This window comes from Pelobates fuscus, chromosome 2, assembly GCF_036172605.1.
Source record: "Pelobates fuscus isolate aPelFus1 chromosome 2, aPelFus1.pri, whole genome shotgun sequence".
Lineage (NCBI taxonomy): Eukaryota > Metazoa > Chordata > Amphibia > Anura > Pelobatidae > Pelobates > Pelobates fuscus.
In genome coordinates this window covers 31277133-31421311 of record NC_086318.1, presented here as the reverse complement: position 1 = coordinate 31421311, position 144179 = coordinate 31277133, and the positions used below count along the sequence as shown (strand labels likewise).

Genomic DNA, 144179 nt, shown 5'->3' with positions numbered 1-144179 from the left:
TTTTTATGCGAACAAAGGCAGCGGGACTTGGTCGTCGAGTGTCTGGATTGGATATTGGGATTGGATATTGGGATATTGGGATTAGGATTGGATATTCTAGGTTTCCTTACAACTCCAATGGGCAGAAGTGGTCTGGGTGCCTGGAGTGTCCCTTTAAGTTTTCCGGCAGCTCTCAATCCGACTGAAATCCGATTCAATTTCAGGCTAATTCAAAGTCTGTGCCGCAAAATCTCGACAACTTCAAATAGTGTAAACAATGTCTGAATTTGGCAGTTCAAGCTGCACCGTACAGAGCCAAATTGACGCCATTCGGACCTTAAAGTAAATAAACCCATGAGAATTCTGACATTCATATTTACCGTCTCACATTTTTTTATCTTGTATTTCTAAGTAGAAAAAAAAGAGCCATGAAACCCTAAGGGTCTTAATTCTTAAACTTCAAAGAATGCCTCAATTGAACCCTCAACCTGTGCGGCCGGCGTTCGTGGCTGAGAAAACGGGGCCATCTTTTTTTTTTATGCGAACAAAGGCAGCGGGACTTGGTCGTCGAGTGTCTGGAACTAAAATCGTACACTTGACTTCCCGAACACCGGTCTCAACAAACGAACGCTGGATCTTTATTTTCCGAACAGCTAGAAACTGAAAACTGAAACTGAAACTCTGAAACTGCTATGTTTACATGTGAAGGGTTAAAACCTGAGTGACCTGGCACCCAGACCACTTCATTGAGCAGAAGTGGTCTGGGTGACTATAGTGTCCCTTTAATAATAAGTGCATGTATAAGCAAAATATGTGCATTTCTACCTGTTACCGGATAACAGAAGCTCTGGTTTGGGTTGTTTCGTCTGTCTTCTACACAACGCTATAAGTGCTAGAAACCCATCTTTCTGAAAAATGAGGGTATGTTTTATGTTTTCATATTTTTCCTCAAACTAAATGTGTGTGTGTGTGTCAGTTTCCTCTGCGTGTAAATGTGTATGTGTCAGTGTCCTCTATGTGTAAATCTGTGTGTCTGTGTGTGTGTCAGTGTCCTCTGTGAGTAAATGTGTGTGTGTGTGTGTGTACATGTATGTCAGTTTCCTCTGTGTGTAAAAGTGTGTGTGTGTCAGTGTGTTCAGTGTACTCTGTGTGTAAATATGTGTGTGTCATCTATGTGTAAATGTGTAAATGTGTGTGTCAATGCCCTCTTTGAGTAAATGTGTGTGTGTGTGTGTGTGTGTGTGAGTGTCCTCTGTGTGTATTATATTTTAATTTTTTAACTTTTATAGTTCAGATTGATAGTTCATATTCTCCTCTATACACAATATTCACATTATATCATAATTGTTTTGTATTTGATTTTTTAGACCTGCAGGGTTAATTCTCCGTAAAAGGCTGAGATACACACTGTCACACATTAGTGCAACATACTGACAGTATAGCAAATATAGACGTTCACAGTGGCAACAGCTTCACGCAACAGCCACTAGATGGCGCTTGCACTCACACAGAGAATGGCAGATGCCATAAAACCAATTACATGTCTCCATCGCCTTCTCAACAGCTATTATCTACCATGCCCTACTTATCTAACCTCAGGAATCGTATTCCATTATAATCACACAGAATTACCATATAATTACTTTTATTTTCAAATGTTTTACATACAAAGAGGGACTGGCTATCCTAAACAGGGACACTTGGGAGCTATGTAAATCCCAAGCTATGGCTGCCTGTGGATTTCATTTGATTTCTATGTATACATGGAATGCAGGGTTGCTGGAAAAGACAATGGCGGCAAGAAAAAAATCACTTTGTACGTCTTGAGTAATTTGTATTATAACACTAGCCCAAAGGGTGATTACTACACAATATAAAAATAGCTAAATATTGTTTGAAAACTAAAATCCCTAAATGTAATAAATCATATAAGTGCTTTCGTGTCACTTTGTGTCATATACCATCAATACAGAGCTAATTCTATTTTACAATACTCATCCTATGATAAATTCACTCTTCTGGGTTTAGTCTTATTGCTGGAAATCAATCGATTGCATATTGACTAATTCAATGAGCAATGCTAATGTAACAAATACAAATATGTCTTATTATTTCACACAGGCTTATTACACTATATAAGCAGATTAATAGTAAATGAGGGTCCCTGGCTTCCCATAGTCCAGCCCCACTGGAGGCGTGACTAAGGCAGAGGTTATGCACTTCCTTGTAGCCATACAGATTCATACCAGCAATGGGCGCTGTGATAGGCTGAAAGAGGTAAGCTGATACGCTCAGCCAATCACAACCGCACATTGCGGCTCAGGACAATGCTTTCTCATTAGCCTAAGCAGCACAGAGGGGAGGGGTTACTGGTGACTCTCATGTAACATTAAACCGTCAAGAACAGCTTAACGCTTAATGGAAGGACAACGCCAGGGGACTCCAGAAACTATAACCACTTCAATGTGATGAAGCATTAACCGTGCCTACAGTGTCCCTTTAACCTTTATCTACTAATGGACAAAATACCTAGTGAGCTGTGCTGCTATACATTCCCTAGACTGCTCAACCAAACTAAATGTCAATTTGATCCCATTTACGGTTTCTTTTTTGTTTCCACATTGCACGGAACACAAACACCGTACACGCCCTCGCAATTCCCGTCAGAGGCATTTCATGTTTATTAATTCCGGGTTTTGATGTCAAAGCGCAAATTATTTTCTGTAAATTAAATCAGATCCCATGACACGGTAATTTACAGAGCGGAATGTAATATAACTGCCGCTGCTATGTTTCATTATCATTATGTAATACAAAGATGTCCAAATCCCATTATTTATCTGCATTGAGATGGGATGGAGTCACTGAACAGCATATGTGTACAAAATGTGAGGGACTCTGGGCACACGCTGTTGTATATGTAAATGACAAGGGGCAGAAGCGTACTAAAAGGGGAGAGGGGAATTTTGCACCCCAGGTGACAGGCTGGAGGGGGTGCACACAGCATACCATCCTGCCTGTCACTCTTTGTATGGTGTTATCATGGCACACGGGTAAACAATTCCATTGACTTCTACCAGGAAGCTGCCTCACACTGATACAGGCAGTAATGGCAGCGTTAAATGTCACAGCAACCCCCTGCCTGTTAGCTGCATACTGAGTGGGAAGCAGAAGGAGTCCCTGCTTCCCCAACCACTAGACACCAGGGACTGTCCTGCCTTTTGCCTCCTCTCCTCCCTCCAGTGCCCATAAAGGTCATTTGGTTTGTTGCTGTATGCCTGTTTATGTGTTTTACAGTCTATATGACTGTGTGCCTGTAACTGTGTGTGTCTGTCACTGTAGCTGCATGTGTGTGTGACTGTAATGTGATTGTGTGCCTGGAACTCTGTGTGTGTGACTATAACTGTGTGATTGTATGCCTGAAACCAGGGCTGGGGCAAGACATTATGCTGCTTCGGTCCAAGTATGAAATGCTGCAGCCCACTCCCCCCTCCCCCCCCTTCCCAAAAAAAGACCAGAACATGTATGTTTCTGCAATGATAGTGTCTCAATGTGTGTTTGCTGTGGATGAAGCGTGTCTCTGTATGTGTGCTGGGTATGTAGCGTGTGTCTGTGTGTGTACTGGGGATGTAGCGTGTGTCTGTGTGTACTGCAGCTAATACACTTACCTATATACTGTGTCTGTGTATATGCATGTGTGTCAATGTTTGTATCTGTATCTGTATATATGTCCGTGATTGTATCTGTTTGTCTATGTATCTGCATGAGTGGCAGTGTTTGTACCTGTGTGTCTGTATATCTGCATATCTGCACATCAGTGTGTCTGTGGAACTGTATGTGTGTCTGTATATGTATCAAACACTGACACATATTCAGATATTGACGTACATATAGATGTACACACACTGATACACCTGCAGATACACAAACATACAGACATCCATACTGACATCCATACTGACACGCATACACATACAGATGCACACACTACCCACATACAGATACACACATACAGACAGATACACACTACACACACACAAACACACACAGATACACACATTAAAAAATTAAGCCACCCAGCAGTTTCATAACTTCTGCTGGCAGTGCCTGGTGAGAGTTGGAGGCCTGCTCTCCTGGGCTGGCCCCATCTTTGCAGCTCCCTCCTCCCACGCAGCTCAGTCTCAGTGTGTGAGCTTGGAGGAAGTGAGAGGCTTTCACTTCCTCCCAGCTCTCCCTGCAGATAGGAAGGGGCCCGGTCGCGCAGTTAAAGTGCCGCAGCGCATGACCGGGCCCCTGAGGGCATATCAACCCGATGGACCTTCACACAGGTTCCCAACCCACTATGTTTTGGGACCTCCTGTTTTAGATGATGACAGGGGCGGCAAAATGTGACTATAACTGTGTGATTGTGTGCCAGGAACTCTGTATGAATAAATGTAACTGTGTGATTGTATTCCTGGAACTCTGTGTGTGTGAATACGTTCCTGTGTATGACTGCGTGCATGTGACTGTGTATGTACATATGTTTTGGTGTATGTGACTGTGAGTGTATCCATATGCGTATGTGAGTGCATATATGATTGCATATCTATGTATGTATTTGTATATAAGTGATCCTCAGCACACTTCCTTAATGTTTCTCCAGCCTTGGTGCTACCAGCATATAGTTTTATACAGAAAGTAGAAGAGGTGCACTCGTAGGGCTTTTTCAAAGGTGAAATTTATTTTCTTAGTATAACAAAATTAATCCCGACGTTTCGACCCCTAAGGGTCTTAGGGATCGAAACGTCGGGATTAATTTTGTTATACTAAGGGTCTTAGGGGTCGAAACGTCGGGATTAATTTTGTTATACTAAGAAAATAAATTTCACCTTTGAAAAAGCCCTACGAGTGCACCTCTTCTACTTTCTGTATGTATGTATTTGTACATGTCACTGTGTATGTATATGCAGGAACAAAAACAGTCAAGAGGGTTCAGAAAAGTCAGAAGAAACGTGTGGATTAGGAGAAACACACAACGAGGGTCCGACACACACACAAAGAGATGGGTGCAGAGCGAAACAGAAGTTTAAACCTCTGAATAAGAATAATAAGAGAAGAAGACGCTTTAAACACAATATTGTATGTAAAGGACAAGGAGCTCTGGGCACACATTGTTGTATATGTTAAGATAAAGGCGCTCTGAGCACATGGTGTATACATTTCAGAGTTGCTAAAAACAATAGTATTTCAAACTGACAGCAACATTTTCACAGTATATATATTATGACACTCAGAAAGTGAATTTGATAGGATACATTATATACATCCATTTAATAAACAATATTTATAAATCGAACGTCTTAGTAGCTGTAATCGATGCACCTGTTCAGGAATCCGTTTGTAATATATTACAGATTATATTTCACTCTCGGAGTGTGTATACCAGGTGATTCAAATTAAGGGTTTCTAAAGGTTCACTAAACCCCCAATTTTAGCACTTGAAATTGAAATGGAAAACGGAGGCTAAAATAGCCAAGTTTTGACTGTAGTTGAATGTTTCCAGATCAGCTAAAATTATGCAATTCTGAATTAATTCGCTAAAATTGTGTGATTAGTGTATAACCAGCTGGCGATTCAACCCTGGTCAGACTTTGCTGACTTTTATAGAAATCAGAGGACATTCAATGACAAACTGCGACATGATTGCTCAAAAGCAAAATGCCCTTGGAAAAAATTCTATTATATTTGCTAATATGTCCATTTAAAGATTGCACATCGTAGATATGGCTGCTGCTCAAAAATGTCTATCTTTGTTATACTTTATATTTTTTAACATTTCGATTTCAGGTGTTTTACGGATATGTTTTTGCACTAATTAGTGTATGTTGTGTTTGATGCTTCTTCCAGGGGCAGAGAAAGAGCTAATGCACCTCTGTCATATATCTCACCCATACATGACCGCTATGAGGAGCACATGGTCAGAGACGCAGTCTCGCAGATAACTTTGCTAAATACCCTTGACATTGAAATTGTCGCAGCGATTAATGAAGGAAGGGATAAAGCAGAAACGGAAATGTCATAAAAAGTTCAAAAAGGAAAAAAAAACAAAAAACACAAGAGAGAATAGAAATTATTTATACTCCTAGGCATAGGCAGAGATTAATAGTTTGGGAGGGAAAAAAAGAAAAGTCAGGTTTTGCTTTTAAATGACACTTTTTATTGTGAATTTTTCTATTTGTAGTAAACTTTGAACACCATACGTCCTCTAAATGTGCCGTACACAAATAGAAGGCTTCGCCTGTAATTGTGGGGGGTACTTGGAACCCTATTTAAACCTAGTGAGCCCCTGCTTACCTGTCGTCGATGATCTCGGAAGTGCCCCTCCCACCGCACCCTCTATTTATTCTCATATCACCTAGGTGGGCCCTCTTTTACAGGCCTAACCTCACGTCAGTTTCGGCACACTTCAACTGACTTTGCTCTTACTAATTATGCTTCTTTTATCATTATTCCATACGTCCTCTAAATGTGCCGTACACAAATATATATTACAGGAGGTTCAGCCTTCCCAGCCTAATTCATGGTAGATGTGCTCTTGATGTAGCGTTTCCCACCTACCACCACTAGCAGGAAAAATAATAGATAAAAAGGTATAAAATAGAAAAGTCTCCCCTGCAGTCCTTTATTCTGTTTTCTTTCGAACGATTTAATGCGCAGTTGATTCTACGTTTAAAGTTAACAGACTCAGTTTTCACTATTGTGTATTCCTAAAAGCTGCAATTTTTGTAGAACCCTGCGCATGCACACTGATACAACATCGACGGTGTCACTATTGATCAGATGTTTTAGGCGCTAAAATTTAGTTACAATTATTAATATGCTAATAGGTAGCTGTGTTTCTCGTTTCTCCTATTCAATTGCTTATAACTGTTGTTGTCGTATCAAGCAGTGCGACATACGAAATAATTAAAATAATAATGGTTCTTAATTTCGTGTTTTTTGCTCACGGTTCTGAGACTTCACTAGTTTGAGATAAAACAAGGCTCAAAAAAGGCTGTGCTGTTGCGTAGCAAGGTGCCAGTCTAATGGGATGACCTTCCGCGATCAGAGACAGACTGTCTATGATGCCAGCATCGTGTCAGAATCAGATTAACATATCGGCAGGTTGATGGAAGTCCAACTCATTAGCCCATGCCCGAAATAGGCCCAGTGTTCTGGATTCTCCTTATACACCGCTCCTCGGCAGCACTGGGAGGAAGTGATAGGGCAAGTGGGGGCATATCTACTAAATGTTTGAAGTTCTTTAACATAGAGGAGATAATAACTGAATGTGTAGGGTTGAGACTAGCAGAAAGAGCCATGTCTGTCTGAATTATCATTTTCTTTTGCCGTTCAATAACATTTGCTGCGTGAGCCATAAAAAGTTACATAACCCAGAATTCTGGTACACACAAACCTGGACTCTAATTTAAAAAAAAAAAACATTGCACAAAGGTCTGCGTATACAGTTATGGGCGTGTGATGCAGCATAGCCTTATGGGATTTGTATTCCTGCAATAGTTGGAGAATCTCAGATGTAGCCACTTGCATTTATTATCAGGCCGTAATACTATTACTTTGATATACATTGTATTCCTGATCAACTGAGACAAACTATGCAGATAAATATTACAACGTGGATACTAGTGATTTGCTAATACATTACCTTTTAATTGTTAAAAATCAAAGCATTAGTGTTTTAATTTTTTTTTCTAGTGTTTAATTTAGGTTGAAATTTGTTCTGCTGAGTGCACAGTTAAAACGTACTCCCAAGCACATGCATTCTAACAGCTACCAAATCCTTACCCCCCTCCTCCCTGATGTACATTTGTTCTCTCTGCAGATAATCAGTGTGTAAATTGATTATTTTTACAGTAACGTCCCATGGCTGAGTAACAATATGATTTAATGCAGGTCGAACGACTTAATCTCAAAATTAGATAAATCATTTTAATGAAAAACACAAGGAGCAACGTATTCGACATCTAAAGTGTCATGTCATCTTTATAGAACGTTCGAGAATATTCGCAAAATTAGGCTGAAATGTGCAGATTAAATGGTTCATGTGTAGATATAGATATGGACCATATTCATGGCAGTTTGATATATGAGAAAACCACTCCACTTTCTACGTGCCATGGTATTTAATGAAGAAGGTATTTATTTTATCATTTTCACTCATGACTAAAGTTAAAATAACAGACTGATTATGGTTATAAAGCTTTTTTTTTCAGCGTTCCCACTGCAAAGAAATGTTGAAATGTCAAAAGCTCTTTACCGTTGACCCACCAGCCGGCAAAACGAAAATAACATTCAATCTAAAAGTTGGTGTAATAATTTTACCGAATGCTCGTGTTAACTAGTTCTAAGGAACGCCCACTTCAACTGGACATTTATTACTGCATTGTTTTCAGACGTCAGAATAATTTCTTCCTATAATTCCAAAAAGTCCTTTTGAAGTAGAACAACAAGCTTAGTCATAAAACGACGGCTACATCGTATCTTCTAGTAACAAGTCAGTTGTCACCCGTGTCTGGTCATACCCCAAGACTATAAAAGGCATTGTTAACATGCAAATAAATGTGATGTATCACACAAAGCTTCCCTTGTTTGTGACATTGTGTAACAAGGCCTCTGAAGTAGGTAAACACATGACTGGTGGCCCCAGCTTTCTCCATCGCTTATGACGCATGACGTTGGAATTCGGGTGTAGGGAAGTATTCGAAGGAATGTTTGTACTCACTCAGAAAGCAGCATACAATTCATGCATATTATGAATAAACAGCTGAAAGAGACAATATCCTACAAAGATTTAACAATTACTCCCACCGTTTGTTGAACTATTTCTCCCAGAATGCAATGCCAGTCTCAAGGCCACACCTGAAATAGACTCGTTTTTATTAGAGAATAATACAAGTATTTCGGACAAAATTGGGTGACTGGGACTTGTAGTTAAGAATGCCTGGAAACGTTCTTTTCAAAATTGTTTCATCTTTCATTTATTGTTTAATTTATATAGACTATAGATTTTCTAAATTCCTTTTAATACATAAATATAACAAACACTGACCCTGCTGACTATTTCGCCGGGCTGACCTGCTTGCATTGGCTGGTGAAGGTCCACTTTGGCTGGCTGGCTGACTTGCTTGCATTGGCTGGTGAAGGTCCACTTTGGCTGGCTGGCTGACCTGCTTGCATTGGCTGGTTAAGGTCCACTTTGGCTGGCTGGCTGACCTGCTTGCATTGGCTGGTTAAGGTCCACTTTGGCTGGCTGGCTGACTTGCTTGCATTGGCTGGTGAAGGTCCACTTTGGCTAGCTGGCTGACTTGCTTGCATTGGCTGGTGAAGGTCCACTTTGGCTGGCTGGCTGACCTGCTTGCATTGGCTGGTTAAGGTCCACTTTGGCTGGCTGGCTGACCTGCTTGCATTGGCTGGTGAAGGTCCACTTTGGCTGGCTGGCTGACTTGCTTGCATTGGCTGGTGAAGGTCCACTTTGGCTGGCTGGCTGACCTGCTTGCATTGGCTGGTTAAGGTCCACTTTGGCTGGCTGGCTGACCTGCTTGCATTGGCTGGTTAAGGTCCACTTTGGCTGGCTGGCTGACTTGCTTGCATTGGCTGGTGAAGGTCCACTTTGGCTAGCTGGCTGACTTGCTTGCATTGGCTGGTGAAGGTCCACTTTGGCTGGCTGGCTGACCTGCTTGCATTGGCTGGTTAAGGTCCACTTTGGCTGGCTGGCTGACCTGCTTGCATTGGCTGGTTAAGGTCCACTTTGGCTGGCTGGCTGACTTGCTTGCATTGGCTGGTGAAGGTCCACTTTGGCTAGCTGGCTGACTTGCTTGCATTGGCTGGTGAAGGTCCACTTTGGCTAGCTGGCTGACTTGCTTGCATTGGCTGGTGAAGGTCCACTTTGGCTAGCTGGCTGACTTGCTTGCATTGGCTGGTGAAGGTCCACTTTGGCTAGCTGGCTGACTTGCTTGCATTGGCTGGTGAAGGTCCACTTTGGCTAGCTGGCTGACTTGCTTGCATTGGCTGGTGAAGGTCCACTTTGGCTAGCTGGCTGACTTGCTTGCATTGGCTGGTGAAGGTCCACTTTGGCTAGCTGGCTGACTTGCTTGCATTGGCTGGTGAAGGTCCACTTTGGCTAGCTGGCTGACTTGCTTGCATTGGCTGGTGAAGGTCCACTTTGGCTAGCTGGCTGACTTGCTTGCATTGGCTGGTGAAGGTCCACTTTGGCTGGCTGGCTGACCTGCTTGCATTGGCTGGTGAAGGTCCACTTTGGCTAGCTGGCTGACTTGCTTGCATTGGCTGGTGAAGGTCCACTTTGGCTAGCTGGCTGACTTGCTTGCATTGGCTGGTGAAGGTCCACTTTGGCTGGCTGGCTGACTTGCTTGCATTGGCTGGTGAAGGTCCACTTTGGCTAGCTGGCTGACTTGCTTGCATTGGCTGGTGAAGGTCCACTTTGGCTAGCTGGCTGACTTGCTTGCATTGGCTGGTGAAGGTCCACTTTGGCTAGCTGGCTGACTTGCTTGCATTGGCTGGTGAAGGTCCACTTTGGCTAGCTGGCTGACCTGCTTGCATTGGCTGGTGAAGGTCCACTTTGGCTGGCTGGCTGACCTGCTTGCATTGGCTGGTGAAGGTCCACTTTGGCTAGCTGGCTGACTTGCTTGCATTGGCTGGTGAAGGTCCACTTTGGCTGGCTGGCTGACCTGCTTGCATTGGCTGGTTAAGGTCCACTTTGGCTGGCTGGCTGACTTGCTTGCATTGGCTGGTGAAGGTCCACTTTGGCTAGCTGGCTGACTTGCTTGCATTGGCTGGTGAAGGTCCACTTTGGCTGGCTGGCTGACCTGCTTGCATTGGCTGGTTAAGGTCCACTTTGGCTGGCTGGCTGACTTGCTTGCATTGGCTGGTGAAGGTCCACTTTGGCTGGCTGGCTGACCTGCTTGCATTGGCTGGTGAAGGTCCACTTTGGCTGGCTGGCTGACCTGCTTGCATTGGCTGGTTAAGGTCCACTTTGGCTGGCTGGCTGACTTGCTTGCATTGGCTGGTGAAGGTCCACTTTGGCTAGCTGGCTGACTTGCTTGCATTGGCTGGTGAAGGTCCACTTTGGCTAGCTGGCTGACTTGCTTGCATTGGCTGGTGAACGTCCACTTTGGCTAGCTGGCTGACTTGCTTGCATTGGCTGGTGAAGGTCCACTTTGGCTAGCTGGCTGACTTGCTTGCATTGGCTGGTGAAGGTCCACTTTGGCTGGCTGGCTGACCTGCTTGCATTGGCTGGTGAAGGTCCACTTTGGCTGGCTGGCTGACCTGCTTGCATTGGCTGGTTAAGGTCCACTTTGGCTGGCTGGCTGACTTGCTTGCATTGGCTGGTGAAGGTCCACTTTGGCTAGCTGGCTGACCTGCTTGCATTGGCTGGTGAAGGTCCACTTTGGCTAGCTGGCTGACTTGCTTGCATTGGCTGGTGAAGGTCCACTTTGGCTGGCTGGCTGACCTGCTTGCATTGGCTGGTTAAGGTCCACTTTGGCTGGCTGGCTGACTTGCTTGCATTGGCTGGTGAAGGTCCACTTTGGCTAGCTGGCTGACTTGCTTGCATTGGCTGGTGAAGGTCCACTTTGGCTGGCTGGCTGACCTGCTTGCATTGGCTGGTTAAGGTCCACTTTGGCTGGCTGGCTGACTTGCTTGCATTGGCTGGTGAAGGTCCACTTTGGCTGGCTGGCTGACCTGCTTGCATTGGCTGGTGAAGGTCCACTTTGGCTGGCTGGCTGACCTGCTTGCATTGGCTGGTTAAGGTCCACTTTGGCTGGCTGGCTGACTTGCTTGCATTGGCTGGTGAAGGTCCACTTTGGCTAGCTGGCTGACTTGCTTGCATTGGCTGGTGAAGGTCCACTTTGGCTAGCTGGCTGACTTGCTTGCATTGGCTGGTGAACGTCCACTTTGGCTAGCTGGCTGACTTGCTTGCATTGGCTGGTGAAGGTCCACTTTGGCTAGCTGGCTGACCTGCTTGCATTGGCTGGTTAAGGTCCACTTTGGCTGGCTGGCTGACTTGCTTGCATTGGCTGGTGAAGGTCCACTTTGGCTAGCTGGTTGACTTGCTTGCATTGGCTGGTTAAGGTCCACTTTGGCTGGCTGGCTGACTTGCTTGCATTGGCTGGTGAAGGTCCACTTTGGCTAGCTGGCTGACTTGCTTGCATTGGCTGGTGAAGGTCCACTTTGGCTAGCTGGCTGACTTGCTTGCATTGGCTGGTGAACGTCCACTTTGGCTAGCTGGCTGACTTGCTTGCATTGGCTGGTGAAGGTCCACTTTGGCTAGCTGGCTGACCTGCTTGCATTGGCTGGTGAAGGTCCACTTTGGCTGGCTGGCTGGCTGGCTATGGTGCAGTTACAATGTATATAAAATAACATTCTTCTTTTTTTTAATTCAAAGAAAAAAAAAACCTCAGCAGACATTGCTACAGTTTGAAAGAACACTCCGGAGTCAAGTAGTTAGAAAATGCATTAGAAATGTGAGACATTAAAATAATAATGAAAAAAATACTCACATTTTACGTTTTTGCATTTGCTGAAAAATCCACACGCTTTGCCTCCTCTGCAGTGAGGGCTGCCCTGATCAGCCAATCATGAGGTTCTCTTCTAAAGCATTGGATACCTATTGAATAGACCATATTGTCTATTCAATAGGTATCCAATATTTACACTTTTAACCGCAGGTGGCGGCTATTCTTGCAGTGACACAGTGGTTATGGTACGCATATCCGGTCCCATTGTTTAAACTTAAAGAGTTACTCACCAGTGCGTACTGGTGTTTATCTATTAAGTTGCCTTTGAAATTTGTCTCTTCTAAAGCATGTCTGTGCTTATTCCAACAGCAGTGGTCACGTAACAGCAAGGGTTTGTGTCATACTTGGGAAAGGGTTCCTTAACAGAGCCAATCGTGTGTGTATTGGGGGGGAGAGGGAAAAGAGCTGCTACACTACTGCAGCAATCACTGACCGTGCAAGATATTGGCTTTATAACTTAAATATAAATTAAATATATGTTATATAATCATTGCTTAAAGGGATCCTATAGTGCAGCGTTGAATACATACACACAGACACACACACACACACAGGCTGCTGAATACACACATACTGCTGAGTACACATACACAGACTACTGAATACACATGCGTGGCAATGCTCTGACCAGCCTGCTTGCGGGATGAACAACCTCCCAGATCCTTCCCTCCCTCTCCCCTAACAAGGTTCCTGGAGGCCGGAGAGGAAGATCTTTGATCTCCCCACCGGCCGAAAAGGCAGACAGCGGGTGTTACGGACCGTTTCAGCAGACAAGGGGTTAAAATATGTTTAGGCGATAATCCCCTTTTCACAGACAGGCACAGCTACTGTAAAATCACCAAAACTCACGAATTGGATATAAGTGAATGCACCAAACTCCCGAACTGCATACAAGGGAATAAGGTAGCACTCCAAACTCCCGAACTGGAACCTCACCAATAGCTGCTAGCAGACGAACAGGAAAAGCTCCCAAGCGGCTTACACTCCTGGCAGTCAGTCCCTATCAGCATACAGTGAATCCCCCCAAGAACGAGACAAGGCTCCGTGTTGAGGGTCAAGCAGTGGTTTGTTTATTGAGGGCTACCTGCCCCTGTATTTATGCAGGTCTCCCACCTGGTGGACACTCCCCTAGGGGACCAGATGGAAGACTGTAACAACGGACAGACAAGTACCAATTACAGACATACAGCAGTAAAACATCCCCACAATGCATCCTGGCTTCCTCCCCTCTGCCCTGGAGAAGTAATTCAATTATCTCCCAGGACAAAGGCAAAACTCCATTACACACGTGGGGACACAAAGACAGACTGACTATCACTTTAAAATACATAAAGAAACATTTTATACATAAAACACAGACATGTAATATATCCCCAGATAGCTCAGGTCTGGGTGCACATTATTAGGTGAATGGCACCCAGACCACACGAATACAGTTTAATTGCCATGGAGTTAGAGTCTTTAATTACACAAATTGGCTCCATGGCATAGCTATCTGGGTTAACATTCACATAAAATAAACTACCGAATTTACATGCATTCGGTTAAATATATAAGAATTAGAACCAGGGGCTGGAGGCTCAGCGGTGCCTGCACGTAAAAGTGTCCGGGTTTGGTGCATGAAAGCCGGGCAGAAAAGCGCTGGCTGCCCGGGGAGCTCCAGAACACCGCCATCTAGTGGCCGCTAAGTGTAACCGCGGCCACCCAGTAACAATCAATTAAGCTGCGGTTAACCGCAGCTTCAGGGAGGTAAATTGGCAGCACACTCCAGCTTCTGGGTGGCCAATTAACGGTGCCGGCCGGCTTCCCACGGCTCTGGGGAGGCTGAAAAACGGCTGTTTGTTCGGTAGATAGAAATTAACCCTTTAACTGCCGGTCCATAATCCAAAGGCAGCAGGCGGGCAGCCAGGCTCCTCCAATGCAATGTGGCGAGATTGGTCTTGTCACAGCGGGGCTGGTTCTGTATGGGCTGGCAAGGGAGATAAAAGGATCTCCCTGTTAAACTCAGTTTTTCCAGGCACTTTTGGGGCACCTGGACAACTGCCCAGCGTACCAGAAAGACAGCTCTGTACTGAGGGAGGAGAGGGAAACGAAGAGGAGGAGAAGGTAGAGCATTACTCAGATAAGCATGCCCTTCCAGAAAAAACGTGGAGGTGTGGGAGTAGATCAGGAGAGGCAAGGAGAGGAGATGCATTGATGAAGAAACCTGGGAAATAAATGTATTGAAATAGATTGGAATATAATAAGCATGAGTATGGATTGCGCTGATTAGAGGCAGTGCTATCAGCTGTCATTTCTGATTATCTAAAGTGGAAAGGGGAACCACCAGTTCTCTGGAAATGACATCTTTAAATAAAACATCAACCTTTTTTCATGTGATGCTCTATTTCCTTCTTAATGTGTATTAACCCCTTAAGGACAGAGCTTCAGAAGCTTGTCTTTCACTTAATGACAATGGCATTTTTTGCTGTTTGCGTTCAACTGCAATTTGCATTTTACTAATTTATTGCACCGACGCATATTATATACCACTTTTTAAAGGACAGAAAGGGCTTTAATTTGATGTAACATATATATACATAAATGCTTATTTATTATAAAAAAAATACAGAAAAAAATTTTGATTTTGATTTTACAGTTTTTGCAATATTAATGTGTGCACAATTAGTGCAGGTTAAGGAAAGTAATTAAAAATAAATTAATTTAGTTGTTCTGATTTACAGAATATATAATGTGTCTGGGATTTTAAGGTTTTTTTTGGTAGTTACAGGTCACAAAGCACAAGGAGTAAAATAAACTTTTAATGGGGAGCGATTTTAGAATTTGGTATGTTTGTCTTGTAAGCTTAATAGCCATAAAAGAAAACAAAATTGCCACACAAAAGTGTATATTTATATAAAGTAGACACCACAGGCTATTTACCTAAGGTTGTTTTGACACTTTCTACGTAGCCATTTCACCGCCAACCTCTGCTAAATATTGGAGTACAATTGTATTTTGTGGGGGTTTTGGCACACAAACCTATAACAAAGAACTTCTCATGTGTATTTTGTAAAGTTGGTGTGTGCTAGTCCTGTACAAAGTTTTATTTTGTATTCAGTTACGTCTGCTGAGTACAACGGTACCCCCATTGTATGTCTTTGGCACTATTTTGTGAAGCTACAGTGCCATATAGGAGACCTGTCCTTTTCAGTATTCACAGTCGAATTTTGAGAGACGGATTTAATGAGCCTATGCTTCCATTTCGGGTATTATAGTAGTTTGACTGTTCAAAAAAAACCCACAAAGGCCTACCATTTGTAAAAGTAGACACTACAGGGTATCTCATAAGGTGCATATTGTGCCTTAACATGCCCCCATTATTTCACCAATATATGACAAAGTATGTGGTAAAAAATAATTTTGTGCATTTTTTACATACGGTTTGCATTTTTGCTGGGCATTTTGTATATTTCATATGTGCCACTAAGTTCAAACCCCCCAAATTATGCTCAGCTAAGTCTTCTGAGTAAAAGGACACCCCCATTGTATGTCTTTGGCACTATTTTGTGAAGCTACAGTGCCATATAGGAGACCTGCCCTTTTCAGTATTCACAGTCGAATTTTGAGAGACGGATTTAATGAGCCTATGCTTCCATTTGGGGTATTATAACAGTTTGACTGTTCATAAAAAACCCACAAAGGCCTACCATTTGTAAAAGTAGGCACTCCATGGTATCTCATAAGGTGCATATTGTGCCTTAGCATGCCCCCATTTGTCCACCAATATATGCCAAAGTATGTGGTAAAAAATTATTTTGGGCATTTTTTTTACATACAGATTGCATTTTTGCTGGGCATTCTGTATATTTCATATGTGCCACTAAGTTCAAAACCCCCAAATTATGCTCAGCTAAGTCTTCTGAGTAAAAAGACACCCCAAATGAATGTCTTTGACACTATTTCGTGAAGCTACAGTGCCATATAGGAGACCAAGCCATATCAGTTTTTACCGAACTTTGAATTTTTACGCTGGGCCTATGTGCAATTTCCAAGCATCTTCGCAGGTTTTAAATTCAAACTGCCCCACAAAGGCCTACCATTTCTTAAAGTAGACACCCCAGGGTATTTCAAAAGGCATAGTTTGAACCTTAGCGTGGGATCATTTTTCCGCTAGCGTGTACCAAGTGTAGTGGTAATAAGCGTTTTTTTCTGCCTTTTTGCCACACAAAGTGAGTTTGCACAGTATATTTTGCAAACCTTATGTGTACTACCACTGTATAATACTTCATATGTTGCTCAACTATGTCTGCTGAGTACAAAAATACCCCCGTATGTACCTTTGCCAGGTATATGTGGACATCGGAGGGGCATTTTTGGGAAACAGCCATTCCATTTTTTTTCAAACTTTAAATTTTTACGCTGTGCCCATGTCCCATTTTAGAGTATTTTACCAGGCTATATAATCCAAATACCCCATAAAGCCATACCATTTCTTAAAGAAGACATCCCAGGGTATTTCAAAAGGCATATTTTGAACCTTAGCGTGGGGTCATTTTTCCGCTAGCTTGTACCAGGTGTAGTGGTAATAAGCATTTTTTCTGCCTTTTTGACACACAAAGTGAGTTTGCACAGTATATTTTGCAAACCTTATGTGTACTACCACTGTATAATACTTCATATGTTGCTCAGCTATGTCTGCTGAGTACAAAAATACCCTGTATGTACCTTTGCCAGGTATATGTGAACATCGGAGGGACACATTTGGGACACAGCCATTCCATTTTTTTCAAACTTTACATTTTTACGCTGTGCCCATGTACCATTTTAGAGTATTTTACCAGGCTATATAATCCAAATACCCCATAAAGTCATACCATTTCTTAAAGAAGACATCCCAGGGTATTTCAAAAGGCATATTTTGAACCTTAGCGTGGGATCATTTTTCCGCTAGCTTGTACCAGGTGTAGTGGTAATGAGCGTTATTAAATGTATTTTTTAACGTTTTAAAACTTTTTTTTTACTTTTTAAAACTATTTTTTAAACTTTTGTTTTGCTTATTAATTTTTTTAAAGTTTCCTAAACTTTCGTAAAACTTTTTTTACAGATTTAACATTTTTCTAAGCTTTTTTTTTTACCGTTAACCCCTAACTAGCAGTAAGCAGCACTAACAGTAAATTCCCCATTTTCCCATAACTCCCACCCACCCCAGCTAGCAAAATATTTAATTATACAATATTTAAATTAGTTAATTAAATAAATTTAACCCCTGAGAGTTAAAAAAATAAATAAAAGTTAATCGTCAGGGGTTAAAAAAAAAATTAAATCGGGGGGGGCGGGGCCTGACTGCAGAGCGGAGCAGTCGCATGTCGCTGCTGCTCCAGCTTTTAATCGTGCACACCGCCGATTATCGACAAACTGCGGCTGTAAACCACATCCTGGTGACTCCCAAACGACTGGGGCTACCGAGACCTACATGTAGACACCAAGCAGGTTGATCTCTGCACCGGTCCCGATCCGCACGAGGTTGTGGCCTAAGAGCATGGCGGCGAGGGAGACGGCCGCTCTCTCGCCGCTGAAGCAAGCTACGAGACAAAGTCTGTGCCTCCGTTCCCCCCCTATGGACCGGCGGGGGTTATCCCGGTGCCCACCAACTGGACAAACGTAAATTCAGAAACTGCAGCTACCCACTCAAGACTGGACTCCGGATGCTCCGGGCCCAGCCACATGGCGGGAACATCACAGTCTGCAGAACCTAATCCCTCACAACCGCAACTCACAAGCCTGGACCTTATATTCCAGCGATTCTGGGATAAGCTGGAACGACTCCTCACAAGGCCCTCTTTTGCATCTGGAGGCATGACACAGGGGTCGGGGAAGCGGAGACGGAACAGGCCCGTCCCGGGCACTACACGCCCGCCTGTACCAGCGCAACGCACCGCCTGCCCACCCAAGCAGAGGGTCGTCAGGAGATCAACTCCGCAGCATCGACCGCACCGCCTGAGGCCCAACCGCCGCGGGCGGCAGCAGCACGCCAGGGCCCACCGCGGCACCCCAGCAGGGAAAAGCTCGGCCCCCAAGAGTGAGTACTGGGAGAAGATGGCGGCTAAAGAGCGAAGAGCGGAGGCCCACAGTCAAGCCACACTCTCACCCAAGGTACTGCCTACACACTCACTAAGCAGACGCAGACTCCCTCCCCCAGATGGGCGCAAAACCAGACGGAGCTCCCGGCGGGCCCGTAAACCCAAACGACTGACCTTGCCACAGACAGGGCACCGCCGAGGTAACCACCCTGAACATTACAGCTCACAATCCCGACAAGCAAAGGGAACCCTCCGGGCCCCACACTCAGCCCAGCAACGGAAACCTACGCCATTGAAGGGACCCGGGTGGCACCCTACAAGCCTCCCCTGCTTACCACGCAAAGACACCACTCCTCACTTAGACACGCTGGACTCGCTCAGCTGGGGCATAGAAACTGTACCCACATCAGGCTCATACCCCCTGGAAACTTGGGGCCGAGACGACAACACGCATCACCGTGCTACCAATCCCAGCGACACAGCTACCTTGCCTCCTGACGGAATCGGATAAGCTACCTTAAAGGACTGGCACCGGGCTGGACTTCCCCACCTAACGGTCTGAGCAGCTGCTCTTGCCCTTAAACGCCATGCACCGTATTTTGAGTTTTATGTCCTTTTCTTTTATAAATTGTCTTTCATTTCTGCATATGTGACCCACGTATGCTTACTAATGCACTACTAGGTTATGCTACCTTAGTTAATCATTGCCTAACGTGGTTTAGCGCTGTATTTTAACCAATTTACTCTCTTCATTTATAAGCAAAATATACTAACCTGTCCGCACAGTCACCAATACACGCATGTAATGATGTCAGAACTGTATTAAGTTTAACTGATATTACTCATACGACTAGTCTCCTGTTCTGGCTGTCTAGACATACGGCACATCAGGCTCACATTTTGCAGTCACACTGGCTTAGCTAACCAAGCATCGTAGCATTTTGTGCACCTAACTAGCTTGGATGTAGGCTATGTCATTTTTGTTAACCCTTTTTTGTTACGGTTTTGCATATGTTCAAATACATAATCATTTACAATCGCTATTGAATTTAGATAGACTTAGAATCTATGTTATAATCCCACTTTATAATAGCGATAACAAGCATGTAATTATTCTTGTCTTTGTAACTTTAAAAAAGAAAAAAAAAGCGACGACATCCAACATATATATTACCTTTAAGCTACTGTACCTAATCAATTGAAATACTCACTATTGCTGACCAGCATGCACCCAACTTGATTTTGCTGATATTATTTTATGTTTCGTTTACTTGTCGACGTTAAACCATTATGTATAAAAAAAAAAGAAAAAAAAAAAAAAGAGGCACGAATACTATGGAAATGTTAGTCACCTTTGTTATCGAACCCTGTACTGTATACTAAATGCACATTTCCCCCTTTTTATTCTGTATCCCAACTATTATGCCTCAATAAAATACAGATTGACAAAAAAAAAAATAATAATTAAATCACAGTATATTACTGTGTATTTTGATCACTGTAGGCAGTGATCGACTGGCAGGGAAGGGGTTAATTTTTATTTGGACTGGGTAAAGGATTTATTTTTTTTATTTTTTTACTTAAACGTTATTAAAACTTGTTTTAACTTAATTTTTTAACTTTTGAAAGTTTATTTTAAAACTTTTTTTAACGTTAACCCCTAGTTAGCGTAACACTAAATCCCCCAATTCCCCACTAACTTCCACCCTCCCCAGCTAGCTAAATTTATAATTTTAAAATATTTAAATTAATTAATAAAATAAATGTAACCCCTGAAGGTTAAAAAAAAAAAAAAAAAAAAAGATCATAGTAAAATGTAATCCCTGCCAATTGATCACTGTAGTCAGTGATCAATTGGCAGGGAAGGGGTTAATTTTTTATTAAAATGGGTAAAGGGGGGTGGTATTTTAAATAAACTTTATTTATTTATTTTTGACAGGGGGCAGGATCACTGATGATCCGTCTCCCTGCACTTCACAGTGAACCTGGAAGTGCAGGGAGGCGGAAGGTAAGTATACACAGCACATGTGCTCGCTCTGACATGCTGTCAGAGCGGGCACATGTGCTGGGACAGCGCAAGTCGGTGCTCCCGGTCTGCCTCTAATACAGAGGCAGACTGGAGCACCATTAACCCCGCGATTGCGGCGATCTGGGGTTAATTTTAACGGGTGACGGACGACGTCCGTCACTCGTCGTTAAGGCAATCCCCTGAGTGACGGACCTTGTCCGTCACTCGTTGTTAAGGGGTTAAAGATTCAGTAAATGACAGTGGAAGTCCATGTGCACAACCAGGAGGAGAAAGAGAAACATTGTTTACAGGATACAGGAGTGCAGAGGTCATTGGCGGTGTTGGGGATTGACCTTGACCAAGGGCTTGCTTTGGGCTAAACCCTCAGTTGGTTTCTAAGTCCAGCAACACGCCTGGCTGGTGCTTAGTGCAAATACTTAGGGTTTATTGTATAGCACTGACTATGCAGCTGTAAAAAAATATATATTAGAAGCTATTTCAATATTTTGGTTCTGCATCAGTACTTCTAAGCTACACGTGGTCATTGTAGTCAGAGATAATAAATACACTAATTTTAATGGTGAGATCCTTTTTATTCTCCCACGTTCTTGTCTGTGAAGTTTAGTCATAGCGTTTTAATATAAAAACATATATAATATAGTACAAATGGAAAAGTTCTGTTTTATTGTTTCAGTTTAATTATTGTTTGGCCTAAATGTCACAACATTTTATCTGTGCAGTACAACTCACTGTTTACAAGCTGGGATATATAAAATAATTATTTGTGGACACCAAATGAATGACAATGTTTTGACCAGTCCTCTGGTCTTTGTCAGCATAGCTGGTCGAAGCGTTGACCAGTCCTCCTATCTTTTCAGCATAGCTGGTCGAAGCATTGACCAGTCCTCCTATCTTTTCAGCATAGCTTTTCAAAGCGTTGACCAATCCTCTGGTCTTTGTAAGCATTGCTGGTCGAAGCGTTGACCAGTCCTCCGATCTTTTCAGCATAGCTGGTCGAAGTGTTGACCAATCCTGTGATCTTTGTCAGCATAGCTGGTCAAAGCATTGGCCAATCCTCTGGTCTTTTTCAGAAGAGTGGGTTGAATCGTTGACCAATCCTTTGGTCTTTTTCAGAAGTCTGGTCGAAGAGTTTGTCACTAAAGCTGGTTGAAGAGTTTTTTGGTGTACACAATAAACAAGCCACTCTTAAAGTTGGAGTTGTGGTGAACCATTATTCTATTTATCTACTTACTCTGAACTGTGGGTCCATGTGCACCCTCCTATCTGCATTGGAAGTAAGTGCTCACTACATTTACATTCTTTTGGCCATGTACAGACAGAAAGTGTGTCACAGTAAATATTTGTGAGGGTCCGTATTGTTGCCATGTTTTCAGCTCTGTCTTCATTGAATTGAAACTCGCCAGTCTTCCCTTGGCTTATCAGAATTATATATTATTCTCAATCGTCAACATTGTTATTCATTACGAGCAACAACACTTTCATTACTGAGTCCTATCTCCAGCCGCCACTGCTTACTGAAATTATACATTGTAAGGAAAGAATGTACTTTATCTCAATCTCTGCCAACTTCCTGGCACTTAATTACCCTGATAAGCAGAAAGCACTTGGTGATGCCAGGTTTTCCTTCAATATTTATTCTGATTTTCAGAACCTTTTATTAAATAGCTGGAGTTCAATTATTTTACAAGCCATTTCAGTATATCAATGTACTTTGTCATGTGAATAATTTATTATAAATTTGACTATTTGGCAAATAATTAGCAAACACAGCATTGCTGTAAGAATCTTCGGAAACATCCGGGGTGTGACATGCAATAGAATATTCTGGAGAAGCATGATGTATGGCCCTGGGCGTTATTCATTAAGCTGTGTATTGTGGAGAACGGACAAGGGAGCTGTACATTTAAGGCCTAAATAGTCAAGCTAGGAAAAAACTCTGTTTGAGTTTTTTTTTCCAGATTGGCTATTCTGTCTGCAATTTACATTTTCCTGTAATATATACACATATCCTGGTCAAGTGAATAAACCCAGGTCCAGAGCAAGGATTTTTGGCTACACAGGCAAAGATGCAGTTTTCTGCCACCTACCCCTTCAAAAAAAAAAAAAAAATGCATTTTCATTTGCGTGTTCCTTAAGAGAAAAAGGGGAATTGGGGGCACACCCAGAACATACATTTCTAAGTAGTGGTGCTTCCGTAAAGACCAAAATATAAACATAATACAGTTAAAGAAACAGCGCACCCAATTTTTTTTTACATTTTACCAGGCTACTCAAAATCCCCCATAATAGAAAGCAAATATAGAGATACTGTACAGTTACACCATATAGCCATACGTATGTCTTGGTTTTTATGGCAGTGCCATTATTTAGAAATGCATGTCCTGTGTGTTCTCCCAATTCCCCTTTTTTCTGTGTAGATTTGGAATCTGGACAAGCTGAGCGCCCCACCCATCCACCTTAGGTGCCCCTTTTAACGTGATCATAGGAAATTGAGGAGAGACTCTGGAAGCAGTATGAGCAGTAAGTATTGCAGTTAGCATGGTTATCTCCCATGTTAAAATTAGTGTAGGGCCCACCGGTATTGAGGTACTGAGATGTAGTGGTTCCCACGGGTATTGCGGTACTGAGATGTAGTGGTGGCCCACCGGTATTGGGGTACTGAGATGTAGTGGTGGCCCACCGGTATTGGGGTACTGAGATGAAGCGGTGGCCCACCGGTATTGGGGTACTGAGATGTAGCGGTGGCCCACCGGTATTGGGGTACTGAGATGAAGCGGTGGCCCACCGGTATTGGGGTACTGAGATGTAGCGGTGGCCCACCGGTATTGGGGTACTGAGATGTAGCGGTGGCCCACCGGTATTGGGGTACTGAGATGTAGCGGTGGCCCACCGGTATTGGGGTACTGAGATGTAGTGGTGGGCTTAACACTAGATGGCTATATGCTGGAACTGAATCACCATATTTGTTACCTAAGATCAGTGATTTTCAGTAGCCTTGTAAATTATAAACCAGTGAGTGCGCTGTTCCTTAATCTGTATTTTGCGTGTCTCTAAACCCCCCATTTGTGTTTGTAGCAGCCGTTGGTATCAATAAAGGGAGAATAGAGCTTCTGACGGGTGCAGCATTTTATTCACTCATCTAGAAAGTGCAGGAATGTTCTAAACGCCACCAGCAACGTATCGTGAGCACCGTGAAAACTATAAATTAACATGATGTAAAAAATAAATTTGCTTTTTGCTAACTTTTTGCTTTGTTTCACTGAAAAAGTTGTAAACAGAGTTGTAATGTGGAGTTTGTTTACCTGCATATACACAGTGAAATTGTATCAAATCATCTTAAGAAATATAACTCATATGTACAGAAATCAGTACTCCAGTGCTTCATATGCAACATCAGATAACATAGAAACATATCTTCAAGTTAACTGCACGAACACAATTAATGCTTACATTCACGTTTTACAAAACATACACATTCACACAGCATACCCCGCTCCGCTTGCCAAGGTTGCAAAACCGCGACTTGGAAAGTATTGGTATCGCCCACCTTCACACGAGGCACTGTTAGCTTGTTTGACACATGTAGGATGTAACACAGCGAGCTTTCTGCCGCCGGATCTAGCAGGTGGAAAGGTTATCCGTCTATACAAGTACCGGGGTACGCAACTCCGGTGATGTCAGCGTCGGACAACAAATAAATTAACTAGCGGTCATTTAGAGTGTTTATTATCCCCTCTTTTGAATGACTTACCCCAAATTTTACACCCTCCTTGTGTGTCTCTTTCCCTCAACCTTTTTGTCTCTCTCTCCCCTTTCCCTACATATCTGCATATCTCTTTCCTTATCCCTTTTCTGTCTTTTTTTTTTCCAAGGCCCTTTTGTGTATCTCCCCCAACGCCTTGTCTTGACCCCCATTTTCCCCTTCCCCAACCCGTATGTGTGTCTCTTTCACCCAACCCCTCTGTTGGTCTTTTTCACCTTCCCCTCTGCGTGATTCTTCTCCACAAAGCCCTCTGTGTATCTCTTTATCCCCTTCCCAACACCTGCGTGTCTCTTTCACCCAACCCCTCTGTGTCTTTTTCACCTTCCCCTCTGTATGATTCTTCCCCCCAAAACCCTCTGTGTGTCTCTTTATCCCCCAGTCCCTTTGTGTGTCTCTTTCTTCCCTTCCCTAGACCTTCAGAGTGTGTCTTCCTTTTATGTATCTTTTTTCCCCTTCCCCAGCCCCTCTGTGTGTTTCTTTCTCCCAGCTGGAATTTCCTACAGACGATCGTGAGGCCATGCTACATTAAGTGGCTGGCAGGAGGGGAGTGCTGTGCAATCATCCGGACATTGCGCCCTAAGACATACGGCCGAGCCGCCTTAAGGTTGAGTCAACCCTGAATAAACCCCAATACAATGAGATGTTATAACATGATCTGCTGAAGCTGACATTATTGGTAAAACGCATCATCATCACATTTGGAACATCACAGTCCTATCCCCATGAAATCGCCATTGTGAGTGTATGGTGCTCGGCGAGCTGAGGGCAAAATAAACAAAATAAAAGTTTGTTTTACTTAGTTGTTGTCAGGATCGGGACAGGGATCCAACACGCAGAGTACAAACAGTAGCCAGATACGTATACCGGACCCTAGAATGGCCGGACTAACGTAAGTAGTACAGTATAGAATGGTCAAAGACAAGCCGAGGTCGAGGGTAACAGAAGACAGGTAAGCGAGAGACAAGCCGAATCAAGGGTAACAGAGATAAGCAGAGTAAGGTAAACAAGCCGGGTCAAAACCAAAAGGGATAATAGAATACACAAGCACTGAGTGACTAGAACAAGCTAGAACCACGACAGGGCAATGAGCTAATGAAAGAAGCTCTGTTAAATACCCTGTTCAGAGCAGTAACCACGCCTCCGAGGCGTCCTGATTGGTCCTGCAGCAATTGACTGACAGGTCGTTCCGGGGGAGTGTCCTGATGACTACTTCCTGCCTAGATGCTGTAAAAGGCAGTCACTCCCTCGCGGCCGGCCTAGCATGACCGGATAGCCCGCGGGGAAGGGAGCCATCAGACCGTCTGCATGGAGGAACAGCTAAGTCTCTACCTCTTTCGGAGGTAGAGACCACAGGTACCCTGACAGTAACCCCCCTCTCAGATACGCCCACCGGGCGGAATGAACCGGGACGAGATGGGAAGCGAGAGTGATACGCCCTGCGGAGACGGGGAGCATGAACATCCTCCTGAGGTACCCAACTCCTCAGGACCATATCCCTTCCAATCAACCAGATATTGTACTCTCCCCCGGGAGATTCGAGAATCGATGATAGAGTTGACCTCATACTCCTCCTGACCCTCCACCTGAACGGAGCGAGGAGGGGCTATTGTGGAGGAAAATCTGTTACATATGAGTGGTTTCAGCAATGAAACGAGTTCGGGATGCGCAAGGTATTAGGAAGAGCTAAACGATACGCAACTGGATTGATACGGGTCAGCACCCTGTAGGGTCCAATATAACGAGGAGCGAACTTCATGGAGGGCACTTTTAAACGGATGTTCCTCGTGCTCAGCCATACCCTATCACCAGGAACAAAGACCGGAGCCGCCCTTCTACGTTTATCAGCGTGTTTCTTGACCAACATAGAGTTGTGCACAAGGATTTGTCGAGTTTGATCCCACAACTTCCTCAAATTGGCAACATGAACATCAACCGACGGTACCCCCTGGGAAGGAGAATCCGAAGGAAGAATAGACGGATGAAAACCATAATTCATGAAGAAGGGGCTTGAATGAGTAGAATCGCAAACGAGATTGTTGTGTGCAAACTCCGCCCAAGGAATCAAACCGACCCAATCATCCTGGTGTTCAGAAACAAAGCATCGTAAATATTGTTCAATTTTCTGGTTGGTACGTTCAGCAGCTCCGTTAGACTGAGGATGATAGGCAGAAGAAAAGTTTAATTTAATACCAAGTTGAGAGCAGAAGGACCTCCAAAAGCGGGAAACAAATTGGGAGCCTCTGTCCGATACAATTTGAGAGGGTATCCCATGTAGGCGAAAAATCTCCTTAGCGAATATCTCTGCCAATTCGGGAGAAGACGGGAGTTTAGGCAGGGGAATGAAGTGTGCCATCTTAGTAAACCTGTCAACCACGGTGAGGATAACAGTCTGTCTTTTAGAGATAGGTAGATCGACAATAAAGTCCATGGCCAAACAGGACCATGGTCTTTCTGGAACCTCCAAAGGTTGCAGGAATCCACATGGAAGCGTATGGGGTTGTTTGGTTTTAGTACAAACTTCACATGCAGCGATGAACTCCTCAATATCCCTCCGTAAAGCAGGCCACCAGAAGTCCTTAGAGATCAACGCGTAAGTCTTCCGAATACCAGGATGTCCCGCCATCTTGCTATTATGTAAACACTGTAAAAGTTCCAGTTGAAGAGCAGGAGGAACGAAATGACGGCCCGCAGGAGTCTGTTTAGGTGCTAGATGTTGCAACTTAATGATCTCGGCCAATAATGGAGAATGAATCCTGAGATTCGTATTAGCAATGATATTGCATTTCGGAACTATAGAAGAAAGAACTGGTTCAGGTACAGTAGAAGGTTCATATTGGCGAGATAATGCATCGGCTTTAGAGTTTTTAGAACCAGGTCTGTAAGTCAGTACATAATTGAAGTGAGTCAGGAATAAGGACCAACGAGCTTGTCTAGAGGATAAGCGCTTAGCCTCCCCAATATAGGACAAGTTTTTGTGGTCCGTCAAAATCGTAATAGGGTGTAGGGTCCCCTCCAACAAATGTCTCCACTCCTTTAAGGCTTTGATGACTGCTAACAGTTCCCTTTCCCCGATGTCATATCTGCTCTCAGGCCCAGAAAATTTCTTAGAGAAGAAACCACAAGGGTGTAACGGTTTATCCACCCCTAACCTTTGAGACAGAACAGCCCCAACTGCTGTCTCAGAGGCATCGACCTCGAGCAAGAAAGGCAGAGTCGTATCAGGATGGACTAGAATGGGAGCCGAGGCAAAAAGTTCCTTGAGAGTCTTGAAAGCACCCAGAGCCTCCTTAGACCAGAACTTAGTATCAGCCCCTTGTTTGGTCATATTGGTAATAGGCGCAATGATAGAGGAGTATCCTTTAATGAAGCGCCTATAGTAGTTGGAAAAACCAATAAACCTTTGGATAGCCTTGAGTCCTTTGGGCAAGGGCCAGTCTAAAATAGATTGAAGTTTTACAGGATCCATTTTAAAACCTTCCCCAGAAATCACGTATCCAAGAAAGTCTACCTGAGACTGATCAAAACTGCACTTCTCCAATTTGCAATATAGACCATGTTGCAGCAGCTTGTGTAATACCTTTCTGACCTGTCTATGGTGAGTCTCAATCTCCTTAGAGATTATTAGTATGTCGTCCAGGTAAACAATAACACAATCATGCTGAAACTCCCCAAGTACCTCATTAATCAAATCTTGAAATACTGCAGGAGCATTGCATAGTCCAAATGGCATAACAGTGTATTCGTAATGGCCATACCGGGTATTGAATGCCGTCATCCACTCGTGACCTTGCTGGATTCTCACCAAATTGTAAGCCCCTCTGAGATCTAACTTGGTGAAGATTTTGGAGCCCTTAAGACGATCAAATAACTCTGTAATCAGTGGGATAGGATAGGCATTTCTGACAGTTATTTTATTCAAGCCTCGGTAATCGATACAAGGTCTCAGCGTGCCATCCTTCTTCTTAATGAAAAAGAACCCAGCCCCGGCCGGAGAAGACCTCCTGATGAATCCCTTTTCTAAATTCTCCCGAATATACTCCTCTAGAACCGAGTTTTCCTGAACAGACAAAGGATATACATGGCCCCTCGGAGGCATAGTGCCGGGTAGAAGCTTAATCTTACAGTCAAATGACCTGTGTGGAGGCAAAGAATCGGCATTCTTCTTGTCAAACACTGCCCTTAAGTCTAGGTAAAGGTCTGGTATTTGTCTTTCTGTGGACTGAGTAGGATTCTCCGGTATGTTAATATTAGCTAATGGAGAAACCTTGCACAAACACCGATCCTGGCAGCCCTGGCCCCACGAGAGTATCTCTCCTAACTCCCAATCGATAATAGGGTTATGTTTTTTCAACCATGGGTACCCCAGAACTATGGGAACGGAAGGAGACGAAATGAGCAGAAGAGATAAATTCTCCACGTGTAGGATACCAACATTTAAATTAATGGGTATGGTCTCACGAAAGATAACAGGGTCTAGTAGTGGTCTACCATCTATGGCCTCAACGGCCAAAGGTGTCTCCCTTAGCTGGGATGGGAAATTGTTCTTACTAGCAAAGGCTTGGTCGATAAAATTCTCAGCAGCACCGGAATCTATCAATCCCATAGCCCTTACTACTTCCTTCCCCCAAGTTAAGGAAACTGGTAGCAGAAGCCTGTGATCTTTATAATCAGGAGTAGAGGACAAAATAGAAACACCCAAGGCCTGTCCTCTAGAGAGACTTAGGTGCGAGCGTTTCCCGGGCGGTTAGAACAGTTCGAGAGTAAATGACCCTTGGCTCCACAATACATACACAAACCCTCTCTTCTCCTGTGCTGTCTTTCCTCCTCAGAGAGGCAGGTATGCCCTATCTGCATAGGTTCAGTAAGCAAAGATATCGTGGAGTCAGGACTTGGAACAGCGGGAGCTAACCTAAAAGAAGGTCTCTGGTTCCTCTCTCGAGTGTTCTGTCTCTCTCTTAGACGTTCATCTATACGAGAGATGAACGAAATTAAATCCTCTAAATTCTCAGGGAGTTCTCTGGTAGCAACCTCATCAAGGATTACATCAGATAGGCCATTCAAAAATACATCCATATACGCCTGCTCATTCCACTTGATTTCTGCCGCCAGAGACCTGAACTCTAGTGCATAATCCACCAGTGTTTGGTTCTCCTGTCTCAGGCGCAACAGTAATCTGGCTGCATTAACCTTTCTACCTGGAGGGTCAAATGTTCTTCTAAAAGCAGCTACAAATGCGTTATAGTTATAAACTAATGGATTATCGTTCTCCCATAGTGGGTTGGCCCATCTCAGAGCTTTCTCAATGAGTAGGGTGATAATAAATCCTACTTTTGCCCTATCTGTAGGATAAGAGCGAGGTTGCAATTCAAAGTGGATACTAATTTGGTTTAAAAAACCACGACACTTCTCAGGAGCCCCACCATAGCGTACTGGGGGGGTAATGTGAGAAGAAGCACCCACTGTGGCTACCTCTAGACCTGAACCGACAGGAGAAACAGGGGTATTACGTATCTCCTCTGGTGGGTTATTGGCACAAGCTAATAGAGCCTGTAGCGCAAGCGCCATCTGATCCATTCTGTGATCCATGGCTTCAAACCTAGGATCAGGAGCAGCCAGCTGACTGTTTGTACTTGCAGGATCCATTGGCCCTGTCGTAATGTCAGGATCGGGACAGGGATCCAACACGCAGAGTACAAACAGTAGCCAGATACGTATACCGGACCTTAGAATGGCCGGACTAACGTAAGTAGTACAGTATAGAATGGTCAAAGACAAGCCGAGGTCGAGGGTAACAGAAGACAGGTAAGCGAGAGACAAGCCGAATCAAGGGTAACAGAGATAAGCAGAGTAAGGTAAACAAGCCGGGTCAAAACCAAAAGGGATAATAGAATACACAAGCACTGAGTGACTAGAACAAGCTAGAACCACGACAGGGCAATGAGCTAATGAAGGAAGCTCTGTTAAATACCCTGTTCAGAGCAGTAACCACGCCTCCGAGGCGTCCTGATTGGTCCTGCAGCAATTGACTGACAGGTCGTTCCGGGGGAGTGTCCTGATGACTACTTCCTGCCTAGATGCTGTAAAAGGCAGTCACTCCCTCGCGGCCGCCTAGCATGACCGGATAGACCGCGGGGAAGGGAGCCATCATACCGTCTGCATGGAGGAACAGCTAAGTCTCTACCTCTTTCGGAGGTAGAGACCACAGGTACCCTGACAGTTGTACAGAGTTCCGAGGTATTCAAGATATTTATACCCCATCACTGCAGTCTGGAAGCTGCTTTGTAGTGCTTCTCAGTCGATTTGGAATCTATAGAGCAGAACCTTATCAGCTCTGTTAGTGAGTGATCATTTGTCCTATTTTAATAATTAATTGTTGCCAAAGGTTTTATACTATGCCTGCTTTTTTCCAGTCTTCTATTTGTGCTGAAGTGGATTTTAAGTGCGATCTGTCTTTTTTATATATATATATATATATGCCAAAATTGTGCAGTCTAAATATATGGATACTATATGTATATATTTAGACTGCTCAATTTTAGAAAGTAATTTAATATATGCATGTATGTTTTAGTGGGCATGTTCGTTTAGAGTCTGTGACAAACTTACTTTCCTGTGTGTGTTTGTCCAGGATCTTTTGGCAACTGAACAGCCCTCTAGGGTAAGAAAACCAGGTCAAGAGAAAGTCCAGTTTCACAAAGGCCTCTGGCCTGTTTATTTTCTGTTGTTAAGAAGTAACAGGATACAATAAACAGCAAACCATCTTTCTCCTCCAAACACTTCCCTCACTCCACCCTGCTTTAACTGCAGTTATATAGCTGCTCACAGCCCCTACAGGTGAGGCTAATTACCTCATTAGGCAGTGAGCCAGAACTCCTTAGAAAACCTGGGCTGGACTCATGCACAACCACTCTGACAGTGGGTGGAGAATCGGCCCACCCTGCTCTAATACTCCACCCCAGGGACCCAAATAACAACAGAGAAAAACTACATTTAACCCTTAAGGGCACAACTTCTGGAATAAAAGGGAATCATGACGGAATATATCCGTCATCTGTCCTTAAGGGGTTAAAATTAACTTTCCCTGGGGCTGCATGTGCTTACCCACATGTCAGGATAGTGGCTGTGCAAAAGTCTGGGTGCCAGATATACACCCCTGACCACCATCCCCCAACACTCTGTCACAAGTCTTATGGGGATGCTGCTATTTTATATTTATAAAGTCAGATATAACAGATCTACTAAGCACCTTCCAACTCTGTATTTGCTTACAATGCATAAACATGCCTTGTAATTTTTTATTTTATTTTAATGAGGTTGCATAGCTCCCAACATTTCAATCAAAGAGGACAATTTAATTATAAGGGTGGGTTTGGTGGTGTGGCCAGGGGCATTTAGTATTTTTACTAAAGTACAATTCTGAATTAAACAGAATGTGCAATAAAGGAAGTGTAAACATTAGATGACTCTTTACAGGAAGTGTTTATGAAGGCTGTTTAAGTCACATTTCGGTGACTTACTAATAACAGTTTGAGCTCTGTTAAACACTCAAACACACCAAAAATATGGTGCTCCTAGAAAAGAGGGTTATTTAGATAGATAAGAGAGAGAAGGAATACGAGCCCGAAATCAGGACTGTTTAATATCCCCACTACTCCCAGGCACTAAATGTCTGGATGTGTACAGGGCCGTCTTTAACGAGGGGGCAAATGGGGCAGCTGCCCCGAGCCCAGTTACACTCTGTGGCCCCACTGCCCGCCCCCAAAAATATTTTAGCTACCTTGTGGGCTCGCGGTGCAGCTCCACCAGTCCTGCATTGTAAGGGGGGCCATCGGGTTGCCCATGCACTAATCAGCAGCTGGGAAGAAGTGAAGGGTGGTCACTTCCTCCCAGAGAACACTGGAGCCGCGCGGGAGGGGGAAGGCGGTAGAGAGGAGGGGGCCAGGCTGGGAGAGCGCCAGTCCCTACTCCTAACCACCCCAGGCTGCAACACTGGACCCCAAGGAAACCAGCCTCCAGCAAAAGGTAGGACACTGGAGGGTGGCTCTAAAAATGTTAAGTTTGCATATGTGTGTCACTATGTCTGTCAGTGTGTATGTGTGTCATTATTTCTGTCTTTTTGTGTCAGTATGTATGTTACAGTGTGTCAGTGTGTATGTGTATGTATGTCTGTCTGTGTGCCAGTATGTCTGTCACAGTGTGTCAGTTTGTCTGTCACAGTGTCTGTGTGTGTTAGTAAGTCTGTCTGGGTGTGTGTCAGTATGTCTGTCATAGTATGTGTCAGTATATGTGTCAATATGTCTGTCACAGTGTCTGTGTGTCAGTATCTCTGTCAGCATGCTTGTCAGTATATGTCTGTGTATCTGTATGTGGTCAGTGTGTGTATCTGTGTGTCTGTGTATCTGTAAAAAATTCTTGCACCAGGGCCATCTCAACTTTACGTCTGCCTCTTCGTTGGTGTAGAGGGAGTGAATGTATGCCAGGGAGTGCGAGAGGTTGGGGGGGGAGAGACAGGGCCCAGGGAGCCCATGCAAATGCTTGCCCAGGGTCCAACTGATATTAAAGACGGCTCTGGATGTGTACTATACACCTGGTGGAATGCAGGCTGGCTGGCTGGCTACCCATACTGGGATTTGTAGTATGCAGTAATTTAATGCCGTGCCTCCTCTTTAAAACAAGGCACATTGCGTTAATCTAATGTTCTGAATCACAACTAAATAATAGCTAGCGGTAGATCCTACATTGTGTCCATTTGATGAGTGGCAATGTGATCTGCGTGGATGTTATATAGCAGTGATGGCGAACCTATGGCACGCGTGCCACAGGTGGCACGCCGAGCCCTCTCTGTGGGCACGCGGCCACAGGTCCGCCATCACTGCAGAATAGGCGCCTGCCTGCCCGAAACGGCAGGCGCCTATTCTGCTTCCGGGTCGGGAGGCAGGGGGAGGGATCTGTGTAGCAGCTCCCCCGGTCCTCCCGCGCGATGCTGTGTGGAGCGTTGCCGAGCGTTACCATGGCAACGCTCCACACAGCATCGCGCGGGAGGACAGGGGGAGCTCATGGCAACGCTCCACACAGCATCGCGCGGGAGGACAGGGGGAGCTGCTACACAGATCCCTCCCCCTGCAGTACTTACCACCACCGGACCACCAGGGATGGCTGTGCCCCCCCCCACACTTCATTGGAGGTAAAAAGGAGGGGGTGGGATACTAACACACCACCCCTACCCCCCCCAGAAGTACCCTTACTCCCCCAGCACCACCCCTACCCACCACAGCACCCTACCCACCACAGCACCACCCCTACCCCCCACAGCACCACCCTACCCCCCCCAGCAGCACCCTACCCCCCAGCACCACCCCTACCCACCACAGCACCCTACCCACCACAGCACCACCCCTACCCCCCAGCAGCACCACCCCCCCCCCCCAGCAGCACCCTACCCCCCCAGCAGCACCCTACCCCCCCAGCACCACCCCTACCCACCACAGCCTCACCCCTACCCCCCACAACACCACCCCTACCCACCACAGCACCCTACCCACCCCCCAGCAGCACCCTACCCCCCCAGCACCCTACCCACCACAGCACCACCCTTACCCCCCACAGCACCACCCTACCCCCCAGCACCCCCCCAGCCCCCCAGCACCCCCCACCCCCCCAGCACCACCCTACCCCCCAGCACCACCCCACCCCCCAGCAGCACCGTACCCCCCCAGCACCACCCCACCCCCCCAGCAGCACCCTACCCCCCCAGCACCACCCCACACCCCCAGCACCACCCCACCCCCCCAGCACCACCCCACCCCCCCAGCACCACCCCTACCCACCACAGCACCACCCCTACCCACCACAGCAACACCCCACCCCACCCCCCAGCAGCACCCCTACCCACCACAGCACCTCCCCACCCCCCCAGCAGCACCCCTACCCCCCCAGAAGTACCCCTACCCCCCAGAAGTACCCCTACCCCCCAGCAGTACCCCTACTCCTCCACAACATTACCCCTACTCCCCCACACACAGTACCCCTACTCCCCCACACACAGTACCCCTACTCCCCCACACACAGTACCCCTACCCCCCCACACAGTACCCCTTACCCCCCACAGCACAGCACCCCTCTCACACACATACAGCACCCCTCTCACACACATACAGCACCCCCCCCACACACACACACACACACACAGCACCCCCCCCCCACACACACACAGCACCCCCCCAAACACACACACAGCACCCCCAAACACACACACAGCACCCCCCCAAACACACACACAGCACCCCCCCAAACACACACACAGCACCCCCCCAAACACACAGCACTCCCCCCACACACACCCAGCACTCCCCCCACACACACCCAGCACTCCCCCCACACACACCCAGCACTCCCCCCACACACACCCAGCACTCCCCCCACACACACCCAGCACTCCCCCCACACACACCCAGCACTCCCCCCACACACACCCAGCACTCCCCCCACACACACCCAGCACTCCCCCCACACACACCCAGCACTCCCCCCACACACACCCAGCACTCCCCCACACACACCCAGCACTCCCCCACACACACCCAGCACTCCCCCCCCACACACAGCACCCCCCCCACACACAGCACCCCCCCACACACACACAGCACCCCCCCACACACACACAGCACCCCCCCCCACACACACAGCACCCCCCCACACACACACAGCACCCCCCACACACACACAGCACCCCTCATACACACACACAGCACCCCTCATTTACACATACAACACGCACCCTCCCCCACACACACGCACCCCCCCCCCCACACACACACGCAATTGCCGTGTTGGCACTTTAAGGAAAAAAAAGTTGGCATGTATTGCGGTTTCGGCACTCGGGCTCAAAAAGGTTCGCCATCACTGTTATATAATATGGGTCTTTTCAAACTCAATTAGAAATGCATTAGTCTTCTTATTAAACTGTATTGCCTTAATACGCTGCAGATCTCTCCTAAGCAACAAAACAGTGTATCCTGCTTGCCAATCTTCTAACTAAATTACATTTTAAAAACTCCTTCCTAGTTTGTTTTGTCTGAAAGCTTGTAAGTGCTGCATCGTCTCATTGTGTCTGCTTCTGATATTGCCTGCAGCCTGGAGATACAGCAAAGGGGTTTATGTACTAAACAACGAGATGTTCTTACTACACTGGTACCAACTGGTACAATTTCGGCCAAACACCTACAATAAAAATGTCAACTTAAAACTCACTGTTTCGTGAATAAATCCCATAGGGACTCTGAAGGAGAAATCTTATATTCCAAAGAAGCTTAAGTTATTTTGCTCATGTAGTTTACAATCACAAATGTTTTATGGAAAATGCTGATTTTTTTTTTTTTTTACTTGCATTTTCGGATGACTTTTAAAGGGACACTATAGCCACCATAACAACTACAGCTTATTGTATGTGTTCTGGTGAGTATAATCATTCCCTTCTGCCTTTTTTGCAGTAAACACTGTCTTCTCAGAGAAAATGCAGTGTTTACATTATAGCCTAGTGATAACGCCACTTTCCGCTCCTTAGATGGCTGCTAGAGGTGCCTCCTGGTGTGACAGTGTGACTGACATTCATTCAGTGTCTCCACCCGCTGCATGGAGACACTGAACGATCCTCGTAGAGGTGCAATGATTCAGGAGATGCTGATTGGCCAGGGCGGTTTTTGGCTTGTGCTATCTCTGCCCCTGATCTGCCTCCTTTACAGCCTCAGCCAATCCTATGGGGAAGTAGATGCAAACAAAATAGAGGATACAGCTGTAGATCTACAACATAAAGAACAAATAAAAGTGTAACACTGTATACAAATATGTAAGTGCGCTGTACTGAGTATAACTCACAGGATGGATGAAAATAACTCGCCCAAGGGTGCCTCCCTTGATATCAATGGGGGGCCAAATCCACTCCTCTTTCTCCAATGATGATGGAACTGGACTCAGGATGGATGAAAATAACAATTCTGCTTTATTATAAAATCACAATAAAAAGTGATGCGATACCAGGTCCTACGTGTTTCGTCCTATCAGGACTTCCTCAGGGACCTCCTGGTATTCAATACCACAAGAGTGTAATGATGGCAGCAAGTAAAATCAAATCAGAAAAAAGAGCAGTATAATTCCTCCTCCTGGGTCTCTCTTTAATATGGGCGATTTTTCTTCTCATTGGTGGTCCGGTGGGCGTTGTCTGGTTGTTCCAGCTGTACATAGTTGAATTTTCCGGTCTTCACTGATCACTTCCCATTTTCGGCAGTTTAGGTGCGTCACTTCTGGTGCGCCAGTGCCGGTTGATGACTTCTGATGGCACATGCGTTCCATTGCACGGTCATCTTGCGGTTCACCTGAATCTCATATTACTGAAGTATAACTGATGGTAGTCTTTAGGGCTCAAACTTCATTAAAAAAACGAAGCTTTATCATGTTAAAACAGCAACGAGGGCAAGAGAAATATCTGTTAAGGTTTATCCCCATATGGAGAATTTGTACATCCTATGGTGTGCAGTTCTATGCACTGGCGCTCATCAGTCTAGATCTGTGGTTTCCAAAATGTTTTCACTTGTGTACTCCTTGGCAGTCAATTTCCATAAATTGTACCTCTAATATTAGCAAAATGTTTGTAATTAATGTAGTTAGTTATTTAAAAAGTATACTTTTTTTCTCTGCCCTATTTCCCATTTTTTCCACCTCAGGCTCTCCCTGCTCTTCCACTGCCACTCCTCTTCCCTAGGCATATTAGTATATACAGTGCAGAAACACTGACATACAGGCAGATATAACGATACACAAATACAAACAGTGCCACACATGCATATGCACATGCTAACAGATGCACAGATACACTGACATACATGCAGATACAAACACAGACACACACCAAACACTGCCACGTATCTAGCTACACAGAAGCAAACACAAATGCAGATAAACAGACACACGTCTAGCTACACAGACTCACAGATACACATATGCAGATGGGAGTTGGGGCTTGCACTGCTGCTCTGCCCATCACATCCTCCTCTCATTCACATGCAGCATGCTCTGTTAGCTTGGAGAAAGAGACAGGCTCTCACTTCCTCCCACTGATGAGTTTTTACAGGGGCCTGGTCATGCTGTTAAAGCACGGCAGAGCACAATTGGACCCCTGATGACAATGTCCATCGTGTGACCCCATGGGACCCGACATAATTTTTTTGCAAGCATACTACTTGGAAAAACGATAAAGAGCACACAGTCTCCCAATCTCGGTGAATGTGTTAGTGTCTACCAGATATCCAAAATAGGGGATAACCCTGGTTGAACGTGAATAAACAAAAGAAAAGAGGATGATCGAGGGTTCTCACAAGTAGACCCAAGATCATAGTATGGATATCTGAATAAGTGGTCTAAATAAAATAAAAAACTAAAATAAAAAATACAAATATACTTTATTATAAATATACAGAAAGAATCTAATCACTCAAAAAAACAAATATGTGAATCCCAGAGGGGAACTATAAAGGCTCAAAATGTCAGAAAAACATACAGAGCAGTCCAGCATCAAAATACCAGAGGTAAGGTGAAATAATGCCGGTGGCTGATCCTATCTAAGGGATGGATACAATGACCACCTGAAATAAGCAAATTCTTTTATACCTCTAAAGAATGTATCAAGCTGGCTGTGGCTACGGAGTATCTACACAGTGTCAAATAGTAGCGAGATGTCCTAATTGGTAGAACTGGGGTATAATCACGTCTAGTGTTTAACTGGGGTAGCAGCTTATGAAAAAGGAGACGCTAATACATAAACACTGGACCAGGTGCTAGTCCAGTCAGCGTAAAGTAGCTCAAGGTACTCGCTTGTACTAAATAGAGAAGCACCTGAATAGATCTGTCTCCATAAATGCTGAAATAGCCACTAAATCTGAAAAAAACCCTACTGTTTGCAATATTGGGTCTACTTGTGAGAACCCTCGATCCTCCTCTTTTCTTTTGTTTAAGCATACCACTTGGGAAACTGATTTGTATCCCCAGGTGGTATGCGTACAACGGGATGGAAACCACTTATCTAGATGATCTCAGCCAATTCAATGCTTCCCCAAGGAAAAATGTTCTAGTCAAAATACCACGCTGAGCCAAATGCTCTCAAAGAGAGTCATGTGAGCTATACGTGAGTTTAACTCTGTAATAGCTGTGCAAGTGCCTATAGTGGCAGTCGTCCTGACAGCCACGAGAGGCATGGTAACCATGCAATGAAATAAGACCGTTCCCGCAAGACTGCGCAAGATGTTATGGCACCCAGACCACCTCACTAGGATGGTGCTTATGGAGGCCAGTTAAATACTTTATTGTGTTCTGTGTTTCCTGTTCTGTATGACAGTTCTACCCCCCAAAAAAGTCTGTATTAAAATTGGAAAATAAATCTAACATTTTATTGGCATGTGTATGTCTGCTTTGCAATCTGTAATAAACTCATGAAAATCCCAATGCGTTTACAGAGCTCACCTGTTTTCAATTAAAGTATTAAGTGGTTTTAGAATAAGAACACCTCTCTCTGGAAGGCTTCAGAGTGTGTTATAGATGGTATCTAAACAAACAGTATCGTGACCTAGAAAAACCAGGCTGGGATAATGTTCTGGAAAAGCGGTTATGCAGAAAAAAAGTCCCAAATTATAAATCAGACTATACAGCACCAATAACCCATTAAAGAAATAATAAAAATTAAAAGAAACAGACTTTATAGAAGGGCAACAAGAATTTCTTCAAATGTAAAATGTAATAATAATAATAATAATAAATAATAATAATAATTCTGTAAAACATCTTCATGCATTAGAATATAATATGTCTGTTCCAATCAATGGAGATCCACATAAATGGCAAACTGAATTATTTTTGGGTCCTTACCAGTGATGAACAAACATCAACACAGATAATCGACATACAAATGGAAAGCGAAGTCCACTATAGAATACCCCTTTAACACAATACAGAATCATTATATTTAATATCTTACACAAGACTTGGTATATAAATAGGTTTTTTATTTTTTATTTTTATTTTTTTACAAAAAAAAAAAAGAAGAAAAAAAAAATCTGCTTACTTGCAATGCTTAACAACAGGTTTGATTGTATACACATAAGGTTAGATACTTACATTAAAGTATTTATTGGTGATGTAAACATACAGAAGCATTTTCAGTAACAAACACCTAGTATTTATTAATAAATTAGTCTACTTAAAGGCAAATTCTTTTTTGTCAGATGTTTTTTTTGTTTTTTGTTTCTTTTGGAGCATGTAATAAAGCACCGAAATAATTAACAAATAAAAAATATAATACGAGAAGAAGAAAAAAAAAAAAGTTTTTCTAGTGAGCGTGACCTTTTTCATAACGTCATAAAGAACACCTGGGCTTAACCGTCGGTCTTAATGTTTCAACGTTGACCTGTAGTTTGTAGACTATGCAAATGACATTGACACATTTGGGTTGGTATATATTTAATCTATACATTGTGCTGGTAAAATAAGTAGCAAATGTACAGAATATAAAAAAAAAAAATAATAATAATAATAATATTATACCTTATTGCCTCCTCCTTTTGGCCACCGGAGGTGGGGAAGAACGCGTGTGTGATTGCTCCGAATATTGAGATGCTGGGTAGGCTGTCGGTCCAGCTTCCCTTGGGTGTCCTTTTTGTATTAATAATTACAATGCCAATGCATTTTGATGACATCTAAACTATACATTGATCAGCAATTTAGCACAATGTATAGGTGTGATGTCAGTGTGTATGCAGATAGGTCAAGTCAGCCTTCCATGACAGCTGCCCCCTAATAATGCAATACTTACACTCCACAAAACAAAATCGTGGCATGACATTAACGTGGCCATACACACTCACAGACTATATTGGATATTATTAGAAATTGAGTTGCCATTTTTGAACCTGGCAAAGTGCACAATCTAAATACAATAGATGTGTAATAAAAGATGCAATATACAACATAGGTCTCAGGCTTTTATCGAATAGTATTTAAATCTAAACATTCAAGGTGCATCTCCTTTCTACAACTATGTCATTAGTCAATGAATGCAGAGGTTGTGTATGGGCTGTGATTTACTTGTTCCTGATTGGCTCTTGGCTTATTAGGTCCATTTCTTAATATGTAAGTGCAAGGAATGGCTAGTGCCGTTATGGAACAAACGTCAAACCATGTTACAGTTTCAACAAATACGTTGATACAGTATCCAAAAACAAAAAAACACCAAAAGTTAATGTTAAGACTTGGAAATGGAATCTAAGAAAAACAGAAAAACACAAAATAAAAGAGCAGGTATTGCCATTCCTGAGAAATAAACAGTATCAATGCTAAATTCACTAATGTGGAATCAGAAATGTAAAAAAAATACAAAGAAAATAATGTATAAACTACATTACAGCATTAACCAGCCATAGCAAATGAAACATTGCGAATCAGAATTAAAACATATTGCTCGTCTCTAAAACAGCAAAAAAATAAATCAATGTCTAGCCTTAGCAACCAAGATGAGGCTATCCATCACAGTTTTTATCCCTGTGAGTAGCCCACATTAGCTTCTCACTGATTACTGGCATTTATGTAGCCCCAACCTATTCTGCAGCGCTTTACAATAATATACCGTGGTTTAACAACAAAGACGACAAACTATTACAGATTTTGACAGGAACAATACGTTGATGAGGCCCCTGCTCCCATGAGCTTACAATCTAGAGTAAGTGAGGTGTCATAACACAATAGGAAGGGCAGCATGGGGGTTGACAGGACCCAAGGGACAGTAGCAAAATTGGAAGAAGAGAGAGAAGTGGAGAATGGACCCACTAATTAAGTTGAAAGAGTAAGATATAGATTTGAGAAGTGACAGAAATTCAACCTTTTTAAGATAGAGGAAAAAAAGGCAGAGGTTTAATAGTAATTACAGCATTTATCCCCAAGACTCAGTTGTCTTTATTTACTAACACCAGCGAGGATTTCAGAGAACTGACAACAGAGTTGCAAAAACAGAAAAGAAGAAGAAGAGAAAAAAAAGCAGAATTCGTCCATCTGTGCCCCCTGATGCCCCCCCCCCAACCCCTCTGGCGCTACCATCTTCAATTTTCTAAGGCGGTGGTGCCCGGATATTTCACTCATTGCCCATAGCTGGACGTGCAGAAACACGCTTTGCTGAATGCACAATACCACACTAACACTGGCATCATATTGACCCTCGTAACAGTGAGAGTCAACATTGAGGAGCAGTGATGTGCCACAACCAGACGTGACGCAGCGTTGGAGGGAGGTGAATATTTAACTAAAGGTCCGCCCAAGTATGTATATCTTTGAATCCAAGCATTTTCATTCATTCATTTATGTTTTTTTGGAGGGGCAAACTAAGGGGAAAAAATACAAAATAAAAACAAAAGACAGATCCACTTTAATATTTGCTGCCATCAGCTCAGCTTGTCACTCTTTGTGAATCAACTTGGACAAAGCATACTACAGACATACTGGGGAATAATGATTTCCTCAATTACAAGGAGGGCAATTCTGATGCCAGCTGTCTGTCCTGTAATGTATCTAGAATCTAGGAACTTACCTGTAAATCTGTAGGATCTGCCTATGAAGCTACATGCATAGCAGCTAGTACTGGGCATCCCTGATTTCCCTGATCAGTGGTGGCGATATAATGCCCTGCGCCCATTCACAGCTCAGCTTTTCTGCAGTAGGTACTCTACCCACCTAAGTACTGCCCCTTTCATTCCTTTAGCCCCGGCCAATGCTATTCTGTCCCATGTAAATAAGAAGGGATGGACATTGGGTCAGGCTGCACTCAAACAGAACACCTAACACGAGGGTGTCCATCCAAGGATCTTCAGATGTTAAAGGAACTGTAATCCAGAATGCTGAGGAACAAAATAAGAAATAAAATAGACTAACAAATGTTTTTCTCAGCCAAGTCTTTCTAGGAAAGCTTCCTAATCCTGTAATTTAAAGAGCGATCATAAAAAGTTAACTTTTGATATGTTGACGCACATATTTGCTAATAGGCAAAGTTGCAGCTGCTATAGCCACATGCTGTAAAAGATATTAAGGTTTTATTTCTTCCTGCGGCTTGATAACGTCACTCTCAATGAACACGGTCAGCGTTCTCTGCATATCAGATTGCTGTCAGTGTTTCATATGCTTAGACAAACCGCGGTCTGCAGAATACACAGGGAAAGCTGCACTCCCACTGGAGGGAACGCAGCATCAGCTAGCAGCTCCCACTGGAGGGAACGCAGCATCAGCTAGCAGCTCCCACTGGAGGGAACGCAGCAGCAGCTAGCAGCTCCCACTGGAGGGAACGCAGCAGCAGCTAGCAGCTCCCACTGGAGGGAACGCAGCAGCAGCTAGCAGCTCCCACTGGAGGGAACGCAGCAGCAGCTAGCAGCTCCCACTGGAGGGAACGCAGCAGCAGCTAGCAGCTCCCACTGGAGGGAACGCAGCAGCAGCAGCTCCCACTGGAGGGAACGCAGCAGCAGCAGCTCCAACTGGAGGGAACGCAGCAGCTCCAACTGGAGGGAACGCAGCAGCTCCCACTGGAGGGAACGCAGCAGCTCCCACTGGAGGGAACGCAGCAGCAGCAGCTCCCACTGGAGGGAACGCAGCAGCAGCAGCTCCCACTGGAGGGAACGCAGCAGCAGCAGCTCCCACTGGAGGGAACGCAGCAGCAGCAGCTCCCACTGGAGGGAACGCAGCAGCAGCAGCTCCCACTGGAGGGAACGCAGCAGCAGCAGCTCCCACTGGAGGGAACGCAGCAGCAGCTCCCACTGGAGGGAACGCAGCAGCAGCTCCCACTGGAGGGAACGCAGCAGCAGCTCCCACTGGAGGGAACGCAGCAGCAGCTCCCACTGGAGGGAACGCAGCAGCAGCTCCCACTGGAGGGAACGCAGCAGCAGCTCCCACTGGAGGGAACGCAGCAGCAGCTCCCACTGGAGGGAACGCAGCAGCAGCTCCCACTGGAGGGAACGCAGCAGCAGCTCCCACTGGAGGGAACGCAGCAGCAGCTCCCACTGGAGGGAACGCAGCAGCAGCTCCCACTGGAGGGAACGCAGCAGCAGCTCCCACTGGAGGGAACGCAGCAGCAGCTCCCACTGGAGGGAACGCAGCAGCAGCTCCCACTGGAGGGAACGCAGCAGCAGCTCCCACTGGAGGGAACGCAGCAGCAGCTCCCACTGGAGGGAACGCAGCAGCAGCTCCCACTGGAGGGAACGCAGCAGCAGCTCCCACTGGAGGGAACGCAGCAGCAGCTCCCACTGGAGGGAACGCAGCAGCAGCTCCCACTGGAGGGAACGCAGCAGCAGCTCCCACTGGAGGGAACGCAGCAGCAGCTCCCACTGGAGGGAACGCAGCAGCAGCTCCCACTGGAGGGAACGCAGCAGCAGCTCCCACTGGAGGGAACGCGGAACAGCAGCTGCGACTACAGGGAACACTGTCGCCCCCAATGGAAGGGTGGCAATTAACCAAAAACATTAACCATAATATATTTAAGACTTAATGGATACGGCTATCACAACACTGCAAAGTAGCATATGCTAATATATACCATGATATATCAAAAGTTGATTGCTCAGTTAAACCAAGCCTGAAAAATAAAAAGCTAATATTCTCTTAGAATGCTGTAACAAATAAATCACTATCGACCCATAACTGCAAAGATGAATTCCCTGCTTGCAATAAGTAAGAACATGTAACACATCAATCATCCTGACCAAGGTTTCCATTTAAAAATGGCCAAAATAGGTTAAAAGGATAATCAGAACGCCATAGTTTCTCCTCCTGCAACAACATTGACTGGCCTGAAGCAGTAGTGGACCCGCTTGCCCTACCAGTGACAGGCAAGCAAGAAGTGCTGTATGTGTATTCCAGTATTTAATTACTTTGTTAATGCTACAGCAGATCAGGGAGATGGCTGTAGACAGAATCGAGGAGTTTTTGGCTGGCCTCCTGGCTCTTTACTCCAGCAATCTCAAAAAGACGGTCAAGCTTGTCTTCTTCCTGTGGGATTTTGTCAATGACATGAAGTTCTTCAGGGCTCAGGATAGGAAGCATGTCATCGAAAATAGGCTGAAGGTCACAGGGGTCCAAACGAACTTGACGCAAAACTGTGTCCTTTTTTTCTGCGTGATAAAAAAAAAATACATTACAAGTCTTCTTTTCCATAATTGCAATCTTAGTTGGGTGTTACACACACACACACACCATTAAATAAATACTATAAGTGCCAGGAATACAAAGCTGTATTCCTGGCACAATAGTTCACTCTGCAACCCCCCCTCGCCCAGTCTGTCAATAAAGGGTTAAAAACCCTTTATTTACTCACCATAACCCAGTGCAGATGTCCGCGTGTACACTAGATCGTCCCATAGGAAAGCATTGATTAAGGGGAAAATTCTGACGCTGGATGTCCTCATGCAGAGTATGAGGATGTCCAGCATCAGTTACCAGACCAAAGGTCCGTTAGAAGCCAGGAAGCACTCTAGTAGTTGTCTGGTAGACAGCCACTGTGGGCAGACATAGCTGCAACGTAAACATTGCAGTTTCTCTGGAACTGCCATTTTCAATATTGCAGCACTTTGTGAAATTGGGACAGTGCACCCAGACCCCTTCAATGAGCTGAAGTGGTCTGGGTGCATATAGTGTCCCTTTAAGTCAGTATTGAAAATAAAAATCTTTCCCAACACGTAAAGTCTGTTAACCACTTACGGACTGAGCCAAATGTACACGTTTTGTTCCAAATAAAACGTAAACAAAACTTGGAATTTTACTATATGTCTATTCAGTCGTAATTAACCTCTTTCATATTATGTGCACCCACACCTATTATATATAATTTTATTCAGGAGAAATAGGGCTTTCATTTAACATCAAATATTTAGCTATGAAACATAATTTAACATGAATAAAAAATTACAAAATATGGGAAATTAGGAAAATGTTATTTTTTTAGTTCTGCATGACATTTTAACTGTGAATAAAACTGTGAAAGTTTGCTTTTACTGCAATAAAATACACAGTTGTATTCAGCGAAGCCTCGTGTAAAACAGTACCCCCTATGTACAGGTTTTATGGTATTTTGGAAAGTTACAGGGTCAAATATAGCATGTTACATTTTTCCGTTTTTTCACATTGAAATTCACCAGATTGGCTACGTTGCCTTTGAGACCGTATGGTAGCCCAGGAATAAGAATTGCCCCTATGATGGCATACCATTTGCAAAAGTAGACAACCCAAGGTATTGCAAATGGGGTATGTCCAGTCTTTTTTTAGTAGTCACTTAGTCATAATTGAGTCCTAACCTCAATATCTGAGGAAAGGGATTTAGGGGTGAATTATTCTGAGGACTTAAAGGTAGGCAGACAATGTAATAGAGCAGCAGGAAATGCTAGCAGAATGCTTGGTTGTATAGGGAGAGGTATTAGCAGTAGAAAGAGGGAAGTGCTCATGCCATAGTACAGAACACTGGTGAGACCTCACTTGGAGTACTGTACGCAGTACTGGAGACCCTATCTTCAGAAGGATATTGATACCTTAGAGAGAGTTCAGAGAAGGGCTACTACACTGGTTCATGGATTGCAGGATAAAACTTACCAGGAAAGGTTAAAGGATCTTAACATGTATAGCATGGAGGAAAGACGAGACAGGGGGGATATGATAGAAACATTTAAATACATAAAGGGAGTCAACACAGTAAAGGAGGAGACTATATTTAAAAGAAGAAAAACTATCACAACAAGAGGACATAGTCTTAATTTAGAGGGACAAAGGTTTATAAATAATATCAGGAAGTATTACTTTACTGAGAGGGTAGTGGATGCATGGAATAGCCTTCCAGCTGAAGTGGTAGAGGTTAACACAGTAAAGGAGTTTAAGCATGCGTGGGATAGGCATAAGGCTATCCTAACTATAAGATAAGGCCAGGGACTAATGAAAGTATTTAGAAAATTGGGCAGAGTAGATGGGCCGAATGTTTCTTATCTGCCGTCACATTCTATGTTTCTTACCTTTGGTTATGAATGAACCAGTCCTGCTGAGTGCAGAAGACCCACTTGAAGTAGAGTCACAACGGAGAAGGGGCTCAGACTCGTCGGCAAAGAACCCTTTGGTTTTGTCTAGGGGAGACGGCTCCACGGTGAGGACAGTGGGGTCAGGAGATTTAATTCCAGTCTCCTGAATTGGCACCTGCTGGTTAACATTCACAGGAAGGGTAAGCTTGTTATTTTCAATCTGCAAAGAGAGAAAAAAAAACATACAGTGAATTAAATAAACAAAAGCCGTATCAAGGAAATCGTAGAAGGATGAACTAAAATAAATACTTAAAGTATTATTAGTATTAGTATAAAGTAAATACTTCTACGAAGAAGTAAGTAGAAGTATAGATCAGGGTGTTGCAGTGGATGTGATCTATTTGGATTTTGCCAAGGCATTTGATACAGTTCCACACAAAAGATTAGTGTTCAAACTCAAGGAAATCGGTCTCGATGAAAATGCTTGTTCTTGGGTAGAACATTGGCTTAAAAACAGAATACAAAGAGTTGTCGTTAATGGTAAATTTTCAAGCTGGACAGAGGTGGCAAGTGGTGTCCCTCAGGGGTCTGTTCTGGGACCCCTTCTATTTAACATTTTTATAAATGATCTTGAAGACAGCATTGAAAGTCATGTTTCAGTGTTTGCAGATGACACAAAACTTTGTAAAATAATACAATGTGAGCAAGATATTACTTTGCTGCAGAAGGATTTAGATAGACTGGAGGACTGGGCACTCAAATGGCAGATGAAATTTAATGTTGAAAAATGCAAAGTTATGCACTTCGGCGTAAAGAATACACAAGCAACGTATACCCTTAATGGAAGCGAATTAGGGATAACAACACACGAAAAGGACTTGGGAATTGTTATAGACAACAAACTATGCAACAATGTGCAATGTCAATCAGCAGTGGCCAAGGCCAGTAAGGTATTGTCATGCATGAAAAAGGGCATTCATTCTCGGGACGAGAATATAATTTTGCCTCTCTATAAATCACTGGTAAGACCACATATTGAATATGCTGTGCAATTTTGGGCACCTGTTCTAAAGAAGGATATCATGGCACTAGAAAAAGTGCAGAGGCGGGCTACAAAATTAATAAAAGGAATGGAACATATCAGCTATGAAGAAAGGTTAACAAATTTAAACCTATTTAGTTTAGAAAAACGTCGCCTGAGAGGGGATATGATAACATTATACAAATATATTCGGGGCCAATACAAACCATTGTGTGGAAATCTATTCACAAACCGGACTTTACATAGGACACGAGGCCATGCGTTTAGACTGGAAGAAAGAACATTTCGTCTAAGGCAAAGGAAAGGTTTTTTTACTGTAAGAACAATCAGGATGTGGAATTCTCTGCCTGAAGAAGTGGTTTTATCAGAGTCCATACAGATGTTCAAACAGCTACTAGATGCATACTTGCAAAGACAGAATATTCAAGGATATAATCTTTCAATGTAGGGTAATAACTGCTTGATTCAAGGATAAATCTGACTGCCATTCTGGGGTCAAGAAGGAATTTTTTGTCCTAGCTTGTTGCAAAATTGTGCTTCAAACTGGGTTTTTTTTTTTTTTTTTTTTTCTTTTGGATCAACAGCAAAAAACAGGTGTGAGGAAGGCTGAACTTGATGGACGCAAGTCTCTTTTCAGCTATCTAACTATGTAACTATGTAAAATATTAAGCACTGTTAATGGTGAGGAAAGGGACAACCCGGGCTGTAAGTTGCCCGCATTTTAAATGCATTATATTGATAAGGCATGTAAAACATGCAAATATGCAGAAATGAATTTAATTTGCACGACAAGCAGCAGCCGGAAATATTATTATTTTAATTTTTTTAAAGGTTGTTATGGTGTTTAGAATGACTCTTTGATTAAGCACTGTAAATTCTAAATATTTCATAAAACTACATTTTTTGAAATTGAATACTTTGTCTTCTAGGCAAAGCCAAGGTTGATAAAACTTGCTAGAAAGCCATTTCCACCATAGTGTTTTGTCGATTCCTACATCTGTTGCTAGTAATGGTTGTAAGATAGAGGCAATTTCTCAAGCATCAAACAGATTTATGGAGGATCCTGTGATCTTACACAAGTCTCGGTGATGTACTCTCGCACTTGCACAAGAGTATGACATGGACGCAGCTCATAGCAGATGAAGCACCAGGAGCTGAAGATAGAAGGACTGAAGAATGAAGTTGGCGCCGGTGAGGGATAGCTTCCGGTGATTAATTCTTCCTTCAGCTTCATATCAGCTGCGGCACACCAAGCAGGCATGACACCAGGAGTCTTTACATATGCAAAGACCGCCATAAGTGACAACGCCGCTTTAACAGTCTCTGTTCTTAGTCCCGACAGATCTTTCATTAGCACAGAAACATTGATTTTGATAGACGATAAAGACCATTTGGCACAGGCTTTATTCGTGTTTTTGAACAGAACACCATTTGTCATTCCAAAGCCGCCTTAAAATGTTCCTTTCCATTAGTCTCTAGTACCGTTGCTTGAAAGCTATTCCACACATCTAAATCTCTTTCTGTAAAAAAATAGGCACTGGATTTATCCTTAAAGGCACATGCTAAGTAACTTAAGTAACTGTAAATAAGTAATGTAGAGGTTCTATATTTTGTCCCTGCAGACTTTTCAATGCAAACACTCCCCTTTTCAAAGAAAATGCAATGTTTACATTACTGCCTAGTAACACCTCAAGTGAGCATTACTCAGAAGGCCACCCGAGGTACTTCCTGGGTCACACTGCGCATGGAGGTGCTGAACATTCATCATAGATATGCGTTGACTCAATGCATTTCTATGAGGAGATGCTGATTGGCACAGTGTGGCTTTTGCTGCACATGCACAATAGCCTTCCAATGCTTTCCTATGGGAAAGCATTCGATTGGCTGAGATCATCAAATGGATGATTTCAGCCAAGGATGCGAAGAGGGGGCTGGGCCAGCTGCGAGGAGACCAACGCAGCGCTTGTAAAAAAATAAATAAAAGGTGAGCAAATAACTTTTTTTTTTCTTTAAACTAGGGTAATGGGGGTCGGAGAGCTAAACGGCACATTTAGACCTATATAGTGTCAGGAATACATGTTTGTATTCCTGACACTAAGGTATTCCTCTAACCACCACAGCATGGTGTAGTGGTAATGATGGCTAGAGTGTCCAGGTGCCCTCCACTAGTGGTGTGTCAACCCATCTCCTACTCAGCCTCACTGACAATGCAAATGTAACATTTCCACATTAACAGTCAATTTCATCCAACTGGGATAGCATGGGTCAACTGTAAATGATGGGGGTTTGGTTTAAATCTCACATCCTCCAACTTAAAGGTACCAAAACAATGTTAGTTTAATGAAGCAATTTTGGTGTATTTTGGTGCCCCTGCAGTCTCACTGCTCAATTCTCTGCCATTTAGGAGTTAACTTTATTTCAGTACGGAGAGAATAGAGAAGAGGTCCTAACTACCATGGCCAAAGACTTCCAGCTCAATAGCCAGACTAACAGCGAAAACATGGACTGCACAGGCTCTGGGTACAGTGTATCTTGGCCACATTACGTGCTCCTCCTAAGTCTACTCCTATGCCAAGAGCCAGCTCAGGCAATGATATAAAAAGGACCAACTGCTTAGGTTAACGATAAAACCAACACCAACCCAATACTGTAATGGTTTTAGTAAATATACTGAGAGGGCCTCATGGGAATTCTGTCTATTCTGCCCAGGACTCAACGCTTTCTCAATATCCAGAGATGGGAAAACACATTGCCAAGGATAAATTAATCTGGTTAATGTCTGTCTCTGAGACCGTTTACCTGCAACACCCAGGACACCCAATGTATCTGTGCATTTCTGCATGCTGAATTGTTAGATTTTCTGAATCCCCCGCACAGCACAGGATGCCATGTGACTACACTGCAGTCACCGCACCTCGAGCAAAGCCTGCAGAATATACAATACATACAATTTCTCAGGGGAGGTTCTGCAACTGGATAAACTGTATCTGCCTTCAGTCTCCCTAGGTAGCCATTTTAATTTAATGATAAAAAAAAAAAAGGAAGTGAGAGAAGATGGGCTGAGATAAGGCGCAGGGCTGGTAAACAAGTAAAAAGGTTGCAGGAAAAATCTAGAGCGAGCACATATCTTGTCCTCATAATCCCCCTGTGCAGACACCTGTCACAATTTGCTGCATGAATGGAGAAGGCATTGCAGCAAGAGCGGCCGGCTCACGTGTGCTGGCAATGCAGAGCTTTGAGATCTCAGTCTGAATACTAATACAGCAAGCAGGGGGATCCGTGCAGCACTGCATGGCCTCTCTATAAATGTACATCAAGGGATTTACTAAACAGAGATTGCAGTGAAACAGGCAAACAAACCGCATTTACTGCAACACTATTGCTAAATTATAAAAATTGCTGAATTGAAGATTTATTTATTTTTTCCCAAAACATGCAATCCACTTTTTCATTCCCCATAATAATTACCAGTTTAGAGACTTTACTAAACCGTGAACTTGGCTTAACTAAAAACTGAATGGCAAAATCTATTCCAATAAAGGCAAGCTAGAAGAATTCTCTGATGTGTCTATTTCCAGATGTATTCAGTTATTTTAGCCTTGGGTTTCACGAATTTCGTTTTTATTCACGATGCACTGTTCAGTGGATAAACCTCAATGAGTTGCACACAAGCATGCAGTATTGGAAGGGGTTAAATATTATTGAAGCCAGTTCCCTGCTTATTAAACCCCACGGAGGTGAAAACCCTACAGTTATCAACGTAGCTACTTACCGGTACTAAGGGATATTCGGCGGCTGCTACTAGAAGCCTTGGCAGCCGAAATATATCAGAGGTGCCGTGTCAAGGTTAATGAGGATCGCTCTGCTGTTAACGTGAACTCTATTAGATCTTCCTGCCAGAGTGCTACAAATTCAGCATAAATCATCACAAACTGGGTTATTTACTAAGGGGAGAATTCAAAGTGATTTTACATTTAGAGCCAGATTAGCCAAACTGAAAGCACAGCGGGTTTAGAGAATGTTTCCAGTTCGGCTATGTTGATCTAAAATATAAAATTCACTTTGAATTCTCACTTTAGTGAATTTTAAAAGGACATTATTCTGGTAAATTATGGTTTCAACTCTGCTCAGCAAATAGCCCCAAGCTGCATCTGTGCCCACATCATCTTTAGGACAAAATAGCTTTTCCACGATTGCACTTCACATACTATTTATAAAATAAGACAACGCGGGCTGTTTAATATGGGACATTATCTCTTACATTTTCATGAAATTTATTTTTTTGCAATACATATACTGCAGTTTAATAGTGAAGGTCATGCGTCCCTTGAAATAGATTTAACCCAATGTTTTTTTTTTTTTTTTTTAACTTGACATGTTACAGAAGCTTGAAGTGCATGAACGACCATCTCCGGCTGAGATGATCAGTCTCCATGATCTCAGCCAATGCAAAGCTTCCCCATATGGAAGCATTGAACGGCAAGTTAACATGCGCTGTAAATTACTGCTCTGCACCAATCAGCATTTTTTCATAGAGATGCATTGATTTAATGCAACTATGGAGAGCCTTCAGTGTCTCCATGCAGTGTGTAGTCACTGAAAGTCGGTACTGCAATCTTTGAAAGTCCAAAGAAGTCCTGTAGTGGTCTTAGTGCCTACAGCGTCTTTTTAAAATTATTTCTGCACTACTAGTGCAAAAAGTAAATAAATCATTTAAATATATTCACTTATTAATCTGGATTGTTAAAATGTCTCATATGTTAAAATGTCTCAATGTCTCATATGTCCTGAATTTCACTTATTTGTGAAAGTTATAGGACACGTATTACAAGGAGTGAACTAAGGTGTTAAAGATAAATCTTTGCAAAATTTGATGTCCTGAAACTACAGCAGTCACAAGTTCCAAAACCGCTACACAAAACTACGGTATATATTTATAGAAATTGGAATTAAATTTTATCACATAATATTGACCTTTAATAGTGAATTTCATATGTACCATGAAATAAGGTTCTAAAATGAGAGAACCAAAAAGTCTTAAAGGGATAGCATCATCTACAAAACATGTGGATGATCAGGTCTGCATTGGATGAGCATGGAGCTTGCATCTATATTTGTGACAACGGCATGTATGAGGAAATTAATAGATTAAAAATGTGCTTGGCTAAAGTCCAATTCTGTTTCTCCACGATGGGTAAATGTACATGTAACAGTCTGCTTTCAAATAAGTTCAGTACTTGGTACCAAAAACCAGAAGTGAGAAGAAAAATTGAATGACAATTTAAGTTCCACTGTATCTTAGCAATATTAATGCTTTAATGAATATTTACATGTTGCGTGAATGACAGAACCGAACTGAAATGTTTGGGGTTATCATCATCAGTCCCTTCATGGCTTTAACACGTGAATTAATGGCAGATTAAGACTTAATTAAAATGTTAGAAAGACATGGAAGAGCAGAACATGTAATTACATCAATCATTTAAAAGGCTAGATTAAAAAAAGCAAATCTTCCATGTGACTGGACGTGTTACTTTATTTCCAGTCATGGATCACTTATAAAATTACAGATTGTTTGGTAAAAACATATTAAATAAATATAAGCCGTCATGTATATAATAACGCACATTAGCACACATGACTGCTGACCCAACCAGTCCCCAACCAACAAACCCGTTGCCCCCCCAATAATACACGTGACACTTCCTTCTTGTGGATAAGGGCAACGGCCACAGCTTTATTTAATATAATAATTTTAACTTAGTCCAACTCTGCCAGCTGTTGGGTGTTTCCCAACAGGCAGTTCTCCCAAATTCTGTACCATGAGCCTCGACAGCCGGCTCCTCGCCATCAGCTCTGTGTAGGCTGTCGTCTCCCCAAAGTTCCTTTTTTCTTCTGCGCTGTCCAGGGAAACCCGCCACCACGATGCCCACCTCGCGCACTACGCTGCGCCGGCATCGCGCCCCCCCCCCCCCTCCCCTGCCGACAGCGCCGCCTCAATTCCAGCTTGTAGCCCCATATTGAAGATATCTAACCCAATGGGGGACAAATGAACACCATCCCGTCTCATTACATCATCATTAACCCCTTCCAACTCAAAGTGCCTAACAACTATACCCCCCAGTTGGCGTACAAACCGTGACATGGTCATATTAACCTTACGCCTATAGCGCTCCAATGCCTTACCATGACCCCCGGACCGCCATACCGGGCGTGGAACGATCTCGGACCAGACGAGGGTCAGGTCCCGGAACAACACAAATCAGCGGGCCACGTCATGCTGCATCGCACGAACCAGGTCCACCGACCGTCGCCGTCAGACATCGTTCCCGCCCGCATGAACCACCAAGGTCACCGGCCCTGACACGCAGCACCGGAGCTGTACCAGCTCGGCGTACAACCCGTCCCATGACAATCCCCGAATCCCCCTCCAACGTACCCGTGCTACCTCGTACGATAAACCGAGGTTACGGCCATAGGGTCTAGTCTCAGCACGCCTAGCAGCCCAATAAACAAATGAATGTCCCACGATCCAGACAAATCGAGGAGAAGGACCTACAACGAAAATAACATACAACCATCACTGCTACGCTGCTAGCCTACAGAAAATGGGGGCGCACGTAGAGCTGGTACCGGCCCGACTGCCAGCGCCCCAAACGCTTGAGCGCCTCTGTAAGGAGGCCCAGCTGACTAGCCTGGGTGGCAGCCCCGATTTGAAATGATTGCCTGGTGTACAAACCTGGAGGCAACCCAATACTAACAACCCCTGCCCAAAGTACCCTGGCGAATTGAAACCGGGTGCTGACCCATCCCGGTGCCGCAACAGGGACCCCGCCTCCGATCCTCGCACCTTCAAGAAACCCCTCAGCAACCTAACCGGGCAAAATGCTCACCAGTAGCCAGAATCCGAACGATGCGCCCACTCCTACCTGATCAGTCTTAGACTTTCGAATGAGCAACGTCATGTCGCCCGTCGAGACCCTGATATCTGCGAGTTGCATGGCAGCTGGCCCCCGCGTACCTATCCAAAGGGCCGCAAAAAAGCAGATAGCAAAAGCGGCCCGGAACAGGAGAACCTCGTAGCCCGAAACACAAATCTGGGGCAGACGACAAGATCTCATAGGAGATGGGACGCCGAGAGTCCCGCTTACGGCCCTTCTTCCAGCCCTTCATGATCCGCGAGACGCAGAATGCCTTGGTTGCATCCTGCCACCCACACCACTGGAACAGAAAAGACAGGGCCGCTAACGACCTCTCTGCCGCTGCTACCGACTTACCCTCCTCGCAGAGTGACTCCAAGAAGGCCAGAGTCGCTCCTAATCTACCTTCGTCCGAAGACGCCTCTCTGTCTTTGCAGACATCCATCCATTTTCGCCATACTGCAGAATACGACCTCCAAGTCGACTCCGCCAGCGACTCCCTCGCCAATCGGCTCAAATGGTGGAAACCAGGTCCCATATACCCTCCGGGCACGAGGTGCCAGACCGCTCCGCCTCTGGAGCCGCCACTCGAAACCTGTCCCACTGAAACCGAGAGAGAGAGTCGGCTATAATGTTCTGCTCCCCAGGCACATGGCGCGCAACCAAACACAAATTATGTGCTAAACTAAGCAGTACCAGGTGCCGGAGGAGCGTCAACACCGGAGGCGACACAGACGTAGATCGGTTGATCATATGGACCACACTCATGTTGTCCGTGTGCACCACCACCTTCCGATTCGACAGCTCCACACCCCAGAGCTCAACAGCCACCACAATGGGAAAGAGCTCCAGAAACGTTAAGTTACTCACCAATTCCGTCTCTAGCCATTGTCGGGGCCAGGCCTCCGCGCACCAATGCCCTTGAAAGTAGGCACCAAAATCCACGGACCCGGACGCGTCAGTGTACAATTCCAAATCTGTGTTGGACACTGCCGGGCGCAGCCAGCAGGATTGCCCGTTGTGCCTACCCAGAAATGAACTCCAAACTTGCAGATCTTCTCGATGCCGGTGAGTGATTCGAATGAAGTGAAATGGTTGCCTGACTCCGATCGTTGACAATGACAAGCGACGGCAAAAAGCCCTGCCCATCGGCAATACCCGACAGGCAAAATTCAGATGCCATAACAAGGCCTGTAACTGCCGGAGCTGTACTTTTTTGGCCCCTTTCACCGAATCCACCAACCGTAGCAGGTTAGTGAGTTAGTTTCTCGTCCGGCAAACGGAAAACCATGCTCCACGTGTCCACCTCAATCCCCAAGTAGGACAGGACTCCCACTGGTCCCACCGTCTTCTCGGCCGCTATTGGCACGCCAAAATCCGCCGCGACGGCTCGAAAGGAATCCAAGAGCACCACGCAGTCATCCGACTCCCGTGGGCCCACAAACAAAATCGTCTAGGTAATGAGTTATCGACTCTATCCCTGCAACCCGAGCAACCACCCATTCCAAAAACGATGCAAACATTTCAAAGTAAGAACAAGAGATAGCGCAGCCCATAGGAAAACACATATCAAAGAAAAAGGAATCTTGAAACCGACAACCCAAGAGGTGAAAACAGTCCGGGTGGACCGGGAGCAGTCGAAAAGCAGACTCGATGTCCGACTTCGCCAACAGAGCTCCCTTCCCTGCCTCCCGGACAAACTCTAAAGCCCGATCAAACGAGGCGTAACGAACGTGTGACTCTTCCTTGTCAATGTCATCATTCACCGACCCTCCTGATGGGTAGGACAAGTGGTGAATGAGACAAAAGAATCCTGGCTCTTTCTTAGGAACTAACCCTAGCGGGGATACCCGCAAATTGGGAAATGGAGGTGTGTCAAACGGACCGGCCATGCTGCTCAAACAAACTTCCTTCCTCAACTTATCCTCAAGTATAGCCTCTTTTCCCACAACCGAACGCAGGTTGCCCGCCAGCGATGGGGAATCCGAATAAACAAACGGAATCCAAAACCCTGTCGAAAACCCCTCCAGCAGAACCCCGGCATCCTTATGCTTGGGATACCGGTCGAGCCAAGGGCGCATCCTTAGCACGCTCACTGGCGTCCTCCGCTCTAGGGAGATCCTCCCTATTGGATCTCCCGCCATGCTTGCCCTTCTTGAAACATCGCAGCGCAGGGTGGGCCCCTCCACAATGAGAGCACTCGTGCTTGAATCGACATGATCCAAACCACTTGCAATGACTCTCATTGTAGAGCCAGCAGACTCCCCTGCGCTGCCCGGCCGGCGCACTGGACGGCGCGCCGGCTGCTGCTGGAAAGGGGGACGGATGACTGGGGGTCATCAGCAAGAGCCAAAGGCACCCGTCCTGGACCCCAAAATCCATACCTGCACACACCGCCATCTTCTGGCGAAATTGTTGGTCATACCGAAACCAACATTGTCCCCCATAAACCTTGTACGCCCCCCATATTAGGTCTAAATACCCAAATAACGCTGGTGCCTTCTCAGGGAAGGCCCGCGTCAGCACACTTGCAAATATGGAGAACCCTTGCAGCCAGTTCCCAAACTGCTTACCTCTGTCGCCGTCCACCGAATCTCCCCGCCGCGGTCTATCCACTGACTCCCGGCCCGGGGGACCAGGGACAGTAAATCCACGTATTCACCCATGACAATCTTTTCCTTAACATCCAGCGCCACATGCATCCCTAGTGGGGACAGCTCACAACCTGCAAGCACTACGCCCTACCTGACCGGGCATTCAACTGACCCCTATCCTGTGCATGGGCCTGTGCAGGAAGAGTAACTGGGACAGACAACAAAGGCCCCCCCCTGGGAGCCTATCTAACACAGCCTTAAGCAACTCCAGTACTTCCCCATTGAACCCACTATCTACACTATCCCCATGGTTCATGGTAACTCTAGTGCTTTAATATAGTGAGTGTAGTGTGAGTACAGCGCCAGTAACGCAGTGAGTGTACTCCATGTGCTGTGAGTGTGAGTACAGCGCCAGTAACGCAGTGAGTGTACTCCACGTGCTGTGAGTACAGCGCCAGTAAAGCAGTGAGTGTACTCCACGTGCTGTGAGTACAGCGCCAGTAAAGCAGTGAGTGTACTCCACGTGCTGTGAGTACAGCGCCAGTAAAGCAGTGAGCGTACTCCACGCGCTGTGAGTACAGCGCCAGTAACGCAGTGAGTGTACTCCACGTGCTGTGAATGTGAGTACAGCGCCAGTAACGCAGTGAGTGTACTCCACGTGCTGTGAGTGAGTACAGCGCCAGTAACGCAGTGAGTGTACTCCACGTGCTGTGAGTGAGTACAGCGCCAGTAACGCAGTGAGTGCACTCCACGTGCAGTGAGTGTGAGTACAGCGCCAGTAACACAGTGAGTGTACTCCACGTGCTGTGAGTGTGAGTACAGCGCCAGTAACGCAGTGAGTGTACTCCACGTGCAGTGAGTGAGAGTACAGCGCCAGTAACGCAGTGCGTGTACTCCACGTGCTGTGAGTGTGAGTACAGCGCCAGTAACACAGTGAGTGTACTCCACGTGCTGTGAGTGTGAGTACAGCGCCAGTAACACAGTGAGTGTACTCCACGTGCAGTGAGTGTGAGTACAGCGCCAGTAACGCAGTGCGTGTACTCCACGTGCTGTGAGTACAGCGCCAGTAACGCAGTGAGTGTACTCCACGTGCTGTGAGTGTGAGTACAGCGCCAGTAACACAGTGAGTGTACTCCAGGTGCTGTGAGTGTGAGTACAGCGCCAGTAACACAGTGAGTTTACTCCACGTGCTGTGAGTGTGAGTACAGCGCCAGTAACACAGTGAGTGTACTCCATGTGCTGTGAGTGTGAGTACAGTGCCAGTAACACAGTGAGTGTACTCCACATGCTGTGAATGGGAGTACAGCGCCAGTAACACAGTGAGTGTACTCCACATGCTGTGAATGGGAGTACAGCGCCAGTAACACAGTGAGTGTACTCCATGTGCTGTGAGTGTGAGTACAGCGCCAGTAACGCAGTGAGTGTACTCCACGTGCAGTGAGTGTGAGTACAGCGCCAGTAACGCAGTGAGTGTACTCCACGTGCAGTGAGTGTGAGTACAGCGCCAGTAACACAGTGAGTGTACTCCACGTGCTGTGAGTACAGCGCCAGTAACACAGTGAGTGTACTCCACGTGCTGTGAGTGAGTACAGCGCCAGTAACACAGTGCGTGTACTCCAGGTGCTGTGAGTGTGAGTACAGTGCCAGTAACACAGTGAGTGTACTCCACGTGCTGTGAGTGTACTCCACGTGCTGTGAGTGTAATGTTGAGGCTGATAACCCAGGACATACTTGGAAACAAAAGAAATCACAATGTATCCTTCCTGGTAAAATATTTTATAAATAAATAAATAATACGTTCATATTTCCCAAATGATGGAGACCTGGTAATAAATTCCCGCACAGAATAACATATACTGTAAATGCAACTCCTAAGAGGATGTGCTTCATTAAATGGAGGGGTGCCATACTAAAAGTTCCCTGTAAAACTTTTTGAATTTAATGTGCATATCTAACATGAATTATTGCTAAAACTTTCCATGCCCTGAAACTGCCAGAGGAAATGTAATTATTGACTCAATTATACACTGACTCACAGAATACCTGATTTAATACAGAGGTCTTTGTGCAGAAAGCAGTCTATGTGCCAAGCAAGCACAATACAAAATGCAACCCATACAGCACTCACATCCATAGAGCTGGAAGGGAACTATAACTGCAATGAGCTTACAGGAACACTTTATTCCAATACAAAGCTGTACTCCCAACACTAGCCTTCCTCTGTCTAAAACTGCAATGTTTAGATAGGATGGCCTGGTCCGGGTGCCTATAGTGTCCCTTTAAGTGGTTATAGAATGTTTCTTTCAAGCAATATCCCCATCACCATAACTACTACAGCTTTAATGGAGACATGGAACCTAAATTAGAACCTGTCACTAGATATAAATCTACAATATTTGTATCCAACTTTAATGGTTAAGGGAACATTCCACAATTGACATAACAACCTACCCTCTCTGGTTAGGTTATGGTAGCGTGTCCATGCATAGGACTTAATACAGCAGCAAATCTACTCCCTGCTATCACCATACAAGCAATCGTACGGTATATAGTCATTACCATCTTGTATGGGCTCTCTCATAGATTTCATAATCATCACATTGAAGAAATTCTATTATGAATTTAGGTTAAAGAGCAGGTATTGTTATGCACGGTCCTGGAGCAAAGGTGTGTTTTTAACTAAACATGGGAATTTTCCACAAACATAAAGGGTGAAACTGTGGGTTAGCTCACTAATGCCACGAGGCGTGCCGAATTTACGTTATTAATATTTTATGGTTGATTCATTCCTTAATAATTTACTTTCTTTTAATTTCCTGTTGATTATTAGCTTTTGATTTGCTAACATGATGTGACATTGGCTAAAGGCAGGTATAAATGCCAAATAGATTAGGATGTCCTTATTCAATATGACTTGAGCACTCTATGCTTTAAAGAAGAACTGCATACCTCCCAACATTTGAAATGGACAAGGAGGGGCACTTAATTTTTAGCACGTCAAGTGGAGTGTGGACATAGATGGGGCCGTTTTGAGAATTTTTTGAGTGACTTACTAATAATTTATGGAACTAAAATATAATTTACAACAAGAACAATGTATCTTATTTACACAGACTGATTTCTAACCACACTCACTGTAGTTTATATACACATTACTGGGAGTATTATTGCTGTGGAGCTCTGTTATTCCCTCAGACAAACCAACAACATGGAGCTTCTGCAAAAGAGGGGCATTAGGATTAGAGGGATTTGGGATCAATATAGGGACTGTCCTTCCAAATTAGGAACACTTGGGAGGTATGGAACTGTGACCATTCCAGTTATTGGGGAGATATGTTTTAGAACGCTTTCATTACTTACTGAGTGGTGTCAACATATCAGATATAACTGTCCCCGGGTCATTCTAAATACACAGTGAAACAATAAACCAGTCACCTTGCACTCAGAGAGATGTAACCACTTGCACAATAAGAATACCAACCTGTTCTATGGGAAATGTTTGCATATAAAGTTACTGTATGTACCTAAGAATTATTGGATCACAAGTCAGTTAAAATGAATGAACAAGGAGCCAGCATAAAGAGCGATAGAATTCTATTCCGATGTTATGTAAAAACAAACAAACCCCTATCCACGTTACAGGATGTCACATGTATAACAATCAGGAAGAATATTTGGTACAATGCAAGTCAGACCATTTAGCCAATTCTGCAGTTTGGAACAAACAGTGATTCCAAAGTGAGGCTTGCGTCACATCTACCCAATAGTCTGATTTCTTCACCATGTCCTAAAGGGCAGATAAAACCCAACAGATGATGTAAAGCTCATATTTTATGCTGAGTACAGATCAGGCCAGATGATGTACACACAGTAATTAATACATTCTGGGTGGAATTATTATTAATAGCATTTATATAGAGTCATCATGTTCCTCAGTGCAAGAAGAAAGAAGGCCCTGCTCAAAGGAGCTTCTATTTCAGGTAGGCGATTATGTATCGTTTGGGGTCTTGCCAAAGACCCTTTTACTGGTGCGGTGGGCTGACCGGGAATGAAACTGGGTTCCTCAGTTCTAAGGCAATGACATTACCACTGTTCTGACCAGCCATTGAAATCCGGAGATGTCAAAAGAAGAAGCATCACACCTTAATATCACAGCTTTTTTTTTCTGTAGCAATTATTACAACACTGGTGTAGATTTACTAAACCGTGAAAAGCACCCACCATAATATCCACTATCTTTGTTCTGACGTCAGATACTCATTGTAATCACGTCTTCCTCCTATATAGGGATACGTATGTAGAACATGTCAGAGAATATCACATTTGCCATCAATCCCCGAAAATATCTGCATCCATCTACAATTTTCAGCTAATTGTATGTCTATCTCCTATTTCATGTGTAATTGTAAATGCCCTCCAGGAAAATAGGCAACGGCTGTCCAACCTTGGCCCTCAGATGTTGTTGGACTGCAAGTCCCAGATTTGGCTAGCAGAGAATTTTAAGAAATTATGTTTAGTAACTGCTGATGCGATGAACCTGGACAATTCTTCCTTTAGACCAGGATTTGCCAAACGGCAGTGCTCCAACTAAACTCCCATCAGCCTTTCAAGCATTTTTAGTGCACAGGGCTGAATTGATTGGCTGGGTATACGGCCAATAACAGGGCAGAAGAGGACAGATAGAAGCCACAGAGGAATATGAAACAGGGAAATCATGGTTTCGCATGGAGCCGGCAAAATACGTACGGACACTCCATGTTGGCGTAAGACTTGTTAGGGACCAGATTGTGATGATGGCAAAAGATAAGGACTTGATACTTAAAGGGACACTCCCGACCCCAAAGGATTTCAGATTGCGGATGTGCTTTACATGTGAAGAGTGTGTCCTTCTCCCCCCTCCCCCCTCTCAATTTCCTAAAAAGTGCAGATTTCAGTAGAAATTGCCACTTTTATTAATTAATCTGGTTACTCCCCCTGGTATTCAAGAAGACAACATGTCCTGTTACTTCCTGGTTTGGTTAGCTCAGTGAAGCTAAACTCAAGAGGCAGCAATTGCCCAGAGAACCTGCCTTACAAAGCCTTCTCATTGAGTTGCATTGTGAAGTCTGTGATTGGGCAGCCACAGAAAGTCTGGGCGGGGTTAGACAGGGAGGGCTTGCAAAGACTGCAGACAAGAGAAATACTTCAATGAAAAATACATAAGTAAATAGATGGAAGTTTCCATTGGGGGTATATCTGCTAAACTTTTTTTGTTTGGGCAGTGAGGCTTCCCTATAAAAGGACAAAAGCCTACTGATAAACAAAATCATTGGCATTGAGATGGGAATGGGAATATTCCACAAAAATAAGGTGGAACCGTAGGTTAGCTTACTAGTGCTATGAGAAATGCTGGATTTTCATAGTTATTTTATGGTTGACTCTCTCCTTAATAATTCACTTTCTTTTCATTTCTTGATAAATTATTAGCTTATGTGCTAACATGACATGACATTGCCTTAAAGCAGGTAAAAATGTAAATTAGGAAACTATAAACAAGTTTAATAACATTATTGACCCTTCTTTCTCAAAAACACTTGTTCCTGAGAATCTCATGTATTAGATGTAAATGTGCTCACTATGCTTTAAAGGGTTACTGCATACCTCCCAGCATTTCAAACGGACAAATTAATAGTAGTTTAAAGACACATTCCTGGGAGCATTATTGCTGCGGAGCTTGGTTATTCCCTCAGACAAACCAACAACATGGAACTCCTACAAAAGAGGGACATTGGGAACAAAATAAGGACTATCCTTCCAAAACAGGGACATTTAGGAGGTGTGATCCTGTCACTATTCCAGTTACTGGGGAGAGAAATGCAATATGTTTTAGCCTGCTTTAAATTACCTACTAGGTGGAATAAATATATTAGAAATAATTGTTCATCCTAAAAAACAAACTAACAAACCGTGAAACAATGAGACAGTGACCTTGGACCCAGAGAGCGATCTAACCACGGGCACAATAAGAATACCAACCTGTTCTATGGGAAATGTTTGCATATAAAGTTCCTGTATGTACCTAAGAATTATTGGATCACAAGTCAGTTAAAAGGAAGAATGAAATATTGTTTAATGAATGAACAAGGAGCCAGGATAAAGAGCGATAGAATTCTATTCTGATGTTATGTAAAAACAAACAAACAAACAAACCCCTATCCACGTTACAGGATGTCACATGTATAACAATCAGGAAGAATATTTGGTACAATGCATTTCAGACCATTTAGCCAATTCTGCAGTTTGGAACAAACAGTGATTCCAATGTGTCACACACACAACTATATGAAACATGGAAATCAAGGTTGTGAACTTGTTATACCTCCCCCCCACCCTCCCTAGATGTCAGACCTGTTACTTACTGGTTTGTTTAGCTCAGTGAAGCTGAAGTGAAAAAACATCAAATGCCCTTGCCTTGCAAAGAATTCTCATTAAGCTGCATTTGGAAGTCTGTGATTGGACAGCCTCATAAATTCTGGTAGGGGTTAGAAAGGGAGGGCTTACAACGGCTTCAGACAAGAGATCTGCAACTTTTGCAAGCTGGTTTTAGAAATACCTCATTAAAAAATGCATAGTAAATGCGTGCAGGTTTTCATTGGGAGTATGTCTGGTAAACTTTGTATGGGCAGTAGAGTTTCCCTTTAAAAAGGAAAACACCCTACCGGCAATGCCTATTGGCATTCACTAAACAGTCTCTATGCCCCCAAGAGTGAGAATTAATTCCAGGGCCCCACATCAGGAAATCCTGGACAACCCTGATGCAAAAAAACAAAAAAACAAAAAAAGTTAAAGAAAAAATGACCCTCAACAACTCTAAATTGTTTTCAATTCTGAGCAAAGCCCATTTCAGCCCATTGTAACATCAATTTTAGTCAACAAGCAGGAACAAGCAGAGCTCCTTGCTTTTCCACCTCTTTTTCAGGTCTTGTTCTTTCTTTTTATGTTCCTGATAGACCAGAATCCTAATTCTATGCCCTTCCACCATGTGAAAAGCGTTTTAAACGGTACTTCTGGCAGCAGCTCTTCTGATAATTGTGTTAGCACGGAACACACAATAAAGCCGATTCATCACTGGAACCTATTTTAGCTACAAAAGGCTCTTCACAAAACACGACCTGAGCATCAAATGACAATAGTCAACAGCCATCAGACAGGCGTAAAGCACTGCGGAGACCATTCTCAGCACAGAGTGCACCTTAATCAATCAGTCTATTCAGGATCCGCATCTCCTGCAAAGTCGCAAGGTGTGGCACAAATCACATATGCCGACTGCTTTCAGGAGAAATTACGTTATTAATAAAAAAACAAGTACCATGCTGACACATCAGTTTGCCATTTTAAAGACACATTAACCAGACGAGTGTTTAACGATTTGTGCACCAGTGGAATGAGTAATAACTCCAGGAGATTAAAAGGTCACAATATATTAGGGATGCACCGAAATAAAAATTCTGGGCCTAACCTTTCAGGTTATCATTACTATCCTTCATTGTGATATATAATCATCTGAATAGTTAATGCAAGCATGTCTGTTAAACTATGCACTACAAAAATAAAAGATATATTTTTTTTAAATTAAAAATGATTTTTTTTTTTCATTTTGGCAAATTTGACCTGTTTTCGGACGAAACGGGATAGGCCCATTTTCGTCCGATAATTTGGGCAGCAGAAATTTTGGTGCATCCCCAATATTAATTAATTTTTTTGATCATTAATGTCAAACTTGCACCCCCCAGGCCGCATGCGGCCCACAATGAATATCTTTGCGGTCCATCAAAGAAATGTATTGCTAAGGGGACCTGGAAGCGCACGGAGGCAGGAGGAGGTGCATGGAAGTGGGCGGAGGCGGGCAGAAGTGCACGGATGCAGTCAGAAGGCACATGGAGGTGGGCAGAAGCGCATGGAGGCGGGCAACATCATGCCCTGATGTGACATCTACATGCTCCACCTTAAAGGGGTTTCAGATCTGGCACAGGGTGCCGACAGCGACATTAGGACTCCAGATTTGGATACAAAATGTGACTGAACTTTTGTTTTTTTAAAACAGGTGCAGGGGTTTAGGAGAGGTGGGGAGGTTAGTAGAGCCGGGGGCTGGGGTTTAGTAGAGCCGGGGGCTGGGGTTTAGTAGTGATACCGGAGAAACTGACGGAAGCCAAGCACAGAGAGATGGACACAGGTTTCTTCAGGAAGGAAGAGATTCTTTATTGGATCACCGATCGGGACTCAGAGGGACTAGCGTCACCAAAATACAGCAAAGTCTGAGTACTGAATACATAGAGTACATTCCTTATATAGCACTGTAGCTCCTCCCACAATTAACTACACCCACACATACCCTTAACCTATTTAATGAATAGAGTCTAAACTCATCCATCCGGTCTAACCACGTGGCTCATCTGATACAAAGGAGAGGGACGCGTAATTCCAGTTCTTACATTCCTGCACCTGGTCAGTACAGTGATGACAGTATCTTAGCTACGTGTTATTAACTAACTGATACTACAAACACATATACATACATATGCCTTGTGGCAATCTTAGCCTGCTAAACTTGTATTTTACTGGAATTACATCACATTCCCCCCTTTGATGCCTCTGATATTTCACAATTACTTGAGGCATCACTTAACCTTGGTTTGCATATACCTCAGGTTACCATGAACCAGACCAGACTTATCTTATGATGTGAATCTTCAACATTCATCTTCTTGCATTGGTTCTCCCTGATCTAGAGCCTTATACTTATATATCGCCATTATCTGTGCAGCAGCCTTCCTCTCTGCTATACTTCCTATCAGGCTTTGCACAGACCTAACTACTAAGGGTATAAGACACGGTAGGAGTAGACACAACAGTAAAATCAGTAGGACTCCACCTACCACTGCCTTAAGCCCTCCAAACCACTCATACCAGCTACCAAACCAACTACTTGGATTGTACCCTTTCCATACCTGAGTAGGCACATGCGCTAGTTTAACCATATGGCTAGTAAGCTCAGCTATTGCTTGCCCTTCGTCATCTATTTGAAGACAGCAATTACTTAGGTTAAACTTCCCACATACACCTCCCTCTACTGCCAAAAGGTAATCCAAGGCTAATCTATTTTGGTAGACTGCTGTCCTCATCCTGGTGTTATGCTTCGCTAGAAGATTGAGCGCTTGTGATGTCTCATTTGTGATAATCTCAACCACCGCCTGTAATCTTATAATACGGTTGAGCATATAAATAGGGGTTCTATAACCAAAGGTACCATCCTCAGCCCACGTGGCTGGCCCATAGTAATCTATGATACGCTGGGGAGGCCATTCATCATCTTCCCAGGCGCCTATCTCTATGGGTCCCCTTTTCTTCCTATGATTCACATCATACACTTTAACACCTAAAGTCTCACCTGTTTCAATCGGTAACAAGAAGAAGGATGGTTTGAGCATACCCAACACACATGCCCCTTCCCAGTCCTGTGGCAGCTCCGAATAGGCTTTCTTACCACAGATCCAGTACAAATTTGCTGGGGCTCTCCAAGTAGATGTGATGGATAGATCAAACCACACATCCTTTAAATTGGCATATCTAGCAAACGGGTTAGATGGTTCTGAGACATTTGAAGCCGACCACCAAGTTGTATTCTTTGTATCATCATCATAAGCTTTTTGCCCTAGACAAGTTAATTCTCCTACAGAAGTATTATACATTATTCCTTTCCTTGCTATGCAAACATAACCTATGATGGAGGTCTTTAATCTCCACTCAGATTTACCTCTAACACTCATCTGATAATCGGCTTGTGAAGATATTAATTGTTGAACTGCCTCAGAACCGGACATTACCTCCTTTGCTTCCTAAGGCCATTGGTCTCCCATGTTAGTACCTCCACACACATAGCAGTTGGTAACATTAAGACTACCGGCAATACTTTCAGCTAAATCGATGAACAGGTTTTTAGCATTATGGGGGATCTTATTATCTATACTCATCTCTTCGTAAAAGGAATGGTATACTTGATGAGTCTGGGAGGATACCGTATCAGTCTCTATTCCTATAAACAATAATGTCCCAGGATCTAAACCCGTCCCGTATATTTGAAACCCAAATAAATTTCCATACTTATCTAAGAACTTGTCGGGGTTATTAATGAGTATATGGACTGGGTTGCATTCCATAGACTTACAATAAGGGCTAGTCGGCAACTTAGTCACTATCATGTCTTTGTCTACTGTCTGTCCCCAAGTTGCCCACCCCACACAAGACCAATATGGGCAAAAGTTATAATCTCTATTTGGGCATCTAGGACTTACATATTTATTTTTGCTACTGGGACAAATATATTTATCGTTAGACCCATACGTCCTCTCCCATCTAAGATCCCCACATACATTCCACGGCTTTCTACCACTCGATATCGCTTTACACGCATCAAATAGCAGAACACCCGAAGAATGTACGGATTCTAACACCGTTTTATTAATTAGGGTCCCCTGAGGATCTCCATTCCTGAGAGTCAACCAAATTGTACGAGGCTGATACTCCGGACTGAAGCACTTAGGTTCTCCTACTCCTAAATGGCACACACTATAATCTATATTTAAGTATCTACATCTCGATACATCTCCTTTACATTCGTATTGTGAATGCCAAATTAGGGTTTGGGAAATATGGTTACCTGTTCTCGTAGTCTTAATGCATACCTCACAGCTAGGAGTGTCGGTACCTCTACCTTCCTGAATATAAAAACACATATAAATAAACACTATCAAAAGCACATCTTTCGCCGTCATCCTCAGTCTTCGTCCGTGCGATGGCGCCTCAGCTTCCAGGATGTGAGGGGCTGCAGGGAATGGAGTTCTGCTCATCTTCACAGGTGTCCCTTCGAGACTTTCCTGGCTTATACACTATGTGATGGTAAGCGGACAGGCTTTATTATGGCCTTCTCACTCACACCTGTAACAATAAAATTTGTAATCCACAATAATTCCTCGTTACTCCGACTGAGTAGTGCGTTTTAACCGGATCTTGCAGGGATTCTCTGGATCTGCTGTAACTTGCCAAGAATCGACTGCTGCTGGTTTAACCCTGGAGTGATGTATCCACGGAGTCACTTCTGCTACTTTTATTGCTGTAGGGGTAGACAAAAGAACAACATAAGGACCTCTCCACTTGGGCCCTAACGGTACATTATTCCACTCTTTAATCCACACTTGATCTCCTGGATGATAACTATGAACAGGGGGATAAATATTCACAGGTAATCTATCTTGTACCCATTTCTGTACCTCCTCCATAGTCTTACCCAACTCTACAACCTGCTGCCGGGTAATTCCTTCTCCCAACTGACTCAAGTCCCCCCTTAAGTTACCAAGTACGGGAGGTGGTCGCCCATACATGATTTCAAAAGGAGAGAGGCCCATCCTTCTGGTAGGGGTACTGCGGATTCGCAATAAGGCTATAGGTAAGAGAACGTTCCACTTATGTTGGGTTTCCTGACACATTTTAGCCAACTGGTTCTTTATAGTTCTATTCATTCTCTCTACCTTACCAGAACTCTGGGGTCTATATGCAGTATGAAGCCTCCACTTTATACCAAGCATATGAGTCAGTTGTTGTAGGCACTGGTGAACAAAAGCTGGACCATTGTCCGATCCTATAGAACAGGGTAGTCCATATCGGGGTATTATTTCTCGTAGCAGGAATCTCACAACTTCTCCTGCTTTCTCTGTACGAGTAGGACATGCTTCTACCCAGCCTGAATAGGTGCACACAATTACCAGCAGGTAACGATGTCCACCCGATTTAGGCATCACTGTAAAGTCTATTTGTAGATCGGACATGGGGAGTCCCCCCATAAACTGAACTCCTGGTGGCTTTACTGGTCCTTGTCTTGCATTATTCTTAGCACACGTTACACATCTGCGTACAATGGCCTGAGTCAAGTTGGACAATCTTGGTATGTAGAAATGTTTTCTAAGAGATTCTTCAGTACTGTCTCTCCCAGAATGTGTCCCGTTGTGATAATTTTGGACAATTTCTACCGCTAGCGATGCTGGTATAACTATTCTTCCATCTTCTAGCTGATACCACTTGTTCTCCAGATACTTTCCCGGTTCAGTCTTTAACCACTCCTCTTCTTGAGCTGTATAAACTGGAGTCCATTGGGACAGTGGAGTTGGTATAAGAGCAGCTATATGCCCTACATACTCCTGTCTTCCTGATTCAGCAGCACGCTTAGCTGCACTATCTGCCATCCGATTTCCCTTGGTTACATCACCATCTCCTCTCAGATGCGCTCGACAATGTATGATACCGACTTCTTTCGGCTCCCACACTGCTTCCAATAGTTGTAGGATTTCAGCTGCGTACTTGATTTCTTTGCCTTCTGAATTCAGTAGTCCTCTTTCTTTATACAAAGCTCCGTGGGCATGAGTGGTTAAAAACGCATACTTAGAGTCCGTATAGATATTTACTCTTAAACCTTCAGCCAATTGTAACGCTCGTGTTAGTGCTATTAATTCTGCCTTTTGTGCTGATGTTCCTTTCGCCAATGGCCGAGCTTCTATCACCTTGTCTATGGTTGTTACTGCATATCCTGCATAGCGGATCCCTTCTTTCACATAACTACTGCCGTCGGTGTAATATTGAACATCGGGGTTCTGGATGGGAAAATCACGAAGATCTGGTCTACTTGAGAATACTTCATCCATTACTTCCAAACAATCATGTTGACTTTCAGTAGGTTGTGGCAAAAGGGTAGCTGGATTTAAGGTGTTTACAGTCTCTAAATGCACTCTTGGGTTTTCACACAACATTGCTTGATACTTGGTCATACGGCTATTACTAAACCAATGATTTCCTTTGTAATCCAACAACGTCTGTACTGCATGTGGGACTCGTACATAAAGTTCTTGACCCAGAGTGAGTTTATCGGCTTCAGCTACTAGCAGGGCGGCTGCAGCTACGGCTCTTAGACAAGGTGGAAGTCCGCTGGCCACTGCATCCAATTGTTTAGACATGTAGGCAACAGGTCTTTGCCATGATCCCAAGTACTGTGTCAATACTCCCACAGCCATTCTTCTTTGCTCGTGTACATACAGGTAGAATGGTCGTGTGTGATCAGGTAGACCTAATGCTGGGGCACTCATCAAAGCCTTCTTCACATCTTCAAATGCCGTTTGCTGTTCTTGGGTCCATAAGAAGGGGTCGTGCTCTGTACCTTTGATAGCTGCGTACAGAGGTTTTGCTAGTATCGCATAACTGGGAATCCATATCCTACAGAAGCCTGCTGCCCCCAAGAATTCTCGCACTTGTCTTCTATTCTTGGGTATTGGTATTTGGCAGACAGCTTCTTTTCTCTCTGGCCCCATAATTCTTTGACCTTCAGAGATATGGAATCCTAGATACTTGACAGTTGGCAAACACAACTGAGCCTTCTTTCTAGACACCTTGTATCCTGCCTTCCAGAGAATGTGTAGTAGATCGTGCGTTGCTTGCTGACAGATTTCTTTTGTAACTGCTGCTATCAACAAGTCATCTACATATTGTAACAATACACACTCTCCTGGGATGGACTCGAAATCCAATAGATCTTGACTTAGGGCTGAACCAAATAGGGTAGGTGAATTTTTAAACCCTTGGGGCAGTCTTGTCCAAGTCATTTGGCGTTTTGAGCCCGTTACAGCGTTCTCCCATTGGAAAGCGAAAATACATTGACTTTCTGCGGCAATTCGGAGGCAAAAGAAGGCATCTTTGAGATCTAAGACTGTGAAGTAAGTAGCCCCGCCCGGAATTAAAGCAAGCAGGTTATATGGATTGGGTACAACTGGATGTATGCTAACAACCGCATCATTGACTGCTCTTAAGTCCTGCACAGGTCGATACTCATCTGTGCCGGGCTTTTGAACAGGCAGCAATGGGGTGTTCCAGGGGGAAGTACAGAATTTTAGGATACCATACCGTATGAACTTATCCAGATAGGATTGGATGTTCTTCTTAGCCTTCTGCGGAATGTGATATTGTCTTAGGCTCACTGGATAAACCCCATGTTTCAGTTCAATTTTTATTGGTGGAATATTGCGGGCCAGTCCTGGTGGGTTGTTCTCTGCCCAAACTCCTGGTATGTTAAACAATGTCTCATCACTCCTAGGGTTTTGGCTAGTCAACACTGTATAAAGTCGCCACTCTTCTTCCTTTGGTACGGATAAAGTCATAATACCTGAAGGTCCATTAAACTTTAAAGATGTTGTTCCATCTGGTAGGAACGTAATCTGCGCTTGTAATTTGGATAGCATATCACGTCCCAGCAATTGGACTGGACATTCAGGCATATAAAGGAATTGGTGTTTTACTACGTGGCCTCCCAATGTACAGAGTCGACTTTTAAGAACCGGTCTTTCAGCACTTCTTCCAGTTGCTCCTATCACAGTAATAGTCCTTCCAGATGGAGGAGCAACTAGATTAGTCACCACTGAATGTTCAGCACCAGTGTCGATCATGAACGCACTCCTTTTCCCCCCTATTGATACATCGACCATAGGCTCCGCTCGACCAAGGGGGATGGAGCCCGGTCGGTATCAATAGTCCTCCATGACCGTGTCAGCCAATCCTACAAAGTCCCTACCTTCTCTATCGCGAGACCTTTGCGCTGCTGGAATATACCTGTCTTCCCTAACACTTCCTCTGTTCCCATTACTCCCTCTATAACCATTACTCCCTCCGGGACCTCCTCTACCTCTCGCTCTGCCTCTAAAGTTTCCGTAGCCTGCCCTGGGTTGGTCTCTCTCGTACTGCTCTCTTTGCGGACATTCGTTCCTCCAATGCCCTTCTTCCTTGCAATACGCACACTGATCCCTACTCAAAGGCTCCCTACTCCATCTATTATTGCCTCTATCTGGGCCCCGTTTATCTACGCCTGCGATCGCTACCGCTAGCATATCAGCCTTTTTACGCATCTTGCGCTCCTCCTCTTTCTTGCTTTCTGTTTCCCTATTCATATAGACCTTATTAGCTACCTCCATTAGTTGGGAGATTGACATACCTGCAAACCCTTCTAACTTTTGTAGCTTGCGCTTAATATCTCCGTAAGCTTGGCTGACAAAGGCGGAGTTAACCATTCGGGAATTGTCTGCGTCTTCCGGATTAAAGGGGGTGTACAAGCGGTACGCCTCCAATAATCGGTCATAAAAGACACTGGGCGCTTCATCGCTTTTCTGGATCACCTCAACTGTCTTCGACATGTTAATGGCTTTCTTTCCTCCGGCTTTCATGCCAGCAATTATAGCGTCTCTATAGGCTCTGAGTTGAACCATATCAGCACCATTTACGTTCCAATCGGGATCAGTGTTGGGATAATGTGTTGCGGCCCATGCTGCTGGATTAGCTTGGTTCAAAGCACGGGCTCTATCCTCTAATGCTTTAATGGCTGCTTGATTTATTCTTGTCCTTTCCTCATTGTTAAATAAAGTCATTAATAACTGCTGGCAATCAGCCCATGTCGGATTATGTGTCTGTACTATTGAGGTGAACAGATCAGTCATGGCTTGTGGTTTCTCAGTATACGAGGAATTATGGGTCTTCCAGTTTAAAAGGTCGGTAGTGGTGAAAGGGACATATACGAAGACAGGGTCAGCGTGTGCCATTTGACCTGCGGCATCGATATAAGCTGACCCGGGATTTAAGCGAAGAGGCATCTGATAGTGCTTTAATTGTTGGGCACCAGTCAACTGTCGGGTTTGGATGGGGCTACGTAGGGAAGCGTCAGTCATGGGTTCCGGTCGGGGAGAGATAGGGTATGGGGATGTGGGAGGTTGGTTTTGGGAAAAGGTAGTGAATAGAACACTTCGGGCCGAGCTAGATGAAGCTTGACCGGAAGTCTGAAGTGGCGCCAAATCAGGATATTCGTTTCTAATGGGGGTGGGTTCTGGTTCCGGAAGGGGAGATTTAGTACGAGGGGGGGTGGATCCTGTACTGGAGGAGGAAGCGGAAGTGGATGAGGGTAATGAGGGAAGGGTTACAGGACTTCCTGTATTTGCGTCACTTCCTCTTACCGGAAAGTAAGGGGGCGGCAAAGGGATCTCGGACTCAGGGGGCGTGTCCAAAATGGGCCTAACACCAGCCCTAGTGGACGAACAAGTCCTAGCTACCATGAGGCGACACTGTTCCTCGTGGCATGTCCGGAGCCATTTTGGCGAGTCATTTACGGCCTGTCTCCAACAATCAATATAAGGAAACTGGCCGTAAAGTTCAGGCCTACCTGATACAGCCACGTGTAAGCGCTGTACCAGAGTTGGATCCAAACTGCCACGTGGCGGCCATGCCGCAACCAAAGTAGGCCACTCCCTAGTGCACAAAGTGACCAAACGTACAGGGGACATCTTAACCCCAAAATCACAAACTTTGAATCCCTTTTTAAAATTCTTAACCATACATCCTAAGGGATCCGGAATCGTTGACTGCGACGCGCCCATATTTAACAGTGGAACGTCGTCGACAACGATTACTATACACGCGTACTATTCAACAGTCACACCCGTTTCCTCTGGCAACAGCACCACGTGGTATGGTTACCAAGTGAAACGTACACAATAACAATAAACACTCAGGGAATTCCCGTACACACACAGCTGCTACACCAGTCACTATATAATCAATATTATGCCCTTTGGCGTAACTACACAGTCACCCACGCTATAATTCTCTATATACGAATTACCCGTCTATAACACACCCCAGTAACATCGTCTTTTACAAATAGCGGTTACAGTACGGTTAGCATAGGTCAAAGCACAAGTTAAGGTCACAATACAATTATTAGTGGTTATGGTGTTAAAACAGGCAATGGACGACAATGATTAGTACTTATTATATAATGTCAGTAAATATACAGGGTTATGGTACCGTGCACTATAATACAGCAACACACTATTAACACTCTCGCTAGACGGCTGAGCTCGCGCTATCTAACAAGATATACACTTTACTAAAACAATCGTTAACACATTTACAATTCCCAACTAAACTATTGGCCAGTACCTTGAATGGACTACCTAAAACTATATACACCCGTTTTGGTTAGCCACACTGCCCAATCACCACATATACATAGCGAGCTAGAGAACCGAATTTACACAGACGCCTCTTAGTCGCACTATACAACGAGCTAGAGAACCGAATTTACACAGGCGCCTCTTAGTCGTACTATCAAAAGTCTAGTGGGTTCCAAATTTACACGCCTTCCCACTTAGCCCAGATAGGATGAGAACTAGCGAACCGAATTTACACAGGCGCCGCTTAGTCTCCCGGTCCCTCCGACCTAGCGAACGTAATATACACCCTAGAACGCTAGTCTAGACAAGACACCGGTGTCCGGCTAGGGCTATCTTACACCTGGACCCCGCCTGACTAACCAAATCAAACGGTCTGACTAAAGAGCGTTCGATCGAGCGGTGCGCCTTCGCTCCTTCCCTCCGACAGAGGGGGCAGATACAGATTCAAAAACCCCTTTGGGCCTACCGCACAATCGGTATACCCCTAGCGGGTCCTGCCGTCTAAAACAGCAGTTATCTTACCTCCTCGTTCCTGAACCTGAGTTCACACTCATCGACGGGGACACCCCAGCACTTCTCACGTAGAGGCCGATGATCTCCTGGACAACAGACCAGTGGCGCCGAGACGAAGGGAGGTCCACGCAGAAGTTCAGGGGTGCAGCCGTAGAGAACGTGGGCAAAGATAGACCGTCTCACGCCTCTGCCTCTCAGCTACCGTTGAACGATGAGCTTCCCGGCCAACGCACCAAATGATACCGGAGAAACTGACGGAAGCCAAGCACAGAGAGATGGACACAGGTTTCTTCAGGAAGGAAGAGATTCTTTATTGGATCACCGATCGGGACTCAGAGGGACTAGCGTCACCAAAATACAGCAAAGTCTGAGTACTGAATACATAGAGTACATTCCTTATATAGCACTGTAGCTCCTCCCACAATTAACTACACCCACACATACCCTTAACCTATTTAATGAATAGAGTCTAAACTCATCCATCCGGTCTAACCACGTGGCTCATCTGATACAAAGGAGAGGGACGCGTAATTCCAGTTCTTACATTCCTGCACCTGGTCAGTACAGTGATGACAGTATCTTAGCTACGTGTTATTAACTAACTGATACTACAAACACATATACATACATATGCCTTGTGGCAATCTTAGCCTGCTAAACTTGTATTTTACTGGAATTACATCACAGTAGAGCCGGGGGCTGGGGATTTAGTAGAGCCGGGAGCTGGGGATTTAGTAGAGCCGGGAGCTGGGGATTTAGTAGAGCCGGGAGCTGGGGATTTAGTAGAGCCGGGAGCTGGGGATTTAGTAGAGCCGGGAGCTGGGGATTTAGTAGAGCCGGGAGCTGGGGATTTAGTAGAGCCGGGAGCTGGGGTTTAGTAGAGCCGGGAGCTGGGGTTTAGTAGAGCCGGGGGCTGGGGTTTAGTAGAGGTAAGGGCAGAGGGGTGAATAGGGTTTTGTAGAGGTGGGTGCTGTTTTTTTTGTTTGTTTGTTTTTTTGAGGTGGGGGATGAGGTTTTGTAGCGGGGGGCTGGAGTTTAGTAGAGGGGTGTGCTGGTTGTTTTTTGAGGTGGGGGTGAGGTTTTGTAGAGGGGGGGCTGGAGTTTAGTAGAGGGGTGTGCTGGTTGTTTTTTGTTTGTTTTTTGAGGTGGGGGATGAGGTTTTGTAGAGGGGGGGGGGAGGGGCTGGAGTTTAGTAGAAAACATATATACCACATGTTACTGGGAGTTGTATTGATACAAGCACTTTCTAAGCTCCAAAAAGAGAAATAAATCAGTTTCCTTGCAAAACAGGAACGCTTGAGATATACCTAAGATTGGTGCTGCACGCAGCCATCACCTCTCATTGAAGAGACAAGAGGAGATGTATAAATGCTCATTTCTGCTTACAGCCAGGAGGTGTAATGTGCAGCTCACGGATTCACAATTTGCTATTCAAATAAACAAGTTTGTAAAACGAAAGGTTGCAGGAACAAGGTTCTAGGCACCATAACCACTTTAAAAAAACTAATAGTAATGCTTTCCTTGTGTATACCTTTAAGAGCAGTGGAGAGCACATCTCATAAACACATAGCAAATGTGTACCATGAAAGATTCGGTATGTCTTGTATGAAGTGACCTCAACCTGTGGGCACATACCATAAATTACTTAAATGTAAACAATTTGTAAATCACAAACAAAATTGACGGAACCTGTGTAAAGCTTTATTGGCATTCCATCCATTATTCAGTTTGTTTTGTTGAATGGAAAAGTGATTTAAACATTTCGGCTAACATTACCAAACGGACTATAGAAAAGTTGGAAAATTCTTTCCTATTGCTTTTTTTGGACAAAATCACTGTAAAAACTATCCACTTTTTCTGTTTCAGTAAATATAAATAGCAGGACTAAGACAGACGTCAGACCTTTCGCTCTGCCACTGCAGATAGACAGCAAATCCGTCGGCTCAAACCGGTTTTACACACAAAACATTTCTCACTGCACATTTTTATCAAGCATAATATTTATTACTAAAAACTCCCAAGACCGCCCATGCCTCAGGATCTCACAGAATAATAGAAATAAGGGAGGCATCGTTTCAGCCAAAGTATAATCAGCATTGCTAGTCAAATGCAGTACACATACTAATAGTGTACACTTCATGTGTTCGTGCCCCATGATCCGGGAATTGGAGGAAAAAACTGCCTGATTACAATGCAGTTCATCAATCACTTACTGGCACACAGCCGCTCGGTAGACAATTTCAGATTGTGCATATACAAAACTGTACAGACTCGTCTGTACAACGGTCAGGGTCACAGGACCACTTGTCTTGTTATTGTGTTATCATTAGGCAAAATAAGGTGGGTTAGGGTTTTATGATTATCCAACACGAGGTTTTTACCGAAAAATAAAACTGAAAAATATATATATATATATATATATTTTTTTACATTTATTTTTTTTGGTACATAGAATGCGCTTACTATTTATAACAGTATATGGTGCGGCCCTAAAACGGTTAAAAAAAATTTAAAAAAAACTATTCAAGCCTCAAGGTCCCTTTTATCCAACATGAGGTGTGTTTGCAATAATATTATTCCTAAGACGTTATGTTTATATTGCTGAATTCATTGGGCTATTGCAAACACAAAACACTCACGCCTCATCCGCTTTCTAAAAGGTAAACACGGTCATGAAAAGACCAGAAAAATAATAAAAAAATATATTGCTCTGTGATTCAGAACGCCTCCTCCACGTGCACGTAAAGGTGTAGAAAACTTCTTATTCAACACTTAATACATTTATAACAATCTATTTAGGATTTTTTTTTAACAAAAAATAATAATGTTTTGATAAAAAATAAACAGAGACATGTTATGTGCACATGATAGCTTCCATAAGCTCCTGTGTTCCTGTACATCCAACTGGTCTTGTTGCCAATACTTGTCTGTTAGTCCACCAATTCATTGTACAGCGCTACGGAATTTGTTGGCGCCTTATACATAACTATAATATATCTTCTATTTCAGAAGATGCAAATATGGTAGTCCAGCTAACAGAAATCATTAAAGTGCACCAACCATAGCCATAACATAACATGGCGTCACTTTAAAACAGACCAAATCGCTAGCAAATGTACATGTGATAAATTATTCAGCCATCTTTAACTTTTTTTGAGATTACTGCGCTGTCACCAGCAAAACAGTAAAGTCTATAAAACAGGACGTCCACCTCCAAGAGACGTGGTACAGTACAATAACTTTTTATGCAAGCTAGGATTTGTGGGATGCCTTTTGTATTATTTGAAAACTAGCTGACTGAATACATTGCTCAATGCAAAGCACCAACCCAAGTTTTGTCAGAAAGGGGTATAGCCAAGTGGAAAAAAATACCAGCGGCATCAGCCATGGGTACATTTTATTGCCCCTCCCTCTTACATTGAACTCCAGCCTATACCACGATCTATTACTTACCATAAACACTAACATGTTGAATGAATCACATTATGACACTAAACCTTTGTGAATAAAGTTAGTGTATTATATAAACCTACTGCAGACCTCCCAATAGTCTCGCTTTTGGTGGGACAGTCCCGATATCAGGGTCATGTTATGCTCCATTCCCTTGGTGTCTTGCATCTGAAGAGACCAGGAACTGTCCTGGGCAGCACAATGCAAGCGAGTCATTAAATGCGCTAATGATGTGCGGCAAGCTCTTCAACCATGCAAGGAGGACTGTGCATGGATTGACGGCTAGGGGCAAGCCAGACAGCTTGTCAGTGGGACAGATCCGGTAATTATGGGCATTCCCAATAACGCTCGACAGGTCACAGGTGATGCCCCCTCAAGGCCCCGCACACCCCATCCCCATTACATACCTTGTTGGGAGGTATACTGCTGCATTAACCCTGCATCTGATGTATAAACCCCAAACTTGCAGCACTAAACCTGCACCCACAGCAATACCATCTACACTGTGCAGTATCATCAACATGGAAACCATCTAAACACCCATAGGCATCCGCTACAGAGCACAATAGGGGGAAAGTGCCCGGTACCCCCGAATTTAATTAAATGGGGCCTAAGAGGCATATAATAGCTTACCCCCCATATCAAATCTAAGGGCACGTGTTTTTTTGTTTGTTTTTTTAAACATGGCAATAAGGAACATTTTTTTAATATTCCTTTTCTTACCAGCTTCTGATGCACAGGTATCTCTCGCTCTGGTTTCCATGGATACGAGAGAGCTGCTTTGTTATTTTATGGTCTAGTTTAGATATTTATTATGTGACTAAATGAGGAAAAACAGAACAAAAATAAATAAATGACCAATAGCATGTAGATAATCTCAGTGGATGCCCTAATTAGAGAGCGGAAGTCACTGATAGCGTACTTCTAGGAATCAGGAATTAATAGCCTTTCATTCCCTAAATGGGAATCTTGCATTAAGCCTTTTACAATAATACGACAAAAATAACAATAATGGGAAACGAGATATCAAATGACTCATCGTCACAACAACATCACATCTCAAGCAACTAGAAAGGCCATTCCAGCCTAGGTTACTTAGCCACCCCTGACCTCTGGTGATAAATATGTGCAAAATGGGAGGGGGGTGGAGGGGGCTTTATATTTACCATGAAAAACTGGACATTTAAAAAAAAAAAACAATTTTACAGAATATTTCAGAATTAAGAATAGAAACCACGGATAAATCATGAGGATACAAAGCACTGCACGAGTTTGATGGTATTTTTTTTGTATGTCAACAATTATCATAACGCCACAGAAACCTGGAATGCGAAGGCAGATAAAAACACATTGGCCCATCTAATCTACCCATTACATAATCTCTGATTGATACCGTTTATTTGTCCTTCAGGATAGTCTCATGCAAACACAAACAGTCTTCCATTCATTTACTACTAAAAGTAACGACTACAGTTTCTGTAAAACGGTAAAGGACTATCAAAGCACGTAGGCACTCTGATCACAATGTAATATGAACGTCATTTTTTTTTCTGAAAAAAGGCTTAAATGTACCGCGAGTTTGCTAGAAAATAATTCCGTTCGTGATAGATCACATTTGCACGCTTGGACTCAGCAAAGTTGTATTCACTATTTATCAAGCGTCATGTAGAATAGACTTATGCAGTCTGAGACTTTTAATAACTTGAAAAGATGGCGGGACAGTGGTATCCCACATTGATTTGTACTCCAGAATTATTTACTAAATTGGGAAATGACAAAACTATCGCAAAGTAGCAGAGGAGTTTAAATGCTCTGCGCAAGACCAAAAACTTGCAATTAACTAGTTTAATCTTCACACTGCCCGGTCGGTGTACAGAATCACGTCACACCTTACCACCAGTAAATCACACTTTTAATGCTTCCGGGAAATGTCCAGAATGAGTAACTGTCTTGGGGATTAATTTTTTTAACTTTACAAGACAGGTTTGTAAATACACTAAATGCACAAGATGAAAAGACTAAACTATTTTAGGACTCTTTGCACAATAACAGTGTAGCTGGGAGTGAAGTCTGAAATGCCATTCTTGGTAAAAACATCCTATCTTGAGGTTATGACTGTCCGTTTCCAAGACTGTGGAAAATGCTTATCTTTGGTTTCACAAGGGGGGGTTTGGCTCTCGGTAGGAGTAAACAGGTGTTACCAGGACGGTACCTTGTAACAAATAGTGCACACATTGTCCTAGACATGTCGGTAACAGTATCAGACTGACAGTTAATATCAGTTTACCGAAATAACATGGTTGCTAATAATGTCCTGCAGATAGTAAGTCTTATCCAGCTACACGACAAACTGGTAAACACAATCATAGTTTTTGATAATGGATCACATTTTGTAAAGATAGATAAACAGAGAAATGCATGGTTGGAGGTGGAGGGTGTGCTTACATTAATACAACTATACATTGACATCACAATTGCAAAAGGCACAGAGAGGGCATTTCATGCAAATTAACTTACCAAACTTCCTTAATCTTAATCATTTCAAAAATTATTTCTGAGCAAACCAAAATATTTTCCTTATTTCTTTTTAGAACATCACAGTGACATTTGCAACATAGTAACACCGTTGATTGTGAAGAGTCACCCACTAGTTAAAAGGAACACTCCGATCACCATAACCACTACAGTCTGATGTAATGGTTATGATGTCAGAAATGTCTTTGCACCATCACAATGTTACTTGTAAAAAGCACGTTTTAGACGGCACATGCACTTTGTTGCAACCAGTTTGAGTAAAGTATCCTGAATTTCACCCTTGAAGTAGTGTGTCTATTTGTACTCCATTAGAATGGCTTGACAACTTACCCGAGTCTGTCCAGGTGCTATATACATTTTTCCCCTGCAGGAGAAGCCAAATGGCTCTATTAAGCTAAGCAAAGCTGATACAGGGTACTCTCAGCTGACGCTCTCTGCCAATGAGTGCTGCCCTTCTTAGTTCAGTATAGCCAACCTTTCCTAAGACTGGAAGCAAGGTATGTAGCCAAGGGCACCTGGTGGGACTCAGGCCATTTAAAAAAAAAAAAAAAATGTTACAAAGCTGGTGGAAGATCTTAAGAACCATAATGCAAGTCTATTGAACAAAAACAAGAAGATATATCATGCAATACTGTAATGGCGTGTTCCATTGTACTCCCACACTGTTACATCGTGAATGCAGTTATTAATGCACAAGTTTATATTGTCGAATGTAAACTATCTGCCCGTCCAAAATAAAGGAATCTAAAAAGAGACATTCCTGGCACCATAACCAGTACATGGTTATGGTTCTTGGAGTAATCCTTTAGCTCTAATGTTAGGAATACAAAGATGTAACATGTATCTCTACAGGGAGCATTCAGTGTCCTTACGTCGAATATGGAAACCAGGAAGCCCCGCTAGAGGCAGTCACACAGACATGGTGCATTAGGCAGAATTGTAAACACTGACTTTTCTGAGAAAGGGCAGTGCCAACAGTGCCCAAAACCACTTTATTAAGCTGTAAGTGTTATGGTGCTTAGAGTTTTCTTTTAAGGCGAATAAAAACATTTTTTTTTTTTTAATAAAAACAAAAAAACACAAGCAACTAAAACCATCCAAAATTGGATGCAACAAAAACACAAAAACTAAACTGCCTAGGGACACAGCTTAACAAAACATGTATGAGAGTAAAGAATGCAGAGCCCTGGTAATGATTAACCCGATTTGTGCAGAGAAATGTGCCGGTCTGGTTAGAGATTGTGGGACATGGCAGGAGCAGCGTGGGCTCTATCCTAGTAATATGTATCCAGAGGTTTGATTACAGCGTACCAGAAGACACACACGCATTCATTATTCAGAGGTCGGAGCACATTCTGCAAGACGGAAAGGTAAACAATATCAGAATAGGACACCTTAGAGAACAGACAGTATCGTTTCACTGAAACAATGATGAAATGTCCGTTACAAATGGTGCTATGAATTAAAATGCACCTGCTCTGCTAAAATGGCACATTATAGACAAAGAATGTACTCTATACAGGGTGCTAGGCAAGGGATATGTTATCGGTATGTTACAATTGACATATATATATGTATGTATATTTGTATGCAAATGCAGGCAAATACAGAGCTCTGCATTTGGTACCTTCAAAAACAACGTAGAAATATTGTGACAATCGGCCTTTTGTTGTACAGGTAGTATTATTTGTACTTTACTTCAGGGCTGCCATCAGAAATTTTGGGGCCCCTGACACAGCTCAAGGTCTGGGCCCCCTGGCGCCTGCACCCGAGTCCCCCCCCTGAGTCCGCCCACAGGGATGCAGTCCCCCCCCCCCAGGCCCAACCTAGGCAAAAGTAAAGTTTGCCGCCCCCCATGTGACATCACAGTGCCCCACCCATATGATCTGCCATGTTAACTAACACAGTGCTGCAGTGCCGCCGTATTTACAATAAAAGGCCTGCAGAGACAGGCTATAGACACCAGAACCACTACATTAAGCTGCAGTGTTCTGGGGACTATAGTGTCCCTTTAATGTGAGGTAAATTAGAGATTAGTGCCACGAATAATATACTAGATGGCCTACTTACAACCAGATGAGGATGATGATGGGCTTCAGCTGCCGTCTGGCTCCACTGGTCTGGTGTAGAACAGGCTCTCTGGAGGCGGTTTGTAACTGTGGTCACAAAAATCAATGTTCTGGGAGAACGGGAAGCAGCTCCATTTTTTGAGGGCCCTTTACACAGCTCAAGGTCTGGGTCCCAGGGTCCACCTTCATGTTCCACCAATGAGTTTGTTCACAGGGATGTGTGTGTGTGTGTGGGGGATGTCCTGATGTGTGTAAGGAATGCATTGTGTGAATCTGTGTTTGTATGTATAAGGGCTGCAAGGTGAGTTTGTGTATGTATGGGATGCAGTGTGTGTGTCTGTATGGGATGCAGTGTGTGTGTCTGTAAGGGATGCACTGAGTGTGTGGAAGGGGTGCATTGTGTGTTGCTGTGTGTAAGGGATGCATTGCTTGTGTATGTGTGTCTGTGTGTAATGCATTGTGTGTTTTTCTGTGTGCAAGGGGTGCATTGTGTGTGTGTGTGATGGATGTCAATCTCTGCCCCTACCCCCGTCAATTTCCTTCTTCTCCCCCCCTCCAATTCCCTTCCTCCCTCCCTCTCCCCCCTCCAATTTCCTTCCTCCCTCCCTCTCCCCCCTCCAATTTCCTTCCTCCCTCCCTCTCCCCCCTCCAATTTCCTTCCTCCCTCCCTCTCCCCCCTCCAATTTCCTTCCTCCCTCCCTCTCCCCCCTCCAATTTCCTTCCTCCCTCCCTCTCCCCCCTCCAATTTCCTTCCTCCCTCCCTCTCCCCCCTCCAATTTCCTTCCTCCCTCCCTCTCCCCCCTCCAATTTCCTTCCTCCCTCCCTCTCCCCCTCAAATTTCCTTCCTCCCTCCCTCTCCCCCTCAAATTTCCTTCCTCCCTCCCTCTCCCCCTCAAATTTCCTTCATCCCTCCCTCTCCCCCTCAAATTTCCTTCCTCCCTCCCTCTCCCCCTCAAATTTCCTTCCTCCCTCCCTCTCCCCCTCAAATTTCCTTCCTCCCTCCCCCCTCAAATTTCCTCCCTCTCCCCCTCAAATTTCCTCCCTTCCCCCCTCAAATTTCCTCCCTTCCCCCCTCAAATTTCCTCCCTTCCTCTCCCCCTCCCTCAAATTTCCTCCCTTCCCTCAAATTTCCTTCCCCCCAACAAAATTTCCTCCCTTCCTCTCCCCCTCCCTCAAATGTCTTCCCTTCCTCTCCCCCTCCCTCAAATGTCTTCCCTTCCTCTCCCCCTCCCTCAAATGTCTTCCCTTCCTCTCCCCCTCCCTCAAATTTCCTCCCTTCCTCTCCCCCCTCCATCAAATTTCCTCCCCTCCTCTCCCCCCTCCCTCAAATTTCCTCCCTTCCTCTCCCCCCTCCCTCAAATTTCCTCCCTTCCTCTCCCCCCTCCCTCAAATTTCCTCCCTTCCTCTCCCCCCTCCCTCAAATTTCCTCCCTTCCTCTGCCCCCTCCCTCAAATTTCCTCCCTTCCTCTCCCCCCTCCCTCAAATTTCCTCCCTTCCTCTCCCCCCTCAAATTCCTACCTCTCCCTCCCCTCCCTCAAATTTCCTTCCTCTCCCCCCCCCAAATTTCCTGCCTTCCTCTCCCCCCCAAAATTTCCTTCCTCTCCCCCCACTCCCTCAAATTTCCTTCCTCTCCCCCTTCAAATTTCCTCCCTTCCTCTCCCCCCCCAAATTTCCTTCCTCTCCCCCTTCAAATTTCCTCCCTTCCTCCCTCCCTCCCTCCCTCAAATTTCCTCCCTCCCTCTCCCCCCCTCACTCCCTCAAATTTCCTCCCTCCCTCTCCCCCCTCAAATGTCCTCCCTCCCTCTCCCCCCTCAAATGTCCTCCCTTCCCTCCCTCTCCCCCCCACTCATTCAAATTTCCTCCCTCCCTCCCTTTCCCCCCCACCCCACTCACTCAAATTTCCTCCCTTTCCCCCCCACCCACTCAAATTTCCTCCCTCTCCCCCCCCACTCACTCAAATTTCCTCCCTCCCCCCCACTCACTCAAATTTCCTCCCTCTCCCCCCCACTCACTCAAATTTCCTCCCTCTCCCCCCCACTCACTCAAATTTCCTCCCTCTCCCCCCACTCACTCAAATTTCCTCCCTCTCCCCCCACTCACTCAAATTTCCTCCCTCTCCCCCCCCACTCACTCAAATTTCCTCCCTCTCCCCCCCCACTCACTCAAATTTCCTCCCTCTCCCCCCCCCACTCACTCAAATTTCCTCCCTCTCCCCCCCACTCACTCAAATTTCCTCCCTCTCCCCCCCCACTCACTCAAATTTCCTCCCTCTCCCCCCCCACTCACTCAAATTTCCTCCCTCTCCCCCCCCCACTCACTCAAATTTCCTCCCTCTCCCCCCCCACTCACTCAAATTTCCTCCCTCCCCCACTCAAATTTCCTCCCTCTCCCCCCCCCACTCACTCAAATTTCTCCCTCCCTCTCCCCCCCCCCACTCACTCAAATTTCTCCCTCCCTCTCCCCCCCCCCCCCCCACTCACTCAAATTTCTCCCTCCCTCTCCCCCACTCACTCAAATTTCTCCCTCCCTCTCCCCCACCCCCACTCACTCAAATTTCTCCCTCTCCCCCACCCCCACTCACTCAAATTTCTCCCTCCCTCTCACTCAAATTTCTCCCTCCCTCTCACTCAAATTTCTCCCTCCCTCTCCCCCACCCCCACTCACTCAAATTCCTCCCTCCCTCTCCCCCACCCCCACTCACTCAAATTTCTCCCTCCCTCTCCCCCACCCCCACTCACTCAAATTTCTCCCTCCCTCTCCCCCACCCCCACTCACTCAAATTTCTCCCTCCCTCTCCCCCACCCCCACTCACTCAAATTTCTCCCTCCCTCTCCCCCACCCCCACTCACTCAAATTTCTCCCTCCCTCTCCCCCACCCCCACTCACTCAAATTTCTCCCTGACACCCGGCGGGCGCGCGAGGGAGCACTCTCCCTGGCTGAGTGCTTCCTCTTCAGCTCCCTCGCGCGCCGCGTACTGATGCCGGAGCCGGAAGATGACGTCATCTTCCGGCTCCGGCATCAGTACGGTGCGCGAGGGAGCTGAAGAGGAAGCACTCAGAGGAGAGTGCTCCCTCGCGCGCGCGCCGGGTGTCAGCAGGGTCAGCCTCTGGGGGGGGCCCTGAGGTGACCGGCTACTGGGCCCCCCAGGAGAAGAGGCTGGCCCAGTGGGTACATACCGGGGTCGCAGGGCCCCCTGCGACCCGGTATGTACCCACTGAATGTGGGGCCCGGACGACTTGAGCAGTCCGGGCCCCCCAGGACCGCCGGGCCCATGACAACCGTTGCGGTTGTCATGCCCTGATGGCGGCCCTGCTGTACTTACACTGTCTTTCAGGAAACTTAGTTCAGTTTCATTTACACGTAGATCTCCAACATATTCCACAGTGCAGTACAAAAGGTGGAGTGGGAATTAGAGGCAGGGTTTCCTCATTACTCACTGCTAAATAGGCAGGGCATCTCCATAAAACAGGTCAGCATGAACTTATTAAGGTCACGGTGTACAGCAGTAATGCTCTTACAGCCATAATGTTGGCTAAGCATCAGGGGAGATGTAGTCAACAACATCTGGAGTAGATGATTATCCCACAATAAGTGCTATACTGCTGGTCTTCTTCATTTACAGCTGCACGGGAATGAAAACCTATCAGTAACTGCTACCATCAATCAAATTTTAACTTTCCAGAACAGATGGGGTTAGCCTTGGACCCCAGATTCTGGCAAAGTATCATGGGAATTGTCCCTCAGAAACATCTGAAGTGCTAAAGTTAGCTTATTATTGTTCGAGAAGGATACAGATCGAATGTTGACTTTGTGCAATGGGCCTCTTTCTGACATTAACTTTCAGTTCTGAACAGAAGCCAGCATTACGTAACAAAAGATAAATACAATCCTGATATTTCCTGCTTCCATGTAGGTGGACAGCTAGATTTGGGTTAGAAAAGTTAATGTCTCATCGTGACCTGCCAAGTCTCTCTTCTAGAGCAGAGCTATGCTGAGCTGGCAGGCGCGTCTGTGTACAGTGTCCCAGTGCGTAGAAGCATGGCATACCCTGAACGTGCCGGAGACAGACAGACTGACCAGATACCAATGCCCCTTCTTGGGTTAACCCATCGCTTATAAATCTTTGTTATTATTATTTTTTTAAATAATTTGTTTTGCTCCATAAACTCAAGTGTTCCATCTCTGCCTCATGTGTAGATGATGTTCTAATGACTCGGGTTCCTGGGAGCTGTTGTTCAGCTGTTCTGTAATAAAAAGCAGAAAACTGAACTACAACTCCCACAACCTCAGCTGTGTTATTGTAATTTAAAGGGACACTATAGGCAACCAGTCAACTCCATCTCAATTAAATGGACTGGATGCAGTGTCCCTGTCCTTTTAACCCTGCATTATAAAAACATTGCGTTTTTTTCCCATTTTTAATTGCAAAGTTTACATTGTAGGTTTAAGTCCACTTCTAGTGATTGTCCGTATGACGGCCACTGGAGGCGCTTCCGCGGCATTGACCAAGTAAAACTCAGTCACGTGATGCAGAATAGGAGTACGTTGATTCAATACTTTCCTGTGGGGAAGTTTGTATACCCACAGTATTACCGCACACGCACATTAGGTCCTCATCGCTCCTCCAGGAGGAGCACTGGATTGGCCATAACCAGTAATGTCGTGGGAGGTGGAGAGGTAAGTAGCAGCGAAGGATGTCTCGGTACTGGACAAAGGTGACAGCGACAGGAACACTATAGCCTTGGGACTACAGATTTTATTTTTTATTTTAATCAAATGAGCTGCTTTATGGATATCACCATTACTTATTCATACCAGATCTATAAACGCTTTTCCTTTGTCTGTTCTTGTTTTGTACTGCTGAGGATATTAAGTGGGTACTGAGCACACAGATGGCAGCTCTAAGCAGCACTTTTCATGCACTGACACCACCACCAAGAAGAGATACGCGTTGTTCAGGAAACCAGGGAAACATGACCGTGAACTCTTATCGTAAAACTCCCAGGACTTTAAACAAACCCAAGATCAAGAGTGAAATGCCATGCAAAACCAGATTCAATCCAGTACAACTTGCTCCACTGCCCAGATTTAATGCTGCGGTGTGGTAAAAGTCAAATGGAATAAATGTGTGTCATATCGGACACTCCAGTATAATACAGCATTTTTTACAAACCCACTGTTAGATGCCAGCTGTTAATTGTTTTCAAAATGAAAATCAGAAAAGTAGGTAAAGCGTATTGTCTCTAAAACAGACAGGATGCAGCTTCACCACAGCCCACGGGTACCAAACATCGCATTTTAACACTAGAGGCATTCCTCTCACATACTACTTTAAGCCCATTTCTAGTTTATATATTGAACTATAAAATGTGTATTAATTTTATACAGCTCTTCATAATGATATGAATTATGGTTATGTAAATCTGTTTACTGATGTATTTTTTTTCTTTTACTTTTGTATCTTTTATCCCCAGCGAATAGCGATAAAATGGTTATGCTCTCCCTTTTTGGGTGCAAAGGATTGGTTTCTGATAGAGGTGCGGTATTCAAGTTACACGTAAACTGTCCAGGCAGTGTGAGTGCTTACCTACACTAACTATAACCGCTTTCTGCATCAGAAATTCACAACACCCAGAAACCCTTGTTGTGCAGAAGTGAACGGGATATACTTATCACTGCCAGGGCAAGAAAAGAGAGAAACGAGGCTGGCTGAGAAATTCCCATATCTGGGGAGACCTCACTGCAGAAGCTGAAAATGTGCAGCAAATGTGAGTATCCGTTTTAGTTTTTGTTGTTTTTCCATCACCTATAGAATCCATAAAACTAAACACAAAAATGGGTAGAATCCAGCCTGGAGTGTCTCTTTAATTTGTGGATATTGGTTTGAAAGGCTTAATGTCCTAAAACTACTTACACAGTTCTAATTTTCAGTTTGAAGATGCAAGCATCAAGTGCAACAACAAACTACACAGACAATTACTTTTGTAGCCAATGAAGCTAAAAGCTATGTATATCCACGTGTCTGGCGTGTTTTCTACAGACATCACTACTCTATGGATCACTGAGTTCTGATTTTAAGAGAACTCCATGTATCTGCGAGAAGTCTCAATGTTCCGGGGCAGTTTAGAAAGACTCACTCATGCCTACTGAGCCCGGAGCTCGGGTGTCTCTGCAGTCTAGTTTGTCAATTGGTAAACCAGGTCACAATCTCATCTGAAACAGGTCAAACCAGGTCATTGATCCAATGTATATAAAAAAAAAAAAAAAACACACAGTATGCTCTGCAGATGAGTCACTGATGTTTTAAAAAGAATAAGACAGCTATCCTGCATTATAACCGCTGACAGGGCTGTCTTCGTGTAACCACTGGCAGTATCACGAACAACTGTACCTGGTCCAACAGGCTTCTGATAACCAGCATCACTCAAATGACAGCCAAGAGCAGGCCCCCAAACTGCTGTCTGGAATCTCAGAGAGAGACCTCCTAAATACCTCACCCCTAACCCCTCCAGATAGCCATGTGGATATGACATCTCTCCCGTACTCCATCCGCAATTCAAAATAAATAAAGATGTCTTTCCTTCCCTCCCCCATTACCTCGAATAACTGTACTAAGGGTTGCTCAGATCAGCACAGGCTTTGTTGCAACGGTAAATAAATATTCAGAGGGTTTTAAAGAACCTTTTATTTACACTGGACTAGACCTTACCATACTGAATTGCTTTTTAGGTTTCTGAAACTTAGGTTTCAATGGATTAAATATCTAGTGGGTATTTTAATCAGAAAAAAAAAATTAATTTTTACAGGCAATTTTGAATTACAAAGCTCATAATGAATTATTTATCGGTAGTTTATACTCATTAAAGTATGTTCATTGTTGTTTTTGTGAGCACTTTATGAATATGAAATGCTGAGTTTGAACCATGAGGACCAGCTAAAATAGCAGGAGTTAAGAATCATTAAGTTCAAAACGAGAACACAAGCATGGAAAGTGATGACCTACCTGTACCGTATCCTCCATTAGGCCTCTGATCTTCTCCACAACATCATTGCGCCTGTGTTGGCGTAAAGCGCTTATGAGTTTTGCAAGAGTGGCTTCCGGCCCTCGGATAGTCCAGTGCTGTAAGGCTGCATAGGCTCGCTCGTGGTCTGCCGTGTAACCGTTGGAGAACGCCGCCACCTCCTGCTCGTTTGCATTGCAAAGAAACTGGTAAATATCTTGCCATTGGCTCCCGACCTGAGCTGCCACAAGCTTCAATATGTCAATACCTGAGGGGAGAAACAAGGGAAAGGATTGAGAAACATTGTATCATTTCATTCTGCAGCCACAGGCTTTATATCATCACTCCTCTGGAGTTTACACCATTGCATAGGGCTTTGTAAATCACCTCTAATTAGTGTTCACCTTTTTCATAGACGTTCCATTTTATTGAAATATATTTTATTTAGCAAATTACATCGTAATGCAGGGCAACCAGTGCATTGAAGGGCAAATGAAGAGGAGAAATAGGACCAATTAAAGGAGCACTATAGGGCCAGGAACACAAACATGTATTCCTGACCCTATAAAGTTAAAACCACCATCTAGCCCCCCATGGTCCCCTTTGCCTCCATAAATATAGTCAAATCTTATTTGTATTCATGTCTGCAGCTGCTGGCTCTGCCCATGTGACATCATCAGAAGTGGTGGTCTGAGCTTTCACATAGGATTGGCCGAGACTGTCAAGGAAGCAGATCAGGAACAGAGCCAAAGACAGGCCTGGCCAATCAGCATCTCCTCATAGAGATGAATTGAATCAATGCATCTCTATGAGGAAAGTTCAGCGTTTCCATGCAGAGGGAGAAGACACTGAATGGCAGTGCTGCTTACTCTGCAGCACTGCCCAAGGAAGTAGCTTTAGAAGCCATCTGAGGAGTGGTCAGTGGAGTTATCACAAGGCTGTAATATAAACACTGCATTTTCTCTGAGAAGAAACTGTTTACAGCAAAAAGCCGCAAAGTAATGATTCTACTCACCAGAACAAATGCAATAAGCTGTAGTTGTTCTGGTGACTATAGTGACCCTTTAATTGTCACTGCAAGCCTAGAGTATCCACGGCACACTCTCCAGAAGCGAATTTCTACTCGCCAATGTCTACAGGGCAATTGGAAATTATGAGCCTTTTCCTCAGCATTATGTTTAATTTAACGCGGCACTGTCAAACATGTGTGTTTCATGAAGATCAATATTTATATAATATTCATTTTGACGGTGTTGAAATTTCACTGAAATTGCAACCCACTCAAGAGATATACGGAGACAAATCATGCCATTTCTAGACACTGGACAAGGCTATTGCTATCTAGAAGTGTCAATCCCTACAGCCGTCACCAGTGATGGCTGCAGGGAATTGGCTCTGTCAATGAAGAATCCCACGGTAACACAAGATCTTCCATATACCTCAATTCTGTACTGTTGCACATGCTTGTCAGAAAATGACTTCTAGAGTTCATCTGCCCAGGGGGCAGTGAACCGCAGGAGTGGAGGTGCTATTACATTCAGAAGAAGCTTGCAGAGGATCGAGATGCCTCTAAGTGTTCTCCTGTCTGGCACAACTCGAAGCCTGTAAGTTTCCGGTGTAGGTTAACAACCCTGGGGCTAGTCCTTCTGGAGCCTCTTTGTTATGAGTCATTGGAAGTATGGGGCCTGGGTTTGTTGTGAGATGCATTTCAAAGCAGGGAGTACACCATTTGAGGGATGTCCAGTATTTCCTACAAGACCAACACTGGTAGAGAGTACCTAGATTTCACATGATCTAGAGATAACCACTTAGGGTACTTAGTTTTGTGTTGCCAATCTACTACTCACAAAAGGTTTATACATGGCAAATCTGCCCTGCACCTAGCTGTAGGGAGACACAGAGTATTCTGTCTGAAATGTCCCCCGTTCCATACATAACCCAGGAACAACATTCTTCGCGTTGCAAAAATGGCTTGGGGACCATGATGGGATTAGATTGGAGTAGGTAAAGTATCCTGGGTAGGACATTCATTGTGAGAACAAGACTTAATCATCTAGAATTGCGAGTGTAAAACTTAATGATCGAGCTTTAAAAACAATCTGACCATACAACTAGAATCTTTGCCTGGATGACCGGATTTGTTTTTCCAGAGAAAGAATATCAAAGATAACTGCAACAAAACGTTCTGTGACATGCCATCAAAATTGCTGGTTCTCTTGAAGGTCAAGAAACGTCCGCACAGAATTATCTTGTCTTGTTGTGTACTTAGAGGCTGTTTCCCCTGCAATCTTTTTACGGGTTTCTCTAGAAACGTGTGATCTTTCTGAGCCAAGAGCCAGATTTTTGGACAGAACAAACAGATGCAATACGGTAAGGATAGGCAAACATTGGACACTCCGGATACTGGCAAAGAAGCAGTGAAGATGTATTCCACAGCATACACCGCAACAGAGTATCTATCAGTATCCCTGAACTTGCAGCATTTTACAACCATGAACACATCTCATCATTGCTGTAGTCCATTGTGTTTAAAGAGATTTGCAAAACTCATGGAATATTATTCCCAGCATAGTTACATTTCAATAATTAGAACAACACAACCAATTGTTGGTTGTATGCAGTCCATTCTTGATCTAAAGCACAACTGTCACTTTCTGTAATAGTGCCAGTTCTGGACTCCCAGTTCTGGACCAGTGAATGTTATTGAAGTGCTCACTGGGGTATAGTAGGGATATATAGAACACACATTTACATCTTCGGCATTGGTGTCTAGGCCAATACCATCGCCTCCTATTGTACATCAACAGAGAAATGCTTTATAAACACACACGAGCCTGGATATCTCTTCCATAGAGCCAAACCGGAGCATTTCCCTGTACAAATGACACCTGTGACAGTAGACGTTAAACAACTAACCATTTTAGATAGATCACACAAAATATTCAAGAGGTGAAAATATAAGTTTTTACATAATGTACTCACTTATATTTTTTTAAAATAATACACACAAAAAAAAAATAAAAAAAATATACACATAAATGTTCAATCCTAAACTTTATCTAATCTGTTTCTATTAACAACCTGTGTCTGAAACGCATTTTTTTTTTTCCTGAGCAAGAAATGGAGGGACTGTGTTTTCTAATTTACAGAAGCCAAGTAGAGAAAACTTCAAAATTGGAAGTGCTTAAAACAAGATTTGGTTTGAGATTTTAATCAAATTTACCCACAATCCATCAGTGAAATCAGTTCCGCAGAAGGACACACAGCAGACAACGTGGGCAGAGGATAACAAAATCGCTTCATGCAAACACTGACATGCAGCATAAACAAGCAATGATCATAGATCTAAAAAAAAAAAAAAAAAAAAGGCAAGTGGCAAGGATGGGAATGTAATTATTTAGATATAAGAGGACATTAGGAAAGGAGAACTAAATAAAATAAATAAACACGTGCCAGGGCAGCTTTAAATGCATCTCTTCTTTATATGAAGTGTTGCTGCTGATAGCCTCCTATATGTATTAAAAAAATGAAAATGAAAGGCTGGATGGTAAGAGATTATTGTAGAGCGTACAGCATTGCGGGGGCACGTATAGGTCTCCTATGTTTGAAATCTTCAATAAAAATTGAAACATGAAAAAAAAAGTTATTGTATAATGATCTGCTACCATCCCGCCTTTGCTCCATATATCACAAGAGCCAGACGTCTTGTTATTTTTATCTGTATCTGTGCAATTCAGGGATGTGAGCAGACCATGCTGTGAGTAGAACAAAGTATCCACCTAGATCTAGTCCTTGCTGCATAGCAGCAGATACACGGGGACCTTTCTGTGGAGGGCACCACCTGTTGAGAAGAAGGCTAGCATATTGATGTAAAGTTTATGAGCCTGACATTTAATGGCCCCGCAACAGAAATGTAAGTGTCCACGGGGGTAACAATGTACATTTTATAGATGTATATAAAAAAAATTTCAAGAAAATATATGTAACACAAATTATGGACTGATACATAGCAAATACTCAGTCATTATATTAATAAAAATGTATAGTGTGCAAATATTTCATGAAGAGTTTTTCTCCTAGTTGGACTCAAAGCGGTTTAGCACATTCATTTGGAGTATTGAACTTGTCAGACAATAAACAGATGTTAATGTTACCATTACCCAAATTAATAGCCCTCCATCTATCAATTTCTGAAGGATGCGCAGCTTAGTTGGTCATGCCAGGAACTAAAACTATAACCACGAGGTCTGAACACGCACTTCAGATACAGTATTGAGAAACTCTTTGGAAGATGTTTTTGGAATAGTTTAAATGAGACACAAGGAGAAACGAGAACGGGTGTTTGGGACAGAAAAACAGTTTTGTAGATTTTATCCAGTACGTTCCTCAATTCCACTGAGAAAGTCATTGTTTTTGTGGGACGTTCTGTTCTAACCATCCCAGTAAATGATCCACTAACACTTCAGTGAGGCGTGCACCACCAGCTTTCCACAAGCAGCAGGCATTATTTTCCCAAGATTCCGTGTGCACACATGAAGACCAAGTCAAGTGCAGGGAACCATGGAACATTTTAAATTTCCATTGAATGCAAAGCTCTGCCTTGCATCGGATTCAAAATAGAACAAACAAAAAGGCATCAACTGATCATTTTTATACAGCTATCAGAATATGCCATTCTCTACACCCAAAACGGTGAATTTTAAAAAGGAACATCTAATGCTGAAAGTCACGATGAGTCCTGTTTAATATATCCAAACTAGAAACAGTTCATACTGTCAGATCCAGAGATTTATAGCACAATACCAGCTCATATTCTCAAAAACCAGATGGATGAAAAGGAAATGGCAAAACAGATTGTTAGAGTACAATATTCAAACTTCTGTTTACAGGCAACAGATAACACAGCTATCTCGGATTCTTTACTTAAAATGTAACTCCAACCATTATGGCCACTTCACTGATTTGAAATGGTTATGGTGGTAGGAGTATGGAGGTGCAGCATGTCGTCCGTATCACTGCAATCTTAATCTTCTCCTTTTCAGGCGCACACATGCAAGGGGAAGAACAATCTCCCCTCCAATCAAGGGTTTTTTTGTTTTGTTTTTTGTTAAACTGAAAATCCCTCCCTCTCCCCATTCCCTTATCCCTTCCTTCGCCAGCTCAGAAAACATGCACATCCATTCTGAGCTGGTGAAAAAGCTCCAATCACAATCTTCTCTAGGAGATGCCATTGACTGGACCACACACGGTATTTTCTGACATCAGATGAAGGAGAAATATCGGCGCCTGAAGCTTCTCCAGGTGCTAGTCTACAAGTAAGATTTAGGTCATTTTTTTATGTTTTACATGGGAGGGGAGGACGACTAGTTAGCAAGCACTGCAAGACCAAAAAAAATAAAATAAACTGTCAAAAGGGTTGTAGTAATCCTTTAATAGTAAGGTTTACATTGCAGTTTGTGTTTAGGCCAGGTTTTTAATTAATTTATTGGGATTAGCGATGCTGAATCTGCTTGTTTTGAAGTTGTGCCAGAGAAGGGCCTGATCACGCCTGGTACAGAAGCCACACACTATGTAACAGGCCACAAATGTAGACCCAAACATATAACTACGCGCAAGGGTGTTTAAAAAAAAATGAATCGATGCTTTTTGTAAGAAAGTGGGGAAATAATTATAATCATAGTAAAACCAGTGAAATATGTATCTGAAATGTCACTTATATAAACAATAAGCAAGCAGTTACAACACTTGTATGGGTGTTTTATACAAGACAACAAATGTTTTTTTAGAGGTAAACCCACACAACATGTAAGTGGAGATCTAACAGTCTAAAGGGATATTCCACAGCCCAAATACAAAATAAATAAATATAAAATTGCTGTTTAGCAGATATATTTCCAATGAAAACATACGTGTATTTGATTATGTATTTACCATTGGGAGTATATATAAACACATCTTGTGAAAACTGCAGGTCTCTTGCCTTCAGCCTTTGCAAACCTTCCCCTTCATTACCTGTTGCCTGCTTGAAAGCCAGGGGAAGTAACCAAATTAATATTTAAAAGTATCAATGCCTGTTGAAATTTGCTCCTTTTATAAAATGAAAAAAGACAAACTTTACACAAAGCTTTTCAGCAAGCTAAAGTGCTTTACAGATGTGAAGGGTCTCTTTAAATTTGCACCTGTTTGGCATAGGGTGCACATCTTGAAATAGAGCATATCAAGTAAAAAAAAACAAAAAACAAACCGTATGATACTGTAAAATAAAACCAGTGTGATGTGAGTAAATACACTCACATTTGATGGAGCCGATGGGTGATTAGAGGCCCATAAGATTAAAGCCAATCACCCATAGGCTCCACCAAATGTGTGATTTTATTTTACAGTATTATACAATTTTCTCTTTTTTTTTTTACCTTTTATGTTATATATGAGGATACATACCAGACGTCAAATAGGGGTGACTCTTAAGTTTAGTGCGGTACTTTCACTTTGTGTGGGTTTATCATCAAAACGTACTTTGTACAATATCAAAAGTGTTTTACCATAAGGGCACGCTGGCAGCCTCTCACTGCTATTCAAGTAGATGTCCTTGCCTAACTTAATGGTAGTCAGATTTTAGACTTAGGAATTATTAAAGGCAGAGTCAAACCGAAAAGCCCCAGGCAACCGGAGTGCTTTGCACCACCATTGTTTTTCTTATAATTTACCAGACTGGCAAAGTTTTAAGTCGTGTGGGTTCCATCTCTTCCTGTTCCCTCCAGAATTTGGTATATCACACTGAGGCCCCAAAATATGGCATTATATTTTAGCACTCTGTCTGAGGGATTGAAGCATTATAAAATATATTAGAAACGATCTGAGCAGTGGGGAGCAGAGATGTTATTCTATCTGAACTGTGGCGAAAGTAATCTAGCCACTGGTTCTTGGAAGGGCCTGCTTGCCAGCCTCTTGCCCCAGGACTATGGCCCATGTATTAGACCTAGGTTCAGGACTGTGGAAAGGCTTTGTTCGTGCCTTTTCCCCCTCTATAGTTCGGTATATGGGGCTTACCGAACAGATTAGACTATTGCTGTTCATATACCTACATGTCGGTTCGTCCACCCATTGTAAAGCGCTGCGGAATTTGATGGCGCTATATAAATAATAACATAATAATAATAATACCGAATGAACTGTTGAACGGACCGACCACCCAGAACAGTCGTGTGCTGTTTATTGCTCTCATTGACCTCGCTAACCGCAACGTTCTGAGTGGTTAGCTGGGTGGCCGTCGTTCGTATGTGCAAAAAGCGTCATCTTCAGCAGCGAACGCATACCGCGGTGTTTGGTCGTCGAGTGCATGGAACTATATTTGGACACTTGATGGCGCAGACACCTCTGGGACTTCCATCTCTTCCTTCGTTCGACTGGATTAACTTGAAAAGAGCGGTGTTCGGTGGAAACACACTCCAGAACAAGAGTCACAGACTAAGTATACATACAAACCGGTTACATTCATATTTATGTTATATTGTGAACTACCAAACTAGACCAACCACAAACCCTGATTCTCTGAAACAGTTTTGGGCATGGGACCATGCGTGCGGTCAGTCAAACTAAGACTTCCATGAAAAACCTGAAGCCCTGAATCGATCTGGGTGATTTTTAGAATGTTGGTCCCCCACATCGGGGCTATCAGGAGATATGACTATATTGGGGGTATTTTTAATAAGTTATATAAATGTGTGTTTTTGTGTCTGGAGATAATGGAGTTAATACAGTGCTTGACTCAATTATCTCCCAGGTAAAGAGGAGGGATTAACCCATTATGTTTGGGAGTGTCCTGGATCTGAGAGCCAATGTGATTGTGTTTTTGTTTCTACTGTGGTTTACTCTCAGGTCCAGGGGTAGAGTGCCCCTTGCATGGGGACCTGCATATAAAGCCAGTTGTGGTAGTTGTGGCTACCAATAAACGAGTTCCTCTTCACCCTCAACATAGAGCCTCATCTCATGTGTGGAGGGGACAGCTATATTCACTATGGTGATTGCTATATCACTATGCTCCCCATGGATTATAATCACTTGCTCTTTTAAGAGTATATTGCTACACTCTCTTGGAGGAGAGGTCTACCCACTGGAAGCTGGATTCTGGTCTTGGGTCCAGGGTGGGTGGAGGACAGCGAGACCTCAAGTGGGGACTACAGTGCTGATGGTGTCTAGTGGAGTGCTTGGAGTACTCGATGAGAACTAGGAGCATCAAATAGCGGAGGCACCCGGTTGGATTGACACAAACACTATTCACTCTGAAGCTACAACACGAATGGCTGGGGAAGGGGCCTAAAAACCGTGCATCACTATGCCATACGCCATAAGAAATACAATTCTACAAAGAGCACAGACAGAGGAAATCAACCCAAAAAAGGTGGGTTCATTTCATACGTAGAAAATAGTAATGTTTAATGGGTAGATCATTATTTTACTGATTGCCAGTCCTTAAATAAATAAATAAATAAATAAAACAGTTTGCCAGTGAATCAGACTTGTATGAGTCTTGCTTGGAGGGTTAAGACAGACTTGGTTTGATTCCAGATAGCCCTTGAAGCATTTTCTAAGCATACGTCTTATCAGATTATTAGACTGATCTATTAAACTAACAATTCGACCAAACCATCTGTCTGAATTGTGTCATTTGTGTGTACTCTTCCTTATTCCTTCAAGGACTATCAAAGACATGAGTGTACAGTCCACTCATACCCTCCCTTCCCCTCTTTAACCATTTAACCCCTTAAGGACCAAACTTCTGGAATAAAAGGGAATCATGACATGTCACGTGTCCTTAAGGGGTTAAAGAGCTACATTTGTTAAGTCTAGAATACTAGATCAGCTTTGACTTAGGACTGTCTGCATTTAAAGAATATAAAAATTGTAAAAAAAAAAAAATTCATTGAAGGATTTTGATTACGTTTTTTTTTATTTTATTTTTTTACAATGTGATAATCATAAAAAAAAAAAACACAAATTATATTTAAAGCGGTTGACATGCCCCAAATCCAGTCCCACTTTGCTCTGATTCAATAATGAGCACAGAAAATTAAATTAAAATATTCCAGTTATGACTACCTCTGTCCATACAATGTATTTTGTGACGTAATTACATAAAAATAAAAAAAAACTAGGCATCACATGCTGTGCCTGAAGGCAATAAAAAAAAGTTACATAAATTATTGCCTTATAGGGACACTCTAGGTTGGAACTACCCCATTTAAATGTATTGCATTAAATATATATATATATATATATACACTGCATTTACAGTGATACTGTAGACATCATAGCCATCACAGCTGGCTGAAGTGGTTATGGTTCCAGGAATGTCAATGTGTTCTGTCTGTCCGAGTTCTGATTTTTTTTGTATTGTAAGGAAGAAGACTGTTCTGGTCAGTCTCGAATGTCACAGATTACTCAAAAGAAATACATTTTTAATACGCATGTTTTACATTTCCCCCAGTAAAACATCTGGAAAAAAAAAAATTGAGTTTCCCATAGAATGTTCTGACCGGTCAATGATCTATGATTGACAGGTGGGAGAGGGTAATCAATATGCCATTAATGTCACAGCACGGTGTGAAGTTCCTGGTGCGGCTTTTCTACACACACTCGTGACATCACTGAAGTTGCTAGCGGTTCACTCATAAAGAGGCCTGTGATTGGACCAATTCTCTGGCTCAGAGAGCATGTATGTGCTCCGGGCCGGCTAGTAGAGGTTGGGGGTGAGAGGTGGGAGGCTGCCTAAGTCACGTGTGCTGGGTGTGTAACTAGTCCCCAGCACAGAATTAAGAATAGCTCATGATGTGCAGTGTTTCAACCCGAAATACTGCACATACTGACTCCTACCAGATCACTGAAGTGGCCATGGTGGTTGGAGTATCCCTTTAAATCTCACCTCTTCAGAATAGCCTGTGGCCACCCAGGGTAATCGTCATTCCTCAAACCTTTCTCTTACTCTCTCAACTTAATTAATGGATCCATTTTCCACTTTACTCTCACCTACCAATTCTGCCACTGTTGCACCCGGTCACCTGGTTGCTGTCCCACCACGCTGCCCTTCCTGTTATGTTTTTATACACCACTTTCTCTAGATTATAGAATAGACAAAAACTACTGGATGAGCATATCCCTGTGTTTATTTCAAGACAGACTTGAATATCTTTGTAATTAAACACGTTTATTCCAGAACCATTTATTTTGCATATCAATTAAAGGGAAGATACTATGTGGCAAGATGCAGTAAAATCGGAAAAGGTTGAATGACCTTTGGGAGCAGTGCATTAACCAGGATAAATCTCTGGGGCTCCCAAAAAATATAAATATTTAATTTCAGTGTTCTTGTTTTGGTAGAAATAGTCAGCGGTGGCCACTTAGCACAACGTACAGAGCTCTCATTGTCCCAGTTATCGCACTTGGCGTGACACACTTAACACAATGACATCACAAAACGAAGCATATACTGCTGGAAACAGAGACTGGCATGATTTACCTACACAAGGTCAGGGTGAAAACAGAGACTTGGCTTTAAGGTAATATTTCAAATTCTGATTTAGAAAACAAAACAAAAACAAAAAAAACACACAAAAAAAAAAAACAACAGACATTCTAATAAATAGAAAAGAAGACGCCCATATTACAGCAGATAGCAAATGGCCTAATTAGCGATCCGATTCTCGACGAGTCTGGACTACATGCATGACTTGAGGCAGGCAAACAATACATGTGATGCTATGCAAGGAACAAAAATCCTTTGATAAACAAGAGCCTCTATACCACAAAGATCACTCTAAGCCTCTACATGATATACACACACACACACATAGAAGCAAATAGGCAACACAAGTTTGTCAATCAAATGTAGACAGAAAAAAAAACAAATGCGTTTAACCATCCAGCGACAAATAGCAACAGAACCGGACAACATAAAAAAAAAAAAAAAACACTCCCCCATTAGCGGTTCCCACCATTGGTAACAAGTCATTCACACCCATAAGGTTAGCGAAAAAGTACGGTTTGATTTTGATTCAAAAAGTGCCTTCACTCACACAAAAAAAATATATACATTTTATGTCCCCCTGGTTTAGCCAGAAATTGAAGCAAGATCTCACAAAATGCTCAAGAGTATGATATTTAGAATAAAGCCAGTGTGGGACTACCAACGTGGACGTAATAGAGCTCTGCTCATATAGCTCTTTATTATTCATAGAAACACAGAGGCCATTACAATGAGCTGTCTGTATGCGGATCTAGAGAGGGTTCCTGCACGTTACTGACTGAAACATGGCTTGCTGAGACTCCTGGGAAATGTAGTTTACAGCAACTAGATATTACTGCATATAAAAAAGGATGAACCTAAAATCTGAGAATATTGGGCAACCACATAATCTACAAATCCTTATAACCTGCTACCTGACACTGTATCGTTCGTTTGATCACTAGGGACTCACATTGTGTGTCTGATAGACACTGAGCGTATGTACACAGAGACAATGAGATAAGAGACACAGGAGAAACACAGAGACTCAGAGAGACAGAGACACAGGATAAACACGCAGAATGTACAGAGAGAGAGAGATACACAAATAAGGTACATACACAGAGACATAGGCTACACACAGAAAGAGAGACTGTGGTGATGTATACATAAAGACAGCCACGAGGGTACATACACAGAAAGAGGGACAAACACAGAGGTAAATACATCAATAGAGCTGTATGTAGACAGATTGAAGTATATATGGGGATAGAGATAGACACTGAAAAAGATAAATGGTTAGAGAGACACACAAAAAGGTAAACAAAGCAAAGCAACAAACACGGATGTACATACACAGATATAGATGAACCCACGGAGGTAAATATGTTTGGAGACGCACACATACAGAGGTAAATAAATAGAGATGCACAGACACAGAAAGACAGAAACATAAGTATTTAAGATACACAGACAGACAGAGGTAAATACACAGAGGGGGAACAATACAGGTAGGAACACGGATAGTGGTACATAGACAGAAGTAGGTTAGATACACAGACACACACTTTGAATGTGGCATATAAACAAAGAGGGACTTGTACAGATACAGAGAATGTGAGAAGGACAAACACCGGTAAATACACTGGGAAAGAGTCATGAGGCACATTGGAGATGACATGCAAAGTGACATCATTGTGACATCATAAGGAAATGATATACATGGTCCGTGTGAAGTCACAGTGAAAGTGAAGCTGTCAGATAGAAACTTGATACTGATCAGACTGGCAGAGAAGGTGTGGAGGAGGCACTATAACGAGCAGACCGGAATACTTGACAAGATATTCCTAGAACTATTACTTAGCCTACACTAGTGTAATAATAATACCGATAAGCTGCGTGTGTAGACAGCTGACAACACTGACACACAACTCCCAGTATCTGCAATTCACTGCAGGAAACAAAATTAAGGGTCGATCTATAAATGTAATTTGCACGCTCTTTCCCAGGGAGTTTGAGGATTAACGCCTTCAGATTTGCTTTCCACGTCCTCTAAATGGAATTGCGACACCCACATCTAAAGAGCATGCTGTACAGCCGGTTTGAACCTGCCTGATCTGAGCCCTGCGACTACGCTGAAACAACAGTTATAAAACCAAATAAAGGCAGTACAAAGCTCCATCCTGGGGGGATCCAGGGCTCATGTGGGTCTCATGATACACTGTAACTGGGAAGTTAGATTTAGCCTGTCGAAGGGTAGACGGAGTTCATGGTCAAGCTTTCACAGATTCAAATGTTTAATTTGGAGAGAATAGCAGAACACGTCACATTGTAACAGCTTCACACACATCGAAGGTTAGATGCATACAGATACACACAGTATAAAAATATGCATTTGATCGAAAATCAGTATTGATCGAAATCATGTTTTCTAATCAATGCTTTTGATCTATATTTGAAAACCGCATTTAAAATAATTTTTATTTTTTTTTTAAATGCTATTTGAACATTTGAAAAGACATGCCCCGGCTATATATAGTCCTACAATCCCCAAACTTCTTTTAATGCACACGGAATAAAAAGTAAATATATAAAATATACACACAATGTGTGCTCATACTAAAAATCTGGCCAAGTATCAAGATGGGACAACAACTAGGCAATCAATTTTTTGGCCACGACCTGGTTTATAGGGTACTTCAGGTGACAGGCTCAGGATAACCGAATTCTGCACTACGGGCGCTGAATGGTTTATCATAAAGACAAATGATGTATTTACTGGAAGGTCTATAGATAGACATTATCTATAAACCCTGTAGGTACTGCATTACTGTAACATTCCCCTATAGGCACTCCTTATCCAGCCCAGCTTCTATTTGCCGTGCATGGAGACACTTCTCTACGCTCTCGACATCAGTCACTCCATTCCTATACTCCTCTAGTAGGTGCTAGAAGTCCTGGCAAGGAAGTAACCATAGCAACCACAGCACATGCACTGTGGATTCTATACTGGAGAGCCAGAGAACAATCTAGGTAGGTTCTCCTGTTCTCCCAGTCAGTCAATTCTACAGCCCAGAGATCTATGCTGAAGAACAGATTGAAAGGTAGGGACGGACTAACTGTTTTAAATAGCTTTTTCTCCTAATCTATACAGTTAATAGCACAGTCTATAGCCAAAATGTAATGTAGTACTAAACAAAAGGTTGTGTGTACCATTACAAGTACACTTTAAGGGACACACACACACACACACACACACACACACACACACACATACATACATACATAGAAACATAGAATGTGACGGCAGATAAGAACCATTCGGCCCATCTAGTCTGCCCAGTTTTCTAAATACTTTCATTAGTCCCTGGCCTTATCTTATAGTTAGGATAGCCTTATGCCTATCCCACGCATGCTTAAACTCCTTTACTGTGTTAACCTCTACCACTTCAGCTGGAAGGCTATTCCATGCATCCACTACCCTCTCAGTAAAGTAATACTTCCTGATATTATTTTTAAACCTTTGTCCCTCTAATTTAAGACTATGTCCTCTTGTTGTGGTAGTTTTTCTTCTTTTAAATATAGTCTCCTCCTTTACTGTGTTGATTCCCTTTATGTATCTAAATGTTTCTATCATATCCCCCCTGTCTCGTCTTTCCTCCAAGCTATACATGTTAAGATCCTTTAACCTTTCCTGGTAAGTTTTATCCTGCAATCCATGAACCAGTTTAGTAGCCCTTCTTTGAACTCTCTCTAAGGTATCAATATCCTTCTGAAGATATGGTCTCCAGTACTGTGTACAGTACTCCAAGTGAGGTCTCCCAAGTGAGGGGCATACATACATATCAGCTGGTTCAAAAGCAGTTTAATTTATATAAAAACATGAATGAAGGATATAGTAGCCATTGGCTACTATAAACCAACTTAATCCATGATTGTTCGTGATTGAACCGGAACGTGTCTGCTGTAGGGCAATGTTTTCAGTAAACGCAGACTGTTCACGATGTTCTATGATGAAAGTAACACTGCTGTGGGATAGGCATATAGCTGGAGATATGACCAACTTCTATTGAAGGAAGAGTGGGACATCGGTGATAGGAGTAAAGACTGTCTGTAATATGGTGCTTGGAATAATCCCTTAAAACGGTTTATAATTCATACTTTAACGCACTTTATCTACCGTATTACAGTACAATTTGCAGGTCTCCGTGAACCCTTCCAGTAAACGTTATGATGATTTGGGCATGTATTTGTAAAACAACACTCTTTCGAAATAGCCATTGGCAGTTCCAGGGCAATGGTTCACACCATCTGTGCCACCTTTATCACATCACTGAGTTGCTCAGATATGTGAATTGTATAAAACACGTTTATTCGTCCTGCGATCCAAGTGGTTTTACATGGTCACAGTTCTAAAGGCTGAAAAAAAAATAAAAAGACTCAATCCATCAAGTTTGGCCTTTGGCACATCTATCAAAAAGCAATTTCAAGCCATTTCAAGTTTTGCTACTAAATAGGAAAAGGGCATCTTGCGTGCTATGATTCATTGGTGTTTTGTATATTTGAATATGGATTTACAATTAATTTGGATTTTGAACTACTTCTATGCGATATTTCCCATTTTAGATATCAGCTGTTAATTAGTATAAAATTTTGCATTTTCAATCTCTGACATAGTGGTGGCTTGTTCTGGCGCAAGCTGAAACAGTTGCCATATTTCTGGTGAAAATCAGCATTGAACAATTTCAATTATATATTTTACAACAGCTGGAAATCTACCTTGTGGCCATCTAATGGCTATGGGCCAATACCTTATGGCCATCCCTGCTAGATATGAGTCAGGACTAACCTAGGCACATGTTTCACAGAGCAGAGAATCCAGTTAAACCACGCCATTATACAACTACTATGGTTGGAACCATGTGCTATACCGCTCCAGCATTCTTACATGGACTGGGATATTTCAACCACTCGTACAGAGAAAGAGAGAAATTTGAATAGATATTGTGTACAGTCAGCCTGGAGATTGGAATTATAATTGTCTTACGTCTCCCCCTCTAGAAGGCCAACAGTGACATTGAATAGTCTACAATCTAACAAAGATGATCATTAATGGAATAGATTCTACAAGAACAGCACACTGTCAAAGCATAGAATTCAATACATTCTTTTCATGGGGAAAACATTTTATTTCTACCAAGGCAGTCGGTTAGCCTGGGGCCAGTCAGAAATGCAGAGATGTTAGTGACCTCTGTCAGGGCTGTAACAATGAATACACTGGTTGAACATGAAAAATAAAATACATGTTAAAGTATGTCTATACTATATCAGCCAGGGTGGGAGGGCTGCGGAGGAGGTGAGTAGGTGAAGAGAGCAGCCATATATGTGCATAGTCCTACCTGCTTGACAGACTGCCTTGCAAGGCAACGTGGTCTGCACTCCCCTAGTGCAGCACAAAGCACATTTAAAGGAACACGCCAAGTTCTGTAGTGGTTATGGTGCTTGTAGTGCCATGACACCTCCCCTCAGTGTAAATAGTTAAACTGTTTGCCAATGACTGGGAACCAGTCACCTCCTTCATTGAGGATCAGAGTGTCCTGCTAGGAGCTTCCATTAACACTCCTGACTTAAACACCGCCATACAGGGCCAGTCGATTGGCTGCGAGTGTCAGCTTAGTACAGGGAGCTTCCAGGTCACACGGAGGAGGTGACTGGCATCCAGTGAATCCCAGGTAAGTTGACATAGGGTAGCAAATGTTTTGACTTGCAATAAGGGAGGGCAACAGGTCACTCTTGGCACCAAAACCACTAAAGCGTGCTGTAGCGGTCATGGTGCTTGTCCTATAATGACAGGTTCAAAACTGTATTACAAACACCATAGCAACCCTCTGCCCCACCCCCGGCGATGTAAAGAAAAACAGAACAACACTTTTTTTAACTTGATTCCAGCGCCTTCTCCTCCAACATAAGCTGATGGGTGGAACCGAATGTGCATGTGCACATTCTTTCTCATAGGGTTTTTTTTTTTTTTTAAACACCCTGGACATTCTCATGCAAAGTGTGAGGAAATCCAGCGTTGTTTCACAGAGTCAAACTATGAAACTGCAAGGAAGCACCCCTGGTGGCTGTCTGGTAGACAGTCACTAGAGGCAGGTTTAACCCTGTTTCTCTAAAAAATGTTTTACATTGCACGGTGAAGGCAAGAGGGGCATTGCACCCAGACCCCTGTCTTAGAGAATAGCCACTGCATGAAGCGTGATTTGGTGCAATGAGAGGAACCATGCTGTGAACAGAAAACCCCGACATTCTCAAAATAAAAACTTTACACGTTCACATATCAGCTGCAGGTTAAATGTATTTTAAAGTGACTCCGTTAACAGAAATAGACGCCTATGTTTATTCTTTTTAATTCTGTTCAGCAGTAACCAACATAAAAGTGCAAATCTGGGAGCTAATCTCCATTTGGCTGCTGATATCACATGATCTCTGCAGACTTTTTTTTTTTTTTAAAGTTTAAAAACTGATGCAATTTCAATATGGCTGCCTCCATGTTGAACCACTGACGGCTCTCCACTGGTAATTCCGGCTAAATTTGCTGTTGCTTGACATGATTAATTTTGCAGTAATGTTTTTAAAGGATATATGTAAAGAAATTTAAGGTGACAGCACCACTTTATATTTATGATTAACTAAAGTGAATAATAAAAATGAGCAATTAACACAATTAAACGGCAAATAAACCAGATACAGAATTTAAAGTGCTGGCTAACATTTCATAATAGTGACCATGACGAAGCCATGGAACCCTTCATATAAAACACACATTAATAGTTTCTGCTCACCATGCCCATTGCAGTAGTAGATCCATTTCTCCCGGTTATGAGCCAACGCATTGGACTTTTTAAAACCCGCTTTCTCAACAATGGAACTTGGATCCTGCTTTGGTCCTTTTTTTAAAGTTCGGGAGCTTTTCCGGACACTACACACCACAATGATTACTAGTACAAGAAGCAGGAATAAAACGATCATCCAAGGAAGGTGCTCATTTATGTCAAAACGATTGGAGTTCTGCCGGGGAGGTCCCCTTTTAGTGGTCTTAAATTCAGTGTTCTTCGCACTCTGACCGGCAATCTTCACTATTCCTGGGTGCTGGACCACGTCGGTCAACTGAGGTCGCTTGGTATGGTCAGTCTGTTGGCGTGACGTGTCCCAATTGTCTGTCTTATTCAAGTATTTTGTGTCATTCGTTCCAGATTCAATGTAAACGTCGGGAGGCTCTAAAAGACGAAAAGAAAAAAAGAGGTATTGGTTACAATTGCCATTTTGTAGAAAATAAACAATGAAACAACCTATGGTCAAGTTAGATTGCGCTCACATCTATGAAACGTCTAAGCTCACTGAATGATGTGGTTTTCGACTTTGAGGTAGCCCTTTTCCAAATTAATTAAAAAGTACCTTTTCGTGCTAATCACGGATCCTACTCTGCAGCTTTGAGAGATCGACTGTTTGTGTTGGCTTTCACGTAAGCTTTCCACGAAGCTATGCCACCCATCATGTAAACAAGACACCTGGAAATGGCGGCTTGAGGTAATGTGAATGAAAAGATTCTTTGTTTTTATTAGAACATTACCATGAATACTGACCTGGAAAACATTAAACAGCCAGCTCATTTCTTTGTGTTCACTTACCATTCCGGAACTATGTCTGCATCACCAGGACATTCCACTGCAAGTATTGTCAAAATGTATACTTAATGTAAAATAAAAAAAAATTAGAAAAGTAGATCACAGCAGTGTCTGCTACCCACACTTTGGAATGAGAAGAATTATTAGCCAGTTTATAATACTAGCATGTTTTAAAGGAATATTCCACTGCAGTGTTTATGATGAAAGGGGTGGCACCCCTAATTGTAAGTATTCAAACCAGAACGTTTGTGGGGTCTGTCCCGCACCTCTCCCTGCTTCCACTACATCTGCCAAAGAACAGGAAGCTCCTGTTTTGGAACTTCCTTTAGCTATCCTGTGCTAAGCACTGCAGTGGCTAGCTCGTTGGCTGAAAATGCCATGATTAAAAGCAGTTATTGCTCTGGCTTCCCATCATGATCTTGCTTCCCTAAGCCACTTTTTTATTTTTATCAATTGGATTACTCCTTCAACCTAACATCTATCACACATTTAGGGTCTTAAAATTCCAAGAGAATTAGAAGTATTAACATTTTTGTGAACTTTGTAACGGGAAGTTATGTGAAATTTCGATGAATGTTAACGGAGTACGGTTGCCGTTTTCAAGTACCACCAAAATGATGTGTTTTAAACACACACACATATAAATGAGACGAAAACGAAAAGGTCAATTGACTTGATCTAAGAAGTGTTGAAGCACAACTAGATCAGAGAAAATTTAATTGAAATTCAAATACAATCAAAAAATACAAAACAAATTACAGACTGCTCTTATGGGCAATGAAAAGGTTGACAACCTTTGTCATTTCCGAGTAGCTGTCACTAGCAACAGTAGAGGGGAAAGGCATCTACTCTTGCTTTGCACCAGACTAGAGGTTCTATTAGGAACTCTTGTGAATACAACAATGACAAGGATCCTGGTCTGAATACATCATCTGAAATACAGATAGCTGTGTCTAGGAGGTAGAGCTTTGTGTGAGTATAGCGCCTATTAGCTTCTCCAACAGCAAACAATAAAAACAAGCATGTCATAAAGATGACAGCAACACTTTAAAGCTATACATTCTGCACTCCTTAAAGGTCATCTTCAAAGGGTCCTCTTCAGCCTATTGTTCCTGGAAGTTTTCTTGTAATTGTCCTATTTATAGTTAAATCCCCCCTCTCATAATATTGTAAAGCGCTACGGAATCTGTTGGCGCTATATAAATGGCGTAACAAATAAATAAGTAGGGATGCAGAACAAGAGATACACTTCTAAGGTACAGATATGAAAATATATATATATATATACACAACCTTTTGATAGCGAATTAGGCGATATCTATATAAAAATAAATAAAATTGCACATAGTGTATTACAGAATAAACATAGAGGACACGCAGGATGATAATGTGGAACTCACAAGATTGCAGTGATAATCAAGCCCATCATCCTCAGTCAGAAAAAATCTTCAGAATATATGAAACACAATCTTCTATTTTTCCTTGTAAAGTAAAAGAGACAAAATAATAGTGCAGATGGAAATAAAACTTGACAGAAAATATTATACAATGCACTTACAACAGGGTCCAAATAAAAAAGCATGTAATCCACTCCAAAGTGGTAACGACAGCATACAGAGTAAGTCCTCCAAATAGTATAATCCGACGCGTTTCGTCAGGGATTCTGTCAGGGATTCGTCAGGGATTCTTCCTCAGGGATTCTGTTTTTCTGTTCCACAGGTCGCCGTTTAAATATGCCGCCAAGATACCGGAATGTGCTTCACCTGTATGGATTCTCCGTCGTGTGCGTTTCAGCTTGGAACGCACTACATCCGTCCGGCGTCACTTCCGGTTCCGGTTTGGCGATAAAACCCTTCTGTGCGTTCCATGTTGGAACGCATAGGCGAAAAAAAACGGGTGTCGTTACCACTTTGGAGTGGATTACATGCTTTTTTATTTGGACCCTGTTGTAAGTGCATTGTATAATAAATTCTGTCAAGTTTTATTTCCATCTGCACTATAAGATTTTTTCTGACTGAGGATGATGGGCTTGATTATCACTGCAATCTTGTGAGTTCCACATTATCATCCTGCGTGTCCTCTATGTTTATTCTGTAATACACTATGTGCGATTTATTTATTTTTATATAGATATCGCCTACTTCGCTATCAAAAGGTTGTATATATATTTTCATATCTGCACCTTAGAAGTGTATCTCTTGTTCTGCATCCCTACTTATTTATTTGTTACATTATTGTTTTTGGTGTTGTAAGAGGGCACACTTTTTGGTAGGTTTGCTGTCTTTGTTTTTTAGTGGTTTGGGTATTTCTATTGCCTTAGCTATATAAATGGCAATAATAATAATAATAATAATAATAATAATAATAAAGACCATCACAAGTTCATCTTCTATTAATATATTTATTTGAACAGTATAACATACATCCTAAATCCTAGGCAGTTGTTGGTTCCCATGGACTGGTTTGGCAATGCTTAAGCCAGCTCTTTCCAAAGCAGCTCTCATGTACCTCCAAAAATTTGGGATTTGGGCTACTATGTTCCAATAAAGAAATGGACTATTAAAAGGTGGGTGACGTGGCGGTGTGTGAAGTTTTAAGATGGTGGGGTGCCAGACTCCCCCATAATTTTGCTCCTCCCTACACAGTGCAGAGATACCCGTACAATACAGAGAGCTGAGCATAATGCAGAGATACTCATACAATAAAACAAGCTGGACACAACATAAAGATATCTATAAACTAGACCTGAGTACAATACAGAGATAACCATACCTCAGACAGAGCGGAGGAAAAAAAAAATAGAGATATAATACACAGAGCAGGGCACAATAAGGAGATACTCTTAACTATCCCACACAGCCTCAGGATCACAGTGATTGATTACACAGATTTGCAATACAGAGATACCCATACAGTACATGTCTCACCATAATCCATCTCTCTCTCTGTCTATCTTTCTCGCCTCTCTTGGCTCTCTCTCATGCGCTCATCTTCAGTAGTTGTATAATAACTTTAGCTTTCTATTAAAAAGGTACACACTGGTCACCAGATCAACTTCATATAAATTAAGTTGTTGTGTTGGTGGTGGTGCACCTCCTCCTCCTCTCCACCAGCATCTCCCCCTCTCCCCCAGCGCCTGATTGACATCATTTCCTGTCTCCCGGTGGCATCATCGGAGGGCACGGAGGGAACAGTGCTGGAACAGCACATAAGTCAGTGGTCCCTCGCAGCCATCCATCCCACTCACCAACGATACGAAAGCAGAGTAGGCGCCTGCCGTTTAGGGCAAGCAGGTGCCTACTCTGCATTGCTGCCTGGGGGGGACTAAGGCTGCCGAATGGCGCCCCCATAAGGTGTGCCGGCCCTAGTGATCCAGCGACCTATGACTGTGTGCCCACAGAGAGGTCTCGGCGTGCCATAGGTTCGCCATTGCTGGCTTAAAAGCATTAAATGACGCCCCTGGGGGACCTGCAGATTTATTAATGGCTTGCCAGCATTATGGCTGTAAGAGCATTGTGGGAGTTGTAGTCCACAACATCTGGAGTGCCGAAGGTTGCTGATCCCTGTACTATTGTATGCAGCCCATGGAGTTAAAAATACTTTATTCTTATTAGTACTTATAGGGTAAAGATTCCAATTGTAGTAAATATTAAGAAATACATTTGCACCGTATCCTCTGGCTGTTGTACTATAAACATAACGTTATATAACGTAAATCTCAGACTTCTGAACAACCAATTTAAGGATTGTGATATTTTTTTAAAAATAATCGTATTGCATCGTATGCCTGGGTAACTAAATAAAATAATAATAAATTGTGCCAAACAAATTAATTAACGTGTCTCCTCTGTAAATGCTTTAATCATCCTTACTGGGGTCAGGGAATAGTGAGCGATCACTTTTAGAGACCTGACAGTTCCACTTTAAAATCTCTCTAAATGGTTAAAATCAAGGCTACGAGAGGATTGCGACCAACAAGGAAGGTCGAGAGGATTGCGACCAACAAGGAAGGTCGTGTTCTCTAAACACGTTCTGAAAAAGAACATTATGAAAATGCCGCTGAAGTTATTTGCATCCATTAGGCAGTCTATGGAAAGGTTTATATCTGCTCAATGAGAGCTTGTCCTTGCTTGCTGTGGTCTCGGGGGCTTTTTAGATTGGGAAGAATCACTAGGAGACAATATAGAATGAAAGCTTGAATGCCCTCGAACAAAATCTGAATTTGGTTACAAAGACAAAATTTCAAATGAACATAATCATTTTTTGGTATCCCAAAAGCAGCCATAAAATTAAACTAATTTATATTGATATAGATGGAATTTTTCATAAAATTGAAATCTTGATTTCTTTACAAATATCTTGTGTCTAGGGTAAAACGTCATACGAAATAAATATTTATAAAATTTATATAAATAGTACCATTGAAGATGAAAGGTACACGATCTCATTGAAGTGGTCTGGGTGCAGTGTCCCTGTTCCCTAAACCCTGTAATGTAAAACGTTGCAGTTTGAGAGAAACCTACCTAATTCCACGACAAAACGCTGGATGGCCTGACGCTTTGCAAGAGGATTTCCAGCGCGTTTTAAAATCATGGGAAAGCAATGATTTCCTATGGGGAAAGCCTAATGCTTGTGTCACGCTCGTAGTGCATGCACATTAGGTTCCCCCTCATCATTCCTTTAATATATATTTCCAATATGTTTTTTTTTTTTTAAATTCTTTATTTTTGGTGCAGTTTCAGCGAGTACATAGAAAAGTAGTCATGCCACAACATTAGATGCACAATAAAACATTCACAATTACACAATTCACAATTCATACAATTATTATGTGTTGGGCCGAGTCGAGTTATGCACATTTTGTGTTGGTGTGGGCTATGTGGTTGTAGCGAGGATCCTGACATGCCAGTGGTGTGTGTTTCTATGTGGCTGTTGTCGTCCCGAGGGGACTATACGACTATGTTAGAACACTGGCACAGGTTATGGCCTTGGTAATCATTTAGTTCCTTGTGTGGTTTGACGTGTGTCCTGGTGGGTAACAGGTAGGATCTAAGCCTTTATGTCTCGTCTAAGTGTGAGTGCGGTATGAGATGGAGTTCAGTTTATGTGATGTACTGTGGGGGCTCCTTAGAGGGCTCTGCCCTGTAACCCTTGGCATTCGGGTTGGGGGGGGGATGAAGCACACTAGTTGAACCTAGGCCGTCGTTTCATCGGCACGGGGCCGTATGGTCGGTGTCACCCAGTGAGGGTGGGTCAGCGGACCAGGTTATGTGTGGTTTAGGTCGTCTTCAAAAGATATATCAAAACAGGGTGCGATATACATCGAATATAGATAGCATAAAAACATAATAACAGTAAATGAAAATAAGAGTAATAGTCTGGTGTGACCAATGCAGGTTTCAGGTTGCCGGTCCCGGCAGAGTTGTGGCTGGTGCCCTGGTGTTAGTGGACAGTCCCAGAGTAGTCAATAGAGCCGGTCCTTCTCCTACATTGGAGATCTTGTAATGTAGGTCATCTTTAGTCACCCATAGTGTCCTGGGAGTAGCCCATTTGTACTTGAGGCCCGCTGTATTTCCAATATGTTGTGTCAGTTTCGTCCTTCCTGTATGTTATGTTTTAGTATTTAATGGCACAAAGGATATTCCAAGCACCAAAACTACTGCTTAAGGAGCTCAGGAGTTAAATCACTTTCGCAGCCTAAGCGATACCTCCCCTGGTTGTAACTTACAGAGAATTTAGGAAACAATTGCTCAATTTTCAATCATATCTTGCAGCACATTGTGTTTACTTTAGAAGTTTGTATCTCTGCCTCTATTAACTGAACTCTAATCACACACAGGAGGCTCCTGCAGGCTCTAGCAAGCAATGCACAGAACTTGAAATATAATTGTTAAACTCATTGTGCAACATATTTAGTTTGAACATAAGATCTTTCTTTACAGTAAACGCGTAGGGAGACGGTGTAGGTCACATGCAGGGAGGTGTGGCAAGGGCAGCATAAACAAAGTTATTTAACTCCTAAGTGGAAGAAAATGAAGTTGTTTTGGTTATTATAGTATCCCTTTAATGTTTGGCTACATTTTCTTGAAGACATGGCCCTCTTCATCCTCCAGACACGTACATTGCAGTGGCATGACCTATGCATCAAAACCCCGTCAATGAGCTTAAGTGTTTTTGGTGCTTAGACCAACCTTTTAGTTTTGGGGTCCCCCTAACTCCCCAATCTCAGTCTCAAGCTATATTAAAAATAAAAACAAAAGATGTTCCACACTATTTTATATACAATATATAGTAACTGTGGTAACAGGTGTAGGACCAGATACTTGTATACCAGACAGCTATTCTGCTGGCCCGATTGCCCGGGTTTTTTTTTTTTTATACCAGGTAATTTGGAGAAGTGGTAGACTACAGAACTGTAAGGTATTCAGATATATGGAACCATCGGTTTCTTCCTACACACTCAGTAAGCACTGACTTTGCTGCTTCCAAATCCAAATCCTGTCTTGGTTAAAACCACTGCCTTACGGTACAGCACAAATTAATTTATTGGGTGAAACACAGGTTATATCAATGGATTCCAGATGTTTGAGCACACGGAGATATAGGCATTAGCCACACATAGATGAATCATAAGCAAGGGACACGTAATCATGGAGCGGGGGACATACAGAAAGGTTAAACTAAGCAGAATAGGCATGTTCAAAACACTGTGCGTGGAATGTAATAGATTGCCATTACTTTTATTTACTTTATTTAGAGTCACTCTCATCTGTGCACACTAATATGATTATCCCGATACTTTAATATGCATGTTTATCGGTATCCAAGCAACCCCAGAACACATCATCACGCTCTAATCACCGAGGGATTCTGTCACTATTGGTGAGTACATTTACACTTAATGTATATATAGATTTAAGTAGAAGACTTAAGGGGTCGAAACGTCTGTTGTCCTGTTATTTAGACCCTGAAGTAAGTCCCGAATGGGGACTGAAACATTGGGCAATTTTTAACATTATTCAATAAAAAAATTTGTTTTTAAGTCTGGTGAGCAGCCATTCCTTTTTGCTATTTGTGTCTATTGGAGCTCTGGTGCATGTACCCGGCGTTGGAATTAACTAAGCGTGAGTGCAAGTTTTTTTCCGTTTATATACCCTACATTTGCCTATTTTTCAGGTTTCTGTTATTTTCCTTTGAACTAAAAAGACTTCAATGAAGCTCCAATTGATTAAGAAAGAAATAGAATTAGTCTGTTAAAGGCTCCTACATCTTGATCACATTTAGCAGGATACCGTACAGTTACAGCACAACATCGAATGGACAACACTGTATCAGGGTCAATAATTCTTTAGCATACTCACCATTTTCAGCACGTGTAGAATTTAGAACCGGTGGAGGTGAAGAAGAAAGCGGTCCACAAATATTGTCACGTTTATTCGTACCAGGGCTTAGGACCCCCAGACCAAGTTCTAAGCAGTTTGTGTGCGTCTTGCATTTCATGACGCTAGAAGGCACATCCGAAAAGGTCCTGCCAGAGCATATCTTACACTTGACATTTTCTGTATCGCTTCCTTTTTTCCTGACACCCCATCCAATTGGGCAAACGGTGTGTGGTGTACAGGTGTCATTGAACAGAAATGCACCTGTTGGACAAGAGCACTCGCGGTCAAACAAGGCAGTACAAGGCATTTTCTCAACCAACGGCTTTTCACAAGGCGGTCTGCAGGCATGGCACCTCTCAACCCCGTTCTCGTGTTTTGTGAAGGTGCCATTGGTGCAAGGGCTGCACTCTCGAAGTGTAGACTTTGTACAGTGTCTGGACACATAGGTACCGGCCGGACACTTGTCACATATTAAGCTTGCATTGGATTCGGGGTCGGTGTGGTGGTATTTCCCAGATGGAAGTATTATTGTTGTTTTCTCAGACAGTTGCACCGACTCAGCCTCTACGAAGCCAAGATGGACACTAAGCTGAATGAGCACAAGCTGAAAAAGAATAGGGAATAAAACAAAAAAAAAGTTAATAAAATGTGTCTCGTAATAAAGTAATAGTCAACTTAGGACATGTTATTCAAGTGATCAGTGAAAATTTTAGACTTTAAACATTATTTCACTTTTTTTCCTCAAACATTGTTTAATTATTTAATTTGCTGCCCTCTAGCCAAAAAATAGTAACAGGTTAAATATTGAAAAAAAATTATTTGGATTATTTAACAGATTGCTGTATTTAAGAGTTTTCTAAAAGCCTGTTATTGCATTAAGTACCTCGTTAGCTAGTTAATGTAGTTAATTATTAAGACGATTAAGAAGTTTAAGCTTCACCTCCAGGCTCAAGGCATGAAGTTGGCGAATGCTAAAGTTATTTAGTATTTTGTTAACGGCTTGAAGTAATTTGCAATGAATCATATCAATAAAAAAAAGCAACAGTGGTATTTACAATACAATGCACGTGGACAGCACACGCAAATGATTCCTTATGGCAGTAATGGTTAACCCAGATGTTACTTAACTAACTTCCTCCTTAACCCCTTAAGGACCAAACTTCTGGAATAAAAGGGAATCATGACATGTCACGTGTCCTTAAGGAGTTAAAGGCACCAGCTATATAACTCAGATGGCTTCTTAAAGATGCCAATAATCTTGGAGGCACATGTACTCAAAAGAGGTGAACCAATGACTTGCTACCTTTCTGAACTGTAGACATTTTTCTAAACTTAGACATTTTCCAATACACTGTCTTCCCCTGCATACGACCACATCACGGCACGTAATACAGCTGCTACTGTAAGGAGCGCAGTAAAAAACAGGAAGTGACAAGGGGCTTTACTGCAGACATCACAGAATACATTTAAATAGAGTTGCTTATTCAGGTAACATATCACATTTGATGGAGCCATATTCAGCTCCTTTTTTTTTTTTTTTTTTTACTTTTTGCAAGCACTATTTAAAATCTGCATTCCCAAAACAGTGCAGATCCCATAAGCATTTGAGCTAAATTATCATTTTTACAGGTATTTCAGTTTCACTTTTTCCACCTTTACAAATTACCCTGAATAAGACCAGGAATACCGTATTTTAACCATTAATAATTAAAGTTAATAGCTGGAAGAAATGTGGGATCTGTAGCCTATTACAGTTGCTGGGCTGCATTATTACAACCAAGTTTTAAGTTAATACACAGTGCGGGCCAAAATTCAGAGTAGGATTTGACAGGGAACGTATTTCCCATTTGTTAGTATTTACATTTTCTATATTATAACTGGGTCTTGGGCGATTTAACAAAGAAACAAGTAAAAATAGTGGAATTTTTGTTTCACTACTAATAGAACTGTTCAAAAAGCAGATAATTGTAAGAAATTCAGATTAATTGCCCACCATGTTCACCCAACCTTTCAGCTCCGGATTACTACCTGTGGGGATATCTGAAGGAGTGGGTATACGTGATCAAAGCACGCACACCTGGGCAGCTGAAAGAGAATATCCAGACAGAAATTCTAGGCTAGATCCTTAAACATTAACTAATGTTATGAACAATACAACCAAACGATATGATATCTTCTGTACCAAGTCAAAAAAATCTCCATACATTAAAGCATTCATTATATGTAATATCATTGGTTCATTAAGAAGAAAAAAAGTTAGTTGTGTCCTTAAACCCTACTCTGAATTTTTGCCCAACCTGTACATTTGAAAAGTCGAGTCGGGGCCTCGTGGCTCTTGATTCCAGCTATAAGGTTTACAAGTGTCAGCCATTTTGGGTAGTCCAACATCCAGCCCATAGCTTAGTGCTGCCATCAGTCAGTTAGAGTAATGCAAGCTTGTTCAGTCCAGTGGTGACCAGGATAACCCCAACTTGTGTACCTGATGCAAATCCTAGATCGAGGATCGCACATTTCCCTCAACTAGGGGCAAGTGGTAGGCCACAAGCTACACTGCGATCCAGTGCAGGGCTAACACTACTTGGATCAGTGCCAAGAGAAGCTCTAATGGGAAGTTTCTGTCTCTTCTGGGGCTGCAGAGAGACGGGGAGCAATGCCATTCGAAAACAGATTGACTAATGACATTCGGGGACCAGGGCAATGTAGTGACCATGGCACACAGAGTGTTAATTTAGGATTAGTGCTTAGACTGTCCCTTTAAGATGAATCATTAGTATGTCTCTGCAAATAAAATGTATATTATTTTCCAATTCCTTTCAACATCCAGTTGCTATTGGTATAAATGTTGATCCTAATGACAAAACTATTTTTGCAAGTCCTATGAGTCCTTATTGACTGGATCATCACGTGTCACCCTGGGTAGTCACTGGGGATTATTGCAAATGACTAATCAGCTCAGAATTACTACACCGATTACTATTTACACTTTCACTGAAGCTGAGCAAGCACAATGAGTTCCTCCAGGAACAAACTAGCCATGTTATACAGTCATCTTATGGGAAAGACAAACAGAAACATTAAATGACGATGGAATTCAAAGACATCTGGGGATCCAAGGCTGCTCATCACTATTCTTGGAAACCTATCATTTTCCACAAATTCTCTTGTTATTTTAACCCCTTAAGGACACATGACATGTGTGACATGTCATGATTCCATTTTATTCCAGAAGTTTGGTCCTTAAGGGGTTAAACCTTTACATGCTGTTCCAGGCAGTGTATGGAAGTCTGATTAGACCTTGCAATGCTATGGACACGGCTCATATGCATGTACAGCACTGTTGGTGGGATGCCAGAGACAGTGTGCGCATGTATATCATTTCCCCGGGGCAGTGAAAATCACCCTCAATGCCGAATTGCAGGCAGGTAAGTGGAGTTTTTTTTTGTTTTGTTTTTAAACTTCCTTCCGCTGCTTTATACTGCCCCAAAAACAAGGAAACACCAGAGAAGAACAATTACACTTTAAAGAAATACCTTGTAAAAAGAAAATAAAAAATGATGAAAAAAATTTATACACACACACACACACACACACACACACAATCTCACAAAAGGGAGTACTGTACACCCCTCACAGTTTTGTAAATATTTTATTATATCGTTTCCACGCTCTGCATGCAGACACTGAACTTTATCATAAGATGCATTATTTCAATGCATATCTCTGAGGAGATGCTAACTGGAGCAGCAGAGCATTTTGACGCAAATGCTCAAAAGCCTCCCAATGCTTTCATATGGGAAAGCATTTTATTGGCTGAGGTCATCAATTCAGCGGACGTGCGCGACGCTGGAAGATGGTACATTTTATAGATATTTAAGGGGAACCCTATGTTTTTTGTTTTTTTTAACACCATAGGGTCAGTAATATATTTTATATTCCAGAACCTATAGTGTTTCTTTAAATAAAAATGTCCGTCTAACCAGCACTTCCCGTGGGCACTGAGGGAATTTGGCATTTAAGCTTCTTGCCATGCTGGGAATCAATTATAGTTATCAGTTTGTTCAAGGTTAATTTTAGAAGGTCGTTTTGACAGCAGTATAATGAATGGCTATCATATTGATTGCTGCTATCAGACGTGGAGCTTAATGATGGCTTAGGAACTAAGAGGACAAGCTATTAACAATCAGTTAGTATTCTGGAATAGCGCAAAGTGTTAAAGGGATTCTCCAACCAGCATCAACACTTCTGCCGTTAGAGGTGGTGATAAAGGAAGGAATCTCTGTATGTGTAGCATTTCTGCTTAAAACGCTGCACAATACAGAGATGTTTGCATTTTTGTGCAGGGGGCTAGTTACACCCCTGGCAAACATGACTTAAATAGTTCATAACTCTGTTCTGGTTGCGTAGTGTTAAATCTGTGCAAAACTTACATCTGCCATCATGAGCAACTACCCTTGCAGACAGCACTGCCTCTTTAATTTGAGGCCTTCCGGCCTTCCCCACTTCTATGTAGTCCTAATCTGCATCCATTTTTTAAAATGTCCTCCTTCCCTTGTCCACTCCTTACTCCCTCCTCAAGGTCATGGCACGCGCATGCTCTATGAGCCGGTGAGAACGATTCAATCAAATGCTTCTCTATGAAAGGCATTCGTTAGGACCACGGAAAGAAAAAAGGCAACATCAGACGGGGAGGGGAAACCACATTCATATAAAGGGGGGAGGGAAAAACTAATCCCCAGCCGAGCATTCTAAATTAAACACACATTATTTATATGTCTTGGTGTAACTCTTTAAGGTTAGGGTGATTAGTTAACAATGTGATAGGTAATCGTCAGAAGAAATAAATGGGTTGTCAGAGTTGGTAAAAATGTACTGACGTAGACGACGACTAAATGTACCATATATCCCGGTAGCACAAGTCGATCAAGCTCATAAGAAAACCCCTAAAAAATTTAGAGGTTTAGTATATAGAGTTAGGCCTATATTCGCAGGATAAGTCAACTTACAAAATAATATGGCAACTTTGACTCCTGCATGTACGTTAAATTGGAATACAGTAATTGTACTATAATTATACAGTAAATAATATTGCAGAATTCAATACAAGGAGTCAGAGAGTCAGGGGTGCTATGAATTGAGAGGTCAGAGGTTTTGTGTACTGACTGCAAAGCCAGAGCAAGGGGTTAATGTTCGGGTGTGAAGCAGGTTTCGGAATAAAATGAACGATTAATCATTTGGAAAGATTTAAAATCTATACATTATAAATCACTAACCACTGCATGTTAATGGTTAGACGGTATCTGCTAAGATGTAATAAAACGTTTCCTGTAACTTCGCAGGTTCCGGACAGTTACAGTTACATTGGGAAAATCAGTTCACAGAGATAAACTTCTCACACCCCATCTTTCCCCCAGGGACTGAGTGTAACACCTGCCTGGGTGATCTGATTTAAAAAAAATAAATAAAAAAAAAAAAAAAATCCGTAATGGGATTTTTCTAGCAAAATCAGTTTACATGACAGCTTTAAACAATTAGTAACAAGATTGAGAAAATAACCGGAACTGAAAGCAGACTGTTAAAAGTAATGACACACGTAGAACAAAAATAGAAGAAAGCAAGAGACCTGATACTAACGTAGTCAGCAGAAATCACACAGAGATGTGTACAGTCGCAATCCTTGCGGAAACAAAATACTACAAATGGGAACCGGGCAGGGCTGTTCCTGTAAGATACTCTAAAACTGGAAGTATAATAATAAGTAGACCTCGATTACTCAGCGCAGACAACCTCACGGCTGGCTTATCCACATCATGTACAACTACAACTCCGACTACTCCAAGTCATCATACTGAGTGAGGATCAGGGGACGTTGAAGAGCAAGAGCAATTATTGCCTACAAGGGTGGGGGAACAGCAAAACGTATTGGAAGACTAAGGATAATCATTACTGTTAACAGTCTTAAAGAGAAAAATTCAAATTACCTTAAAGCGAAACGGTCATGCCGAATCTTTTTTTTTTTTTAACCCCCCTCCCGCCTCCACTACATCCAATTGACCCTTTAGTCACCCCCAAATGCCCCTAAGCCCCCCAGATTACCTTTTTTTTTTTAATCTTCATTTTCTGCCCTGATCTTTATTCAGGGCGCCGCCATCTTTGTGTGGGTAGGTGAAGTCCCTGTGGGACACGTCATCTGCCCACACTAGACAGACTGAGATTCCCGCACATGCCCAGTGAAACAAATTCTAAAATCTTTGTTTTTCAGCCGCAAAAAAGGCCAAATAAAAATCCATTATACCCGTCGAACTTAAAATAAAATAAAAAACCCGAGCAAAAAAAAAAAAAAAAAAAATTCATCTTCACCCATGGAGGGCTCCGCTCAGACTGAGCTCCGCATGGCGGGGGAAGGCCATGGGTGAAGAGGGATTATTATTTTTTGCGCTCTGGTTTTTTATTTTATTTTAAGTTCGACGGGCATAATGGATTTTTATTTGGCCTTTTTGGGGGCTGAAAAATGAAGATTTTAGAAAAAAGAAGACGTCGAATGGTAAGTTTAATTTTACTTTACAGGGTAGTAATTTTATTCCCCCCTCACTATTTTTTTAGGGTGAGGGGGGGTAGGTAGGGGCCTTTTTTTATTTGGGTGGGTGACTAGGGGCTTGGGGATCCCTAGTCACCTTTGATGGGGGGGGGGGGGGGAATTTGACTTGGGGCCCCCACCCGCCGCCCAGGGGTGGGGGGCCAGGGGGGGAGGACAGTAGGTGTCCCCCCCCAATTATCATTATGGCCCCCACCGCCCAGGGATGGGGGCCTGGGGGGAGGACAGTAGGTCCCCCCTCCATTGTAATTTATGGCCCCCAGCCACCGCGCAGGGGTGGGGGCCGGACAGTAGGTTCGTCCCCCCCCCTCATTATCTTTATGGCCCCCACCCACCACTCAGGGGTGGGGGCAATAGGTATCCCCCCTTATTTTACTTTAGGGCCCCCACCCGTCGTTTAGGGGTGGGTGCCAATAGGTTTTTTTTTTTTGTTTTTTTTACAGTGAGCAGCCATAGGCTGCCCACTGTTTAATAGACATGGCCCTACTCGCGGTATAGCGAGTAGAGGCCGAATTTACTAATACTAAGTAATCTTTAGCAATTTAGGTCTTTCAGCCTTTTAGTAGATAGCTCCTTAATACCGTGGGAATTAGGGAGTTCTCTACTAAGCGGCTGCAAGATGCAGCCACAGCACGAATAGGATCAGAGTTTTTCATTCAAATTAAATTCCGACACGAACAAAGTGCCGAATTGCGTTCTAAAACAAACGAACATACTGTTCTCATTCAGTTAGAACGCAATTCGGCAGTTTCGGCTAAAATGACATGAAGCATCGTGGGAACAGGGAGGAAAGGTAAGAATTGTGGGAAAATTGCTCTGACCAGCGGAAATGAAGAACTCTTTGCTTCTCCGCTGGTCAGAGCTGGTCAAGCGGAGGAAACCTCCATAAGGCAAAGAGTCCCTACTTTGTCTTATGATTTTAAAGAAAACTAAAGAAGACAGGGAGAAATGAAGAACAGACCCTGAGAGAGGGGGAAAAGAGGAAGAGATTGAGGAAAGGTAAGTTCGGCATGACAGTGCCGCTTTAAATCAGCCCCAGATACATTGAAAACTTCAGATATCACAAAGATAGATGATCTATTCAATATACCCAAGCAGAAGTTCTTTAAGGTACTGAATAATGTATTAAGACTTATTTTTTGCTATATTACACCTTTATACAAACAATCTCTGATGTCATTGTCTCCAAAATCTCCTGCGTCATCATACCACACCTTCCGCCTGTCTCTGTATTCCATCTGTCGCTGTATTCCAGCCTTCCATCTTCGTGATACTTTGTCACCATATCTCAGCTCCCCTGCCTGGTATCATGGTGTCCTGTGAAATCAAAGTCCAGCACTGCTTCATGTTCTAAGTAACTGGATTTTATTATAACTCCATCTATCCTACTTCATGTATCATCACGTCCCCTATATCTCCTGCCTGATCATTCTAAGTCATTTTATTTCCATCTCTCCTGTGATTCCGTGTCAAAGTTGAGACGTAAAAAAAAAAAAAAAAAAATAGTCTTTCGAGAAACTGATGATGAAAGTTCTGTTCCGGTGAGAATCTCTGATATGTTATCATAACTTTGCCATCCGTAATCACGGTGGCATAAAACAGAGGCTTTGTTATATATAGTATTCTTAGCTTCTTGCTCCCGGCAAAACATTTTCCATACACTATTCTTCACTCGTCTTGGCCCATGAGACTTAAAAGGGATACTATAGAGTTAGGAACACAGATTTGTATTCCTAAAACTATAGCTCCGCTGTGCTTCCTCCTCCGTCATCGGACGGGCAGACCGAATGCGCATGCACGGGCAAGCATTGAAAGTGCATTAGGCCCTCCCCATTGGAAAGCATTGAATCGATGCTCTCTGCTTGGGTTTTCACGGATGCTGGATGTCTCCAAAACTGCAATGTTTTATATTGCAGGACTAAGTGCGACAGGGACATTGCACCCAGACCACGTCAATGAGCTGAACTGGTCTGGGTGCCTATGGTGTCCCTTTAGATGATGAAATAACTTTGCAGTTAATAAAGGAGAATTTGTATTTAGCGTATTTCTGTTTATGTTAACACACATAACTAGGAAAATCTTTATTTCCTGTTTGTGTGGTTATTGATGTTTACAAAATGGCAAAACACTGGATAAAGAAAGAAAATATAACGATAACTGCTCACATGTCATTTAAAAGACAAATTTCAGGATTTTTGAAATACGTGAGTGAACATTAGAATCATTCACAATAAATAGAAATTGCCAGAGATAAATACAGGCCTGGGCACTGGTAACAAGCTGCCATTGTACTATCAGATTGCTACATACAGGGGGCTTTGTGCTATAGAGAATAGGAATTAACTGTTCCTTCCCGTGTAATTGTTTATATTTCTACATTTTACAAATTGTGATCCAGAATTACAGGGTTTGTTAATATAAAGATACTGTCCAGGTATGGGGGGGGGGAGGATTTTATGATCATTAGGACTGTACTCAATCACTGTAGACAGGCATCCACGGGAAGGATCACAGACACGAGTACATATAGTACACCAGAACAATAGGGAAAGCTTTGGATTGGCTTAAATCGTCAAGGGAGTGGGATGGGGGCAGGGCCAAACACCATTTTGGCCAATCAGAAACTCCTCATAGAGATGCACCGAATCAATGCATCTCAATGAGGAAAATTCAGCGTCTCCATGATTTTCTCTGTAAAGGCAGTGTTTGCATGAAAATGCCTGCAGGTAATGATTATATTCACCAGAACAACTACATTAAGCTGTAGTTGTTCTGGTGGCTATAGACACTCCTTGAGGGCCTTTTAATGTAAACCCTGCATTTTCAGAGAAAAGGCAGTGTCTATATTACTACCTAGTAACACCTCCAGTGACAGTCACTCAAACGGCCACTGGAGGTGATTCCTGGGTTAGTGCTGCAAGATGTGCTGAACGCTAGCCATAGAGATACATTGATTCAATACATCTCTCTGAGGAGATTCTGAAAGACGCAGCACATGCACAGTAGCCTTCCAATGCTAACCAATGGGAAATCATTGGATTGGCCGAGTTCAAATATGATGATCTCAGACAAGGAGGCAGAGTGACACGGACTACCTTTTTAAACTAAAGAGATGGGGGCTGACACTATAGTGTTCCTTTAAATGTAATTGCTGGAATGGTAAAGTCCCCAAAACGTGACAGTCCTTGCAAATCAGCCACTAAAAATGCAATCGTGAAAAAGGGTCATGAGCACAGCTCACCACTATTACAGCTACGACACCAGAATTCTTACTTGCAAAACTTGGAGTGTTGAGATCACCAAGCATCCCTTTGTAATATGTGACCTCAAACTACCAAGATAAATCCCAGGAACATCCCAAACACCATAAATACTACAGTGTGCTCAGTACAAACCAGAAGATCCTGTTCACAAGCGTCCGCTGGCTCATCTAAGCTAAGCCCTGCAGTGCAGACATAACGCATACACTGAGAGCGTTGGGAATAGAGAATTTCTGTCTCTCATTGAGATGTAGTGAATGTAGGAGGGGGTGCCCAGCAGACACGAGGAAAGAAGTAAAACCATTACAAGGTAGGGCACTCTCGGCCTAGTGACAATGCAGTGGTTATGGTGCTTGGGAGTGTTCCTTTAAAAGGCTTATGAGGCAATTCCTTAAATCAAGTCAACTATGTTGGTGTTTATATTTGTTTTTAAACCCCTTAATGACACATGACATGTGTGACATGTCATGATTCCCTTTTATTCCAGAAGTTTGGTCCTTACGGGGTTAAACTAGTCCTGTATAGATTAATTTTCTATTCATACTAAATTATTAGGTTAGTATCTGTCCTTCAAAAACCATCATACAGATTAAAGAATTGAACTTCAAGACAGCAAACGGTTTGAAAACCGGTTTGGCCTCTGCTATGCGCAAAATGCAAATAAACCCTGGCACTGGAAGAGTTAAGATAATAACCTAACAGGATAGTATGTGCATAGTAGACAAGGTGGCAGTAACCAAAAAACTGAACATTTATTTTTTAAATGGCAAAGCGTGTGGGCCATTGAAAAGACAGCTCTGTCCTTACACCATAAGGGATCTTAGCCATTATCAAGACATTTCCAATCTACTGATTGAGAGGTAAGAAGATTGGAATAGTTTAGTAGAGACAAGATATCAGTAAAATATAGTGATTCATCCATCTCCAATAATAGATCAGAAACGCAGGCAGATGGAGAGTCTGAGCGCCAGGATTGGCATCTGGATATTGCGGCATCTAGAGACCGCTCCAAATCCGTCTCCATCTACGCCTACAATCGCAGCTGCTTAAGTGTTGAAGGAGATGAAGGCTTGCTTTTTAACTTAATAGAATATAACTTGCTTCTTTGCAATTACATATAGGATTCATTGATTACAGTTACATTTTCCTGGAAGTTGAGCTATTTCAGAGTACTTTGCTAATTTGGTGAATCTGTCATCATTCAGAACACTGACAGCTACCTCCGGCACATCACGTGTTTCTGACCTGAGAGTCATGGGAATTAGAGTTCAGAAAGACCAGCATTTAAGACATATTCTATTTATTTTATTGCAGTTATAGGACAGGCATCACTCATTAGTCTGCACTAAAATCCCCCAGGCCATCTTAGTTAAGGGGTCTGGGTGTGCTGGCCCTGCCATGTAAAAGAGTATAGTTTTGTAGCAACAGCAATGTTTAGCCTGAAGGGTAAAACACTACCCTAATGAAGGTGACACTGACAGCCAGGAGAGGCTCTTCCACTGCACTGACTGAATAAAATGTGGCCATGTGATGCGGAAGCCCATAGGAAAGCATTGGATGCAAGGTTTTCCTTTAAAACCCATTGGATGCTCGTCAAGTACTCGCCACACATGCGCATCAGGACCCTTGCTGGAGGAGGCCATGCCTCCCCAATGACATCATGGCAGGAGGAGAGTTGAGCAGCGCCAAGGGAGTCTCTGGGAAAGAAGGTAATAAAAACCTTTATTTTCTTAATTTTTATTACAAACTGGGGGATTTAACTGGATATAGGGGCACAACAACAGCTTCAGGAATACAGATGGTATTCCCAACGCTATATATAGTTATTGGAATCTTTTATTTCTGCAACCGAACATATGTACATGGTATTAGCGTGGCGACCCATACATGGAGAGCAAAAGAAGCTAACCAACCAATTAATTAATTCTAATCTAAATTTATAAAAAAAATATGCAATTCTGAAAAAGTCTGTTGCTCTCCTTCACTTTGGGGATGGCAGTACCACAACAGTAAAACATCGGGCAATTTATTTTTCAATTCACTACAACACACTGGGCTGGGTCACTGGGTCTTTTATCTCTAAATGTTAATACAATATATAGAGATAACAGCTACTTTGTACCACTTAGAACAAACAGTCCTTTAAATGTGTAGAAATGTAGAAAGAGGTATGGAGAGAGTCTTCCTGATACTACCAAGGAGCACAGCTCAGAATAACCAAACTCATATAAAGTCATTAAATGCAGTATGGGCGCAATGGTTTAATGCAGGGGTGGGCAATCTGCGGGCTGCAGATTGCCCACCCCTGGTTTAATGCATGCTTTACGGTGATTAGACACAAGACTTCATGTACTAACCAGCTGGAGATTGTTAGGAACAAATATTCATTTAAACGGACACTATAGTCACCTGAACAACTTTAGCTTAATGAAGCAGTTTTGGTGTATAGAACATGCCCCTGCAGCCTCACTGCTCAATCCTCTGCCATTAAGGAGTTATATCCCTTTGTTTATGAACCCTAGTCACACCTCCCTGCATGTGACTTGCACAGCCTTCCATAAACACTTCCTGTAAAGAGAGCCCTATTTAGGCTTTCTTTATTGCAAGTTCTGTTTAATTAAGATTTTCTTATCCCCTGCTATGTTAATAGCTTGCTAGACCCAACAAGAGCCTCCTATATGTGATTAAAGTTCAATTTAGAGATTGAGATACAATTATTTAAGGTAAATTACATCTGTTTGAAAGTGAAACCAGTTTTTTTTTCATGTAGGCTCTGTCAATCTTAGCCAGGGGAGGTGTGGCTAGGGCTGCATAAACAGAAACAAAGTGATTTAACTCCTAAATGACAGTGAATTGAGCAGTGAAATTGCAGGGGAATGATCTATACACTAAAACTGCTTTATTTAGCTATAGTATTTTAGATGACTACAGTGTTCCTTTAAGAAAAGGTTGGCCGCACTTTTTTCCTTTTACAAAAGTATTTAACACAAGTATCCTAATAACTGGGAGGGGAGAATTTAATGGTGCGCACACTCTGTGCTGCCGAGGGACAGTTCTCTGGTGTCCCCAAATGCAGGTCTCCAAAGAACTACATTTGGACCGTGGAACAGGACCCAGAAATCAGGACTGTCCCGCCAAAAGCAGGACTTTTAGGAGGCCAGCATGAACTCTATTGGACAGAGACTACTAAGGTATCTCCCTAAACTGGAACGCCAAAAGTGATCATGCACGCTCTAATATAACCTGTACCATGCCAAGTACACCGGTGAGCGCTATATAAATAAAATATACACGAACTATATAGCTACTACAATTCTCTTCTACTGTAAAGTAGCGTGTGGTATATATGCACAAGGCATTCTCTAAAACATACATTATCAAAAATGACAACAGCTCGCTCACAGATGATAAATAAAGATAATTGGTGATAGTAGACTAGATTTCTAAATGTGATATGCATTGAGGTTTTAACAGAGATCACAGATAGGGAGAGTGAAGCATTCACATGAATAAAGAAATTAAATCGTTAGAAGAAAAAAAAAAAAAAAAAAAAGCTTTAAAAAGCTACCTATCAAAGGATAAATAGAATTTAAATTTCTGTGACATTCATCCACATACAATATTCCGACAGGGGATGGATGAGTCACGTTTCCCTAACAATAAAATGGTTTATTCAAATGTCTGAATCAATGACTGTAGGGACCCATGCTGGGATGTCCACATTTCGCTGTGTCTGGGGTTTTCTCTTCAGTGGGGATGAAGAGATTAGGAATGTGTCTGCATTAGAGACGGTAACACTGTATACAGATTATTTCCAGGAGTAATTAGATTACTCACGGAGCTATACAGAGTGCACACGTTTGATCCAATTTGGGATTTCCTCGGCATTTCCAGGGTGGAGACGGGTGGCGGTGTGATAATCCCAGTTAAAATAACTACGATATGGTAATGCTACAACAATCAAACAAGATATGACATAGAATGGGGGGGTGTTACTATAATCACTGTATTAAATTATGGTACTTAGTGTGCCTTTTTAAAGATTCTATTCATTTTAGGCTGAAAATGTATAGAATATGTTGGTGTACTCCAAATGGAATAATAAAAATGTAAAAAATTAAAAATAAAAACCCTCAAAATGCTCTTTAAACGTTCTAAACCAGGACTGCCCAATAGGTAGATCCCAAGATGTACAACTTCCATGATACTTTGTCATTGTAAAGGCACTCTAAAGGCATGCAAAGCATTATGGGAGTTGTAGTTCTACCACATCTGGGGATCTACCTATTAGACAGCCCTGTTCTAAACTACGTGCCAATGAAAGACACAAACAAGTGGGGATCAAGTTCCGAACCTTCTGTTTTTCTTGTATTCAGATACTTATTCGTATGCCGCTGAATAAGGACTTGATCAAGCAAAAAACATAAGACTTCAGAATCTCTACTTTCTGTTTGTAGCCCTCTGATCATATTTATTTAGACACAGGGGAGACTCGATATTGAATGAATATGGAGTATAAGCCCAAAACAATTTAAGGTTGCCCAAAAGAACCAACTGGACAACAGCAAGTTCACAACAGATGCCAAAAAGTAGATCCTGGCTAAAATATTAACCTCCATAAATTGAAATCGAAAACACAGAGATAAGTAAAAGAACGGGAATAAGGAACATTTGGGTGGGGAGGGTGTGTAGACATCTGTATGGTACAAATCATAGGAGGATTCATGCAAGCACTAGCAGGGGACAATGGAACTCCAAAGGGCCCACAGGAGTTGCTTTAATGGAGATGTTTTGGATGTTGTTAAAGTCATTCAAATGCAAGTTATTCTTATATAGGAGAAGATTCCTGCTCGCATACAATAAGTTAAATTAAAGTTACAGATTGATCATTTGTTCAACTAGGCTTCCTGAGCAAACACCCTGTGATATACAAAAAACACCCTTCCGGCCACATCCTGCAACATCAAATCCTCTAACCCTACATCACTGTGCATCTCAGCTTTAAACAGCTGGTTTAACGTAAAGCAGAAGTGATAGAGAAATAGCAGGAGAGCTAACAGAGGCCCCTGCTTAGTGACACCACCTCTCTGTCAGAAGCAGTGAAGGAGGGGTCCAGCTTGACTTCTTAAAATGGGGGAAGCACCGCATGGTGACCTGCCCATTCACCCCGATAACCTGTGAATCTGCCCCCACTCACCTCCAGAGTCTGAGAACATTTTCCCATTCATTCTGCAAATTTTCCCATTCATTTTTTTGTGAGAATTTTCCAATTCACCCCTAAAAGAAATGCAAACTTTGCATAGTGCAATATAGGATTATGGAATTCTGGTTCTTGTAATCCAGCAAGAGAGACCAGTTTGAACACCATCGCAGTCTACAAATACACAAACTGGCTTCTAACTAACCAGTGACTTGTACAGACAGCCATCGAATAGTAAACTTTAGTCAAAAATAGCAACAAAAATAAAATAATAAAAAACATACTTATTAAACAGACACTAACTGGAATATTTACCAATCTGTGAATTATTGGGGATCAGGCAAAAAAATAAAAAAAAACTGAGCTGGAATTGTAAGATTTGGAAAATATTTAGTTAGTTAGTTAGTTATTCTATGTGTCTGACATTCACAGTTTAGTGAATAACCCAGTTAGTTTTCAGAAAGCACAGAACTCTAGATTTAAATTCTAAGCATTGCAGAAATGAACAACTCAGGACTGGTTCTCTGACGGCAGATCCTGATATAATCATACAATAAGGATATAGTTAGCAGCACAATGTGACACATACAATATACACACACTGAGTGAAGATTATTACTTTATACATAGCACTAACATTCAACAGTGATACCCAGCTTTTAGATCTAAAATTGCAAAACCACCATTCTTTTCAGATATATAACACTTTTCTGAGCTGTTAGTGAAGGTGCTGAGTAGATCTGCTTTGCATCGGCATATGAATTCTACATACACCAGGGCAGTACTCTTCATGAAGAAGTTATGTGTTTATCAAAGCAAGGATAACCTGGATTACCTTATGTTGGCTATGTTGGGTTATCCCGGTCCTACCTGGCAAGCACCCGGGCGGCAGACACCTGCCACAGTGAACAACAGGCTGACTCAGACCAGCGGCAGCTGCGATCCCCTGGGCTGCCCAAGATGACGGACACACTCGCCTCGCACACAGCATCGAACCACGTGGAGCGAACACTCCAGGGTATCGACGAGCTATTTGCCCGATTCTGGGCCAAGCTGGAGAGGCGAGCGTAACCCACACAACGACCCAGACAAAAGGAAACCCAGAGAGGCCTAAGCCCAAAAACTGAAGGCTATCAAACAGGCACAAAACCTACCCAGCAAACCACCAAGCCCAGGACCAGCCCACGCAAGCCGAGGGTCAGAGGGGCGCTTACCCAGCAGAGACCACCACGTGGGCGGAAAGAACCCCGCCGCAAGCAACAAACACGCAACAGGACCCTCCACCGCCTGCGTGGAAAACAGGACTTAGGCCTTCTGGGTCATGGGGCCTGGAGCCCGAAGTTGACAGCCCTTGAACCGACCCGAAGCCAACGAGAGGGTGAGTGCTGTCCAAACCCTGGAGAAGCCAAACGCCCGCAGCAAGAGCATACCGGACATGGGTATCGGTTAAGCCAACACTGGACTGATTACCTGTGGGGGGTGGCCACCGGCTGCAATAAACACTGAGCACTGAGGGCCTTACAGCGCACATGGAACTCTGATCTCCCCCTGTTGCCTCTGAAGCGCTGTGCAGTATGCCAGTAGCCTTTTATTGTCTAGCCTATATGTGTTTAAACACTTAGTCAGCCACATTGCAACCTTAGGCATCTCCCCATGTACTGATGCAGCCTCAGATTATATGTCTAGAACCACTGCTTAGCCTGGGTACTATGCCCTTCACCTGCCTCTTATGACTAATACCCTTGCAAACGTATCCTGGCATTGTTAGACAACGACTGCATAACTACATTTTGATAACATAGCTATTTGGTAAAGTCTGATAGAGATATAGATATAGACACACAAACACAGAAGGTATATCTTCCATTCATATTGGCCAATTCTTCTACCCGAGATCACCAAATTGGATACTAGTGAGCAACAACTGTCTGTTCCCCAAATACAAATCAGCAAACCAGAAACTGGAGCCCTGGCCAATCAGTGTAGATAGCAAATATACAGGGGTCAATGGACATCGCAAAGGGGAAACGTCAGAAAACATTAACACAAAAAACAATGAAATGATATTTGATCTCCCAGGAGGAATAACTACAAGCTATGAAGAGAGATCTCTAATCTAGCCATTGTCTAGGTTTATACATCTCGAACTGACATTAACGGACACAGGGCTGGGTGTTAATCAATGTATTCTGGGAATGAAGAGGTTAATAATATGGGCTCGTCACACTAGGGACAGCAGCATCATGGGAGTTTTCAATATGAATCTCTATACAGCCAGGGATTGAAAGAGGAGAAAGCTGATATTACGAAACAGAGTGAATTACATTTCTCCCCGGAGTATTGCAGTAGTTGAATTATTTCTGTGCCCCAGACCCACTGTACAGGAATGTGCACTCACTCGAACAGATGAGGTTGAAGCCCCCGAGTGCCAGTCAGAGGTTAAAATGGGTTTAGTGTCCAAGAGGTTCTGCAGCAGACACCTTTCATGTACAATGTAACCGAGCCACGCTAAACATTGACGTTAGTTTAAGCCCTGTGTGCACACTCTCTGTGTCCGTAATGGTAACAAGGTATCAGGTTAATTTCCATTTACAAATCCTGAATCACACCCGGCTGATTTGCAAGGTGCAGAGGGTGGGGCTGGGATTAACCATGCCTGCAGAATGGAAATCTGCGGATTGGGGATACCACGGGAATAGGAGCACATGGTAGATGGAGAGGTGTAAGGGATATGTTATTAGATGGTAGGGATAGATAACAGTTACTGTATTTCACATTGGGGGCAGGTGGTAATCGTCTAATGGAATCTGTTACATGTACCAATAGCAAAATGTTTTTAGATGGTGGGTAAAGTTACAGACTTTACATAGTGAGGTAGGTTAGGTATTACAAGGGGTAGGTTATGATTATTAGATGCAGGTAGGTTCCCCCTCCCGGAATAAAGGTAAGCATCAGGGATGAAGGAATACAATTTAGTTGTAGTTTAATTTTTTAGCTGCCCCATCCCACATTACAGCCCCTCTCCTCCCACTACATTAACTACAACCCCCGCTACAGCCCCTGTCCCCTCACTATAGCCAATAACCCACTACAGCCCCTGTCCCCTCACTATAGCCAATAACCCACTACAGCCCCTGTCCCCTCACTATAGCCAATAACCCACTACAGCCCCTGTCCCCTCACTATAGCCAATAACCCACTACAGACCCTGTCCCCTCACTATAGCCAATAACCCACTACAGCCCACGTCCCCTCACTATAGCCAATAACCCACTACAGCCCCTGTCCCCTCACAATAGCCAATAACCCAGTACAGCCCCTGTCCCCTCACTATAGCCAATAACCCACTACAGCCCCTGTCCCCTCACAATAGCCAATAACCCAGTACAGCCCCTGTCCCCTCACTATAGCCAATTCACTCCCACTACAGCCCACGTCCCCTCACTACAGTCAATACTCACACTACAAGCCCTGTCCTCCCCACTACAACCCCCCGCTGCAGGCCCTGTCCTACCCACTACAATCCCCCCATCCACTGTACAGCGCCTGTCTCTTGGAAAGGGTACTTGCCACCTGACAGACAGGTAAGTTATATGCAGGTAAGGGTGACACTGGATGGAGGAGAAGATGGAAGGTAATAAACCAAGGGAATATTCAGTTATACAGTCAGTATCCAGGTACTTACAGTCAGTATCCAGGTACTTACAGTCAGTATCCAGGTACTTACAGTCTGTATCCAGGTACTTACAGTCAGTATCCAGGTACTTACAGTCAGTATCCAGGTACTTACAGTCAGTATCCTGGTACTTACAGTCTGTATCCAGGTACTTACAGTCAGTATACAGGTACAGTATGTACTTACACTCAGTATCCTGGTACAGTATGTACTTACAGTCAGTATCCAGGTACTTACAGTCAGTATCCAGGTACTTACAGTCTGTATCCAGGTACTTACAGTCTGTATCCAGGTACTTACAGTCAGTATCCTGCTACAGTAGGTACTTACACTCAGTATCCAGGTACTTACAGTCTGTATCCTGGTACAGTATGTACTTACAGTCAGTATCCTGGTACTTACAGTCAGTATCCTGCTACAGTAGGTACTTACACTCAGTATCCAGGTACTTACAGTCTGTATCCTGGTACTTACAGTCAGTATCCAGGTACTTACAGTCAGTATACAGGTACAGTATGTACTTACACTCAGTATCCTGGTACAGTATGTACTTACAGTCAGTATACAGGTACTTACAGTCAGTATCCAGGTACTTACAGTCAGTATCCTGCTACAGTAGGTACTTACACTCAGTATCCAGGTACTTACAGTCTGTATCCTGGTACAGTATGTACTTACAGTCAGTATCCTGGTACTTACAGTCAGTATCCAGGTACTTACAGTCAGTATCCAGGTACTTACAGTCAGTATCCTGGTACAGTATGTACTTACACTCAGTATCCAGGTACTTACAGTCAGTATCCTGCTACAGTAGGTACTTACACTCAGTATCCAGGTACTTACAGTCTGTATCCTGGTACTTACAGTCAGTATCCAGGTACTTACAGTCAGTATACAGGTACAGTATGTACTTACACTCAGTATCCTGGTACAGTATGTACTTACAGTCAGTATACAGGTACTTACAGTCAGTATCCAGGTACTTACAGTCAGTATCCTGCTACAGTAGGTACTTACACTCAGTATCCAGGTACTTACAGTCTGTATCCTGGTACAGTATGTACTTACAGTCAGTATCCAGGTACTTACAGTCAGTATCCAGGTACTTACAGTCAGTATCCAGGTACTTACAGTCAGTATCCTGCTACAGTAGGTACTTACACTCAGTATCCAGGTACTTACAGTCAGTATCCAGGTACTTACAGTCTGTATCCTGCTACAGTATGTACTTACAGTCAGTATCCAGGTACTTACAGTCAGTATCCTGCTACAGTAGGTACTTACACTCAGTATCCAGGTACTTACAGTCAGTATCCTGCTACAGTAGGTACTTACACTCAGTATCCAGGTACTTACAGTCTGTATCCTGGTACAGTATGTACTTACAGTCAGTATCCAGGTACTTACAGTCTGTATCCTGGTACTTACAGTCAGTATACAGGTACAGTATGTACTTACACTCAGTATCCTGGTACAGTATGTACTTACAGTCAGTATACAGGTACTTACAGTCAGTATCCAGGTACTTACAGTCAGTATCCTGCTACAGTAGGTACTTACACTCAGTATCCAGGTACTTATAGTCTGTATCCTGGTACAGTATGTACTTACAGTCAGTATCCTGGTACTTACAGTCTGTATCCAGGTACTTACAGTCAGTATACAGGTACAGTATGTACTTACAGTCAGTATACAGGTACAGTATGTACTTACACTCAGTATCCTGGTACAGTATGTACTTACAGTCAGTATACCGGTACTTACAGTCAGTATCCAGGTACAGTATGTACTTACACTCAGTATCCTGCTACAGTATGTACTTACAGTCAGTATACAGGTACTTACAGTCAGTATCCAGGTACAGTATGTACTTACACTCAGTATCCTGGTACAGTATGTACTTACAGTCAGTATACAGGTACTTACAGTCAGTATCCAGGTACAGTATGTACTTACACTCAGTATCCTGCTACAGTATGTACTTACAGTCAGTATACAGGTACAGTATGTACTTACACTCAGTATCCTGCTACAGTATGTACTTACAGTCAGTATACAGGTACAGTATGTACTTACAGTCAGGGGTAACTGCAGTCTGTACACAGTGTGTTTACAGTGATTACACAGTGGGTAAGTACAGTCCATAATTACAGGAGTACTTACAAGCATTACACAGTAGATATTTACAATCAATATACAGTGGTTACTTACAGTCAGTATACAGTGAGTACTTATAATCAATATACAATGAGTAATTTCAGTTAATATCACTGGGTACTTACAGTCACTATACATAAGGTAGGTACTTACAGTCAATGTAAGGTAGGTACATAAGGTAGGTACTTACAGTCACTATACGATAGGTACACACAGTCACTATACATAAGTACTCACAGTCAGTATTCTGTTGGTACAAAATATAGGTACACATAGTCACTAAGAAGTAGGTATTTACAGTCAGTAAAGGTAGGTACACACAGCCTGTAGGTACTTACAGTCACTACATGGTAGGTACTTACAGCCAATATACGGTAGGCACATAAGGTAGGTACTTACAGTCAGTATAAGGAAGGTATTTACAGTAACTGTACGGTAGTTACAGTCACTATAAGGTAGGTACACACAGAAGGTAGGTAGGTACTTACAGTGAGAACACACACGGTAGGTACCCACGGTAGATAGGTACCCACAGTAGGTAGGTACCCAAAGTAGGTACCCACGGTAGATAGGTACACTCAGTACACAGTCACTATACACTAGGTAGGTACTTACAGTGAGTACACAGGCAGCATACGGTAGGTACACACAGTCACTATACAGTAGGTAGGTACACACGGTAGGTACACACAGTCACTATACAGTAGGTAGGTACACACAGTAGGTAGGTACACACGGTAGGTAGGTACACACAGTCACCATACAGTAGGTAGGTACACACAGTCACCATACAGTAGGTAGGTACACACGGTAGGTAGGTACACAAGGTAGGTAGGTACACATGGTAGGTAGGTACACACAGTCACCATACAGTAGGTAGGTACACACAGTAGGTAGGTACACATGGTAGGTAGGTAGGTACACATGGTAGGTAGGTACACACAGTCACCATACAGTAGGTAGGTACACACAGTAGGAAGGTACACATGGTAGGTAGGTACACATGGTAGGTAGGTACACACAGTCACTATGCAGTAGGTAGGTACTCACAGTGAGTAGACAGGCAGCTCCCCCCCGTCTCTCTCCCGCTACCCCCATCCCGGGCATGGCTGCTGCTGGCTGGATGCGGTATTAGCTCATAGTCCCGTGTGACGGAGGGCAGGTGTGGGCAGCCCGGCAGGTGGCTGGGGATGGGCTGTCGATGCGGGCCGGCTGCGGGCCATCACTGAGCTCTATCACTGGCTCGAACTCCGGCTTACAATGAGCCGCACTGACAGCGGGCAGGAGGGGACAGCGCCGGGACCACGCCCACTGACATCACCCCGCCAGACAAAGCCAGGGAGTGAGTGTGCGGCACGCCACGCCCACCACCCATCAATCAGGCTCATGAGATACTATGCCCCGCCCCTTCACTGTCTGCTGTACCAGCCTCCTGTGCCCATCACTCTCATACTATGCCAGCCCCCTGTGCCCATTACTCTCATACTATGCCAGCCCCCTGTGCTGCCCATTACTCTCATACTATGTCAGCCCCTGTGCCCATTGCTCTCATACTATGCCAGCCCCCTGTGCCCATTACTCTCATACTATGCCATCCCCCTGTGCTGCCCATTACTCTCATACTATGCCATCCCCCTGTGCTGCCCATTACTCTCATAGCATGCCAACCCCCTGTGCTGCCCATTACTCTCATACTATGCCAGCATCCTGTGCCCATTGCTCTCATACTATGCCAGCCTCCTGTACCCATTGCTCTCATACTATGCCAGCCTCCTGTATCCATTACCCTCATACTATGCCAGCCCCCTGTACCCAATGCTCTCATACTATGCCAGCCTCCTGTGCCCATTGCTCTCATACTATGCCAGCCTCCTGTGCCCATTACCCTCATCCTATGCCAGTCTCCTGTGCCCATTGCCTTCCTACTATGCCAGCCCCCTGTGCACATTGCCCTCATACTATGCCAGCCTCCTGTACCCATTACCCTCATACAATGCCAGCCTCCTGTGCCAATTACCCTCATACTATCCCAGCCTCCTGTGCCCATTACCCTCATACTATGCCAGCCTCCTGTGCCCATTGCTCTCATACTATGCCAGCCTCCTGTGCCCATTACCCTCATACTATGCCAGCCCCCTGTGCCCTTTGCCCTCATACTATGCCAGCCTCTTGTGCCCATTGCCTTCATACTATGCCAGCCCCCTGTGCCCATTGCCCTCATACTATGCCAGCCTCCTGTACCCATTGCCCTCATACAATGCCAGTCTCCTGTGCCAATTACCCTCATACTATGCCAGCCTCCTGTGCCCATTACCCTCATACTATGCCAGCCTCCTGTGCCCATTGCTCTCATACTATGCCAGCCTCCTGTGCCCATTACCCTCATACTATGCCAGCCTCCTGTACCCATTGCTCTCATACTATGCCAGCCTCCTGTGTCCATTACCTTCATACTATGCCAGCCTCCTGTGCCCATTACTCTCATACTATGCCAGCCCCCTGTGCCCATTGCTCTCATATTATGCCAGCCCCCGTGCCAGTAACCCCCATGCTATGCCAGCCCCCTGTGCCAGTAACTCTCATACTATGCCAGCCCCCTGTGCCAGTAAACCTCATACTATGCCAGCCCCCTGTGCCCATTACCCTCATACTAAGCCAGCCTCCTGTGGCCATTGACTTCATACTATGCCAGCCTCATGTGCCCATTGCCTTCATACTATGCCAGCCTTCTGTGCCCCTTGCCCTCATACTATGCCAGCCCCCTGTGCCAGTAACTCTTATACTATGCCAGCCCCCTGTGCCAGTAACCCTCATACTATGCCAGCCTCCTGTGCCCATTGCTCTCATACTATGCCAGCCTCCTGTGCCCATCACTCTCATACTATGCCAGCCCCCTGTGCTGCCCATTACTCTCATACTATGTCATCCCCCTGTGCTGCCCATTACTCTCATACTATGCCATCCCCCTGTGCTGCCCATTACTCTCATACTATGCCAGACCCCTATGCCCATTACCCTCAAACTATGCCAGCCCCCTGTGCCCATTACCCTCATACTATGCCATCCCCCTGTGCTGCCCATTACTCTCACACTATGCCAGCCCCCTGTGCCCATTGCTCTCATACTATGCCAGCCCCCTGTGCTGTCCATTACTCTTATACTATGCCAGCCCCCTGTGCCGATCACTCTCATACTATGCCAGCCCCCTGTGCCCATTACTCTCATACTATGCCAGCCCCCTGTGCCCAATGCTCTCATACTATGCCAGTCCCCTGTGCCCATTACCCTCATACTATGCCAGCCCCCTTTGCCCATTACTCTCATACTATGCCAGCCCCCTGTGCCCATTGCTCTCATACTATGCCAGCCCCCTGTGCCCATTGCCCTCATACTGTGCCAGACCCCTGTGCTGCCCATTACTCTCATAATATGCCAGCCTCCTGTGCCCATTGCTCTCATACTATGCCAGCCTCCTGTACCCATTGCCCTCATACTATGCCAGCCCCCTGTACCCATTGCTCTCATTCTATGCCAGCCCCCTGTGCCCATTACCCTCATACTATGCCAGCCCCCTGTGCCCATTACTCTCATACTATGCCAGCCCCCTGTGCCCATTACCCTCATACTATGCCAGCCCCCTGTGCCAGTAATCCTTTTACTATGCCAGCCCCCTGTGCCCATCACTCTCATACTATGCCAGCCTCCTGTGCCCATTGCCTTCATATTATGCCAGCCTCCTGTGCCCATTACCCTCATACTATGTCAGCCTCCTGTGCCCATTGCCCTCATACTATGCCAGCCTCCTGTGCCCATTACCCTCATACTATGCCAGCCCCCTGTGCCCATTACCCTCATACTATGCCAGCCCCCTGTGCCCATCACTCTCATACTATGCCAATCCCCTGTGCCCATTACGCTTATACTATGCCAGCCCCTGTGCCCATTGCTCTCATACTATGCCAGCCCCCTGTGCCCATTACCCTCATACTATGCCAGCCCCCTTTGCCCATTACTCTCATACTATGCCAGCCCCCTGTGCCCATTGCTCTCATACTATGCCAGCCCCCTATGCCCATTACCCTCATACTGTGCCAGCCCCCTGTGCTGCCCATTACTCTCATACTATGCCAGCCTCCTGTGCCCATTGCTCTCATACTATGCCAGCCTCCTGTACCCATTGCCCTCATACTATGCCAGCCCCCTGTGCCCATTAACCTCATACTATGCCAGCCCCCTGTGCCCATTACTCTCATACTATGCCAGCCCCCTGTGCCCATTACCCTCATACTATGCCAGCCCCCTGTGCCCATCACTCTCATACTATGCCAGCCTCCTGTGCCCATTGCCTTCATATTATGCCAGCCTCCTGTGCCCATTACCCTCATACTATGTCAGCCTCCTGTGCCCATTGCCTTCATACTATGCCAGCCCCCTGTGCCACTAACTCTCATACTATGCCAGCCCCCGTGCCAGTAACCCTCATGCTATGCCAGCCCCCTGTGCCAGTAACTCTCATACTATGCCAGCCCCCTGTGCCAGTAAACCTCATACTATGCCAGCCCCCTGTGCCCATTACCCTCATACTAAGTCAGCCTCCTGTGCCCATTGACTTCATACTATGCCAGCCTCCTGTGCCCATTGCCTTCATACTATGCCAGCCGTCTGTGCCCCTTGCCCTCATACTATGCCAGCCCCCTGTGCCAGTAACTCTCATACTATGCCAGCCCCCTGTGCCAGTAACCCTCATACTATGCCAGCCTCCTGTGCCCATTGCTCTCATACTATGCCAGCCCCCTGTTCCCATTGCCTTCATACTATCCCACCCCCTGTGCCCATTACCCTCATACTATGCCAGCCTCCTGTGCCTATTGCTCTCATACTATGCCAGCCCCATGTACCCATTGCCCTCATACTATGCCAGCCCCCTTTGCCCATTGCCCTCATACTATGCCAGCCCCCTGTGCCCATTACCCTCATACTATGCCAGCCTCCTGTGCCCATTGCTCTCATACTATGCCAGCCCCATGTACCCATTGCCCTCATACTATGCCAGCCCCCTGTGCCCATTGCCCTCATACTATGCCAGCCACCTGTGCCCATTACCCTCCTACTATGCCAGCCTCCTGTGCCCATCACTCTCATACTATGCCAGCCCCCTGTTCCCATTACCCTCATACTATGCCAGCCCCCTGTGCCCATTACCCTCATACTATGCCAGCCTCCTGTGCCCATTGCTCTCATACTATGCCAGCCCCCTGTGCCCATTGCCCTCATACTATGCCAGCTGCCTGTGCCAGTAACCCTCATAATATGCCAGCCCCCTGTGCCAGTAACCCTCATACTATGCCAGCCCCCTTTGCCAATTACCCTTATACTATGCCAGCCTCCTGTGCCCATTGCCTTCATACTATGCCATCCCCTGTGCCCATTACCCTCATACTATGCCAGCATTCTATGCCAGCCTCCTGTGCCCATTGCTCTCATACTATGCCAGCCCCATGTACCCATTGCCTCATACAATGCCAGCCCCCTGTGCCCATTGCCCTCATACTATGTCAGCCCCCTGTGCCCTTTACCCCATACTATGCCAGCCTCCTGTGCCCATTGCTCTCATACTATGCAAGCCCCATGTGCCCATTGCCCTCATACTATGCCAGCCCCCTGTGCCCATTACCCTCATACTATGCCAGCCTCCTGTGCCTATTGCTCTCATAGTATGCCAGCCTCCTGTACCCATTGCTCTCATACTATGCCAGCCTCCTGTATCCATTACCCTCATACTATGCCAGCCCCCTGTACCCAATGCTCTCATACTATGCCAGCCTCCTGTGCCCATTGCTCTCATACTATGCCAGCCTCCTGTGCCCATTACCCTCATCCTATGCCAGTCTCCTGTGCCCATTGCCTTCCTACTATGCCAGCCCCCTGTGCACATTGCCCTCATACTATGCCAGCCTCCTGTACCCATTACCCTCATACAATGCCAGCCTCCTGTGCCAATTACCCTCATACTATCCCAGCCTCCTGTGCCCATTACCCTCATACTATGCCAGCCTCCTGTGCCCATTGCTCTCATACTATGCCAGCCTCCTGTGCCCATTACCCTCATACTATGCCAGCCCCCTGTGCCCTTTGCCCTCATACTATGCCAGCCTCTTGTGCCCATTGCCTTCATACTATGCCAGCCCCCTGTGCCCATTGCCCTCATACTATGCCAGCCTCCTGTACCCATTGCCCTCATACAATGCCAGTCTCCTGTGCCAATTACCCTCATACTATGCCAGCCTCCTGTGCCCATTACCCTCATACTATGCCAGCCTCCTGTGCCCATTGCTCTCATACTATGCCAGCCTCCTGTGCCCATTACCCTCATACTATGCCAGCCTCCTGTACCCATTGCTCTCATACTATGCCAGCCTCCTGTGTCCATTACCTTCATACTATGCCAGCCTCCTGTGTCCATTGCTCTCATAATATGCCAGCCTCCTGTGCCCATTGCTCTCATACTATGCCAGCCTCCTGTGCCCATTACCCTCATACTATGCCAGCCCCCTGTGCCCATTGCCTTTATACTATGGGTAGGATGGGTAGAGGAGGCATAGGGTCTGGGATGAGTGAAAGGGGGCATAGAGTCTGGGATAGGTAAGGGTTGAGATGGGTGAAAGGGGGCATAGGTAAAGGGAGGCATAGGTGGCTTGTATGGGTGAAAGGAGGCATATATTCTGGGTAGGAAATAGGGGGCATAGGGTCTGAGATGGGTGAAGTGGGGATAGTAGCTTAAAAATATGTTTACATAACTGCTGTCTGCCAGGCTTCAGCATATTCTGCAGGAGAGGGCAGGACAGGACAGGAAGTGATGTAACTTCCCCTCTCCCGGCCCCGCCTCTTTCCCTCACATGGAGCTCCGCACAGGCAGACATGGAGGAGACCTGGCAGGATCAGCAGGATCAGCAGGATCAGTGCCAGGTCTCATTCAGAAGGTGGGTGGAGAGGGGATACTACGTGTGCGATAGGTTGCAGGAGCTGGAATATATAGAATTATGGGTCTCTGATCTGATCTCCCCAGTCAGAGCATGGCTGTACAGCCAGCCGGGCCCCTGAATGCCTTGGGCCCCTGAAAGCCTTGGGCCCTCGTTCCATGACAGATTTGCCCGGGTGTTCAGTCCGCCCCTGTGTTCGAGGGGATTCTTTCGTAGACCTGCTTTCTTTCACATGCTTGCTAGTGCATCCTCACTTACTGACCGAGCCGTAAGAATGGAACCCGGTCAGTAAGTGAGGGCCACCGGTAAAATATAAAAATAAGACATCCATGAAAATAAGCCCTAGCGCGTTTTTTTGAGCAAAAAGTAATATAAGGGGAAGAATTGTGGTGGAATCTCGGTAAAAATAAATTTAGTAGGCCGAGATTACCACGTGGCATGTGTACGTGCATATGCTGACGTATCGATCAGTTGGTTGCACGAGGCAAGATACGATCAGTAGTGTACGGAGCATGTGCAAGAATACAGGATGTAGTATTCCCCTCCTCCATTGTGCTGGACAAGCCATGTGGTCAAGCAGGAAGTTAATTCTTATTTGTATTGATTGGTCAAGAGAATGTGCGGGTGGAGCTTAATATGGGAGGAGTTATATGCCTATATAGGGAGCCTGTGTCAGGGTACCTGTGGTCTCTACCTCCGAAAGAGGTAGAGACTTAGCCGTTCCTCCATCCAGACGGTCTGATGGCTTCCTTCCTCGCGGTCTATCCGGTCATGTTAAGCTGGCCGCGAGGGAGTGACTGCCTTTTACAGCATCACGACCGGAAGTCGACGGCAGGATGCTACCCGGAACGACCTGTCAGTCAATTGCTGCAGGACCAATCAGGACGCCTCGGAGGCGTGGTTACTTTCCTGAACAGGGTATTTAATGGAGCATCTTTCTTTAGCTCATTGCCCTGTCGTGGTTCTAGCTTGTTCTAGTCACTCAGTGCTTGTATTCTGCTTATTCTTTTTGGTTTTGACCCGGCTCGTTTATCCTACTTTGCTTACCTCTGTACCCTTGATTCGGCTTGTCTC

At 43.6% G+C, this 144179-nt stretch overlaps 1 protein-coding gene across 1 annotated transcript; it reads right to left on the bottom strand.

Moving 5' to 3' along the window:
* Positions 1-43905: 43905 nt before the first annotated feature.
* TNFRSF21 (TNF receptor superfamily member 21) lies at positions 43906-137409 on the bottom strand. The gene is made up of 6 exons (XM_063442053.1): positions 137176-137409; positions 115220-115844; positions 107016-107450; positions 89675-89940; positions 46476-46698; positions 43906-44591 (listed from the first exon to the last, which is right to left on the bottom strand). The coding sequence occupies exons 1-6, from the start codon at positions 137230-137232 to the stop codon at positions 44362-44364; spliced, it is 1836 nt and encodes a 611-aa protein (XP_063298123.1). The 5' UTR covers positions 137233-137409; the 3' UTR covers positions 43906-44361.
* Between the last annotated feature and the right edge of the window lie 6770 nt (positions 137410-144179).

Excerpts from the sequence above, each read along its gene's own strand:
- TNFRSF21 (XM_063442053.1), bottom strand. The coding sequence starts at position 137,232 with ATGCCCGGGATGGGGGTAGCGGGAGAGAGACGGGGGGGAGCTGCCTGT. Across the intron at positions 115,845-137,175 it reads GAGCTGCCTGTCTACTCACT|CTTGTGCTCATTCAGCTTAG; the intron begins GTGAGTACCTAC and ends ATTCTTTTTCAG. Across the intron at positions 44,592-46,475 it reads TGGTTCATTCATAACCAAAG|AAAAAAAGGACACAGTTTTG; the intron begins GTAAGAAACATA and ends TTTATCACGCAG.